Below are 141,225 nucleotides of genomic sequence, written 5' to 3' on the forward strand. Positions count from 1 at the left end.
ACCTGAACCAACAACCTCTCCAAGAGCAGCTACCTGAACCAGTTGGCCTCTTCGAGGGCAGTGACTCGAACCAGCCGGCCCCTCTGAGACCGTCAGGACCCAACAGCCTCTTCGAGGGCAGGGTCTCAAACCAGCCGCTCCCCGCCCCAGTGGCCCCTCCGAGAACTGCTCGCTCCCCTCCACAATTGCCTTGATGATCCAATCTTCCTCGATGCTTTAGTCAGTGAGAAATGTAGTCAATCATGGCCCCTCGTCTCGTCTCTGAGCTCTTGGTAGCTCTTGCTCACATTGCTCTCTTGGAGTTTTTTCAAGGACAGCAGAATGCTCGTTCACTCGCTGGAAGTACAGACCGTAAATCCCAGGCTCCAGCAGTTTCAAAAACAAAATTCAGATAAAGAGAATAAGGAGAAGACGTAGAAACTCTGAAATGATTGACTATTTGGAAGATGTCGCCTGAAGAATCGTTGTTTGCTGATGCCATCTTGTCCGAATCTCCGTGTGGAATATAAGGTATGGCTCTTCTAGTCTGAGTTGGGCCTCATCCTGGCAAAACCAAGGCAAAGTTTAGACAGGCCAGTGCGGAACTGGGCAATGGGGAGCTCAGGATGCCTGTGCAGATTAATCATAGGTGTTCAATGAAATGGACGCTGGGTCTGTACTTGGTCTTGCCAATGTAGACGAGGCCACATTGGGAGCACGTGAGGTTGGGGGAGATGCATGTGAACCTTTGGTTCACCTGGGAGGGCTGCTTAGGTCCCTGGATGGTGATGAAGGAGGAGGTTAAAGACAAGTGTTACATCTACTGTTATGGCAGGGGTCAGGAAGGGATGAACAGACCACGGGGTCCCTACAGAAGGCAGAAAGGGATGGGAAGGAGAAGATGTGGCTGGCGGTGGGATTTCATTGCAGCTGGTGGAAATAACAAAGGATGGAATGCTGGATACCGAGGCTTATAGGGTGAAAGGCAAGGACCAGAGGAAGTCTACCTCTGTTCTTTCAGAGTGAGTGCAGGAATGCAAGAAACAGAAGAGATGCGAGATTAAGTTCCATCAACCAGAGCAGAAGGAAAATCATACTTCCTGAAAAAGGAGGACATTACGGATGTCCTGAAACAGAAAGCCTCATCTGGGAGAAAGGAATAGCATCCCTACAAGAGACAGGGTAGGAAGAGGAGTCAGCGGATTTGTAGTAAATGTCAGCATCTAGTTTATCTCCTGAGATGGAGACAGGGAGATCTAGATAAGGGAAAAAAGTGTTAGAAGTGGTCCACGTGAATCTGAGAGCACAGTGGAAGTTGGTGGCAAACTCCACCAAATTCCAGGGTGGAAGTTGGTGATGAATTTGATGAGCTCTGAGCGATTGCAAGAAACAGTACTAATGGAGAAAGAGTTGGGAAGTGGTGCTGGAGAAGGTTTGTAATGTAACCAAGAGAAAGACAGGCATAGCGATGATCCATGTAGGTGCCCGTGGCTACATCTTTAATTTGTACAAAGTAGGGGAGTCAAAAAAAGTTGTTTAAAGTAAGAACAGATTTGTCTAGGTGGATGAGAGGGTTGATTGAGGGGAACTGGTTTTACCTTTGTTGGAGAAAGAAACAGAGGGCTTTTAGTATTTCCTGATGGTTTCTTGAGATATATAAAGACTGGACATCTGTAGGAAAGATAAGGTAGTGAGGGCTGGAGAATTGGAAGTTATTGAAATGTGGAGGGCATGTGATGTGTCCCGAATGTAGGTGGGAAGGGATTAGACAAGAGGGGACAGGATAGGGTCAAGTTCTGTGGAGATAAGTTTGGTGGGGCAAAAGGGGGCAGAAGCAGTGTGTCTACCAGGACGGTCCTGTTTGTGGATCTTGGGTAAAAGATAGAAGCAGGCAGTGTGGTGCTGGAACACTGTCAGGTTAGAGGCCGTGGAAACATAGAAACATAGAAAATAGGTGCAGGAGTAGGCTATTCGGCCCTTCGAGCCTGCACCACCATTAATCTGTTTTCCTATTTTTGCCACCAAAGTGGATAACTTCACATTTATCCACATTAAATTGCATCTGCCATGAATTTGCCCACTCACCCAACCTATCCAAGTCACCCTGCATCCTCTTAGCATCTTCCTCACAGCTAACACTGCCGCCCAGCTTCGTGTCATCCGCAAACTTGGAGATGCTGCATTTAATTCCCTCATCCAAGTCATTAACTATCCTGATGTAAGGAGATCTATGAAAGTGCAGGAGATGATAGCCTGGTGTTTGTCGATGAGGTTATTGTACTGATGTTGCAAGAGCAGGCATCCATGAACTGTTGTCTGGCCTCTACAGAGTGAGTGGAGGTCTGGGAGTTCAAATGGAGTGAGGTTAGAGTGGGCCAGGGGAGTGAAGATATCAAAATGTTTGAAGACACAGCAGTAATTGGAGATGGAAGGGTTGAGGGAGGGTGAAAGGCCTGAAGGGGGTGTCCAAGAGGAAAGGTGGGGTGCCGTTAGATATGTGAGAAGGGTGAGCACCCTTTAGAGAGAGGAGGTCAGTGGAGGGGAGGAATGATAAAGATCTAGCAGGTTTGGAGCTGGACCAAAGATTAGGGTCATCAGAGGGAGATGAGGGTAACGGGAGGGGGACAGGGGAGATGAGATGAGAGAAGGTGGTGGGGTGAGAAGGGGGATCACAGGGGAAAGAGGGGATGAAGAAGCTGTAAAAGTACTAAGTGTAAAGTGGGAGCAAGTGATAGGATAAAAGGTCAGAAGGTGAGGGACTGGTTAGAACATAAGAGAAAGAGCCAGAGGAACTTTGGGAGCTTGTGGCTAAGCAAGAGAGAACAAGAGGTACTGACAGAGCTTTAGAAGACAGAGGAAGTCCAGATGGATCTTCGGCTGTCTGGAGTCGGGAGAGTTTCTGATACTTCATGGAGGTCATGAACAAAAAGAGCTGCAATTTGAAGGAATGGATCCATTGGAGACCGAAGAAGAATTGTAGACCACAGCACATTTGGAAAAGTGAGTTCCAAAGCTGTTGGGAAGAAGGATAGAGGATCAATGCATGTCCAAGATCATAAGGGAGAAATGGTGAATTGAATGCACATACATGAGACTAGATCCCTGATTACTTTCATAAGTTAGTGGAAAATCCCTACAAAAGCTGAAGCTATTTTAAATCTGTCTCTAGTGTCAAATTTTACGTTATATCATCCATGCATGTCACAGCTTAGGGCATGGTGATTAAAAGGTGGTCCACCTTACTGGGTGTCACTAGACAGCCAGTGCAGTCACATCAGCACATTGTACTCTACTGCTGAAAGTCTTTCCATTGAAGTCAAAGGACTGACTTTTAGATTTGCAAGCTTTTTTATTGATTGATTGATTGAGATACAGCACGGAATAGGGCTTTCCAGCCTTTTGAGCCACAACACCCAGCAATCCTCTGATTTAATTCTAGCCTAATCATGGGACGATTTACAATGATCAATTAACCTACCAACCAGTATGTCTTTGGACCGTGGGGGGAGACCCACACGGTCACAGGGAGAATGTACAAACTCCTGACAGGCAGTGGCAGGAATTGAACCCAGGTCGCCTGTACTGTAAAGCATGCCACTTACCTCACTTCTATAGATTCTGTGTCCATCTCCTGTGAAAGTACAGATATAAAAAAAATTAAAAATCTCCCCCCATCTGTTTTGGCTCCACACATGGATTACCATTCTGTCCTTCCAGAGGACCAGTTTTGTCCCTTGCAATCCTTTTTTCCCATATTCTGCAGGGAATTCGGTGACCCATGTTGTTCCTCAAGGATCTGTTCTGGGATGCCTGGTCTTTGTGATTTTTATAAGTGACTTAGATGAGGAAGGGGAAAGGCGAATTGGTAAATTTGCAACTGACACAAGGAGTGGTGGTGATGTGGCAGATCTTATCAATCTCCCATAGGTTACAATAGGATACTGACAGGATGAAGAGCTGCGAGAAGTCACGGATGGAGTTCAATCCAGAAGAAAATGAAAAGAGTTCAAGAGCCATGAGGTAATGTTGCAGCTCTATTAAACTCTGGTTAGATAACATTTGTAGTATTGTATTCAGTTCTGCTTGCCTCATTATAGGAAGGATGCGGAAGATTCAGAGAGAGTGCAGAGGAGATTTACGAGAATCTGTCTGTATTAGAGAACATGTTTTATGAGGATACGTTGAATAAACTAGGGCTTTTCTCTTCAGAGAGCTGAAGGATTAGGGGTGACTTGAAGGAGTTGTACAAGATGATAAAAGATGATGGAGTGTACAGCCAGAGACTTTTTCCCAGGACAGAAATAGCTAATACAAGGGAGTATAACTTTAAGGTATTTGGAGGAAAGTGTACAGATATTGTCAGAGAAAGGTGGTTTCCACAGAGAGCAGTAGGTGTATTGAACGCACTGCCATGAGTAGTGGTAGAGGCAGATACTTTAAGGACTTTGATGTTCCAGTAAGTTAAAGGGCCGAAGGGCCTGTACTATGCCCTACTCTTCTATGTCCTCTGTTTTATAATCTTGCCATAACATCTTGTAGGTGACCCAGTTTTAATGACCCCGAACTTTCTTGGCCATTTTGTCCAATGAACTCTGGCCTCATTCATGCTCTTTAAGCTGAGGGAGGTTATTTCATGACCAAGAGTGAAATCCTAGACTAAAACATGGTTATGTAGCAGACATGGATTCACAGATAGAAAAGATGCCTGTTCATGAATGTGTCTGCAGGTTATGTGGCCAGCTTAACACTGAAAATATGTACAGTACTGCAAGTCAATGGCCACTAACCCATCCAGTGAGTTCCAACAGATTTAAATAAATGTATACACAGAAACAAGACCAATCAAGCTACAAAGAAAACCTGCCATTTATAAGTAGACTCTTCTATTGAAGGCCTGAGAGCAGCTCTCATACAAGAGAGAAGCTAAAAGTGTTTGCACCAAAGCAGTTGTTTTAGCTGAAGTAAGGTATGCCAATGTAGATAAGGAACTGTTAGCAGTTTTGAATGGCTGTGAGAAATTCCACACCTATCGCTGTGGAAGTAAACTTGTAATAGGAAAGATCATCAACTGCTAACACAAATACTGGCGGGAATGACAGCAGAGCAGAGATGGCTGAAGTTTCTGGGAATAGTTTACAAGATGCAAGATAGATATGTCCCACAGAATGGCTGGGGTGAAGATAAATGATATTGAAAGTTTAAGCAAATCCACTGATAGAAAGGTTGTGAGTGGTGGTAAAAATCTTCTGAGGTGTATATATTTCAATGCTAGGAGTATTGCGGGGAAGGCGGATGAGTTGAGGGCGTGGATTGACACGTGGAATTATGATGTTGTAGCAATTAGTGAAACTTGGCTACAGGAGGGGCAGGACTGGCAGCTTAATATTCCGGGGTTCCGATGTTTCAGATGTGATCGAGGCAGAGGAATGAAAGGTGGGGGAGTAGCATTGCTTGTTAGGGAAAATATTACAGCAGTGCTCAGGCAGGACAGATTAGAGGGCTTGTCTACTAAGTCCTTATGGGTGGAGCTGAGAAACAGGAAAGGTATGGCCACATTAGTGGGATTGTATTACAGACCACCCAATAGTCAACGAGACTTGGAAGAGCAAATCTGCAGAGAGATAGCAGACAACTGCAGGAAACATAAAGTTGTGGTGGTAGGGGATTTTAATTTTCCATACATTGATTGGGACTCCCATACTGTTAGGGGTCTAGATGGTTTAGAGTTTGTAAAATGTGTTCAGGAAAGTTTTCTAAATCAGTATATAGAGGGACCAACTGGAGGGGATGCAATATTGGATCTCCTGTTAGGAAACGAATTAGGACAAGTGACGGAAGTCTGTGTAGGGGAGCACTTTGGTTCCAGTGATCATAACGCCATTAGTTTCAACTTGATCATGGACAAGGATAGATCTGGTCCTAGGGTTAAGGTTCTGAACTGGAAGAAGGCCAAATTTAAAGAAATGAGAAAGGATCTAAAAAGCGTGGATTGGGACAGGTTGTTCTCTAGCAAAGATGTGATTGGTAGGTGGGAAGCCTTCAAAGGGGAAATTTTGAGAGTGCAGAGTTTGTATGTTCCTGTCAGGATTAAAGGCAAATTGAATAGGAATAAGGAACCTTGGTTCTCAAGGGATATTGCAACTCTGATAAAGAAGAAGAGGGAGTTGTATGAAATGTATAGGAAACAGGGGGTAAATCAGGTGCTTGAGGAGTATAAGAAGTGCAAGAAAATACTTAAGAAAGAAATCAGGAGGGCAAAAAGAAGACATGAGGTTGCCTTGGCAGTCAAAGTGAAGGATAATCCAAAGAGCTTTTACAAGTATATTAAGAGCAAAAGGATTGTAAGGGATAAAATTGGTCCTCTTGAAGATCAGAGTGGTCAACTTTGTGCGGAACCAAAGGAAATGGGGGAGATCTTAAATAGGTTTTTTGCGTCTGTATTTACTAAGAAAGCTGGCATGAAATCTATGGAATTGAGGGAATCAAGTAGTGAGACCATGGCAACTGTACAGATTGAAAAGGAGGAGGTGCTTGCTGTCTTGAGGAAAATTAAAGTGGATAAATCCCCGGGACCTGACAGGGTGTTCTCTCGAACCTTGAAGGAGACTAGTGTTGAAATTGCAGGGGCCCTGGCAGAAATATTTAAAATGTCGCTGTCTACGGGTGAAGTGCCGGAGGATTGGAGAGTGGCTCATGTTGTTCCGTTGTTTAAAAAAGGATCGAAAAGTAATCCAGGAAATTATAGGCTGGTGAGTTTAACGTCAGTAGTAGGTAAGTTATTGGAGGGAGTACTAAGAGACAGAATCTACAAGCATTTGGATAGACAGGGGCTTATTAGGGAGAGTCAACATGGCTTTGTGCATGGCAGGTCATGTTTGACCAATCTGTTGGAGTTTTTCGAGGAGGTTACCAGGAAAGTGGATGAAGAGAAGGCAATGGATATTGTCTACATGGACTTCAGTAAGGCCTTTGATAAGGTCCCGCATGGGGGGTTAGTTAGGAAAATTCAATCACTAGGTATACATGGAGAGGTGGTAAATTGGATTGAACATTGGCTCGGTGGAAGAAGCCAGAGAGTGGTGGTAGAGAATTGCTTCTCTGAGTGGAGGCCTGTGACTAGTGGTGTGCCACAGGGATCAGTGCTGGGTCCATTGTTATTTGTCATCTATATCAATGATCTGCATGATAATGTGGTAAATTGGATCAGTAAGTTTGCTGATGATACAAAGATTGGAGGTGTAGTAGACAGTGAGGAAGGTTTTCAGAGCCTGCAGAGGGACTTGGACCAGCTGGAAAAATGGGCTGAAAAATGGCAGATGGAGTTTAATACTGACAAGTGTGAGGTATTGCACGTTGGAAGGACAAACCAACGTAGAACATACAGGGTTAATGGTAAGGCACTGAGGAGTGCAGTGGAACAGAGGGATCTGGGAATACAGATACAAAATTCCCTAAGAGTGTCGTCACAGGTAGATAGGGTCGTAAAGAGAGCTTTTGGTACATTGGCCTTTATTAATTGAAGTAATGAGTATAAGAGCTGGAATGTTATGATGAGGTTGTATAAGGCATTGGTGAGGCCAAATCTGGAGTATTGTGTTCAGTTTTGGTCACCAAATTACAGGAAGGATATTAATAAGGTTGAAAGAGTGCAGAGAAGGTTTACAAGGATGTTGCCAGGACTTGAGAAACTCAGTTACAGAGAAGGGTTGAATAGGTTAGGACTTTATTCCCTGGAGCGTAGAAGAATGAGGGGAGATTTGATAGAGGTATATAAAATTATGATGGGTATAGATAGAGTGAATGCAAGCAGGCTTTTTCCACTGAGGCAAGGGGAGAAAAAAACCAGAGGACATGGGTTAAGGGTGAGGGGGGAAAAGTTTAAAGGGAACATTAGGGGGACCTTCTTCACACAGAGAGTGGTGGGAGTACCAGACGAGGTGGTAAATGCAGGTTCTTTTTTAACATTTAGGAATAAATTGGACAGATACATGGATGGGAGGTGTATGGAGGGATATGGTCCGTGTGCAGGTCAGTGGGACTAGGCAGAAAATGGTTTGGCACAGCCAAGGAGGGCCAAAGGGCCTGTTTCTGTGCTGTAGTTTCTATGGTTCTATGGTTCTAGAAGAAGTTTTCAAATGGCAGGTCTAGGCAACCGTGGCTGACAAGGGAAGTTAAGGATTGCATAAAAGCCAAGGAAAGGGCATATAAGGTAGCAAAATGAGTGGGAATTTGGATGATTGAGAAGTTTTTAAAATCCAGCACAAGAAGCTATAAGAAGGGAAAAGATGAAATATGAGGGTAAATTAGCCAATAATATGAAGCAGGATATAAGGGAGGTGAGAGTAAATATTGGACCACTGGAAAGTGATGCTGGTGAGGCAATAATGAGGGACAAAGAAGGCTCTCAGGCCTTCAATAGAAGAGTCTACTTATAAATGGTAGGTTTTCTTTGTGGATGAACTTGATACTTTGCATCAGTCTTCACTGAGGAAGACACTAGCAGTGTACCAGAGGGCTGTGAGTGTCAGGGAGCAGGACTGAGTACCATTGCCATTGCAAAGGAAAAATTACCAGGCAAACTGAAAGCTCTTAAGGTGGACAAGTCACCTGGAACAGGTCGACTACATCCCAGAGAAGTTGATGAAGAGACTTGGATACTAATGATAAAATAAGTCAAAGTCAGCATGGTTTCTGTAAAGAGAAATGTTGCCTGACAAATCTGTTAGAGTTCTTCAAGGAAGTAACAAGCAAGGTGGACAGAGGAGAGGCAGTGGATGTCACTTACTTGGATTTTCAGAAGGCATTTGATAAGGTGCCACATGTGAGGCTGCTTAACAAGATAAAATCCCATGGCATTACAGGAAAGATACTGGCATGGATAGAGGAATGACTGACAGGCAGGAGGCAGCAAACTGGAATAAACCCACTAGTGGTGTTCCTCAGGGGTCAGGATTGAGGCCACTAATTCTCACGTTGTTTGTCAATGATTTAGATGATGGAATTGATGGCTTTGTGGCAAAGTTTGCAGATGAATCAAAGATAGGTGGAAGGGTGGGTAGTGACGAGGAAGCAATGTGATTGCGGAAGGACTTAGACAAATTGGAAGAATGGGCAAAAACGTGGCAGATAGAAAACAGTGTTAGGAAATGCATGATAATGCATTTTGGTAAAAGAAACAATAGTGCGGACTATTATCTAAATGGGAAGAAAATGCAGACATCAGAGGTGCAGCGGGACTTAGAAGTCCTTGTGCGAGACTCCTTGAAGGTTAATTTACAAGTTGAGTCTATGGTAAAGAAGGCAAATGCAAAGTTGGCATTAATTTCAAGGGGAATAGAATATAAAAACAAGGAGATAATGCTGAGGCTTTATAAGACACTGGTCAGGCCACACTTGGACTATTGTCAACAGTTTTGGGCCCCATATCTCAGAAAAGATGTGTTGTCATTGGAGAGAGTCCAGAGGACCAGGAATGAAGGAGTTAACATATGCGGAGTGTTTGGCAGCTTTGGACCTGTACTCAGTGGAATTTAGAAGAATGCAGAGGGATCTTGTTGAAACCTACCGAATGTTGAAAGAACTAGATAAGGTGGATGTGGAGAAGATGTTTCCTCTGGTGGGGGTATCCAGGACTAGAGAACACAGTCTCAAAATTGAGGGGTAACCCTTTAGAACAGAAGTAAGGAGGAACTTTTTTAGCCAGACAGTAGTGAATGTGTGGAATGCTGTGCCACATACAGCTGTGGAGGCCAAGACTGTCGGTATATTTAAAGCAAAAATTGATAGTTCGCTGATTGGTCAGGGCCTCGAAGGTTATGCCAAAAGGGCAGGTATATGGGGTTGAGTGGGATCCAGGATCAGCCATGACAGAATGGCAGAGCAGACTTGATTGGCTAAATGGCCGAATTCTGCTCCTATGTCTTATGGTCTAATACAGTCAAATAAAATAGTGTTACTCTGGGAACAAGGTACAAAAGACCATACCAACAGGCACCCATAGCACAAGGCACACATAACACATATAAAATATCAATAAAATACAGTCACACAAAAAATATAGTCCAAGTCCCTGAGTCCATGAATAGTGCAGCAGTCTGCAGTCAAACACAATACAACTTGCCTTCTACTGAACGAACAATGGGGGGCAACACCAACTCCAGCTTGGATGTGCACCACACACCTGCAGAGGAGTGCACTGACTCCAATGCTTCTCTCCTGGGTGACTGTAAACAGGCGAGACCACAGCTTGAAGCCTAGACCTCAGTAGAGCCAAGGTCACACAGCTCCTTTGCCGTTTGCCAATAAGTCAGTGAATCAGACTCGCAGCATTCCACATTAACAATGTGATCACAACAAAAGCAACTAAGATGATCAATTGCTGTTGGACTGCACACTGCCTTTGTGCATTGACTCCTCTGGTTCCCCTCTGATACAGGTAGTTCACAATCTGTACGAAGTCCAGCTTCTTCAGTTTCTCTGGCAACGAGCAACTCACCGATGGGGCAGACCTGCAGTACTTTAAGTTCTTAAACTCCAGCACGGCCTTGCGATCATATAAAATATGTTTATAAAAGACAACACCTCTGGTTGACCCGGTAAAGGCCACGCAAATGAACCCACTGCCAGCTTACCTGAAAACAGCAATTAGTTTAATTAAAGAAACTTAAAAGCAATAGCAGAAACAAAATGTTTTTCTCTGTTAATACTGCTTGATCTGCTGAAAGTTGCCAGTATTTTCTATTTTCATTTTGGATTAATAGAGGTTTAAATTCCAGGAAAGTACTTTCTTTCAAAGGTAACTGACTTTCTAATTGATAGTGTGTTGACCCAGCACCACATACCTCCTTGTTCATACAAAAACTAAATAGCTACCTTGCAGAAAACACCGAACAAAGAAATAAGATTAAATCTGGTATCAGAGTGAAAATATCTCAAAACGTCACAAGATGGAGCTCATGTCCATTGTCAGAGCTCTGCAAATACCTATTGAATCTAATAAGCCACAGACTAAGCCTTTGGTTTCATCAATAATAAGTGCATGTGCCTATTCTAATTTGCTACAGAATGAATTATTTATCCACTGAGTTCGTGAAGGCCTGATGCAACCATTTTGGGGGATGAAGTGAGATGGAACAAGGTGCCCACTTGCTATTAAACCCTAGAGCTGACAAATCTAGGCTGCGGTCAGATACCTTGTCTGGAAGCTGGGTAGAGGCCTGTATTATATCAAGTACGTTTGGGTGTTGGATAGGTGTGAATGATGGTGGACTCATTGGGAAGATTCAGGTACCAGGACCCAATACTTTCTCAATGGTTTTCAGATGGGAAGAGGTACCAGAAAATGGGGCAAAAGAGACATCAATCCAGTCTTCGTAAAGGGGAAGAGAAACATTGATGGAAACAGCCAACTTGCTAAAGATGATTGGGATGAAGGAAATTGAGAAACAGTCAAAATGTATATCTTCCTAATATGTGCGGAGCTGAAGGGTCAGGTTCTACAGGATTAGGATTAAAACTCTCTGGTGAGAATTATTGTGGCAGAGAGAACTCCCCATTGAGGACTCACTGGTTGTATAAACAACAAGTTTAAAGTTCTTGCTGGAGCTGGTGAAGTAAGCAGCATGTATCTCGATGCCCTCAGTGCAACACTCATGCAGGCCTGCTGAGTTCCTCCAGCATTTTGTATGTAATGTGAAATATAGTTTTTAAGGTATGTTCTTTGGTTTTTGTGGAAAATGGAATATTTGGTGGTCTGTCTACAATAAAAAAAATTGCTAAATTGGACCTCTTTTGCAAAATTTTTACCGTTATCTTTCACCATTTTATCTCATAAATAATAGCATTTTTGTCAAGATCTTCCACTTGGTTGTGTGATTTACCCTTGCCCTACATATTATTCTCAATTATTTTTCCTCTTCTCCCTACCTTCTATTCATAATGTGGACATATGTGGAAATGACAGTATTAATATCCAGAAAGAACTGATTTTTTCCTGCTGGAAATATGAGAACAAATACAGATCAAACTTGAAAATGTTCTGTTGCATCAGTCAAAGTTGATGCTTCCAGCAAGTTGATGCTTCAGGCAAATGTTAAGTTATTCAAGAAATATCAATGCAAGTTGCTGGTTTGATAGATTATGCACACAAGCTTTAGTTTGTCCACAACTGTAACTTGACATGCAATGTGATACAATAACAAAGTTATTTTGATCCACAAACTTGTCCTTCGTGATATGTTATAAACACATACACTCAGTGGCCACTTAATTAGGTACCTGCTATACCTAATAAAGTGGTTTCTGAGTGTATATTCGTGGTGTATGTCCGTTAGCCTCTGCTGCTGTAGCCCGTCCAATTCAATGTTCAACATGTTTGTGTTCAGAGATGCTCTTCAGCACTCACATTGTAATGTATGGTCATTTGAGTTACTGTCGGCTTCCTGTCAGCTTGAACTCATCTGGCCATTCTCCTCTGATCTCCCTCATTAACAAGGGGTTTTCACTCACAGAACTGCCTCTCACTGAATGCTTTTTTTGTTTTCACACCATTCTCCGTAAACTCTAGAGACCGTTGTGTGTGGAAAATCCCAGGAGATCAGCAATTTTTGAGATACTCAAACCACCCCATCTGACACCAGTCAAAGTCACTGAGATCACATTTCTCTTCCCCACTCCCCACTATGCTGATACATGATTGGCTAATTAGATAATTGCATTATTGAGCAAGTGTACAGGTGTAGCTAATAAAGTAGCCACAGAGTGTACATTTCTTGAGAAATGGGCACATCTTCTGCCAACAACCAATTCTGTAAAAACACCAAAACTTACTGGATACTTTAAAGTTTGTCAAACCAACTTCTGTTTTGCTCTGTGCAAAAAAAAAAAATCAGATCTTGAGTATTATTTGTTTCTCATTTCCTTTTAATGGATTTATTTACATGGTTGGAGAAATTTATATTTTCTATAGGCCATCTTATCGACTGCTCATAGGGAACACCATTAGGATTAAAGAAATTAATTCAGATGATCTGGAAAACCATGGTGGAGATGCCCAGAATCAGTTTGAATGGATACCTTGCAACAAATTTTAAAATTTCACATCTTGCTGAGTAAAGTGAGGAGATAGACTATTTTGTCCAGGAAAGAGAGAAATATGTGAAAATGTGGCATAATTGCAATTTGTAACATGGAAAATCTGAACAGAAAAATGAAAAAAGCATGTATGTGACTTATGAATATTAGTGACAAATTTTTCCAAAGGATGAAAATTAACACTTCAAGCTTCCAGATACTTCCTGTTTGGCCCAAAATGAAAATATGTTTCCCCGAATAGGCTCCTGCTTTCTAAAAACTAAATGGACTCTGAAAAGCAACCAGAACAGCATACCATCAGAAGTACACTAACTCTTTAACTGAGGTATTATATTCTGCTTACTGGGAAATCCAGCACTATAAGTAATAAAATTTGGCTTGAAACTACAAATCTAGTTTATAAAATTAATAGATAAAAGCAGCATTTAATTTGAAGAGTTTCTGGGTTTACAAATTGGGAAGATCTAGTCTGTAGTGCCTATCCAGTTGGATTAAAAAATACTTCGGATTCCACTCACTGGGTGGAAGTCCATGCTTCATTACTCACTGCCCCATCTATTCATGTAACTAGAGCACAATATTGATAATGCATTTGTTAGTGGTTGATACTAGAAATGTACACAGAAACATGGTCTGTAACACACATCACAGTGCCTTAACATATAATGATTAAGCAATGATTAGTAATTAAGCTGCATCAAATGAATATAGCTCAAAACACACAATGTGCTGGAGGAGCTCAGCAGGTTGGGCAGCATCTATGGCTGGGAATAAACAGTCAACTGTTCGGGCCAAGACCCTTCATCAGAACTTGAAAGGAAGGAGGAAGACGTCAGAAGGAGGAGGAGGGAGGGGAAGGGAGGAAGATGTACAAAGAGGTAGGTGATAGGTGAAATGGAGGGGGAGGGGTGAAGTATAGTGCTGGGAAGTTGATTGGTGGAAGAGATAATAGGCTGAAGAAGAGGGAATCTGATCTGAGAAGACAGAGAACCATGGAAGAAAGGCAAGGAGGAGGAGCACCAGAGGGAGGTGATGGGCAGGAAAGAAGAGAAGGTGTGAGAGAGAAGCAAGAATGGGGAATGGTGGAGGAGAGGAGGGGGTTGCAATTACCAGGTTTGCAAAATTGACGTTCATGCCATCAGGTTGGAGGCTAACCAGACGGAATGTAAGGTGTTGCTCCTCCATCCTGAATGTGGCCTCATCATGGCAGTGGAGGCCATGGCCTGACATGTCAGAATGGGAATGGGAAGTAGAACTGAAAAGGGTGGCCACCAAGAGATTCCATTTTTTGTGGCAGATGGAGCGAAGGTGCTCAACGAAGCGGTCTCCCAATCTATGTCAGGTCTCACCAATACACAGGAGACCACACCAGGAGCATCAGATACAGTAGCTGACCCCAACGGACTCATAGTTGAAGTGTCACCTCACCTGGAAGGACTGCTTGGGGCTCTGAATGGTAGTGAGGGAGGAAGCGTCAGGGCAGGTGTAGCACTTGTTTCTCTTGCAAGGGTAAGTGCCAGGAGGGAGATCGGTGGGTAGGACGAGTGGACAAGGGAGTCAAATAGGGAATGATCCATGCAGAAAGCCAAAAGTGGGGGTGAGGGAGGGAAAGATGTGCTTAGTGGTGGGATCCTTTTGGAGGTGGTAGAAGATATGGAGAATAATGTGTTGGATGCAGAAACTGGTGGGGTGGTAGGTGAGGACAAGAGGAACCCTATCCCTGGTTGGGTGGCAGGAGGATGAGGTGAGGGCAGATGTGTGAAATGGAAGAGATGCAGGTGAGAGCAGCATTGATGGTGGTGGAAGAAAGGCCCCTTTCATTGAAGATAGAGGATATCTCCCTAGATCTGGAATGAAAAGCCTTCTCCTGAAAACAGATGCGACAGGAGATAGAAGAATTGAGAGAAGAGGATGGCATTTTTACAAGTGACAGGGTGGAGAAGTATAGTCAAGATAGCTGTGAGTGTCAGTGGGTTTATAAAAGATATCAGGAGGTAGACTGTTTCTGGAGATGGAGACAGGGAGATTGAGTAAGGCGAGAGAGGTGTCAGAAATGGACCAAGTAAATTTGAGGGCAGGGTGGAAGTTGGAGGCAAAGTTGATGAAATTGACAAGCTCAGCATGGGTGCAGGAAGCAACACCAATGCAGCCATCATTGTGGTGTAGGATGAGTTGTGCAATGATGCCGGTGTAGGCTTGGAACATGGACCGTTCCATGTAGCCAATGAAAAGACAGGCATAGCGGGGACCCATGTGAGTGTCCATGACTACAGCTTGGGTTTGAAGGAAGTGTGAGGAGCCAAAGGAGAAATTGTTGAGGGTGAGGACCAGTTCTGCCAGATGGAGGAAAGTGGTAGTGGAAGGGAACTGGTTGGGTCTGTTGTCCAGAAAAAAGTGGAAAGCCTTGCAGCCCTCCTGATGGGGGGTAGAGGTGTATAGGGACTAGATATCCATAATGAAAATAAGACAATCGGGGCCAGGGAACTTAAAGTCCTTGAAGAGATCGAGAGCGTGAATATAGTTCCTGTTGTACCATGCACACATCACCTGCTCTGGAAAATGGAAATAAAACCTTGTAACACAGGCAAAAGTTTGGCTCGGTAAGCATTGTATACTGAGTCTGATTGGGTAAAGATGTCTTTTATTTGTGAAGTACAAGCGCATTGGACAAATATTTGGCACAAGGACAAGCACGTTTAAAAAAACTAGAATTCAGCAAGACTCATACGGTTGAAGACCATGCCTACTAATTAACATAGGTGATTAATGCTGATCATAAAGACACGAAGGGAATTGTTTCTTCCAATTTCATTTCAATACATACAATTCATTGCATAATGCTAGATTACAACAGCTGTACATATTTGCAGCCTGGTCTACTTCCACTTGGGTTTTCATTCAAAGAAGTTAACCAGTCAGGGAGCCTCCTTTGATGCCGTCCCGCAAAAGGCGGCAATAGAGCATTGTCAAGAAGCACTATTACCCCAGGTTTCATCCCGTAAGCCAAAGATCACAGGTGCAACTAAATTCTTTCTCTGTTGCAATTTTTCTTCTTGTGCAGATGACCCTGGTGGTCTCCAAGTGCTACAGTATAGCCAGGAAATGATTGTGAAAGACTCATAACTGTCAGCAATGGGTCATTGTGTACGGCAGTATTCCAATGCCAGAAGCAAATCTCTGCTTGGGACTGTGCTCTTCAGAAAATGTGACAGCTAAAACAAACTCTACCAGCCAGGCAATACATAACTCGCTCTTTGGTTATAGAACATTCAGACACATCATGTGTTTACAGGGGGATATAGCGAGCACTAATTCCTCCACAACGTTGATGATTATTAATTAACATTGTCTGTTGACAGTCATCAACAGGAGTGGGAGCAGGGAGGAGGTCCTGAAGAGAGTTAGGTCGAAAGCTGAAAAGCAAGACCTCCAGGGTAGTAATCTCTGAATTGCTGCCTGTGCCAGGTGCCAGTGAGGGTAAGAATAGGATGATTTGGCAGGTGATTGCGTGGCTGAGGAATTAGGGCAGCAAGGCAGCATTTCAGATATTTGGATTTCTTCTGAGGAAGCTATGATGTGCACAAAAAGGACGGGTTACATCTGAACCCGAAGGGGACCAATATCCCTGTGGCCAGGTTTTGTAGAGCTATTGGGAAGGGTTTAAACTAATTTGGCAAGGGATAGGAACTAGAGTGATAGGCCATTGGTATACATCTAGATGCAGTGTGTAGTGAGACTGTGAAAAGGGACGGGCAAATGATAGGGCAAAATTGCAGTCAATGGGATGAGTTGAAGTGTAACATGGGGCAAAATCGAAAAGGGTGATGAATACCGAACTGAAGGTGTTATATTTGAATGCATACAGAATGCGGAATAAGGTAGATGATCTTGTAGTGCTTTGGTGCTACGTTGTGGGCATTACTGAGTTGTGGCTGAAAGAAGATCTTAGTGGGGAGTTTAACATCCAAGGATACACATTGTATCAAAAGGACAGGAATGTAGGCAGAGAGGGTAGGGTGGTACTATTGGTAAAAAATGAAATTCTTTGAGAGGGGTGACATAGGATTGGAAGGTGTCAAGTCCTTGTGGGTGGAGTTAAGAAGGTAAAAAGACCCTGATGGGAGTTATATGCAGGCTTCCAAACAGTAGGCAGGATGTGAGCTACAAATTACAACAGGAGATAGAAAAGTCATGTAAAAAGGACAATCATGGGGATTTCAATATGCAGGTAGATTGGGAAAATCAGGTTGGCGCTGGATGGCAAGAGAGGGAAACTGTAGATTGCCTATAAGATGGCTTTTTTTTTAGAGCAGCTTGTGGTTCAGCTCACTAGGGCAAAGCCAATTCTGGACTGGGTGTTATGCAATGACCCAGATTTGATTAGAGAGCGGCAGGTAAAGGAATCCTTAGGAGATAGTGATCATGTGATAGAATTCACCCTGCAGTTTCAGAAGGTAAAATTGGATGCATCGTTATTACAGTGGAGTAAAGGAAATTTCAGAGGCATGAAAAAGGAGTTGGCCAAAGTTGATTAGAAGGAGACTCCAGCAGGGATGACCGCAGAGCAATAGCTGCTGTTTCTGGAAAATATTTGGAAGGGGCAGGAAAGATATATCTCAAAGACAAAGAAGTATTCGAAAGGGAGGAAGACACAACTGTGTCTGGCAAGGGAAGTCAAAGACAGCATAAAAGCAAAAGAGAGAGTATATAATATAGCGAAACAGTGGGAATCTCATGGATTGGGAAACTTTCAAAAAACAACAGAAGGCAATTAAAGAAATCAAAGAGAGAAAAGATGAAATATGAAAGTAAACTAACCAATAATATCAAAGAGGATAGAAAAAGTTTTTTTTTCAGATATATAAAGAGTAAAAGAGACACAAGAGTGGATATCAGACCGCTGGAAATTGGCAAGGTAGTAATGGGGGGAAAATGGCGGTCGAACTGAATAAGAGTTTTGCATTAGCCTTCACTGTGGAAGACACTAACAGAATGGTAAAAATGCGAGAATGTCAAGGGGCAAAAGTGAGTGTCATTGCTATAACTAAAGAGAAAATGCTAGAGAAGCTGAAAAGCCTGAATGAAGGTAGGTAAGTCACCTTGACCAGATGGACTACACCCCAAGGTTCTGAAAGAGGTGGCAGAGGAGATTGCAGAGGCATTAGTAATGATCTTTCAATAATTACTAGATTCTGGAATGGTTCCTGGGGACTGGAAAATTGCAAATGTCACTCCACACTTTAAGAAGGGAGGAAGGCAGAAGAAAGGAAATTATAAACCAGTTAGCTTGTCTTCAGTAGTTGGAAAGAAGTTGGAGTCTATAACTAAGGATGGGGTTTTGGGGTACTTGGAGGCAAATGATAAAACAGATGAAAGTCAGCATGGTTTTCCAAAGAGGAGATCCCACCTGACAAATCTGTTGGAATTCTTTGAGGAAATAACAGACAGGGTAGACAAAGGAGTCAGTGGATGTTGTTTACTTGAATTTTCAGAAGGCCTTTGATAAGGTGCCACACATGAGGCTACTTAACAAGATAAGAGTCCATTGTATTACAGGAAAGGTACTAGCATGGATAGAAGATCGGCTGACTGGGAGGAGGCAAAGATTGGGAATAAAGGGAGCCTTTTCTCATTGGCTGCCAGTAGTATGCCATAAGGGTTGGTGTTGAGACCATTTCTTTTCATGTTATATGTCAATGATTTGCATAAAGGATTTGATGGCTTTGTGGCCAAGTTAGCGGATGATATGAAGATACGTGAAGGGGCAGGTAGTGTTGAGTAGGCAGAGTGTTTGTAGAAGGACTTAATCAGATTGGCAGAATAAGCAAAGTGGTAAATGGAATATAGTGTAAGGAAGTGCATAGTCGTGCACTTTGGCAGAAGGAAAAAAGGCATAGACTATTTTCTAAACAGGGAGAAAATTCAAAAATCATAGGTACAAAAGGACTTGAGAGTCTTCATGGATTCCCTAAAGATTAACTTGCAGATTAAGTCGGTGATAAGGAAGGGAAATGCAATGTTAGGACTAGAATACAAAAGTAATGATGTATTGCTAAGGTTTTACAAGGCATTAGTCAGACCGCACTTGAAGTACTGCGAACAGTTTTGGGGACCTTAGCTAACAAAAGATATCCTGGCATTGGAGAGGATCCAGAGGAGGTTATCTCAGGAATGAAAGGGTTAATATATGAGAAGCATTTGATGGGTCTGGATCTGTAGTCACTGGAGCTTAGAAGAATGAGGAACAATTTCATTGAAACCTATCAAATTTGAAAGGCCTAGATAGACTGGATGTGGAGAGGATGTTTCCTATGGTGGGGGCGGGGGGGAGTCTCAGATCAGGGGGCACAGCTTTGGAATTGAGGGACATCCATTTAGAATAGAGATGAAGAAAATTTTCTTTTGCCAGAGGTGGTAAATTGGTGGAATTCATTGCCACAGGCACATGTGCAGGCCAAGTCACTGGGTATATTTAAGGTGGATGTTGATAGGTTAATTAATCAGGGTGTCAAAAGTTATGGGGAGAAGACAGAAGAATGGGGTTGACCAGGATAATAAATTAACCATGATGAATGGATGGCCTAATTCTGCTCCTATGTCTTATGGTATATAACCCATCAAGCAAGTGTTGGAACCCACCTTCACAACAAAGAACGTGGCTAATGAGTGTGGACTGTCACACTACTGCACAGGGCCAGTGTGAACAACCATAATGGCAGATCAAATTAAGCATAGAGACTCTCCATAATATGGTCTTAATCTCTGGTGCAGTTGCTGGATTATAATCTGCATTGTTAACCATCAGTAGAGATACAGCTTGTCCTAAATTACCGTCAGATCAGTGTCATAACAATGTGGGGACACTCAGCCCAAAAACCTCTGGATATTCTAAGTTTTAGGGGGCCAATGTCTAAGAGAGCAATGTCCAGAATATTCATGTGGCATTCCAGAATTTCACGTTTGGTTTTCAATCCCCCACTCCCTGTTCAAGCAGCATCCCCTGCAGAGCTTCCTCCAGAAATGACATCACTGTATTTATGACCGATCTGGCCAGAAGTATCAGTCACACACAATATGATATGCTCCCCATTAGCCTTCAGCACCATTTGCTGAAGGAAATGCTAATATGATTCTGATTTCCATCATTCCCAACTGCACCCGCCCCACAGTGGGGAAAGGGTGAGGGACCGAAAAGCTAATCAAAGCAACCAGCCTGGAGCATTACATCAGGAACATTACCTGGAGGCACAAGGAAGCCTGGGAAAAATTTCTAACTAACACTGATCCCTTTACATTGACTGATAGGGTTTAGTGATGGATGGGGGGAGGGGCGTACTTCCTTGCAAAGTCAGAATTCCTGCTTGGCTGATAGCACTGATGAAGCAGCAGGGAATCATGATTATTTTCTGCAAATGATTGCAATGGGAAGATTCTTTACCATCTCTCTCACTCCTTAACTACTCTATAAGTCCACCATTTCAATAAGAATATCCTGTCTCAGCCATAAACCTAAATATTGCAAGTTGAGCTAAGATGTTAATAAGGAATTTATTTCCTTGGACCAATGGGGGAGTGCACACAACTTTTACTGGTTCAGTTCTATTCATGGAACTTTCATTACAAAAGCAACATTCCTTAGGCTGAGTCATCATGTTCAGATTGGGCAGATGGTTAGCCAACATTTCCATGCAGAACCCCGGCTAGCTACAGCGTGCCTATCACATTCCCCCCACTACCTGTAAGGAGTTTGTACGTTCTCCCCGTGACAGAGTGTGTTTCCTCCAGGTGCTCCAGTTCCCTCCCACAGTCCAAAGACGTACCGGTTGGCAGGTTAATTGGTTCATGTAAACTGTTCCGTGATTAGGCTGGGTTTAAATTAGGGAATTGCTGGGCAGTGTGGTTGAAGGGATAGACGAGCTATTCCGTGCTGTATCTCAATAAATAAATAAATATTGCAGACTTCTCTGCTTGGACTTTGCTGAGTGGAAGAGCAGGTGTGTTGGATGCCAGATGAGTCCAGGGAGTTTTGTAATGTTCCAAATATGCCACGTGCTACCATAGCCACCGCCCTCATTTGAATAAATCACCAGACTTAACTAGAAAAATAAATTACTCTCTCTCGCTCTCTACTTTCTATTTTAATTACTAGAGGCTCAATGTATTCAGAATAAACTTTTCTGATTTAGTTAATAATGCTGAGTTTTTATTTAATTTAATTTTAACTGACTTCCATGGACACTTGAAAAGCAGAGCAGATCTTTGGTTGCACAAGCAATGGATGGCCATCGAATTGAGGCCTCGAGTTGATTGGGAGCTCTGCTTGTTACAGCTGTAAAGCCAGTGCTTGGAACAGGCAGAGGTTACATTAAGGATGATTAGTCAGCAAGGTGGCCTTTTAATTTATATTTTTAATCATAAGTAGTGGAAAAATGAGGAACCTGCTGCCTTGTACAACATCTTTTGATGTGAAAGACTCTGCATAACGTGCTTTGTCATCCAACAGAGTAAATGATTGAGACTGAAGGCCAAATCTTTGTGAAACTCGGCTGCCCTCAGCACTGGAAGTGAACCACTGAAATGTGGCTGCAATATCTACCAGAAGTATATGATTTGTTTTGGTAACCGTACTGGAGCTGAGCATTGAAAGGTTTCTTAAAGATGGTCATTTGAACAGGAAGAAGAGGATATGTGCTGAAGGTTCAATTGGCTGTACAAAGATATCTGCAAAAAATGGGTAGAGGTAACTGAGAGCTATGGAGTCATTAGAAGTGATCTTTCAAAGATCACTAGATTCTGGAATAGTTCCGGAGGACCGGAGAATCACAGAAGTCACTGCACTCTTTAAGAATGCAGAGAGGCAAAAGAGAGTAAATTATAGGCCAATTAGCTGACTTCAATGGTTGGGAAGATGTTAGAGTCCATTATTAAGGATGCGGTTTCGGGGTACTTGGAAGCACATAATAAAATAGGCTGAAGTCAGCATGGTTTCCTAAAGGGGACGTCTTGCCTGTCAAATCTGTTGGAATTCTTTGAGGAAATAACAATCGGGATAGAAAAAGGAGAGTCAGTGGATGTTGTTTATTGGACTTACAGAAGGCCTGCGACAAGGTGCAGCAAATGAGGCTGCTGAACAAGATATTACATGGTATTACAGGAAAGATACTAGCATGGATAGAAGATTGGTTAACTGGCAGGAGGCAAAAGAGAAAGGATAAAGGAGGACTTTTCTAGTTGGCTGCGGGTGTCTAGTGGTGTTCTGCTGGTGTCTCGTGGTGTTCTGCTGGTGTTGGTTTTGGGTCCGCTGCTTTTCATGTTATATCTTAATATTCTGGATGACAGAATTAATGGTTTAGTGGCCAGGTTTATGGATGATGCAAAGGTAAGTGGAGAGGCAGGTAGTGTTGAGGAAGCAGGGACATGAACAAATTAGGAGAATAGGAAAAGTGGTAGAGAGACTATAGTGTAGGGAAGTGTTTGGTCATGCACTATGGCAGATGTAATGGACGTGTAGACAGTTTTCTAAATAGGGATCAAATTCAGAACTCAGAGGCACAAAGGTCCTTGGGAGTCTGAATGCAGGATCCCTTAAAGGTTAACTTGCTTGTTGAGGAAGGCAAATGCAATGTTAGCATTCACTTCGAGAGGACTAGAATACAAAAGCAAAGCTGTAACACTAAAGCTTTATAAGACATTGGTCAGACTGCATTTGAAGTATGGTGAGTAGTTTTGGGCCCCATTTCTGAGAAAGGATGTGCTGGCATTGCAGAGGTTTAAAAGAATGATCCTAGGAACAGAAGTGTTAATGTATGAAATGCACCTGATGGCTCTGGGCCTGCATTCGCTGGAGTTTAAAGGAATGAGGAGAGATCTCATTGAAACTTGCCAAGTATTGAAAGGCTGAGACAGAGTGGATTTGGAGAGGATGTTTCCAAAAGCGGGAGAGTCTAGGACTAGAGGGCACAGCTTCTGAATACAAGGAACAGAGATGAGGAAAAATTCCTTTAGTCGGAGACTAGGTGTATTGGTGGAATGCATTGACACTAATGTTATGGAGGCCAAGCTACTGGGTATATTTAAGGAAGAGGTTGATAGGTTCTTGATTACTATGGTGCCAAAGGTTATATGGAGGGGGAAATTAAATCTGCCACAACCAAGCGGTGGCTGAATGGCCTTATTCTGTTCTTACGTCTTATGGTTTTATGGATTGTTTCTAAACCAAGATATGACCTCAGTGATTACTTTTGCAGGTTAATGTTTTATCTGGTTATTCATCTATTCACACCAAAGCAGTAATAACCTAGTTTAACGAGCGGTGGATGTGTGGGGCTACTCTGTGGGTAGGGGCGCAGGGGAAAATTCTCAGATGCCGAACGGCTTGTTCATTCTGTTCAGAGCATCCGAAACAGTATCGAGCTCCTGACGAAGTTCCTTCACAACACTTGTGATGCTCTTGATGTCTTTCAGAACTTCAACAGACTGAGTGTAAGGATTGTATCTCACACTGAACGGGCGCTTGATAGTCTTTGCAAATTCCCTTCAAAACAAATTAATAAATTAGGTTAAAAAGATTTCTGTGCAAATACAAGGCAGATCACTTTCTAACCTAGAAGATCCCAGAATACATCCCTGACCTACATCAAGTTAGCCTTCAGTGTTCCTGAACTGTATGCATATAGCTGCTAAGAGCCCATACTGACTGATTAGTCATTAACTCATTCTTATTAAATTATCTGTTTGGATAGTTGTTGAGACAAGCCAGGTTACCCATGATACATAATGGCCAAAATAGCCTGCACTGAGTTAGCCATATAGGTTCACATATAAGATGTAACCAGCTGAACAAGGCAACAAAAAAGAAAATCTGCAGGTGCTGGAAATCCAGAGCGACACACACAAAATGCTGGAGGAACTCAGCAGGCCAGGCGGCATCTACGGAAAAAGGTACAGTCGACATTTCAGGCCAAAAAAAAAAGCTTTTTTTTCTCCAGTCCTGCCAAAGGGTTTCGGCCCGAAACATCAACTGTTCCGTTTTCCATAGATGCTGCCTGGCCTGCTGAGTTCCTCCAGAATTTTGTGTGTGTTGAACAGGGCAACAGAAAGTTTGTAAGTGTTGAGCTGTCCCAGAGCAATGAACAGAAAAGAGAGATGAATTTCAACAGACATCTGAGTACATTGTTTTTTTCTGTGGAAATATGATCAGAATCAATGACTGGCTTTCCCTCTCTTCCTCTTAACAAGAGCCTAGGTTGTTATGGATACACAGAATCATAGAAATTTTATTCTGAAGAAGGAGCCCATTATGACTGTGTCAATTGAAATAGAGCACCCCAATCTAACCCCACCTCACAGGTCACAGGTCTTCAAATGCAATGCGGGTTTCTGCTTCTACTGCAGTGAATTTCAGATCCCTACCAACCTCTGGGTAAATTCTCTTCCCTCTCTTCTAATCCTTCTACCAATTATTTTAAATCTATCCCTCCCATTCCCAATTCCCCTATCACTACCCTGCTTTCTGACCTTCCTGCTAAGAGAAATTATCCTGCTTCCTCTATCTAAGCCACTCATAATGATATTCACCCCTCAACTTCTACTCCAAAGAAAATAATCACAGCCTATCCAATCCTTGCTCACAACTAAAAATTTCTAGTCCTGCCAACATCCTTAGCAATCTTCTCCACACCCACTTCTGTAGACTCACAATTGTTACAACATGGTGCCCAGAACTACATGTTGAAATCAAGCTGTGGCCTAACTGGTGTTTATACAGTTTTAACATAACCTCCCTGCTTTTATAGATTGCACCTCACTAATCCTCACACTCACTAACACTAACATTCACCTCACTGTGGGTGTACCTACACCTCAGGGACTGCAGCGGTTCAAGAAGGCAGCTCATCACCACCTTCTCAAGGGCAACTAGGGATGGGCAATAAATGCTGGCTTAGCTGGCGATGCCCACATCCCGTAAATGAATAAATAAAAAAAAAGAAATGCATCCATTAAGCTGCTTATCCATCTTATCCACCTGTCCTGCTACCTCCCTGTTTATCTTCCTACCTCCATACTTCCCAGTGTTGAATAAGCTTGTTGCCTCCCTTATCCCACTCAAGCAAATGCATAACCTCATAATCCCCAGGACTGAATTCCATTTATAAATCTAATAAATATCTGACCAAGCCATTGATAACATCCAGTATTCTGACTCTTTCTTCCCTGCCCCTCAGCCACACGTCAATGTTTGTACTGGCTGTAAATTTCTCTATCACATCCCCTCCATTGACATCTAAATCAATAACATACACCACAACCACCGTGGGACTGAAATACCAAGTTCCAAATTTAATTCTCTACATGTTTCTCACTCACTCCAATCTACTCTCATATCTGCCTACTTACCTCATCTTTTCCTTTGCCTCTTCAAAACTTTCTGAAACAAAATAAACATCCTGAAATGTGGTGATGAGACACTCCTGCTTGGAAGTGACTTTTGGGTCGAAAGGCTTCACCTTGGCATTTCCTGAGAGCGAGTACTATAACGTTACAAAAAACACAGATCAGTGGTCTTCAGAAGTGAGATTTACAACTTTGGTACTTCTGCTTGGGAGATGTATAAAAAAATGGTTAAAGGAGAAAAAGAAAATGCAGATCACCAACAAGAATAAATACTAAGATGCAATATTTTGGTTATGTCAGGGGCAGGAGACCAAAGGAGGCAAAGAAGTTCAGAGTTCTTAGGACCTGGTAAATAAGAAACAGAATCTAGCAACTGTAACTGAAGCTTAGAAAGAAAAAGAGGAACATCTATTAGTTGTCTATTAAAAACAGTAATAGAGCAAAAGAATTGGAATGGTAAGAGTAAGGGTTGAACATCAGAGGTAGCTAAAGATGTAAATAACAATGTTCTCATACACTGAATGATTCCAAAGAGAATATTGTGTGAAGGAAATGTTGTCACTTGGAGATCCTTACATCATATTCAAATACTAATTACGCAGATCCACTGAACGTGCAAGTCCCAGTCTAGATAGACTAATGCTAACCTTCAATTCACTGACAGATGACAGCAGTCCAGCTCCATAGACTCTCAGCTGACCATCCTGTTTACACAGTCCAAATTCCACAGTAAAAAAGTAACACTGTAAAATAAATTAATCAACATTGAATATCATAATTAAAGTTCAATTAAGCACTTCTACCATTTCAAGCATATTCACAATGTTCCCATAACTTACTGTGGCAAGTTTCTGAACTGCTTCATCAGAGGCTCCCAAAGAAGCCAAGCCAATCTCCTGAGAAAATTGGGCAAAACTCGGCTCTGCCAGAAGAGGAACATGTCCCATCAGCTCATGGCATGTGTCACTGAAAGATTTAAAAAAAATGCAAATCTTTCCACTGGGGCTACAAGAAGGTTTCTGTAACTTACTGAAGCTATGGCGTTATGCAGGGAATAAGCAAAATATTATACTTTACAAGTAACAATTCAGGTGCAATTAAAGGGTTAAGTTGCTCAGCTGCATTGCAATGAATGAAATAATCCTGAATATCATGTACTTTGAGGATCAAACAACATAGCTACATTTATATAAGTATATTTTCCTGGGAAAACGCTGTTGGAGTCAATTCTTTTATAATGCGTGTTTAAATGGCCTTGTGAAGCCGTAGATTTTTCATAGACATAGTGATGTACAGCAGAGAAATGGGTCTTTCAGTTCACCAATCTATAGCCGACTTTTCACCCATCTATAATAATTGTGAATTACATATTGTTTAAATTGTACACTGAGTTGATCTGTGAGGTGGTAGCTTTGTGTTACACGAGACACAGATTTTTCTCTTTGGTTATTTTTTCATTTAAAAAACAAAATAGCAAATCCTAAATGTGAATATCTAGTTTTTTCTCAATTAACTTTTAATTCTTGTATCATTTTACACTTTTACTTACAAAACATTTTTAAACAGAATGTTTTGAGATTAAGTGAACATTCTCCACTCTGCTCTAATGCTTTTTAATACTCCATCTCTGCTCTCTTTATCTTCACATGGTTCTTAGCAAAATCATAATCAATACCATTACCAAAAGGTACAATGCATTGTACTCTACAGAAGCTTCAATTATTATCCTAAAACATTTTACACTGCATCGTATCTTCCATCTTATTTTAAATCCTACTTCAGATTCTATCCTGTCATTTCCCATGTAGTTTTTTTGTTCTCTATTAGATTCGTCAGTTCCAAACCAACATTCCCTCTAACTTTTTTTTTACAGCTCTGAGCAGGAAATTTTTACTTGGCCTGAAAAGTGCATGGCACTTTAAACATTAACATTATATTAAAGCAAATTCCAGCAGCGCAGCAAGAAAGGCTATGTGCGTGGAAGCATTTCAGTAACTGCACAACTGTGCTCCCACACAGCTTAGAGGGAATAGTGTTCCTAACATTCAACCTTACAGCCTGACCTAAACTCTACTGTAATTCCTGCCCTTGCTTACATCTTATCTCACACCTACTCTTTGTTTAAATCTTACTCAGTATTTGAAACCCATCATCATAAAGATCAAACAACGCTGAGAAAACTACTCCAACATTTACGTTAGAACTCATTCAATGCTTTTGACTTCCAGTTTTTAATTCTGTTAATCCAACACAATGCAGGATGGGCATTAGAATACAAATTTTATATTGCCAACACCATTAATAATGAATTAAGTATCAAGTTTGCCATCTGAATTTTATAAGTGGTTTTTACCACTACACATCCTCTAGTAATGAAATTAGAAACAGTTGTCACTTGGGCTCTATTTTTAACTACATCAATGTGATATGACTCATTCTTAAATCTTGGCAGAGTTAAAGAGACCCTTTATTACAATGTTCCATATCACACTGCCCTGCTGACCTCCCCCATCTTACCCATTATTCATCATCACACCAAACTGCAGCCAGTGAAACACTCACGGTTCAGGTGTGTAGAGAGGGTCTGAACTGTGCCTCACATATTGAGTACAATGAAAGACTCGAAAAGCCAGGCCAGCCAGGAAATCCCGGGGAGACAGATATCCAGCCACCGGTCGGATAGTGAACCCAGTACGTTCTAAAAGACAGGACCAAAGGGTATCACGGCAAGAGCATAAGAAATAAATTGAGTAATGAAACAAGTGTCAAAGATAGATACAACCAGAGGATTACTCCATATTGGTATGCCATAAATAAATAGCAGTTTTAGGCAACCAGCAGGAAGGATTTGGACCAACAAGTTTATCCCTTTGAGTTAATTAACCCAACTACCGGAGAACACCACTTCTCCCATTCCTGCAAAAATACATTAACTTTCTATTGAGTCTCTCAGTGTCCACTACGGTAACCTTTCCAAGTGACTTTACTCCACACGTGGCCAAGTGGTTAAAGAGTTTGTCTAGTGATCTGAAGGTCGCTAGTTCGAGCCTCAGCTGTGGCAACATGTTTGTGTCCTTGAGCAAGGCACTTAACCACACATTGCTCTAATGTCTGTGCGAGGAGTGGCACCCCATACAGACTTCGAATCTGCACCTTGTTAGGCATGAAAATGCCCGATGCAGGTCTCTCATGGACTGAGTCGACGTTCCCTCCCTCTCTTACTCCACAAAAAGTGCATCTAACTTCCTTTCCAACAACAATTCCTCCAATCTCAACATGGACCATAACTTAACTTTGCGGACTACGCATGTAGAATGTGATTCTTAAAAAGTCTTTTATATTGCCAGGCAGTTTCTCAGAGTCTGTGTGCTGCTGAATTTTGAGCGGTAGCACCTCAAGTAAGATATCTGCTAACTAGTCGCAAACTTTACTTGGTTCTTTCAGACACCATATAGTCTGTGGGCTATGGAGTCAGCAGGAGTATGCACTCAGGTGTCACTTTATTGAGTACACCTGTACACCTCCTCATTATTGCAAATATCTAATCAACCAATCATGTGGAAGCAACTCAATGCATAAAAGCATGTAGATGTGTTTAATAGGCTCATTTGTTATTCAAACCGATCAGAATGGGGAAGAAATATGATCTAAAGTTCTCCGACCATGGAATAATCGTCGGCACCAAACAGGGTGGTTTGGGGATCTCAGAAACTGCTGAACTCCTGGGATTTTCATAGACAACAGTCTGTAGAATTTACAGAGAATGGTGCAAAAGACAAAAAGAAAAACACCCGGTGAGCGGCAATTCCATGGGTGAAAATGCCTCGTTAATGAGAGAGATCAGGGGAGAATGGTCAGACTGGTTCAAGCTAACAGGAAAATGACTTTTTATTCAAGTAACCACACATTACAACAGTGGTGTGCAGAAGAGCATCTCTGAATGCACAACACATTGAACCTTGGAGTGGATGAGCTGCAGCAGCAGAAGATCACACCAGGTTCTAATGAATACCTACTCAAGTGGCCTCTGAGTGTATGTGATGAATGGACTCCTAGAGTATGGTATGGCAAAGCATCCATTTACTGTCATAGTGTCAGTAGCAAATAATAAAAAGGCACATACCGGTCATACATCTTACCCTTGCTTTGTGGGTTGGGAAGGAAGAAGGAAGCCTACAGGAATCCTTCAAGGAACACATGCATTTAATGGAACTGATTGGCAGAAAGGTTCCACTAATAAGTTCATTATAATATTTTTTCTACAGAATGAAACTGAGCTGTTGTGTTAGTCCATTCAGTTTGCTTTATTTAATTAACTCATTTGCTAATATTTGGCCTCATCTCTCCAATGTGTTAATGTTGGATTTTAGAAGAATGCACTGGGATGACTGCATCCAGTCCACAGAACCAGACATCCAAAGGAGATAGCTAACAGACTTTTAAATGCAACCTGTTTTAACACCAAACCTGCAAGAGATTCAAGGCATCAGGACAGAACAAAGCAGAATGTAATTCATTTCACCAAGCCAGTGAACGTATAAAGCGTAATGCAAGACACCAACCCACAAAACAAAGGTAAAATGTATGATTTCACTACATGCCTATTGATTATACCAGCTGACACTGACAGTAAATCAATGCTTTACCAATTGTGCAATGCCATAGTAATTATCTCATCGGAAAGTAAAATCAGTGTAATGATTTCCCGCAGCATTATGATTTCTGCTACTTGCCTTTTAGAAACATGGAGACATCTTCCAGCTGAGGAATGTTGTCTTCTCTGTAGCCACAATACTTTATTAGCAGAGGCAGATTCTTCAAATATTCTCTACAGGCATGGGTTGGATAGAGCTTGGTCAATTCTCGGAATACAGTACCCCATGTCCTTACTTCTTCCTCCGTGAATTCTATCCGTGGAATGGGATCGCCACTGAGGAGGAAGTTGACAATTAACTTTGGAAGGCCTTGCATAACAGCTGTGAAAAGTTACCAGAGTATACCTGTCCATATTACTATGACATCTCATTGTGCAATAATTTTTTGTAAGATTGTATCCAAATTGAGGGAATTCACTCTTGTGGGAACAAGTTGCATTTTCATTTATTCTCATAGTGCCACCATTAATATTTCCCATCAACAATAGTCTTGCAGAGCCTCTTCCATGCTTAAGAAAAGATTAGGGCAAATGACCAAAAGCTTGATCAAAGCTGAGCCTTAAGGAATATTGTAAAAGGGGAAAGTTAGGTAGAGAGAGATGGGGGTGTTTAGGGAGTGAATTTCAAATCTTAGGCCTTAACAGCTGACGATACAGGGACCAGTTTTGGAGAAAATAAGGAACTCAAGTACACAGAACTGGTGGAGCACATACGTTGGGAGGTTATGTGATTGATGGAGCTTACAGAAATGGTGAGGGAAGAGGTCATAAGTGGTTGTGAAAGAAATTGTGAAAATTTAATTTTATGCGTTGGTTAGTAATGAGCCAACGTAGATCAACATGAGGCAGGAAGATGGGTGGATAGAAGCCATCTTAACCTCAAATAGCAGCTGTGGTTCTCATTGAGTTAGAGAGAGAATGGAGTTCACTCTGTATCATTTTTATTTTTAAATCTTTATTAATTATTATTGAAAATCAACAAAAACATTAAAGTAATCAAGTCAACATGTCAGTATGTACAATAAGAATTAAATTATCAAATAACTGATTAACAAAGCTAAACAATATATCAATAATAATAAGAAGAAACAAAATGTTAGAACTAAATGTTTTAACACTGTATCAAAATAATGCCTTGGGTAACAATGGAGATAGAAGTGTTATGCTATATAAATTGTTTTCATAGCATCAAAGAATGGTTACAGCACGAGGCCATTCATGCTGCAATGTCTGTACTAGCTCTGTACTAGAGTAACTCACTAGTTCCAGTCCTAGCCCCTCATCATAGCTTTGCAAATTATTCCTCATATTATTTTTCATTTCCTTCCTCAAGGCCACAATGGAACCTGCTTCCACCTCAGGTGGAGGAGAGGCAATGAATTTCAGATTCCTAAAGAAATGCTGCAGAGAAGCATTTTTTACTCACATCACTATGGTTATAACTGTGACATCTGACTCACAACCCCTCCAGTAAAGTGAATAGCCTCTCATTATGCACACTGCAGATCCTTTATCATTTTATTTTATTTATCCCTTTATCATTTTATTATTTTATTTACTTCTAGTAAAGGTTCCTTCAGCATTCCCTTCAAAGAATGTGTAATCCATGTTCATCTTTAATGCACTGCTCTTCTCCGTGTTCTATTTCTTTTGCTACTCACATGCCCAGAGAACACTTTTGGATTCCTTGTTATATGGCCAGCTTTTAATCATCCCTCTCCGAAAAGTGCTAATGTTCACTTCCCACCTGATGTATTTGCAACAAGCCTAGGTCTCTTTGCCCTAGGCAGCATTGTTGCCCTATATCTTCACTTGTATCTCTTTCGTCATCCATGGAGCTCTGGATTTGTCTGTTTCCCCTTTGCTCTTCATGGGGAAAGTGCCTCAGCTGAACATAAACCGGAACCTTTCTATTGCTTCTGATGTTTGTTGTGCATGAGCTTTGCCTATCAATATTTGCTTCCACTTTCTCAGGACTAAACCCATTTACATCCCACTGAAGTTAACCTTCAACCAACTTTGTTGGTTTACTCCTTCTCCTAAATTTAATAATGTTATGATCACTATCTCCTGAATGTTCCCTCCATAAAAACCTTGTTGACTTGACACACTCATTCCTCAAACCAAGCCTGGCAATGTAACACCCCTTCCTTAGATGCAGCCCATTTTATAGCACTCGATTCCAGTTTACTTGGGCTAGATCCTCATTGGATCTAAAGCCGAGTTGTATTTGCAATCTACCTATGCTGGTACTAGCCTCTGCAAAATACAATGAGCTTGAATCCCATGTCTCAGAATTCCTCATCCCAGTATAAACTCACAACTCATCCCACTATATCCCCCAAGTTCATGCTGGTCTAACAGTAACTTCTCTAGCCAGGTTCCCTCACCATCTCTGTAAGTTCCATCAATCGCATAACCTCCCAACGTATGTGCAAAGACGATGCAATAAATGAACTTGCTGATATAGCAAAGCAAGATAAAATCTTACATCTCCAATTGTGGGGATACACAATTCAGAGTTATTGGCAGTGCACTTACTGCTTATAGTCCATGGCCAGATCAGCAAAATATTTTCTCCTTTTTCGGTAGACGTTGTCTTTGAATCCCTTTTGAAATCAGAATAAATAATGAGGAAGTAATCAGACATTCTCCAAATCAATGACGCATTCAGGAAAGACAGTAATACATAATGAAAAGAAACTTTAAATTATATTACCTCAAAGGGTTCTTAAATGTGCTTCACATAACCTGGACATTCAATGAATTAATTATATACTGTATTCAGACTCTGGTCTAATGTGCTCTGGCTATTGAGCCCCAGTAACAAGTTCAATCTGTACGCTCACTTTCAGTCTCCATAGAGTGACCACCTCAACCTCACCTATGACAAAACTATTTTGAGCAACTGAGTTAGACTGACACTCACTGTTGCAGCTCACACAGGATGAGGGCGGGACTGCAGGTGCTACAGAGAGCCTGCGAGGAAGTCACACAGTTCCCAAGATGTGTAGGAGTCAAACAAATCCAAACTAAACACTGTAAAACTAAATCCAATGGATACTGCTTCTGATGCAGCTGTGATGGTGCTTGCACAACCTTGTCCCACAGAGTCCCGTGACAAGGGCAGCTCCAACATCACATCACAGCAAACGGTGTGTGTGGGGGGGGGGGGCAAGTTTCCGAATAAAAGCTCATCACAGCAAGTCTTGATGGCCTTTTTCAAAAGCTTGCTACTATCAAAGGTCCTTGCATCATTCATATATTTAAATCAGACACTTGCAAATGGGCTTAATTTAACAAATTAAAGAATAATTTAATTGAAAATGCCTTAAAGTACTAGAAATAAAGGAAAAGAAGTAAACTGCATATCTACATCTACCTTTTTACTCAAAGTCAGCAACCTCATCCAATATGTCAGCCATGGTTGGGATAGCATGAATGCGAGGTGCATCCAGCCCATTTCCCCAAAACATCAGGGACTGCTCTGTCACTGGACCCAGTTTGAGTCCTACGGGGAGGTGGCAGGCGCACCAATCATCTCCAGATTCTGCTTTTAAATGCACAGGTCTGGAAGTCAAAGACAGGGCGACCAGCAAGGAGGATGTGGTAAACTACATATATATATATATATATATATATATATGTTGTAACTGGGTTACCTGTCTGGACACGCCCCTCTGCTGACTGCTCCTGTGGTTCCTCCCACAGACCTCTGAATAAAGGCGATTGTGTCACTGCTCCTCCCTCAGTCCAGGACAAATACTCAGCATAGACGTTGGTCCATTTACTGTTATAAAAGCCTTTCAGTACTTACTCTAATTCCAGTCTTTTGGAGTAATTGATAGTACATCAGAGGACTTCACCAAAAAGTTCCCTATGGAAACGCTGGCCATGGGTGAGCATGCTCCCACCCAATCTTTCCTCAAACCTGCCCACTTTGTTTTACTGGAACCAGGAGGAGAGGCAGGAGGATAATCCATTCCTGAGAGAATGGCTGGCCATTCGAGTAGAATGACAAGGCTAGAAACTTTGATTTAAGAAGTGATTTATTTCATAACCATAAGCAGCCAGTGAAAGCAGGGGAGAAGGCTGACTTCATGAGGTAACTGCCTTTACATACCGGGTGATCTGCATCCAGGTCAGAACCGTACATCAGCACCCGGTTTGCACATTTATCCAGGTCCTGGATCTTCCTTGGAAACCATGGAGTAAATTCCATATCTGCAGAGAGCAGAGTACTTACATTATAAAGCAAGTGCTGTCTTCATCTTTACACAGGAATATGTTCAGTCGTCACGTCAGCACATTATACACAGAAGCAACATTAGTACTGAATAGAAGCATTTGGGAACTTGTATTAGCTTCTCTTGGAACTCATTTGTAAAAAAATGAAACAGACCATTTTTAATTTCAACGCTGAGGAGACGATGCTACTTAACATTATTCCATCAGCTGAAATGAGAATCACAGAGTGAAAATTGAGTAACATCTTCTCCTCAGCATTGAAATTTAAAATTGGTCTGCATGTCTATTAACAAACAAAGATGGTAATGTCTCTCTTATATATTGAGAAACATGCTTGTTGTAGAGAAGAAACAGTCCATATTTACACTGGGACAGAGGCATATGACCGGTAGCATTCCATAATTAGATAAAGATAGATATGACAAATAAGTATTACAATTTTAAATGGAAAAGCAGTTTATATTCATATAATGCTCACACAGCAGACAGACGATACATCACATATGTAAATGCAAAGGCAAATATTATAAATTAATATTACCCCTTTATAAGAGGAAGACAAATAATGCCATAAAGATTCTTTATATACAAAGAAAGCTATACATTACTAATGACTATTATTTGTTTGTAAACAAAAATGAATATATTACTAACAGTTTATATTCTATGTCCATAAAGAGAAACTACATATTGCAGATAAATAACATTAATTTCCTTTGAGACTGGTAGAGAGATAAAAAATGAGTAATAACATGTACTTACGTAGAGACAAGCAAAGATTAAAGACAAGTAATATCCTGTTTTAAGTATTTATGTAAGGAAAGACATTAAATCATACATAAGCAGGTCCTTTTGACCCACCTTAACAACGATGTGTGTCTACCCTAATCCCATTAGCCTGCACTAGGCCCACCAGGCCCGTATCCCTCTGCACCCTTCCTTCCAAGTACCAGTCCAAATCCTTTTAAATGATATACAGTAATTGTATCTGCTTTCACCACCTCCTCTGACGGCTCATTGCAGATATTGACCCTCACCTTGTTTGAATCCTTTACGTTTCCCCCTTTCTTCATTGTATTGACTTTAAAATGCTCACCTTCATTTTTAAATCCATTCTTTACCTCACTTAACCACGTTTGCCACCAACCTCTCAACATTATCATTTTCTTTTCTCTTGTAGGCCTCTTAATTTTCCTTGTTCATTCCCTATTCTCAATGGAAGAATCTTCCATCATCACCTCCTCTGTGTTAATTACTGATACAAACTCTGACATCAATGACCAGTCTGTTCTGAAAAGACCCATTTACTTTATTGTTGCTGTGCCAATTATTATATCTGTGGTTAAATGTTTAAACACTTATGGATTGTTTAATAAAATATGCTACTGGCTCGTCCATGGAATCACACTAACATACTGAGTAACATGCACTCACAGTGATACAGCTCCACCCACTTACGAACACATTTACTGATAGAAAATGACACATACACTCAGTGACTACTCTATTAAGTACACCTGCACACCTACTCATTAATGCGACTATCTAATCAGCCAATTATGTGGCAGTAACTCAATGCATAAAAGCATAGAAATAACGTCAAGAAATTCAGTGGTCTGAGTATCTCAGAAACTGCAGACTTCCTGGGATTTTCCCACACAGCAGTCTCTAGGATTTATTGAAAATGGCATGTAAAACAAAACATCCAGTGAGCAGCAGTTCTGTGGGTGAAAACACTTGTTAATGAGAGCGGTCAGAGGAGAAGAGTCAGACTGGTTCAAGCTGACAAGAAGGTGACAGTAACTCAAATGACCACACGTTACAGCAGTGGTGGGCAGAAGAGCATCTCTGAATGGTCAACATTGGCAGTGAAGTGCTTAGGCTACAGCAGCAGAGGAGGTACCTAATAAAGTGGACACTGAGTGTATATTATCATGGACTGACATATGAACAGTAACACTCAGGTTCATAAATGCCTGTGGCCTGCTGGGTCTCAAAACCTCTCTCTATACCTGGACCTTGGATTTCTTGACAGAAAGACCACAGTCAGTCTGTGTTGGCAGCAACATATCTAGCCCACTGCTGATGCATGAACGCACTGCTAGACCCATTTCATACCAAATATTGTGTTCGCTGATGAGATAACAGTCGTTGGGCACATCAACAATAATGATGAGGTGGCACACAGAGAAGAAGTAGAGTGGCTTGTAGAATGGTGCAGGCACAACAATTTGAGTCTCAACCTGGACAAGGCCAAAGTTTTGATTGCGGAGTTTAGGGAAGTGCAGGCTGAACAAACCTCAATGCACATAAACAGCTCCTCCATGGACAGAGTTAGGAATACCAGGAATCTGGAAGTGCACCTAACAATGATCTCACCTGGTCCCTCAACACCACCTCTTTAGTCACAAAAGCACAGCAATGTTTCCACTTCCTGAAGAGATTGAGTTGAGCAAGGCTCCCCACCCCCTCCCGTTGTAACCAAGTTTTACAGGAGCACCATTGAGAGTACCCTGATCTACTGTATTGCCATTTGGTGCGTGAATTGCAAGGCACCAGACCACAAGACTCTACAAAGGAGTGTGAGATCTGCTGAGGGGATCATCAGGGTCTCCCTTCTACCCATCTGGGATACTTATCAGAGCAATCCTTAGCATTGTCAGTGATCCCTCCGATCTATCCAACAATCTCCTTGACCCCCTACCAACGGGCAGGAGGAACCATAGCATTATGACAAGGACTGCAATGGGAAAAAGCTTCTTCCCCAAGCCGTGAGACTACTGGACAACCTGCCACCATCCGGGTCTCATCTTGTACAGTATGAAGCACCAGTAGCATTTATACTGTTTTACTTTTTAACTTGTGTTGTAAATGCAACTTATTATTTGTTGATTTATTTGTGGTAATATTACTTTATGTGTTGTGCATGAGTTATATGTACTGTGTTGTGCACCTTAGTCCAGAGAACATTATTCGGTTTGGCAATACTGTACACAGTACTGTACATAGTTATGGTCGAATGACAATAAACTTGAGCTTCAACATAAATACACATAAATCAGCTCAATGATAATGACAGACATATTTTCATAAAACACTTTTACAGAACCACTTTTACACTCACTGGGACTCCTCCAATAAAGCACATTCACACAAACAGACTGCTTTGATTCTTACCATCGTCCTGTGCATAAGAGTTGTCAGGTGAGTTCAGAGTGACTACGTTAACGTGACTTTTCAGAATCTGGATGATTTCATTAAGTTGTTCTCTGTTACTGTCACAGTCTAAAAAAATCTCAAACTCAGAGTTCCTCCGTTTGGACTTTCGGGACTCGATGTGAAGCAGATTCACGTGCTTCTCCTGGGGAGTGAGAAGACACAATAGATAAAACCAATGAGGTTTAAACTAAGAATGACAAAGCTACACAGCAAACTTACAACAGTAAGCAACCTGACTTTGAATTTCACAAATGTTGTGCTATCTTTGACTGTAAAATATTCCAAAAGAACCTTGAGAGCATCTACTTCTCTTTAACTAAACTTTAATAAAAGCTGCCATGATTAAACAACCAATAGAGGGAGGTAATAAATACTGAATCTAATTGGCTCCTTATTATACAATCCTCAGGTACAGCTCCAAATAGAGAATATCCATGCAAGTGGAATATTAGATCAAGGGATCAGCCTATCTCAACTGAGTAAACCTTTTGAAGTAGAAGATGACAAGGACCAAATCAACTTGAGATGGAGTGAGCAACACAAGTTGTGAAGCACTAACAGTGTCCCCAGTAAATAAATATGAAAATCTCTTCCATTGTTATTGTTTCGCAGTGCTATTCATAATTTCTTCAAATGGCTTTTGCATTAACTATGCTGGAGATATCTTTAGGAAAGCTAGCTACATAAAGCATTAATTTAAGCTTTTTTTGTATTAACAGTGAAACACTCCTAAATATTCACATTGGTTCTACATTTTCTGATGCTACAGTTTAGACTTCTGTTATTAATGGAACTTAGGTCAGTTTAGTACGTGGAAAGCAATTGTAAAGTTGCAGGTGAACGACTATGGATTTATTATCTTTCTATTAGATGAGGTTGGGGAGGTTTAAAAGAGATTTGCAAGGTAGTCTTTTAACAAGGGTAGGAACATGCTGCTAAGGGAGGCAGATAGAACAGAAACATTTAAGAAGCAGTTAGGCAGGCACATGAACGGCAGGGCTTGAAAGGATGTGCAGGCAGGTGAGATTGGGTTAAATTGGCATCATCACAGGTGAGGTCATTGTGGGTCCATGCTGTACTGTTGCTGTGATATAATATTTAATGCATGCCCAAATTTAGGAACAGGCATGAAGACAACCAAGATGATCGGGAGAGCTGATTTGTAATAATAATAAGTTGTAGACTCAGAACGTGAGTATCCATATCCAGTAAGTGTCATCAGACTTGGAGCTGCTCCTTCAACAAACTTTGGAAGTAGATGTTATTGTTTGCTTAGGATCTGTATTTGAAGATACTGAAGTTTCACTCTCAGACTCCTTAAGGACTTCCTTTGTGCATGTCCCCAGTGTGAAAGTTGGCACAGTGATGCAGATGTCTCAATGATTCTGCTGCTCGGGTTCAATTTTGTACTGTGTTGCTGCAGGTATGGACTTTACACATTCACTCTTTGGTAGATTAATTGGTTAATATAGAGGTCTGGGTGGGTAGGAGAAGAAGCAGGGTGAATTTAATAGGCACGCGCATGAGAGTCGGTTACTAGGAGGTAAGTGGGGGAACTGAGTTGACAGGATTCCTCAGAGAACTGACCGCGACATGACGGGCCGAAAGAACTCCATGTACAGCATGCAGTACGCTTTTTAAAAAGGATATGAATGAACTGGAAAGTGAATAAAAAGAATTTGTGTTGCTAACTCCAAATTTAATGCAGTAATGTCACCTGGAAAAGTCTCAGTGCCTTTGCCAGACCTCCAACCTCATTCTTCAAAGAGAAGACAACTGCCACTCGTCCCTGCTCCACAGACACATTGCAATTCTCCTTATTCTCCTTGCTCTCTTCAATCTTGCAGAAATTCGATTTGTTGATCTGCAATAATGACAAAAGAGTGACAGGGATAGTCCTGAGAGGTTACTTAAGAAAAGTGTCTTCTGGTAACATGAAGTTGTCTCACTAAATTGGATGTGATTAACAAATGCATAGAATCTAGTGTATTTACAAATGTAGTGAATCCAGTGAGATAGCAATTTCCATGAGGCAGCACACAAATGTAAAAGTGGATGCCTGAGGCAGAGATACAGAAAGGGCAGAAAGGCCATGCACAGGCTCTCGCTTCAATTACATCATTAAAAGTGTAACTAACACAATTCTGCTCAATTGCACAAGGGAGAAGAGGCCCTGGGGGAAAAATGGTGTGGCAGATTGTACCAAAAGTTGCAGACAGGTCTTAAAAAATAAAGAAATGATAATGCACAACAGGGGCTATTATTAGAGTTTTTTAAAGTTTTATTTATGTCAATGTGCCTCATGTGCTTACTGTCTGTAAACTGTCAAGTTGTGTACTATATATATTAAGTATTTGTAAAAGTGTAGGATACCTTTGTGTTAATGAGATGTCTTCTGCAATAGTATGTTGGTGCAAAGGATGACAATATCACTAATGTGTCTTCTGGTGGGCATCTCACTCACTGATAGCCAATACTGGAAAATCACTCAATATTTCCCAGTATGTATTGCCAATTTTGGCTAAATTGGATAACGTCCACTGGAAGAACATTCTGCCATGTTTTCATCTGCTGTGGATAGTCCATACTGCACTACTCTTTAAAGTGAAGAGTAATATGGGAGGTGATGGCATGAAGAGGTAAAACAGGGAACCCTCAATCTTCATGCCCATTATTGACTGTCCAATTGTTAGTAAATTGAAGGTGAAGTGGAATTAATTATTGCATCTCTGTGTTTGTTTGTGTGCAGCAACCCTTTGTGTAATGAGTTATTTGGCCAGTGTGTGCATATTTACCACCATTTGTGTGTGTTATGCACTCTGAGTGTATCTTTATTAGAAACCTTGTTTATTCATCTGTGTGCCTTTAGTGGCTCAATATCCTGAATATGAATGCCTATCCATATAAAATGATATTATTTTCTCAACAAGGTGACACACATACGAATCTATGAACTAAGAGAGGAGTAGGTTACCTGACCACTCGAGCCTACTCTGTCATTTAATAAGATCATGATGGATATGACGGTAAATTCAACTCTGCGTTTTCATCTATCCATGGTAACCTTTCCATCTCTCACTTATTAACAATCCATCCACTTCTGCCTTAAAATATTCAAGGACTCTGGTTTCAACGCTCTTTGAAGAAGAAAATTTCGAATACTCATGATCCTCCAAGGAAAAAAAATCATCTCAGTTCTGTCTTAAAAAGGCAATTCCTTTTCTTTAAACAGTGATCATTGTTCTAGATTCTTCAAGGGGAAGTTTCATATTCATCTTGTCAAGATCCCTGAGGATCTTGTATACTTCAATCACGCCCCCTCTCCTGCTGAGCCTGTGCAACCTTTCTTCATAATGTGCATGGCACAATCAGTATGTTTGCCGATGATCTTAAATTAGCAGATCGGGTTGATAGTGAAACAGATTATAATGAATTGCAAAGCGGTCTTGATCAGTTAGGAAGATGGGCTGATCAATGGCAAATGGGTTTCAATTTACAGCAAACACATAAAATGGTGGAGGAACTCAGCAGGTCAGGCAGCACCTGTGCAGAGGAATAAAGAGTTGACATTTTGGGCCAACAGGTTTGGAAAGGATGGGGAAGAAGCCAGAATAAGAAGGTGGGGAAGGGGAAGGAGTACAAGTTGGAAGGTGATAGGTGAAGCCAGGTGAGGGGGGAAGTAGGTGGGTGGGGAAGGGGGCAGTTGAAGTGAGAAGCTGAGAGGTGATAGGTGGATAAGATTGAAGAAGAAGGAATCTGATAGAAGAGGAGAATGGACCATGGGAGAAAGGGATGGAGGAGGATTACCAGAAAAGGTGATAGGCAGGTGAGAAGAGAAGGGATAAGAGGGAAGCCAGAATGGGGAATGGAAAAGGAGAGCAGGGGGATGGGTGAGAATTTACCGGAAGGTGGAGAAATTGATGTTCATGTAGTCAGGTTGAAGGCTACCCAAACAGAATATGAGATGCTGTTCCTCCATCCTGAGAGTGGCCTCATCATGGCAGCAGAGGAGGTCAAGTACCGACATGTTGAATGGGAATGAGGATTGGAATTAAAATGTTTGGCCTCCGGTAGATCTTCCCTGGTGTGAACGGTGCTCGACAAAGCGATCCCCTAACCTACATCGGGTCTCGCCAGTGTAGAAGACGCCACACCGGGAACATTAGATACAGTAGATCATCCCAACGGACTTGCAGGTGAAACGTTGTCACATCTGAAAGTGTTGTTTTGGACCCTGAATGGTGGTGAGGAAGGAGGTGAATAGACAAGTGTAGCACTTGTTCCGCTTGCAAGGATAAGTGCTGGGAGAGATCAGTGGCAAGGACAAATGGACAACGGAATGAAAGGGGGGGGGGAGGGAGGGAGGGAGAGAGAGAGAGAGAGCTGTATAGGGGTGAAGGTAAAGATGTGTTTGGTAGTAGGGTCCTGTTGAAGATGGAGGAAGCTGCATGATGTGCTGGACGTGGAGGCTGATGAGTGGTAGGTAAGGACAAGAAGAACTCTATCCCCGTGACGCTGTGGGAATATGGGTTTGGATGGATGTCCAGGAAATGGAGGAGAGAAGATGAGAAGTGGGTAGCATCATCGTCATCTCCTCCAGGTCACTGGTTTCAACTTAGATAAATGTGAAGTGATGCATTTTGGACAATCATACCAAGGTAGGACACATGCACGGAATGGTAGTACACTGGTGAATATGGCGAAACAGGGTGATCTGGGAATAAAAGTGCACGGTTTGCTGAACGTGTAGACAGAATGGTGAAAACGGCATTGGGCATGTTGGCCTTCATCAGGTTTAGGAGTAAGGACATTATGTTGCATTTGCGCAAGTTACTGCACATGGACTATTGTGTACAGCTTTCGTCAATAAGAAACACGCGATCAAGATGGAGGGGCTGCAAAACGATTTATCAGGACGCTGCCCGGATGCTGACTAGAGTGTATGAGCTATCGGAAAACCTGCACCGAACTACTTCCTTGCAATAACACGTTGCTTACATAAATAAGTCAATACTGCATACACTTGTCTCAATATGGTCACCAATGCCCTTTAAAACCACTTTAATTCCCCTAGTAAACGATATCATTGACAACGCAAACAACAGGAATTCTGCAGATGCTGGAAATTCAAGCAACACACATCAAAGTTGCTGGTGAACGCAGCAGGCCAGGCAGCATCTCTAGGAAGAGGTACAGTCGAGGTTTCAGGCCGAGACTCTTCGTCAGGACTAACTGAAGGAAGAGTTAATAAGAGGCCCCGACCCCTCCAACTTTCAATTCTCTTACTAACTCTTCCTTCAGTTAGTCCTGACGAAGGGTCTCGGCCTGAAACGTCGACTGTACCTCTTCGTAGAGATGCTGCCTGGCCTGCTGCGTTCACCAGCAACTTCGATGCGTGTTGCAACGATATCATTGAGTTAGCTTTCCTAGTTGCCTGTTGTACCTGCAAATCAGGTATCCACATCTCAGTGCTCTGAAATTTCTCAACGTTTTTGAGAATGTGCTTTTCTTTTCTTTCCCCTGCCAAAATACTCAATTTTACCTTCCCCAACATTAAATCCCACTTGCCAGAAATTTGCCGATTTGGGTAACCTGACTGTGAGTCCCTTGTAGCCTCCTTGTATTGTCCCCAAACATTTCTTTGCACCCTCTCATTGTTATCATCAGCAAATTTAGCAATTGCGGTCTCAATCCAAGTCATTTTATAAATTGTAAAACGCGGAAGTCCAGCACCAGTCTTTGTTGCATCTTGCCTATCGGATCAAGCATGTCATTCGGTCTTCTGCCCATTGCAGTGTTACGTCCTGTCAGCTTTTATTTTCTGCAGTAATATTTAATTTGGTACCTTGTTAAATGTCCTCCGGAAATCTAAATGTTATACATTCATTGAGAAAGGTAAAGTGCAGCAATTTGGACTTTTCCTTGCCCTCTCGGTCATGCTAACATTTTACGCCACAGATTGCCGGCAACCGTGGGTTGATAACTGTGACCTTAGCTAACAGAACAGGCAGCCGTGAACACCGGAAGCTCTCAGATTGAAGGACTGTTCGTTTACTGGTAAGGAACTGTGAATCGTTAAGCGTGAAAGCATTTAAAATCAGGTGAAATTACAGCAAGTAATAGCAAGTTTGAATAACTGAGGAGGAAAAACTAGAACGGAAATGTTTCTTTAAAAAATAATTCATGGTGTTAATTTTTAAGCAATTAAAACCCAAAGGTGTACCGCACAGTTAATTTCATGGGCCTGACATCAAGATTAACAGTAACATTAACGTCAAGATCAGTTTTCCAATTTTTCCAATCATTTATTTCTACGTGCAAAGTTCATCCTACAATCCTACTTAATTTTACGAGTTTAATGAAGGTCGGCTATGAATAGCTGGCTTTAGTTAATACGCAATAAACAAGGCTCTCTGGACGTTGGATTAAATAATTTCGTCTCTATGAAGCTCCAGCGGCAAGAGACAAACACCTAAAAGTGAGTTTGGGGTGTCAACATTTAATAACTAATATCAAAAAAAAAACTCCACCGCTATGTTTACGCCGCCAATTCCCAACTCTTTTATGTCTAATTAACAAGGCGAAATACAGTAATTAAAAAATCCCTATTCGCACTTAGCGACTAATGGTGTAGCCTCAAATATCGCAGCCTGCACCCAAGTAACGAAAGCGTGAGGTAGAATTTTGTGACCTTCAAAGTAAGCGGGGATCGATTTGCACAAATCTCTTTGCTTAATACCTTAATGCCAGTAGAATCGCCATGGCAATGGGCCAGACTCAGGGAACTGAGATGCTTTCAGTTTTTGGTAAATTTCTGGCGAAACTTTGTGTATGATCACTGGATGACCGATTCTTCTTTTAGTTAATAACACAGTGTGTTAAGAATTTGGTATTTGTCAGTACTGTATCTAAATTTGCATGGAGGATTCCGACTCTCTCCTCTCAAATCCTGTCAAAGCGCCTGTTGGTGGATTACACGGTCGTAATATTTCAAGATCACTGCGACCCAAAGAACTTCTCTAAACCCCAGAAATTCTCACTCTTGGACAGAAGCCTGAGCTGGACAATTCAGATTTATAAGGATGATAAGGATATCGGAACCGACTGCCAAAATATTTTTGTAGGAGGAAGGAGGGAAAGCGACCGATAATGGGGGTTGGGAATCCATTTGAAGTTTTGTGAATCCTGAATATGTATCCTAAAAACGCAATTGGTTATTAGATCCAGATAAATTCAATAACAAAAAAATTATATCGAAAAGCTCACAATTTATCACCAACTTCCTCATTATTTCAGCTTATTCTCATCCAAGCGCGTTAAATAAAATGACACGTAACACACAAAAAGATTCTTGCTCTCGTCAAATATTGCTACGCTCGGAGTAATTTTAGAAATAACGCTAAACAAAAACCCGTTTTACGTGTTCGCTGCGCTTCCCTCTACATTTAGCCTAATACTGTTGTGCATGCTCGCTCTTCTCTCAGGCCTTTCCACCCTTCTCTCTGGATTACCCCACTAGGGATACATTTATTCCGTATACGTTTTCTTCAGCTTGGTGACAGGGAGTCCACGGCCGGTAACTTTTGCCCACCTAAAGGAATAGGCAGAGTACAGAACTGGCAAAGCACATTCAACCTTTATCTTGACGAACGCCCCAAAATAGTTTCAAATCCTTCCTATTCAAATAATGAGATTGTGTTGCAGGCGACAACTGACGCATTCACCTGACGTATCGACTTCAAGCGACTAACCTCGTTATTTAGAAGTTTCTCGTCCAAGTTGGAGTTCATGGATTCAAACGATCGTCCTCTCCTGGGTCCCTCGTTCTTGTAAGAGTACATGATGCCACGATCCGATGCGCTCTTCTGTCCGGCTCCTAGTGGCTCCTGTCTGGTTCCCTAGCTTTGACCGACCTAACACTGCGCCCACACTTCTGTCCTGTCGCACACTCTGTTTCTCCTGTTATTCGCCCCACTCAGCTGCCCCTTTGCCTTGCTGCCTCCTCCTGCTCTGCTCGCCACTGCTGCGCTCTGCTATTTATACCCGACCGGGGAACCGATGCCACGCCGCCCACCGCCCCAACTCCTCTTAATCTCCAAGGAAAAGGCAAACAGGGAGGATTCGCGTCATCTTTACAACATCCGCACTGCCCAAGCGGAGGGCACCGGGAGGATGGGCAGTGGTGGGGGTGGGGGGTAGGATCTGATCAACATCCACCCTCTACACCTCACCCTATTAAATTTACAATCTGGAACAAACTGTTGTTGCCGGATGACGTTAGAAGTATAAAAATATAAGCCGGAAAGCGAATAACCGATTCGTGTCACTTACTGCGGTGAAAGGGGAAGGTAGATCAGGAATTGAACGCCGGAATGTCAATATGCAGAGTAAAATGTTCGACGATTAGCTCAGTGCAGTAACTTGTTTTGTGTTTTAACAAGTTGCTAACTACAAATACATATATATATATCTCACAGGTTTTCCTTGCAGTGAGAGCAATCATATAACTCCGCAAATTAGTTGAAATATTGTAACCATTCCCTGAAATCTGAATCGCTTGTGTCTCTCTTCAACTCGTATTAACCGACCACTCTCTATCTCCGTCTCATCGATTACTTTACCTTTCACTCCTTTTTGTGCATTTGCATCTTGTTCAGTCTCCCTTTGCTTTTTTGAAATCTATTTTGCTACCTTTTAATTTCACTTTACATCTGTTTCGTTCACGTGTCCGTTTCTTCCGGTTTCCCGCCACTTTATTTATTCCACATCGTTTCTGATCATCTTTCTCTCTTTTTCGGCTTCTTAATCAACACCCCCCCCCCCGTCCTTCCTGAATTTGAATTTGATTCTGACTGTTACTGTCATTCAACACTATCAGTCACTATCTGCCCACCCTGTTTCGTTTCTTTCACTATCTTTTATATTTCCCCTCGATAGCTCCTGTCGTTTCTCCATCTCTGAACTGCCCTGTCGTTTACCTTTTTCATTATATGGTACTGTGCAAACGTCTTCGACACACATATACAGCTGGGGTGCTTAAGACCTTTGCTCAGTACTGTATATTGGTTAAAATAGGAAACAGAAATGAGAGTACTAGCTCAGTTATTTGGTAGCTGAAAAGACATGATATACAGTACTGTACTGTGCGAAGGTCTTGGGCACCCTAGCTCTGTCTATGTACCGAAGACTTTTTGCACTTGCACTTGCTACATCTGTTTCCCTGCCTTTTGTATCTTTATTAACATGTTTTCGCTTTAATTTCTCCCTGTCTATTGAACTGGTTCCGTCGCCATCATTCTTTGGTTTGTTGCATTGTTTGCCACGCGCTGTGCTTTACATTATTGTTTAAAACGCTGGCGCAAAGAATAGATCAAAGGTTTCCCAATGCCTAATACAGTACTCCAATCGTTCGGTTCACCAACACGACACAACTGCAAGGGCGACTTCGCTGTCATTCAATGTGTGGTGCATTTTTCACATTTCGGAATGACTTATATTAAACCTAAGAGACCATGCTCGGGGAAAGCGGTCCAAAAGGCTCTCATAGTCATCGTTGCGCAGACTTTTTTAATTTGTATCCCTTCAAGAAAACTAGGGAAGCTCGCGTAAATCATCGCGATGTGAAATGCAAATATCTCATTGTCATCACCGAAAATGATCACATTTGTAACCAAAATGTAAATATCGGGACAAAAAAGATCACCAACAAACTGAGGGAAATGCCGAACCAATTTCAAAAGCCTAATACACAACGTGGAAAGATGAAAATAATTAGTAATAGAAAGATTCCAACTGTTGTAAATAGAATGGAAAGAACGGAAATATTTCAGTTGAGACTCCCAACCATGGGGCGACACGGAAGCCAACAAACTGAGCTGCTGCCTCATCGCTTCAGTGACAGGGGTTCGATCCTGCCCTCCGGCTCTGTCCGAGTAAATCTTTCACGTTCTCGACTTTAGTGCGTGCTTTTCCCCGGAGTGCTCCGGTTCTTTCCCACACCTCCAAAATGCACCGGTAGATGAAGTGACTACTGTAAATTGTCCTCAGTGTAAGCAGGTAGCGGGAGCTGACGCAAACACAAGGAAATCTGCAGATGCTGGAATTTCAAGCAACACACATAAAAATTGCTGGTGAACGCAGCAAGCCAGGCAGCACCTATAGGCAGAGATACAATCGACGTTTCGGGCTGAGACCCTGACGAAGAGTCTCGGACCGAAACGTCGACTGTACCTCTTCCTATAGAAGCGGGGGCTGACGGACAGTTTACAGAGGGCGGGACCCTCATGCTCAAGAGGTAGCAGAGTCGTCGGGCCGAATGGTCTCCACAATAGCATGCCACCACTGATTATATTGGTAAGTTGATCACGAGTAAGCTAGGTGTCAATTTATTTAACAAAAGTTGAACTTTATTGTCTGAACACTCGCCCTGTTATTGCCACTGAAATGAAACCCCTCTTTCCGCTTTTGCTATGTCAATGCCTGTTACTGGGATGGAATAATTTCCTCAAAACAGCACGTTTTTCACGCTGGAAGGAGAACGTGCAACTTCACCATGCACTGGAAAATTTCTGAACCAGTGATGTAATGGAAGGGACATTTCACAACACGTTAAGTTCATGTTACAAAAAGAGAGGCGTTCTAGTGTTGTAAAAGAAATGATGGTGGCCCATAGTATTATTCAGATATTCCGGATTATTTTCGAAAGAAAAGATCCCATTCATTATTGTTACCTAAAAAAACTTAAGAGGTCAGTCTCGCTCCAAAACCCATCGTGCACTTATTTCATTGAGGAAGGGCACAGACCCCTAATGTTTGGTGTCTGTTCCTTCAGCAGTCACACTCGTGTCCACAAATTAGTGTAATAGAAGTGATGGAAGATCGTCTATGTAACGCTTTCATCGGACGATAGGACTCTAAGAGTACTGTCAGTAACATTTGACAAAGTTGCAGCCAGAAACTAGCTTTCTTATTGGCAACAACTTTTTCTGAACACAAAAATCACTACCCATTCTCTCTGCAATTCCCCAGCAGTTGTATGTTCATGGAAAAAAAAAGTGCAGATGCCAGTAATCTGAAATAAAAATAGAAATACTGGGAACAGCGCATTCACAGTTTGTGAAGTGAGAGATGTGTGGGAATAGAAGAGCTTTAATCAGTGGAGATCAAGAATTCAAGAGTTAGGTTGGGTCAAGGGGAGAGTCATGATCAACATGGGAGTATCAAAGTTAGAGGCATGAAAGAATCATGGAAGAGGTTAGATTGCTCTCTATCGGGGCCACCAGATCCACCAGGTTCAAGAACAGTTACTACCCCTCAACCATCAGGCTCTTGAACAAAAGAGGATAATTATACTCATCTACTGAGATGTTCCCACCAATTATCTGAATTTAAGGACTCTTTATCTTGTTATTACATGCTCTCATTATTTATTGCTATATGTTTGTAGTTACATTTCAACAATTTGTTTTCTTCTGTGCTCTTGCTCTTTCATTGATCCTGTTTACAGTTACTATTCTATAGATTTGCTGAGTATGCCCACAGGAAAAAGAATCTCAGGGTTGAATGTGATGGCATGAGTGTACTCTGATAATAATTTTTTACTTTGAACTTTGAAGTCCTAAAGAGCCTGAAGAAAGCCTGCTGGGTCCATTGTTATTTGTCATCTATATCAATGATCTGGATGATAATGTGGTAAATTGGATCAACAAATTTGCTGATGATACAAAGATTGGAGGTGGAGTAGACAGTAAGGAAGGTTTTCAGAGCCTGCAGAGGGACTTGGACCAGCTGGAAAAATGGGCTGAAAAATGGCAGATGGAGGTTAATACTGACAAGTGTGAGGTATTGCACGTTGGAAGGACAAACCAACGTAGAACATACAGGGTTAATGCTAAGGCACTGAGGAGTGCAGTGGAACAGAGGGATCTGGGAATACAGATACAAAATTCCCTAAAAGTGGCGTCACAGGTAGATAGGGCCGTAAAGAGAGCTTTTGGTACATTGGCCTTTATTAATCGAAGTATTGCGTATAAGAGCTGGAATGTTATGATGAGGTTGTATAAGGCATTGGTGAGGCCGAATCTGGAGTATTGTGTTCAATTTTGGTCACCAAATTACAGGAAGGATATTAATAAGGTTGAAAGAGTGCAGAGAAGGTTTACAAGGGTGTTGCCAGGACTTGAGAAACTCAGTTACAGAGAAAGGTTGAATAGGTTAAGACTTTATTCCTTGGAGCGTAGAAGAATGAGGGGAGGTTTGATAGAGGTATATAAAATTATGATGGGTATAGATACAGTGAATGCAAGCAGGCTTTTTCCACTGAGGCAAGGGGAGGAAGAAACCAGAGGACATGGGTTAAGGATGAGGGGGGAAAAGTTTAAAGGGAACATTAGGGGGGGGCTTCTTCACACAGAGAGTGGTAGGAGTATGGAATGAGCTGCCAGATGAGGTGGTAAATGCAGGTCCTTTTTTAACATTTAAGAATAAATTGGACAGATACATGGATGGGAGGTGTATGGAGGGATATGGTCCATGTGCAGGTCAGTGGGACTAGGCAGAAAATGGTTCGGCACAGCCAAGAAGGGCCAAAAGGCCTGTTTCTGTGCCGTAGTTTTCTATGGTTCTAAAGGCCACAGTGAGAAGGAAAAAACATGGTGTGTATGAGGTTGCCAATGCTATAGTATATAGTCCAGTCTAGTCAAGCAGCTTCCCTTTAAGTTATTGTGAAACAGACCACAAATGAAATTCACACCTGTCATTTTGATGGGCTTCATATGTGCAAATTAATTTTGTGGAAGTGTCATCAAAATATGCATTGAACTTGAGATCACTGCACAGTGAGTACCACATCACTTTTTGATATTTGATTCTGGATAAACTGTGATGCATTATATACGTTAATTTTGTGCTCTGTTAAAATATTCCTAACACATATCTTTTAATCACATATTTGCCATCCTAGTCTCACAGGATGACAAGATAAGATAGGCAGTGGTTTGGAATTTAGCTCAATCCTTGAGTTTTTCCAGCACTTCTGTTTCAGCTAGAGCAGGGCTGTAGTTTGCTGAATATAAAATTGTTTCTGGTGTCATCCTCATAACAAAACATACAGTTTTTGGCCAAAGTTTATTTTCCTTGCCAAGCCATCCACACTCACCTCTAATCTACATGGTAAGAACACATTCTACCTATTGCTGATAGATGCCTTCACTCCCTGAGGCTGTCCAGGCACTAATAGTGAGGTCCTGAAGTATAAAGTCTGCTTATCAAGGGAAGTAGGGCAGGCGGGGAGGGCAGAAGATTCAGAGCAAGTCCCACCCACATACAACAGCTGAACAAAATGTCAGCTGACTGTGCTATATTCCCAGTTTAGCCAGCTTTCAAGGATGTGAAACTCTATGTTTCTGAATAAAATTGGCATAAATTAAGTACCTAGAACACATAAACAATTAGAAATACTTTAAGTTCAATTAATTCAAAAAGCTGTAAATGACATAATACTTACCCTTCTCCTTTGCCTCTGTTCTCCACAGTTGAGGTGAGAGATTTCCCAGTGTAAGTGCTGGGCAGTTGTAGGATGTTCGCACTTCACAGATGCTTTCCATAAGCAGTGGAGCACAGTCAGCAAAACTCCAGCAAAGAGTGGGCAGCATGTTCGGGATTTCTGCAATTGCATGGGGATCCCAAACTTCATTACATCATACGGAAAAGTTCTGGGTGTTCCATGCAGAACTGCTGGCATTTTCCGGCAAGGTCCAATCCAATGGTTTAGCATCTATAACCAATAAAAGTGGGTACAGTAAGGCAACAATGTTCCATAGCACAAGGGAGCCAGACTGCCTGTTAAATACTGATTAAATATTAAATAGAAGTATAAAGACAAAGCTGAAGCAAATCCTAACCTCCTTTGATTGGCACAAAGCTCTTTCTTATCCATTTGCTGAATGGCCTCCAACCCCATTAGTTAAATTGCTTGCTGACTACAGCAGCAAATGTACTGCAGGTTGTCTAGCCTGCCACAGTGTGAAATCCTTTTTAATAGTTACTCGTAGACTACAGTACTGTCATTTGAAAATAGAGAGAACACTTGGAATACTTGGAGATAAAACGATGAGTACTCTAATAAAAGATATCCAATACAAAGTGATGAGAGGACATTTTCATGCAGTTATTGGAGTTGTATAGTGAGCAGTGAGAAAGCATTCATCCTTTGCATGCATGTAAAGAAAATGTAATCCCTTGGTTGCCAGAAGTATTTTTGGCTAGTAGGAGGAGAAATAATTGAGAAGTTAGGTCCTCCATTTCAAAGTTTGAAATGTTAAGAATGCAAGTTCACTAGCTGCTTGTGCATATATGGCCAAATTGGAGTTTGACTCTTCCCCCAGTCTAGCAAACTTCCCCGTTTATTTCAAGAACCAAAGCCCAGTAAATGTGGCAGGAATTGTCCAGTTTGAATGATTTTACTCACCCCACAAATATTGTCATTTTTCTCAATGCTGCTAAGCTAACTTTACGAAAAAAAGTACTCTTTTCTAAAGAGTACTTTATGCCTTATTCCCTAACTCTCAATATACTAGCAAAAACAAATAGAAGCTATGTCTCCATAAACGGAATCCTAATCCTTAAAGGCATGGAAAACCATAAACGGAATTTTGTAATTAATCCAATGCACAGTATCCAGCTTATTGGCCAGATTGCAAAAGCATCCTCCTTGATTTGTCAGATCACTTTAGCGTTTTCTTTGGCATTCCCTTGGGATAGAGGATGACTGGCTTCTACTGGGAAGTGGAAGGTGCCTGTGTGTCATTTTTTTTTAACCTGGGGTAGCCCCTGCACAACAGACTTAACATAGCCTTGACAGAACAAGTTCCTGGTCTAATGCCAAGGAGATCCACGACAATAAGAAGCCATAGTCTGACTAAGACTTGTTACGTACCCCGTAACTGGGTTGCCAAACCAGCAGAAATGGATCACTCAGTTGGAGTCTGGATTACTAAAGTTTTATTAAAGGAACAAGCAACACAGTATTCTAATCAAAAGGATAATAAATGCAACAGTTCAGCAATGATAAACACACATGAACACAGAATTAAGATAACAGGATTAATCAAGCTCTAATCGTTGTCTAGGGGTAAATGACCAGTTTCAAAGTGACGCAAGGTTCAGTTCAATTTAGTTCAGTTCAGTTCGCAGTAATCGCTGCCGTGGCGATGGACAGTGGGGGGAAGGAGAGAGAGAGCAAACGAATGAATATTCAAGGTTTCCAGACAGATCTTCACAGTCAGCTTTCGGGCGAGTCCTTTGTGATGTCATCTGAGGTCACCGACCGTGACCCCTCCGTTTCCAGATACGATCGTTTCCCTGCGCTGAACCTGGCACCCAGGCAAGGGATAGACACACACCAGGTTCCCGCCGATCATGCCTTTCCACCCTGTGCGTTTATGGCCCAGTACTTCCCACCGACTTGTGAGAGACACACCGCTTCCAGGGTCTTGTTACCTCGGGTGTCGTGTGTGTCCTGCCTCAGCTAACCTGTCCCTTTTTATCCCCCTGCTGGGGTATCGCCTGTCCATCACTTCAAACAGTTCAGGGTTCAAAGGGGGAGCCGCTCTTGACAGCTCTCCTTCCCTTCATTACACATCTCCAAATGCTGCTCCATTGTTTTCCTTATCTCTCTCTCTCTCCTGAAGACAGGTGGCAGACCAACTGCTGATTCCACTGGTGCCAGCACAGGACAGCTACATCGTAATCTATGTGTATTCTTGTCACACTTCCCCCCTTTAAGGATTTTTACCGGGGGTAAAAATTACAAACATGAATACATTATTTGATATACACAAATATACATCTTTATCAGCTATTTGGCTAATACAGCGAATTTGAAGTTGTCAACACCTTGACAGACAGTCAGCAATCACATTTTCCGTTCCTTTTATATGTTATTAATAATCCCTTAGACCAGGCTCCAACTTAGCAGACTTCATAGTGGCCAAAAACACTGATGAATTGCGATCAATGTAACCTCTCATTTGGTTTTGTCCCGGACCACAATAACAAGGGTCGTCCCATTCCGACTTAGTTTTCTCTCGCAAGGGCTTAGTAGGAGGGGGAGGGATAGTGACCGCAGAGTTATTGCAAAACTTCCTACAGTACCCCACCATCTCCAAGAGCCTTCTGAGGGCCCTCTTGTCTGTCGGGGTTGGGAGGTCAGCGATAGCCTGCACTGTAGCTTGCATCGCTGCCAGCTGTCCCTGTGTCACCACAATTCCCAGGTAAGTGACCTTCGTGTGGCCGAACTCATTTTTTTCAAGGTTCACTATCAAGCTGGCTTCAGACAGCCATATTAAATTGCCAATACACACCTCTGTGTTCGTCAGCCCTTTCGTCACTGAATTACTCATTCTATATAGTTGTTGCTCGCTAGGCTGACCTAGCATAACAACACCACCCAACGTCCCAGTTCTTTGCATCGCCTTGGGACAATCAAACACACGGGTGCGAGTCATTTAATTACTTCTCCTAAAGAGTCGCTTTGTTCGGGGATTAAGGGAGAGACCTTATCAGCAGACCTGGCCAAAACAATAGCCTTCTCCCATCTGGTCGATACCATACTCATCTTTTCAAAATGGTTTTTTTCTCTTATCGGGGGACCCTAGCTTCATTGATTTCCGCGCTGACACCGACTAGGTTTGTTAGCATATCAAAAGCCTGTGACCATCTCAGTTCGCGTCGGTCATAATCAATAACATCCTTCCCCCTGGGCAGCCGGTAAACCTCTTTCATGATTCCACCAACTGTTCCCTCCAGTACCGCAAAATGTCCACCGGGGGGTACCTTGTGGGCCAGGTTAAAAACCTCATCCCCATAACTCTCTTGCACCACCCCCCATTCCTCATCTGCGGGCACGGCACTTGGTCTCCCTTGCTTCCTTAGCACTTCCTCCTCTACACAATAGCCTTCTAGTTCCCTTGTTAAGTCTGTGTCAGAGAGAGCTGTCTCTGCCAAAACCATCAGCCCCTCGTCTCGCTCCTGCATCTGCACAAAGTTCTTTCCTGGCTACTGCTACGTCTGTCCCAGCTCCCTCACTACCTCTTGTCTCACTACACTCCTTCTTTTCACTTTCTACCCCCTTCTCGTACAAGGCTGGCAGAAATGTCTCAGCTAAATTTACTACCGCGGTCCCGTGATGAACCTGTGAGTCCATGGGCGGGGCCCCAATGCTGGCAGGCTGACCTGTCAATCTCACTGCTTCGAACACAATTCCCCCGGCGAGGTCATTACCGAGCAAGACTTCCACGCCTTTCATCGGTAACTCGGACCTCACCCCGATCGTGACTAGTCCAGAGACCAGGTTGCTTTGTAAGTCTACCTGGTGCAAAGGGACTGTCTCTGCCCCTTCTCCAATACCTCTGATCTTGACCTCCGCAGTCTGAGTCTCTGAGCTAAACTCTAATACACTCTTCAGTATTAGTAGCTGACATGCTCCCGTGTCTCTCCAGATCCGCACTGGAACTGGTTTTAACCCCTCCTTCACCGACACCAATCCGGCCGAGATAAACTTCTCGCGCCCTTCCTGAACTTTGGCAGACCTGTCCTTCCCTAGCGGTTTGTTTACCAGCTCGATACAGCCAGTCAAAATCGCCGTTTTTCCTTTTCCGGTCTCCTTCGTTGGGGCAAAGCACCTGGACGCAAAGTGTCCGACTTTCCCGCAATTATAACAGACGACCCCAGGAGACTTCCTACTAGACTGCTCCCGGTCTACCTTATCCTTCTCACTAGTCCCCGGCTTACTTTCTGACTTTTCCGGCGGAATCTCCCCGCCGTCCTGACTACCCTTCTGGTAGCCTTTACTCGGGGCAAACTTCATTTTATGCGTCAACGCATACTCATCCGCTAACCTAGCAGTTGCGGCTAACGTGGCTGCCTCTTTCTCATCTAGGTAGGGTCTCATACCCTCAGGGACACAACCTTTAAACTGCTCAATCAGGATCAGCTGTAGCAGTCTGTCATAATCCCCCTCTACCCCTTAGAGGCAAACCAACGCTCACAATATGTCTGCATCTCACGGGCAAACTCTAAGTACGTGCGGTCCCACTGCTTCCTCGCATTCCGGAACCTCTGCCGGTATGCCTCCGGGACCAACTCATAAATCCTGAGGATGGCCTCTTTCACCACCTCATACCTCTGGGCATCTTCCGCGGACAAAGCTGAGTAAGCTTCTTGGGCTTTCCCTTTCAGTACACGCTGAAGCAAAACAGCCCACTTATCCCTCGGCCAGTCCTGACTTATAGCCACTTTTTCGAAATGGAGAAAGTACCGATCCACGTCGGTATCGTCAAATGGGGGAACCAGCCTAACCTCCTGGGTCGCCCGGAACCCTCCACCTTGGTTCGGCATGGGCCCCTGCTCTGCCCTTATCTTTAACTTCTCCAGCTCGAATTCCCTTTCCCTCTGTTTCTCCTCTCGCTCCAGCTGTCTCTCTCTCTCTCTCTCTCCTGCCTTTCGAACTCTCTCTCCTGCCTTTCTAACTCTCTCTCCTGCCTTTCTAACTCTCTCTCTTTCTCCCGCCTTTCTAACTCTCTCTCTTTCTCCCGCCTTTCTAACTCTCTCTCTTTCTCCTGCCTTTCTAACTCTCTCTCTTTCTCCCGCCTCTCTAACTGCTTCTCTTCATGTTCTAACTGTCGTACCCGAACTCGTGCTCGAGTCTCAGTTTTTCAAGCTGCACCTGTACCGCGTCTCCAGCAGGTTTTTCAATAGACACCACCTCCAGCTCACCTTGGGGAAACACACCTTTAGATACATAGTGCTCTACGATAGCTCTGTGTATCTCCTCTCTCCTCATTGTTGACTTCCCCTTAGCAAGATTCAACCGTTTGGCCACAGCTACCAATTCCATTTTCCTGGCATCCTCTAATGCCTCCAAGGTCGGCGCCTTTATAATTTCCTCAGCCTCTATTTCTGCTGTTTGTCTTTTCTTTCTTTCGGGAATTTTGACCCAATCAATTTACTCCATCCCAAATTTAGCGTTCAAAATCGCGGACGAGAACCCTACTTATGTTACGTACCCCGTAACTGGGTTGCCAAACCAGCAGAAATGGATCATTCAGTTGGAGTCTGGATTACTAGAACTAAGAAAGTTTTATTAAAGAAACAAGCAACACAGTACTCTAATCAAAAGGATAATAAATGCAACAGTTCAGCAATGATAAACACACATGTACACAGAATTAAGATAACAGGATTAATCAAGCTCTAATCATTGTCTAGGGGTAAATGACCAGTTTCAAAGTGATGCAAAGTTCAGTTCAATTTAGTTCAGTTCAGTTCGTAGTAATCGCTGCCGTGGCAATGGACAGTGGGGGGGAAGGAGAGAGAGAGCAAACGAATGAATATTCAAGGTTTCCAGACAGACCTTTGCAGTCAGCTTTCGGGCAAGTCCTTTGTGATGTCATCTGAGGTCACCGACCGTGACCCCTCCGTTTCCAGATACGATCGTTTCCCTGCGCTGAACCTGGCACTCAGGCAAGGGTGGACACACACCAGGTTCCCGCCGATCGTGTCTTTCCACCCTGTGCGTTTATGGCCCGGTACTTCCCACCGACTTGTGAGAGACGCACCGCTTCCAGGGTCTTGTTACCTCGGGTGTCATGTGTGTCCTGCCTCAGCTAACCTGTCCCTTTTTATCCCCCTGCTGGGGTATCGCCTGTCCATCACTTCAAACAGTTCAGGGTTCAAAGGGGGAGCCGCTCTTGACAGCTCTCCTTCCCTTCATTACACATCTCCAAATGCTGCTCCATTGTTTTCCTTATCTCTCTCTCTCCTGAAGACAGGTGGTAGACCAACTGCTGATTCCACTGGTGCCAGCACAGGACAGCTACATCGTAATCTATGTGTATTCTTGTCACAGACTACAAGTACAGAATTTTGAACACATCTCCTCTTCTTCCCACCCTTCATCCTGATCTCCTCCTCCTGCGAAGTTGCAGCAAGACAAAAGTTAAAATGGTGTGCAGAGAGAAAAAAAGTGCAAAGATTGCGCAGTCTCAAACTGAACAAAACTTCTGACAGCTGGACTTCCCTTCGTACAGCCTTTTCTGCATGTAGAAGTAAGGTAAGAGTCATGATGATAAGCTGACTGAGACAGTGTGCAGACATAGTGCGGTCATCCAGGCTGAATAAGGCCCTTGAAAGCCTAAATCCCCTATGTGCGGCTTTTCTGTTCAAGCATGGGAACCAAGATCACCAAGCATAGCAAGACAAGATACAGATGCAAATGAAGGATTCCAGGGCAACACTTACTATTAGACAATTATTTTACTAATTCTCAAGTATTATTGGCCTTTATTAACACCTGAAATATGATTGGTACTTGAATATGTAAATGATGGAATTCAGAAGTGCACAAAGTTTCTACTGGATTAGTATTTGCATACAACTAGTCAATTTTTGTACCTGAAAAATTAAGCATTCTATTAGAATATGGTTTAAGCAATTACTGAGATCCTCTGTTGGTCAGGGTCAACTATGGATGGTGCATCCAAGCTGTCTACTTGATGCACAAGCCAGTATGCAGGCCAGGGCAGTACAATATGGACAGCAAGTCAATGTAGCAGACTCCCCCTCTGCACAGCTGATGAATCCAAAGGAACTGCATAGACCAAAACAGTCTGGCACCAGCAACATCTTAGGAGTTGCCAGTCAGTGTTGAACTCAAGAGAGGATCTCCTTGGGGACTAAGCCTTCCACATAAGTGGAGGTTTGAGATCAGAATTTTCCTTCTCATTGATGAGCTGCCTACCACAACTGATGAGACCCATCTGCCCAAAGCAATTGGCTCTGCAAGCCTTAGTAGCTAAGCTGCACATGAAGGCCAGGAGCTGGACTTGGTTGTCAGGGGCTATTTGACATGCATGTCATTGGGAGCAATTAATAGGTAATGGGAGCTTATCACCACTAGCTCCCCCAACTATGACAACCTTAAAGAACCTTTAAGCTATAAAGTAGTGAGATTATCTTACAGCAAGTGAATATGACAACACAGAGTATAACTTTTAATATTTCCATGTTACTATTTTCACATTATGACAAAACAAGGTTTCACAATATGAATTCTCAATATTAAACCAACCTTTGAAACTCTATTTTTTATATCTGACATTTGATTTTCAAGGTTATAGTCTCTGATGTTCCCTTATCATTGATGCAAGTTCTCCAAAAATAAAATGACAGTGTCCTTTAATCAATATTTCTCTAACTCAAACAGAGCAACTAAACTTATACATTAAAAAATGAATTTTAGATAGATCTTTTGTGAAGAGAATATCTCATTTATACCCATTATGCGCTTGTAAGTGTTTTGTACTGCATTATCAACCGTTGAACAATATGAGTAAGACTAAAGTGAAGAGGAAATGTTTTCCTCCCTAGGTAAGAATGAGCTTTTGAATTAATAGTGGTCTTTATGCTTCCATATTGGGTTTTCTATTAATACCTATCCACTTACAGTAGAATGTTTTCAAAAGGTTATGCAGATCTATTTTTCCTATGCTAATCTGACGTCAGTGTACATTTAGCCAAGTATTGAAGAGCCAAGGGTTACGCTGATTGTTTTGGAATTCCAGTGCTGCCATAGCTTACACTGAGGTCAAATCGTGACTCTCTTCTCCTTATCTTTGTATTTAAACTTTGCTCAATAGCTTATATGCACAAAATCTATTTTTGATTTTCATTGCTTTTCTCATATGTGTATAAGTATTCCGAACCTTTATGTTGTGGGAAGGAAAAACGACATCTCTCAATACCAATCCTATTTACTGGAATATGCACTCCATCCATCACCTAAAGAAGTGCCAGAGAACAACAATGAGAAAAGTACCAATGAAAATTCCTTCCCCTTTTCCTTATTTCAGAGATTGTTTTCCTCATAATTAATCGCTAGTTGACCTTCTGCACTGAGACAATATTCCATTAACCAATTCCCACTCATCATCTTACCTCACCCTCACCTCTTACTCATTGTCCAATACTCATGTGTTCAGAACTAGGAACTGCTGTTTCCATCCATAAGGCTACAGTCACTGGTAACAATCTTCACATTCTCCTTCATGATCCTCTCAACCTTTTTTAAATTTGATACCATTTATCAACTTTGGAGTGGAGAAGCCCTTTTTAACAATAATATCAAAGTATTGTTGATACATATTAAACCAACTCTTTCTCATCTATGTTCATTGATCATACCATTGAGACCATAAAGCATTAACATATTAGATAACGTATCCTAGGCCCAGTACATACTGTAGATGCAATCAAAAGAAAAATGCACCCACATCTTTATTTTCAGTTTGCACAGAGCAGTCTAACAAACTTCTGCAGATGTACTGTTGAAAGTGTCCAGACTGATTGTATCATGGTCTGGTACAGCAATTCAAATGCATAAGAATTTCAGAAGCTGCAGAGAATACCAGGCTCTGCCCATCATGGGCACATCCAATCCATTGTTAGCATCTACAGCAGGTGTTGCTTCATCCAGGATCTCCACCATCCAAACCACGCCATCTCCTTGCAGCAGGAGATACAAAAAGCTTCAAGTTCCACACCACCAAGTTCAAGAAAAGCTACCTCCCTTCAACCATTCGGTTCATGAACCCACTGGCAAAACCCTAATCACTACAGTTTAGCAACAATATGACCACTTTGACCACTCTGCACTAAAATCAACTTTATAAAACCGTAGGAGCAAAATTAGGCCATTTGGCCCATTGAGTCTGCTCTGCCATTCAATCATGGCCAATCCCGTATTTCCCCTCCTCAGTCCCACTCCCTGACCTTCTCCCCGTAACCTTTGATGCCATGTCCAATCAAGAACCTATCAATCTCTGCCTTAAATACACCCAACGACCTGGCCTCCACAGCTGCCAATGGTAACAAATTCCACGAATTCACCACCCTCTGGCTAAAGAAATTTCTCCGAATCTCTGTTTTAAATGGACGCCCCTCTATCCTGAGGCTGTGCCCTCTTGTCCTAGACTTTCCCACCATGGGAAACATGCTTTCCACATCTACTCTGTCTGGGCCTTTCAACATTCAAAAGGTTTCAATGAAATCCCCCCTCATCCTTCTAAATTCCAATGAGTACAGACCCAGAGCCATCAAACGTTCCTCGTATGATAACCCTTTCATTCCTGTGAACTTTGTCCTTGTGAACTTTGATTTTCATTTTGTTTTAATTTGTTTTTATTGTGTTCTTTCTTGTAAAAATTGTATATACTTTATGTTTTCTTGTGAAATCTGCTTTGTGCCTGTGATGCAGCTACAAGTAAGTTTTTTATTGCATTTTCACACTGTACTTGTGCATACGGCAATACACTTGAATATAATTTGTTTCTTCAAACGTCTTGTATTATATTTAATTTACACTACATTAGGGCTCTAAGTATGATTAACCTTTTCTCATAGGTCAGTGGCTCTGTTCTCCAACTCCACTCATTAACTTCTACCCCTGTTTATTATCCATAAAGGTGAGGACAGGAGCTGCACCCACATGCAGTATGTCCACATTTGACTAATTTATCATTTATTCCTAATTCTATTCTAAATTTGAATCTTGGTACAAAATATATTATTATCCTGGAAGATATTATAGGAATTAGAAACTCAAGGCACATTGCTGGATGCACCCAAATCTCAAATTGTATGGTAGGTGCACTTCATTAAAACGTATCGTTATTAAATTAGAGCACACCACATCCTCAGTTTGTTTCTTGGAGAAGATAGAAAGCCTTTAGAAAAACAAGGAGTTGAGTAATTAGGCACCTGGTCAAGGTCAGTTTCTTGGCCGTGGTGATCCCTAGCATGTTGATAGTGGAGGATCTGCCAATGGTAACCCCGCCGAATGTCAAGGGAAAATTGTTGGATGACTCTTGCTGGAGATGGTCAATGCTTTGCACCCTATGCAAGTATGTAATTTTCTATCCTATCTGCTCGGTCAGAATCTTGTCAAGGTCAGGATAGGAGACTTTCAACAATAACACTGCAACCAGACCTTGCACCTTCAGGTACTTCAGCTTAATGCATTAAATAAATTGCCGTAAAACAATAAGAAGGTAAACCCTCTTGCAGACAGGATTAAGTGAGGCTAATTCCAAATTCATTCTAATGATTGCTGATGCAAGTTCACTCATGGCTGTTATTCTATTTTAGGGAAGTGCAACTCTCAAGCCACCACAGCAATTCACTGAATGTGGTCTCAGAATTTATTCAAGGGGCAAGACACCAAATCTCTGTGTCACATTTCAGAAGTTTCTGTGAGAGGTGAATTGCTTCAGTTTGTCTCCTGTGTGATGAAAAATAACTATGTTCATCTCTTTTTAAAACAATTGCAATGCTAGCTCACAAAGCTATTTATGTGCCTATGTGTCAGAGAATGTCAAACACTAACAACTGAGCACCGGGGATGTTACCTCGGCCGGTGACTAAACGTCTGCAAAATAATTGCCAAGTTCGGTGAACACCACGACGTCCAACACCTCAACCCAAGCTACCAATATTCACAACCATCCTAAACATCAATCTATCTCAAATAATGAATTGAAAATGCATCAAATAAAACCAGTGAAAATGTACTCCATTTGTTTGTTTTTTTTGTTCCTTCTCTTCCTCCTCGTTATTTTTTCTCTGTCTCCATTTCATTCTATACCTTAGCCATTTCTTCTTGCCATCTGTAGTGTCAAAGAGGCCAGTCTTTAGACAACTCAATTCAGTGACATCAAAAGCAATGGACAGCACTGACCAAGCAATACCCAGCCGTAATACTAAAGACTTGTTCTCCAGAACTGGCTGCAAATCTAGCCAAGCCATCTGCCCACACAACTTCCATTATTTAGTTCAATGCTCCTCCTTCCTTTCATATCAGATTTCATCATCTACCACCCTTTGTTGCCTCTACCTATCACCTCCCAGACTCTGTCACTACTTCAACTCTTCCCTCCTTCATTGACCTGTCACTCTTCCATCCCTGGTTCTACCTAGCTCTTGTTCCAGCCCTTCCTCTGATCTCATCTCCCCTCGATCTTTCAGTCCGGATGAAGAATCTCAACCCAAAACAAGTTCTGTCCGCAAAGCTGCCTGACCCACTTAGTTTCTGTAGCAGTTTCCTTTCTGCCCTGATTCTTAATGTACAGTATATGTGCTGTGAGCCTCTAATCTCATCATAATCCCTTTGCACTGATGGAGTACCTTTCTAAAGTTTTTAGCTTTGTTCCACTATCTTTGAAATATGAGAGGTCAAAATGCAAACAAAATTTTGATAAAATGATATATATGAAGATGAGAGTGAGAACAGAAAATATTGTTCTAATCCTATACCTGTTGTAAGTTTGGATTGCCTATTCTATTTTATAGCTTCCTGCCTCAGACTTTCTCTTGGGTTCAAAGATTCAAAGGTATAATTTAATGTCAGAGAAGTGTATACTATATACATCCTTAAATGCTTTTTCTTCACAACCATCCACAGAAACAGAGTGCCCCAAAGAATGAACGACAGTTAAATATTAGAACCCCAAAGTTCCCCCCCAGCTCCCCCCCATGCGTAAGCAGCAGCAAACAACAATCCTCTCCCCCCACCAGCAAAAAAAAGCATCAGCATCCGCCACCAAGCACACAAGCGTGAGCAAAGCACCAGCAAATTCACAGACTTGCAGTACCCCGAAGACTTTGCGTTTCATCCAATTTCAATAGTAATGATTACTTACATAAGCAATCTTTGGGTTAGATAGTTATCCCCAAGCCTTACAATTAAAATTGTAATATTATAGTGCTGCACTTGTTAAACTGTTTTTGAAATTCCATTCCTTTGACACCAATGCAATTAAATTCAGGAGGTATTCCAATCTGATACATTTCTAGCTATGTATTGGATAATACAGTCTGTGACAACAAAATCTTCAGTTGTAGGAACTAGACTTTGCTCACTTTATGTATCCTCAATTGTGCTTTTCTACTCCACTGAAAGGTGCTACTGAAATGAGCTCCAGATTGGTGCAATCAATGAAAAATGAAAAAAAAAGTCAAATTTTATTGTGTAGAGTAAACCATTTTACTAACACTTATGCATGGTAATCTACACTCAGTGACCATTTTATTAGGTCTGTTAATGCAAATATCTAATCAGCCAATCAAGTGCAGCAATTCAATATATGAAAGCATGCAGACATAGTCGAATAGTTCAGTTGTTATTCAGACCAAACATCAGAATGGAGAAGAAATGTAATCTAAGTGACTTTGACCATGGAATGATTGTTGGTGTCGGATGCTGATCTCCTGGGATTTTCATGCACAAGTCTCTGGAGTTTTCAGAGAATGGTGCGAAACATCCAGTGAGCAGTAGTTCTGTAGGTGAACACACCTTGTTAATGAGAGAGTTCAGTAAATGGCCAGACTGATTCAAGCTGGCAAAAAGGTGACAGTAATCCAAATAACCACACATTACAACAGTGGTGTGTGCTGTAGCCCACTTAAAGAATGGGCTACAGCAGCAGAAGACCACAAACATACAGAAAGACACTCAATAGCCTCTTTATCAGGTACCTCCTCACTGAATTAAGTGTATAAACCAATAATGTCAAATCAGAAGTACTTTTGAAGGGGCAGATGCTCACTTTGTTCCTTTATATATTTAGCGTCAATATCTTACCCACACTTCGCTTATTTTTTCTTCTGGTCCAGTCCCAATTCAAATCCGATTCCCAGCCTTGATCTTGACCTATTTCTCACAGCAGCTGTTACAAATGACCTCAGATCTGTTCTTTTGTGGCTCTCCAAGACAAAATGTTTGGCAATTGGCCACTGGCTCATTCCCTGTCCAGTGTTGGGCTAGTGCTAAACCTCTCTTGAAATTAATTTCTGCAAATGTTGGAATATTAAAACATTTCAAACTCTAAAGTCTATAAGGGCCCCTGGCATTTTCTTTTTAACAAATTTTCATTTCTGTGAGCCTACCTGAGGCAAATTTGCAGTAGAATTCTGAGCCACTGCACAAGTGCCGTGAATCTAACAACTTTAAAGTATGTTTCAATACAAGTTACACTCAAATCCTCCATTTTTGTTACAAAAATTCCAAGTACAATGACCTTATAAAGTGAACTAAAACAAGAGAAGATGGATAAACTCAGGATTGGAGGGCCAGGGTTTGTGAGGGAGAGCAATAGAGTCATTAAAGTTGTGTTTACAGAAATAAACAAGGCTATATATGTATGTGAGATTTTCATTCCCAATCCCATGAGACAGACAAAAGTCAAACAGATGTGGAAAAATATAGATATATAATTACTCTCCAAATTTTAATTTTTTTTGTTAGATATGAGAAATAAGATAGTAGGAAGCAAGGAAGGAACCAATTGAAGGTGAAGATCTCTAGCTTTTTCCAATCAGCTTTATGGGAAGCAGGTTGAAGTGGGTTGAATGTTGGAAAACTAAAAGGTGAAATAAGCAACAGTAAAACAAGACAGCAATGGGAACTTGGACTGAATGGATTATTCCAGTAATGAAACTGCAGTAAGAAGAGGAATAGAGAGCGGGCACTTGAACAGCTAAAAGGAGGGCATCAGAGGGGTCAACCTTCATTACCAAACTCTTGGCCACCTCTCACCCAAGAGGAATAAAGCAAAACTAAGCCGATAATGAAGCAGAAGACAAAAGAAGTGAATTAAAAGGAAGAGACAGTAAGAAACTGTAACACAAAAACATAGCTACCAGATAAGTGAGAGCGTGTACTGTATCCTCTGCCCTGCCATGCAAAAAGTCGAGCTGTAGATATAAAGCAATACATTAAAATTATAGATGCAAATACATGTATTTTTCATAATTCTCATTATAAGTGATTAATTCCATATTTATAGTGGTGTTAGAGTGATTGTTGCCTCTCCTCCCCTCCTCTCTTCTCCTTCCTCCCCCCTTCCCCTCTGTGACTCCTAAGGCTGTCAGTTTATTTGTGATGTTTTGACAAATAAAGAGGCTGCTTCATGTCTACCAGTACTTCTTTCCAGTGACCTCATTCACAGAACAACAGTGGAAACTGCCTGAGTAAACCTGTTTCACTGTAATGACAGCTTCTTGCAGAAATGACAGTTCTGTACAAGTTAAAAGAATTCACGACTTTAAAGGGAAAATTTGTATGTACTGAGATGATTATATTTGTGTCTGCCACACTTCACCTGAACAGCTCAGTAAATGTAAATCTACATATCTACAAAGTGTAATGTTTATCCCTATGTAGACTGTTAGGGACAATTTGCAAGTGCTGCAGCAAATGTTTTGTGACCCTTCATCAGAACTGGGAAAGAGACCAAGGAAGCTGGTTATGCTCTAGGAAGGGTAGATATCACTGGTAGTGTGAAACTGGGATGAACATAGGGACATGCTATGAACATAGTTATCTGGTCAATGAGCGAATGGGAACAGATATAAATTGAAAGCATAGATATGCATATCCTTCATACCTTCTCAGCTGTGCAATTTTGGTCACTCTGTCCTCCAAGTTAACAATGTACATTGTTCACCCACAAAATGATCCAGCCACTTCTATTACTTTCATCAGTAGCCAGTGAGCTGTACCAAGTGCTGGCTGGCAGCACCTTGACAACTGTTCCAAAAAGGATTGTCCACAACCTTCCTAAAGGAAAGTCAATGATCTATTGGTCTGTCAGCTCACGGGCAGAAACTCAGCTCGAGAGAGAAAGGAAATTATATATCATGAGAGGAAGCACAACCACCTTATAATTCTTGGGCTAAAGTGAAGTTTAAAAAAGGACAAAGAACAGAGTGTTCTCAGATATTACATGCACAGCAGGAGCTATTAGACAATATCACAAAGAAAATGGACCGAAGCCTTCATCTATATATCTAGTCAGGACTGAATATCACCAATAACCTGCCCTGATCCACTATCTTGATGCCATGGCCAAATAACCTGACAAATAAGTGGAAAGATTGTTGATGCCAGATAGGGTGGTTTGAGGATCTCAGAAACTGATAGAAAACATAGAAAACATAGAAAATAGGTGCAGGAGTAGGCCATTCGGCCCTTCGAGCCTGCACCACCATTTATTATGATCATGGCTGATTATCCAACTCAGAACCTGATGATCTCCTGGGATTTTCATGCACAGCAGTCTCTAAAGTTTATAGAGAATGGTGTGGTAAAAACAAAAAAAACATCCAGTGAGTGGCAGTTCTGTGGGCAAAACCACCGTGTTAATCAGCGAGATGAAAGGAGAATGGTCAGGCTAGTTCAAGCTGACAGGGATATGTAGAAGAGCATCTCTGAAGCTGCAACACACCTTGAACCTTGAAGTAGATTAGCCACTGCAGCAGAACATACACTCAGTGGCCACTTTGTTAGGTACAGGTGGTATCTAAAAAAGGTGGCCATTGAGTGACTGTGTGTATGTGTATATATAAGTAAATTATTTGCCTCACTGAACTTTTTCCATCTGCTTTTTAAAATAGTTTCGAGAACCCCTATGGTAAAGAAACAACTCTGGTGAAAGGATCATTTCAGTCATCTTTTCTTCCAATACTTCTGCTTCCTCCTGCTAAACACAAGCTGGCGAGCTGTGCTTGATGACCTTTTCATCCTTCAGTGACTGATCTGTCTGCAGCTTACATAAAAGCACAACACCTGCCCTCGTTTACTCACTCGTGTTTGCTGTTGTAGTATGAACATATTCAGAGGACAATAAACAATTACTATGTAGCTTTTAATAGGCTCCTGTTTGTCTCAATTACATTGCAAAGTCAACACAGTGGAGTTGAGGTAGATATCACAAATCTGAATCATCCGGGTGCGTAAAATAGATATGGAAATAATATCTTATGTCACTGCCGGTGAGATAGGATTACTTAAATTTCCCTGTTTAAAAGAAAACATGGAATAAGTTATTTTACCCAAATAACCTTTGCAAAAGCATCGGAAATGAACAATGTTCAATACTATACAGGCAAGGCTAAATTTACATTGCTTTACTCATTATGTTAATAAATTTGTTACACAAATCAGACAATGCCACAAATATCTTTTGTACAGTTTCAGAATGATTTCTTATCATTAACACTTAAGCAAACACTATAATAATGTGAGTGGTGTCACAGATAAAAAAAATCAGATAACTAAATTTAATCCAACTATATTGGTCAACAAACTTGCTGCTAGCCCAGCTTCAAGCTGGTATTGTCACAAGGGGGTGCTGGGAATGGACCCAAAGGCAAGACACAGACACTGAAGTACAAGGAACAGGACTTGACCAGGGTAGGGACGAGACAGAATTCAGGCAAGGAGCAGGGACAAGAAAGCAGACTTGGGCTATGGAAAGCAGGACCAGGACTAGGAACCACGGACTAGGAGACAAGGCTTGGACTCCGAGCCCGAGACTGGACAAGGACACAGAACCTGGGTCTTGCCTCGGGCTCGGACCCAACAAACAGGCAAGAACATGACATGGGTTGAGGCTGGGGTCTTCGGTATTGAGGCTTGGGTTCTTGGTGCTCGGCTGCGGGATCATCGAGGCTCGGGCTCCTGGAACTCCACTGCGGGATCCTCGAGGCTCGCCGTTCCTGAAGCTCGGCTGCAAGATAGTCGACGCTCAGGATCTTGGAGCTCGGCAATGGGATCCGCGAGGCGAGGGCTCCTGGAGCTCGGCTGCAGGATCGTCGAGGCAAAGGTTCCTGGAGCTCAGCTGCGGATTCCTCGAGGCGAGGGTTCCTGGAGCTCGGCTGCGGGATCGTCAAGGCAAGGGTTCCTGGAACTCGGCTGCGGGATCGTCGGGGCTCGGGTTCTTGGAGCTCGGCTGGGGGATCGTCGAGGCTCGGGTTTTGGGGCTTGGCTGGGAGATCGTCAAGGCTCGGGTTTTGGAGCTCGGCTGCGGGATCGTTGAGGCTCGGGTTCTTGGAGCTCGGCTGCGGGATCCTTGAGGCTCGCCATTCCTGGAGCTCGGCTGCGAGATTGTCGATGCTCGGGATCTTGGAGCTTGGCTGCAGGATCGTCGAGGCGAGGGTTCCTGGAGCTCGGCTGCGGATTCCTCGAGGCAAGGGTTCCTGGAGCTCGGCTGTGGGATCGTCGAGACGAGGGTTCCTGGAGCTCGGCTGCGGATTCGTCGAGGCGAGGGATCCTGGAGCTCGGCTGCGGGATCGTCGAGGCGAGGGTTCCTGGAGCTCGGCTGCGGGATCGTCGAGGCAAGGGTTCTTGGAGCTCAGCTGCGGATTCCTCGAGGCAAGGGTTCCTGGAGCTCGGCTGTGGGATCGTCGAGACGAGGGTTCCTGGAGCTCGGCTGCGGATTCGTCGAGGCGAGGGATCCTGGAGCTCGGCTGCGGGATCGTCGAGGCGAGGGTTCCTGGAGCTCGGCTGCGGGATCGTCGAGGCAAGGGTTCTTGGAGCTCAGCTGCGGGATCCTTGAGGCAAGGGATCCTGGAGCTCAGCTGCGGGATGGTCGAGGCTTGGGTTCTTAGAGCTCGGCTGCGGGATCCTCGAGGCTCAGATTCTTGGAGCTCGGCTGCGGGATCCTCGAGGCTCGAGTTCTTGGAGATCGGCCGCGGGATCCTCGAGGATTGGGGATCTTGCAGCGCGGCTGCGGGATCATTGAGGCTCGGGTTCTTGGAGCTTGGCTGCATGATCCTCGAGGCTCTGGTTCTTGGAGCTCGGTTGCGGGATCCTCGAGGCTCGCCGTTCCTGGAGCTCGGCTGTGAGATCGTCGACGCTCGGGATCTTGGAGCTTGGCTGCGGGATCGTCGAGGTGAGGGTTCCTGGAGCTCGGCTGCGGATTCCTTGAGGCAAGGGTTCCTGGAGCTCGGCAGCGGGATCGTCGAGGCGAGGGTTCCTGGAGCTTGGCTGCGGGATCGTCGAGGCGAGGGTTCCTGGAGATCGGCTGCGGGATCCTCGAGGATCCGGTTCTTGGAGCTCGGCTGCGGGATCCTCGAGGCTAGGTTTCCTGGAGCTCGGCTGCGGGATCCTCGAGGCGAGGGATCCTGGAGCTCGGCTGCGGGATCGTCGAGACGAGGGTTCTTGGATCTCGGCTGCGGGATCCTTGAAGCCCGGGTTCGTGGAGCTAGGCTGTGGGATCCTCGAGGCCTGGTTTGGTGGAGCTCGGCTGTGGGATCCTCGAGGCCTGGTTTGGTGGAGCTCGGCTGCGGGATCCTCGAGGCTCAGATTCTTGGAGCTCGGCTGCGGGATCCTCGAGGCTCGAGTTCTTGGAGATCGGCCGCGGGATCCTCGAGGATTGGGGATCTTGCAGCGCGGCTGCGGGATCATTGAGGCTCGGGTTCTTGGAGCTTGGCTGCATGATCCTCGAGGCTCTGGTTCTTGGAGCTCGGTTGCGGGATCCTCGAGGCTCGCCGTTCCTGGAGCTCGGCTGTGAGATCGTCGACGCTCGGGATCTTGGAGCTTGGCTGCGGGATCGTCGAGGTGAGGGTTCCTGGAGCTCGGCTGCGGATTCCTTGAGGCAAGGGTTCCTGGAGCTCGGCAGCGGGATCGTCGAGGCGAGGGTTCCTGGAGCTTGGCTGCGGGATCGTCGAGGCGAGGGTTCCTGGAGATCGGCTGCGGGATCCTCGAGGATCCGGTTCTTGGAGCTCGGCTGCGGGATCCTCGAGGCTAGGTTTCCTGGAGCTCGGCTGCGGGATCCTCGAGGCGAGGGATCCTGGAGCTCGGCTGCGGGATCGTCGAGACGAGGGTTCTTGGATCTCGGCTGCGGGATCCTTGAAGCCCGGGTTCGTGGAGCTAGGCTGTGGGATCCTCGAGGCCTGGTTTGGTGGAGCTCGGCTGTGGGATCCTCGAGGCCTGGTTTGGTGGAGCTCGGCTGCGGGATCCTCGAGGCTCGGATTCTTGGAGCTCGGCTGCGGCATCGTGGAGGCGAGGATTCCTGGAGCTTGGCTGCGGGATCGTCGAGGCGAGGATTCCTGGAGCTCAGCTGCGGGATCGTCGAGGCGAGGGTTCTTGGAGCTCGGCTGCAGGATCCTTGAGGCGAGGGATCCTGGAGCTCGGCTGCGGGATCGTCAAGGCTTGGGTTCTTGGAGCTCAGCTTCGGGATCCTCGAGGCCTGGGTTGGTGGAGCTCAGCTGCGGGATCCTCGAGGTGAGGAATCCTGGAGCTGGGCTGCGGGATCGTTGAGGCGAGGATTCCTGGAGCTCGGCTGCGGGATCGTCGAGGCTCAGGTTCTTGGAGCTCGGCTGCTGGATCGTCGAGGCGAGGGTTCTTGGAGCTCGGCTGCGGGATCCTCGAGGCCAGGTTTCCTGGAGCTTGGCTGCGGGATCGTCGAGGCTCAGGTTCTTGGAGCTCGGCTGCTGGATCGTCGAGGCGAGGGTTCTTGGAGCTCGTCTGCAGTATCCTCGAGGCTCGCCGTTCCTGGAGCTCGGCTGCGAGATCGTCGACGCTCAGGATCTTGGAGCTTGGCAGCCGGATCGTCGAGGCGAGGGTTCCTGGAGACCGGCTGCGGGATCCTTGAGGCGAGGGATCCTGGAGCTCGGCTGTGGGATCGTCGAGGCTCGGGTTCTTGGAGCTCGGCTGTGGGATCGTCAAGACTCGGGTTCTTGGAGCTTGGCTGCGGGATCCTCGAGGCCCAGGTTCGTGGATCTAGGCTGTGGGATCCTCGAGGCCTGGGTTGGTGGAGCTCGGCTGCGGGATCCTCGAGGCTCGGATTCTTGGAGCTCGGCTGCGGGATCATTGAGGCGAGGATTCTTGGAGCTCGGCTGCGGGATCGTCAAGGCGAGGATTCCTGGAGCTCGGCTGCGGGATCCTCGAGGCCCGGGTTCGTGGAGCTCGGCTGCAGGATCCTCGAGGCTCGGATTCTTGGAGCTTGGCTGTGGGATCGTCGAGGCGAGGATTCCTGGAGCTCGGCTGCGGGATCGTCGAGGCTCGGGTTCTTGGAGCTCGGCTTCGGGATCCTCAAGGCTCAGGTCATTGGAGCTCGGCTGCGGGATCCTCGAGGCTCGGATTCTTGGAGCTCGGCTGCGGGATCGTCGAGGCGAGGGTTCCTGGAGCTCGGCTGCGGGATTGTCGAGGCTCGGGTTCTTGGAAATCGGCTTCGGGATCCTCGAGGCTCGGGTTCTTGGAGCTCGGCTGCGGGATCCTCGAGGTCCGGGTTCTTGCAGCTCGGCCACGGGATCCTCGAGTGAGGGTTCCTGGAGCTCAGCCGCGGGATCGTCGAGGCGAGGGTTCCTGGAGCTTGGCTGCAGGATCGTCGAGGCTCAGGTTCTTGGAGCTCGGCTGCGGGATCCTCGAGGATTGGGGATCTTGCAGCGCGGCTGCAGGATCGTCGAGGCTCGGGTTCTTGGATCTCGGCTGCGGGAACCTCGAGGCGAAGTTTCCTGGATCTCAGGCACGGGATCGTCAAGGCGAGGGTTCCTGGAGCTCAGCCGCGGGATCATCGAGGCGAGGGTTCCTGGAGCTCAGCTGCGGGATCGTCGAGGCTCAGGTTCTTGGAGCTCGGCTGCAGGATCGTCGAGGCGAGTGTTCCTGGAGCTCGGCTGTGGGATCGTCGAGGCGAGGGTTCCTGGAGCTCGGCTGCGGGATCGTCGAGGCTCGGGTTCTTGGAGCTCGGGTCCTTGGAGCTCGGCTGCGGGATCCTCGAGGTCCGGGTTCGTGGAGCTCAGCTGCGGGATCCTCGAGCCCAGGTTCATGGAGCTCAGCTGCGAGATCGTCGAGGTTCAGGTCCGTGGAGCTCAGCTGCGAGATCGTCAAGGTTCAGGTTCTTGGAGCTAGGCTGCGTGATCCTCGAGCCCAGGTTCGTGGAGCTCAGCTGCGGTATCGTCGAGGTTCAGGTTCTTGGAGCTAGGCTGCGTGATCCTCGAGCCCAGGTTCGTGGAGCTCAGCTGCGGGATCGTCGAGGTTCAGGTTCTTGGAGCTAGGCTGCGGGATCCTCGAGCCCAGGTTCGTGGAGCCCAGCTGCGGGATCGTCGAGGCTCAGGTTCTTGGATCTCGGCTGCGGGATCGTCGAGGCTCAGGTTCTTGGATCTCGGCTGCGGGATCGTCGAGGCGAGGGTTCTTGGAGCTCGGCTGTGGGATCCTCGAGCCTTGCCATTCCTGGAGCTCGGCTGCAAGATCGTCGACGCTCGGGATCTTGGAGCTCAGCTGCGGGATCCGCAAGGCGAGGGTTCCCGGAGCTCGGCTGCGGGATCGTCGAGGCGAGGGATCCTGGAGCTCAGCTGTGGGATTGTCGAGGCGAGTGTTCCTGGAACTCGGCTGCGGGATTCTCAATGCTCAGGTTTTGGAGCTCGGCTGGGGGACTGTCGAGGCTCGGGTTCTTGGAGCTCGGCTGGGGGATCGTCGAGGCTCGGGTTCTTGGAGCTGTGCTGGGGGATCGTCAAGGCTCGGGTTCTTGGAGCTGTGCTGGGGGATCGTCAAGGCTCGGGTTCTTGGAGCTCGGCTGCGGTATCCTCGAGGCCCGGGTTTGTGGAGCTAGGCTGCGGGATCGTCGAGGCTCGGGTTCTTGGAGCTCAGCTGCGGGATCGTCGAGGCTCGGGTTCTTGGAGCTCGGCTGCGGGATCGTCGAGGCTCGGGTTCTTGGAGCTCGGCTGCGGGACCGTCGAGGCAAGGGTTCCTGGAGCTCGGCTGCGGGACCGTCGAGGCGAGGGTTCCTGGAGCTCGGCTGCGGGATCGTCGAGACGAGGGTTCCTGGAGCTCGGCTGAGTGATCGTTGAGGCGAGTGTTCCTGGAACTTGGCAGTGGGATCCTCGAGGCTCGGGTTCTTGGAGCTCGGCTGCAGGATCGTCAAGGCTCGGGTTCCTGGAGCTCGGCTGCGGGATCGTCAAGGCTCGGGTCCTTGGAGCTCGGCTGTGAGATCGTCAAAGGTAGGGTTCTTGGAGCACAGCTGCGGGATCGTCGAGGATTGGGTTCTTGGCGCTTAGAGACAGACTGGGAACTAAACACCAGCGTACAGCCACGAATTGTCCTTCGACAAGCCGGGACTCATCTTTAACATGACACTAACATGTAACAGGACAGAACATAGACATAGAGCTGGGACTTATCCCACGACAAGCCGGAACTCAACTTCTCCACACCAAGGTGGGACAGGTCCATCTGTTGGGCAATGGCTAGGCGCCCTGACTTACCCCACGGAGGCGAGGACAAGACATGACCCCGCGCGGGGCAACGGCAAAACAGCCTGACTTACCCCACGGAGGCGAATACAAGACAAGACATGACCCCCAGCGGGGCAAAGGCAAGAGGCAAATTGTCATGCCTAGTCTAGTGTTGGTCAGTATACTCTTCATTCTCGTGAAGCTGTCTTTTGCCATCTCTAATCTTCTTTTGATGTCCAAGTCAAACCTTGCATTTGATTTCACCCAGCTTACTGAGTAGAAAAAGTTCTGTACTTGTTTTGTGTCTTTCCCGTTTATTTTCAGGCTTCAGATAAGATCTTCCTTTTTGGATATCGCCATACATTCTATCTTTTTGCAATTGATAGATAGACAAGGGTGAGTTTTCTCCCCTGATTTGTTTAATGTGTACAGTGAAATAATATTACAAAAAATAAGAGACAACTTGGGAATCAAAGTTGGCGGTGAAAACATCAATAATTTCAGATATACAGATGACACTGTGTTAATTGCAAGTACGGAGGAAGAACTACAAAACTTAATTGATATAATTGTTGAAGAAAGTGCAAAAATGGGTCTATCAATTGCAAAAAGACAATGTATGGTGATATCCAGTAGAACAAGGAATTCCATTATCAGCATTGCCTCAGAGTCATGGTCAAGGGAGAGTGAGGGGCACTTGCAGGAAGCATGGCCACAAAATTACCATGTTGAAATGAAAATAGACAATTCCTCTCTGAGTCCCACGAACATCAGTCACTAGAGGCTTCACTCTTTACTTTCACTATTTGCTGTTGGTTTATTATTGTCTCATGTACTGAGATACAGTGAAAAGCCTGACTTGCAAACTGTTCATACCGATCAAAACATCACACAATGTATTGAGGTAGAACCAGGTAAAACAGTAACAGAATGCAGAATAAAGTGTAACAGCTACAGAGAAAGTGCAGTGCTGGTAAACAAGATTGTAAGTATTGACATTGTGAGGTCAACAGTCCATCTTATCACAGTAGAGGACTGTTCAATAGAACATAGAACATTACAGTACAATACAGACCATTCAGCCCACAATGTTCTGCTGATATTTGATCCTAATCTAAGATCTATGTAACCCTTCCCTCCTACATGGCCCTCAATCTCTCACTCATCCATGTGCCTATCTAAGAGTTTAATTGTTCCAATTGTGTCTGACCTAAATACAATGACGGACGGGGTAGAAGCTATCCTCGAGCCTGTTGGAAAGTGTTTTTGGGCTTTCCTATCTCCTGCCCGATGGGAAGGGGGATAAGACAGAATATGGGAGGGGTCTTTGATTGTGCCAGCTGTTTTACTGAGGCAGTGAGAAACGTAGAAGAGTCCAAGGAGGAGGGGATGTTTTCTGTTATGTGCCTCTGTATCTGTAACAACCTGTATTTTCCTGCAGTCACATGCTTGATCATGATGAGGTGGATTGTGAAGTCATTATGACCAGTAACTGACCACAAACTGCAGGCTGAGTGCAGTTCATCTGAGTGCACAAGGAGAGGCTAGTCTCCTTGAGGTGCTGAGTTGCTTCATCAACATTTTCTGGAATCACGCAAAAAGTCAATGGATTTCTGCGAACTATTCCGGCTGGCATTCCTTGGCCTGTCGATGGTCAGAGCTACCATCATCATCGGCTGGTGGGCCTGCCAGAAGTTCGTCAAGAAGCACCGCCAAGCTGTGAAGGCCAAGCCCGTAATCGGCACAGCCCAGCCAGTAGATCGCGAAGTGAAGCCCAACACTCAGGAATTGAAGCCAGGGGGCTTTCCTGCAGGCTCTGGACTACCGGTCAAGAGAATCAACACTGTGCATCTGGAGGTTAGAAGCCAGAATATGGAGGAGGGGAGTACAGAATCAGGGAATGGAAGAAACGAGCAGGGGATCTCGTCACAGGAACTGGCAGATCGAAGGCTAAGTCCTGAACCGGCTCTGGAAGATCGAAGGCTAAGTCCTCAACCGGCTCTGGAAGATCGAAGGCTAAGTCCTGAACCGGCTCTGGAAGATCGAAGGCTAAAGTCCTGAACCGGCTCTGGAAGATTGAAGGCTAAGTCCTGAACTGCCTCTTGGGCATATCCAAACAGAGGTGACTGAACTGGACCTAAGCCCAATGGACTAACACTGGAATGGAGAGGGTAACAGGGAGGAAAATGGATGTGAGGACAAAGGAACTATCAGAGATCAGCAGGAGCAGAATGACGAAGAGAGGCTGAGGGGTGGGTTGGGTGACTTCACCAATGTGCAAGTGGGCAAGAGAGGGGTGCAGCTGAGCAGGGGAATAAAATTGTTGGGCAAGAGAAAGAGATCCCTGGAGAAGTTGGCTGGAGAGAGGAAGCGGATGAGGAAGTGGCAGACAAAATTCCAAAGAGGACAGCCAAGAGTTAGGCAGTGAAGTGGAAGGGGGCAACGCAGAGCCTGTAGAAGAGTTCTCAGATTTAGGGAACCGGTGCGTGAAGATGGGTCAATGAAAGTAGGGAAATGGAAAGAGGAATCGTTTCGTCCTCGAGGAAGCACAGAAGGCTGGAATTCACAATCTTGTGAAGTCGATGAAGGTAAGAATAAATGTATAGGCACAATTGCTGTATGGTTTTTTATGTAAAGGGGGCTGTGTTCCAAAGACTTTGGGGCACTGAAATATCCAAGTTGTAGAAGGCTACTGATCTAATGCTGATTTCTGGGGCTAGTATAGAAGACATCATTGAAATGGTGGGTCGAAGGACCTGTTTCTGTGCAGATCTCTCGACACGTCATGACCTCACAGATCTTTTCTTTACCTGCAGTCTCCCACCCACATTAACTATCTCACTCTCCTTGCCACTGGCATGGCACAGTAGAGAAGCAGTTAGTGCGACGCTCCACAGGGCCAGTGATCACCGATCGGGGTGCAGTTCCACTGCTCTCTGTAAGGAGTTGGTACATTCACCCCAAGACACCATGGATTTCCTCCAAGTTCAATGGAAAGCTTCCAATCTCCCCCTTTCCTCGTGTCGATTGTGCAGAGGAGATTCACCAGGATGCTGCCTGGACTAGTTTAACCCATCCTCATGTAGTCTTATGAGGACAGGATGAGCACGCGAGTGCTTTTCTCTTTGGAGTGAAGTGGGGTGAGAAGGGACCTGAGAGAGGTGTACAAAGTCATAACAAACACAGATTGAGTTGACAGCCAGAGAGATTTTCCCAGGGTGGGAATGGCAAATAGCAGGGAGTGTACACAGAGAGTGGTGTGTGTGGAGAACCACCTCAGGGGTGGTGGTAGAGGCAGATACATTAGGGACATTGAAGAAATATCTGTACAGAGCATGTGAATGATAGAAAAAGGTAGTGCTCTACCTGGGGAAAGGGTTATATGATGTAACGGGTCCGAACGAAGTTACAGCCAGTTCTTGCCGTTACAACCTCAGTTTAACTTTCGATCCACACCCTTGTGTATGGACAGAACTGCATATGCAGTATAAAAGTACCAGTACAAATATGGTAGTGGCAATCCTACTTGGACAGTGAGGAACTTTGCCCGAGCTACGCAATCCAGCATTGAGTCATTCACTCGAGAAAATCTTTCCTCACCATGTCCAGCACACTCTGGGAAGAACCCACTTTCCAACGCCTAACCACATCTTCAGCAGAAAGCAAAATGGTCTCCCCACCGTCCCGCGCGTGCGTAATGACATCATCGTCTCCCTTAAAGGCACAGACAACTATTCTAGCATTACCCGGATGGATGCCTAAGTACACATTTAACGACACTGAGTAAGATCCAACAGTCACCCGTTTACATTCTCCCCTGCATTCAAGTAATTGTCCTCGATTACTCGCTCACTACAAGGGTACTTTTAACCTCCTTAACTGCTTCACTAAAGAGAACTGAACTGAGTCTAGCCAGTCACGTTTCCGGTTCCGGTCCACCGTCTGCTCTTGCCCCAACAGAGCATCCATGGGCAAGTGGGGATCCACCCCAAACAACAGACAGTAAGGCGAATACCCGGTGAGTGCGTGAGGTGTTGCATTATATGCATACACCAACTCAGGTAGATGTTCTGGCCACCTGCGCTTCTTTTCTGGAGGCAACGTACACAACAACTCATGCATTGTCCTGTTGAAACGCTCGCACTGTGCGTTTCCAGTAAGATGATGAGGTGTGGTACGGCTTTTCTTTACCCCGTATAGTTTGCAAAGCTCCGCAATGACCTCACTTTTGAAGTAACTGCCTGGTCAGAATGCAATCTCTCAGGGACACCGTACTTTATGAACCTTTCCCTCAAGAGCACCCTTGCTGTGGTATACGCCTTTTGATCCCGAGTCGGAAATGCTTGGGTAAATTTAGTGAAAATGTCCGTGACCATTAAGACATTCTCACGCCTGTCAGTTGCTGGCTCCAACACTGTGAAATTGAACGCTACAACTTCAAGCGGCCTAGAAGCCAGAAATGACTTAATGGGGGGGTGGGGGGTGGATCCTAGGCTGCGGCATCTTAGTTAGTATACCACGTGGACAATTCTTGACCCACCGTGCCACATCCTCGTGTATGCCCACCCAAAAACATCGGCTTCTCAACAACTGCAGAGTACGCTCGTATGCCTTGATGGCCCATACAGTCACGTACATACACTAACACTTTGCTCCTCAAGCTGTTAGGTACCAGAAGCTGGTAACACGTCCCAAGCTTCTCATCCTCAACTACCCTATACAGTAACCCTTTACGCTCCCTGATACTGTCCCAGTGCCTTAACAGAGACAAAACGGGTTTAGGCAGAGATTTACACTCCTGGCCACTCAGCTTTCTTTTCTGATCCCATAAGTCTCTTAGGACACCTAACACAGGGCCTTGCTGCTGAAAAGTACACAAGTCCCCATTAGAGTAACCTGGGAGGGTTGGAGTGTTCCCTTGCGTCGGACCACTTACCTCACCAGTACCAGCTTCCCAGGCTCAAATTTGCTCTGCGACCACTTTAGGGACGTCATCTAGTGTGACAGACTCAGATTCCTGAGCTTTAAGAATCGAGCACGGTGCCTGGCCACTGCTACACTTTGCCCTGCAGCTGTTAAGACCAGCAGTAACCAGTGCCGCGATTGATCAAACTACAGGTCGCTACAGCCCCATCAAACTCCACATCCTCTGGGGCAGGCTCAAGCTCCCCCGCAAATGGCTGCCTAGAGAGTGCGTCAGCCACGGTATTGCTCCGACCCGGACGATACTGGACATCGAAGACAAACACTGCATAGACAAGTTGCTTACACTGGCTGATAATGTTCATGCCTACAATACATGGGATAGGTGGTTCGGTGCTAATAGGTTCCCTGACTACTAGAAAGCCACAATTGGGTATCTTCATGCCCATTGCCTGAACCTCTAGCTCTAGATACCCAAGGTAAGGAATATCACGACCGTTTGCAGCTGCTAGCCTAAGCCAGCCAGCAGTGGACAACATACCCTCATCCTCTCCATTCAAGTGTTCTCGAAAGAACTGCTCGGTCAGGGTGCTGGACATGTCCCTACAGCACGTTGCAGCAACTGGTCACAGGGTAGCTGTACATTATCTGTATCTATGAGGTTCCACCGAATTGCCCGACTCCCAACCTCTTGAGGGCAGGAGGATGCAGATGCCACTTCGCTTGCACCCCGCTTCTGTGGGCAATTCTTGGCCAAATGCCCTCCCACCTGACACTTGAAACATATTGGTTGCCCATCTTCTGCGAAACTAGGCTGTAAATTACGTCTACTGCTAGTAGCGCGTGTAAAATCCCTCTGTACAGTCAGATCTTTCACTGCTTGAGTCAATTCACAAAGCGCTTTGCCCTGCTCTGCGACCACTTTAAGGACGTCATCTAGTGTGACAGACTCAGATTCCCGAGCTTTAAGAATCGAGCACTGTGCCTGGCCACTGCTACACTTTGACTTTCCAGACCTTGTATTTCCCAGGGGCTCTTCTACGAGCCACAAACAAGCCTCCTCTCTCACTTCTATCACTGAGGACTCAGTGTGGTCCCGCACGAATATGTGGAGCTCCCTTCTGAGGGAAGGATCCGGGATCCCCTCTATAAATTGATCTCTTAGCACCACCCTCTCATTGGTCACGGCAACAGAGGAGTGCTTCAGTATCAAGTTAAGAGCTTGGGCTAGGGCATGTAAAAACTCTCTTACATCTTCACCCTCATGCTGTTTACGACTGTAAAAGTTATGCCACAGCTGGGGAGCACAACACTTATCTCTAAGAGCTTCCCTGAGATAGGTGAACAAGTCATCAACGCGATCTTCCCCAGCATCACTGCGCATTCGTGCTTCCTCTAAGGCTGCACCCCTGAGCAGGGACATAACGAAGTCAGACTGATCCTGGTCAGGCTGATTTCTACTATTAAGTGCACGTTGTACTTCTACAATAAAGTCATCAACAGACCTCCCATCTTCCTCAACATCCCCCGTAAATGGAACTATGTGTCTTTTCCTTGGGACATATATATAGGACCTTCTGCTTAATTTATCAATGGTTGCCTTGGCTTCATCATACCTACTACACAATTCCCTAATTTGTTCATTCAAATCAAGTTCAACTGGTGTGTCCTCTGAGCGTGACATAGTAAAACCTGAAGTCTTCAAAATTCACACAAGCCTGCAAAAGGAGCTGCTGCCGTCCTTCGCTGCAAACGCGATGGCTTCATGGCCCGCAGTTCCCGGGGTCCACGTCACCGCTCTGCGTCCTGACGTCAGTCGCTGACGTCCCGGCCCATTCGCGAGGCTCCAGCGCGCTTTCCATGAGGCTCAACTGCACTCTCTCCTTCCGCCCGACGGGAACCCGGTCCTGTCTTCATCACTACTGTATTAGGTACTGTATATTAACCTGCACACAACAATCAGAGACCCTCTAAACTGGCTTGGAATTAGCCCCACTCCTGGTACCAGATTTTGTAGCCTGGGGAAAACTACACGCTCAGGACAACAAAGACTTTTTCGGGTTCTAATTTCTTTATCGGTTTTCGATGTTTAAGTGCCAGAAGAGGGTCGCGAAACAAAACAAACGAAGTTACAACCAGTTTTTGCCGTTACAATCTCAGTTTAACTTTCGATCCACACCCTTGTGTATGGACAGAATTACGTATGCAGTTCCACAATTCTGACCACCTCATTTTCACTATGCATGTCCAATCCTTATTCACTTCCGTTCCCCATCAAGAAGCCCTCAAAGCCCTCCACTACTTTCTGGACAATAGATCTCACCAGTTCCCCACCACCAATACCCTCCTCCAGTTGGCGGAACTGGTACTCACACTTAATAACTTCTTTTTTGGCTCTTCCCACTTTCTTCAGACCAAGGGCGTAGCTATGGGCACTCACATGGGCCCCAGCTATGCCTGCCTCTTCGTTGGTTAGGTGGAACAGTCTGTGCTCCAAACCTGCACTGGTACTGCTCCCCAACTTTTCCTTCGCTACATTGATGACTATATTGGTGCTGCTTCCTGCACCCATGCTGAGCTCATCAATTTCATCAACTTTGCTTCTAACTTCCACCCAGCCCTCAAATTCACTTGGTCCATCTCGGACACTTCTCTGCTCTTTCTCCATTTCTCAGTCTCCATCTCTGGAGACAGACTGTCCACTGACATCTTCTACAAGACCACTGACTCTCATAACTACCTCGACGAAACCTCTTCCCACCCTGCCACATGCAAAAATGCCATTCCCTATTCCCAGTTCCTCCATCTCCGCCGCATCTGCTCCCAGGATGAGGCCTTCCGTTCCAGGACATCTCAAATGTCCTCTTTCTTTAAGGATAAAGGTTTCCCTTCTGCCGTCATCAATGACGCCCTCACCCACATCTCCTCCAATTCCCACACTTCGGCCCTCACCCCATCCTCCTGTCACCACAACAGGGACAGAGTTCCCCTTGTACTCTCCTACCACCCCACCAGCCTCCGGATCCAGCACGTTATCCTCCACAAATTCCACCACCTTCAACAGGACCCCCACCGCTGAGCACATCTTTCCCTCTCCACCCTCTCCGCTTTCCGCAGGGATCGTTCCCTCCGCGACTCCCTGGTCCACATGTCCCTCCCCACGGATCTCCCATCCGACACTTATCCCTGCAAGCGTAAGTGCTACACCTGTCCCTACACTTCCTCCATCACCACCATTCAGGGCCCCAAACAGTCTTTCCAGTTGAGGCAACACTTCACTTGTGAGTCTGTTGGGGTCATCTATTGCATCCGGTGCGGCCTCCTCTACATCGGTGAAACCCGACGCAGATCGGGAGACCGCTTCGTCGAGCACCTCTACTCCGTTCTCCAGAACAGACAGGATCTCCCGGTTGCCACCTACTTCAACTCTGCTTCACATTCCCATTCGGATATGTCCATACATGGCCTCCTCTACTGCCATGATGAGGCTAAACTCAGGTTGGAGGAGCAACACCTCATATACCACCTGGGTAGTCTCCAGCCCCTGGGCATGAACCTTGAATTCTCCAAATTCTGGTAATTCCCTCCCCCTCCCTTCCCCCATCCCATTTTCACTCTACCCCCTTCCCCAGCTGCCTATCACCTCCCTCATGGTTTCGCCTCCTTCTACTAACTACTGTGCTTACCCCTATTCCTTCTTCACCTTTCCTGCCTATCCCCTCCCCCACCCCTTCATCTTTCCCTTTATTGGTTTTTCACCTGGAACCTATCACCTTTCTCCTTCCCACCCTTCGCCCACCTTCTTTATAGGGCCTCTGCCCCTTCCCTCTTCAGTCCTGAAACGTTGACTGATCATTTCCATGGATGCTGCCCGACCTGCTGAGTTCTTCCAGTGTGCTGTGAGTGTCGCTTTGACCCCAGCATCTGCAGAGTATTTTGTATTTATGATCTCTTCCTGAATTTTGCATGTTGCGCCTGCTTTCTGACATCTGCAGAACCTTTTGTGTTTATGATTTGGTATGCTTGCCTCCATAGACTGGGGGCATTGACAGTAAGAGATAGGACATCATATTACAGCTGTAAAAATGTTGGTTAGGTTACATTATTCTGTATTGTTCTACTTGACACTCTGTAGGAAGATTGTACTGGCATTAGAAAAAAAATGCAGAAGAGATTCACCAGGGATGTAGAAACTTAGAAACAGAGAAAATCTACAGCACAATCCAGGCCCTTTGGCCCACAACGCTGTGCCGAACATGTACTTACTTTAGAAATTACCGAGGGTTACCCATAGCCCTTTATTTTTCTAAGCTCCATGTACCTATCCAAAAGTCTCTTAAAAGACCCTATCGTATCCGCCTCCACCACCATCACCAGCAGCCCATTCCACACAATCACCATTCTCTGTGTAAAAAACTTATCCATGACATCTCCTCTGTACCTACTTCCAAGCACCTTAAAACTGTGCCCTCTAATGTTAGCCAATTCAGCCCTGGGAAAAAGCCTCTGACTATCCACACGATCAATGGCTCTCATCATCTTATACACATGTTACCTGGAATGAAGGGCCTTAGTTACAAGAAGAGATTGGATCAGGTGTGTTTGATCTCATGGGACATAGGAGGCTGAGTGGTAAACTTATAGGGGTTTGTAAGATTAGGAGGGGCAAAAATATGTTAGATGGTCAGAGACTTTTCTCTAGCATATGTTAATCTAAAGCTGGATCATATATGGTGAGAGGGGAAAATATTAAAAGAGTTCTGAGGGCAAAACTATCAGAAAAAGGGGGGTTGGTTTTATTGAAAGGGTTGCTAAAGGTGAAGGCAGATACAATCATAACATTTAAAAGGTATTTGGACAGGTACTTGGATAGTGAAGGAGCAGAGGAATATGGGCTTAATGCAAGCAAATGGGGGTAGTGTAGACAAGATTGGGATGGACAAGATGGAGCAAAAGTTCTATATCTGTGGTGTGTAGCTCTGTGACGAAATGGACAAGGTGTGCTCTGGCCAGCGTACAAGTGTTAACATCTAACCAAGTTAGGCCCTGCACTGTAGAAGAGCTCACCATTCTGCACCCAGGTCTGACTTACCAGCAAATCAACATCAATATCTGCAAATCAAAGCTATCCATTTTTCCATAAGGTAGTTGCATTTGTAAGCAGCATCTTGCTGGCAACAACTTCTAGCTGAAAAACCTTTCTCTACAGATTTTGCATATCGTGCCAAGTGTTTAATCATATAACCATATAACAATTACAGTGCAGAAACAGGCCATCTCGGCCCTTCTAGTCCATGCCGAAATTTTACTCTTACCTTAAGACTTAGATTCGTCGAGACTTGGGCTCCAGGAGCTCGGCTGTGGGATCGTTGAGGCTAGGGTTCTTGGAGCTCGGCTGCGGGATCCTTGAGGCTTAGATTCTCGGAGCTTGGCTGCACGATCGTCACGGCTTGGGTTCTCGGAGCTTGACTGCGGGATCGTCGGGGCGAGGGTACCTGGAGCTCGGCTGTGGGATTGTCGAGGCTCGGGTTCCGGAAGCTCAGCTGCGGGATCGTCGAGGCGAGGGTACCTGGAGCTCGGCTGTGGGATTGTCGAGGCTCGGGTTCCGGAAGCTCAGCTGCGGAATCCTCGAGGCTCGGGTTCCGGAAACTCAGCTGCGGGATCCTTGACGCTCGGGTTCCTGGAGCTCAGCTGCGGGATCGTCGCGGCTCGGGTTCTTGGAGCTCGGCTGTGGGATCGTCGAGGCTAGGGCTGTTGGGGCTCGGCTGTGGGATCGTCGAGTTTCGGGTTCTTGGATCTCGGCTGTGGGATCATCGAGGCTTGGGTTCTTGGAACTCGGCTGTGGTATCCTTGAGGCTAGGGTTCTTGGGGCTCGGCTGTGGGATCGTCGAGGTTAAGGTTCTTGAAGCTCGGCTGCGGGATCGTCAAGGTTCGGGTTCTCGGAGTTCAGCTGCGAGATCCTCGAGCTTGGGTTCTCAGAGCTCGGCTGCGGGATCCTCAACGCTCAGGTTCCAGGAGCTCGGCTGCGGGATCCTTGAGGCGAGAGTTCCTGGAGCTTGGCTGCGGGATCCTCGAGGCTCCGGTTCCGGTAGCTCGGCTGAGGGATCCTCGATGCTTGGGTTCCTGGAGCTGGGCTGTGGGATGCTCGAGGTTCGGGTTCCTGGAGCTCGGCTGTGGATCGTTGAGGCTCGGGTTCTGGGAACTCGGCTGCAGGATCACCGGCGCCAGGGTTCCTGGAGCTTGGCTGGGGGATTGTTGAGCCTCGGGTTCTTCGACTTCGGCTGCGGGATCCTCATGACTTGGGTTCTCAGAGCTCGGCTGCAGGATCCTCAACGCTCAGGTTCCTGGAGCTGGGCTGCGATATCCTCGAGGCTCCGGTTCTCGGAGCTCGGCTGCGGGATCGTCATGGCTTGGGTTCTTGGAGCTCAGCTGTGGGATCGTTGAGGCTTGGGTTCTTGGAGCTCGGCTGCGGTATCCTTGAGGCTAGGGTTCTTGGGGCTCGGCTGCGGGAATGTCGAGGTTCGGGTTCTTGAAGCTCGGCTGCAGGATTGTTATGGCTAGGGTTCTCGGAGCTCGGCTGCGAGATCCTCGAGCTTGGGTTCTCAGAGCTCGGCTGCGGGATCCTCGAGGCTCCGGTTCTTGGAGCTTGGCTGCGGGATCATTGAGGCGAGAGTTCCTGGAGCTTGGCTGTGGAATCGTCAAGGCTTGGGTTCTTGGAGGTCGGCTGCAGGACCCTTGAGGCTCGGGTTCCGGGAGCTCGGCTGAGGGATCCTCGATGCTTGGGTTCCTAGAGCTGGGCTGTGGGATGCTCGAGGCTCGGGTTCCTGGAGCTCGGCTGCGGGATCGTCGAGGCTAGAGTTCTCGGAGCTGGGCTGCGGGATTCTCTAGGCTTGGGTTCTCGGAGCTTGACTGTGGGATCCTCTAGGCTCGGGTTCTTGGAGCTCGGCTGCGGGATCCTCGAGGCTCAGGTTCCTGGAGCTCGGCTGCGGGATCGTCGAGGCGAGAGTACCTGGAGCTCAGCTGCGGGACCATCAAGGCTCGGGTTCCGGGAGCTCGGCTGCGGGATCGTCCAGACCTGGGTTCTCGGAGCTCGGCTGCGGGATCCTCGCGGCTCAGGTTGCGAGAGCTCGGCTGCGGATATCCTCGAGGCGACCGTTCCTGGAGATCGGCTGCGTGATCGTCACAGCTCAGGTTCTTAGAGCTAGGCTGCGGGATCGTCCAGACCTGGGTTCTCAGAGCTCGGCTGCGGGATCGTTGATGCCCGGGTTCCGGAAGGTCGGCTGCGTGATCGTCAAGGCTCCGGTTCTCGAAGCTCGGCTGAGGGATCGTCGAGACTTGGGTTCTTGGAGCTCGGCTGCGGGATCATCGAGGCTAGGTTTCTTGGAGTTCGGCTGCGGGATCGTCGAGGTTCCGGTTCTTGAAGCTCGGCTGCGGGATTGTCGTGGCTAGGGTTCTCAGAGCTCGGCTGTGGGATCCTCGACGCTCGGGTTCCTGGGGCTCGGCTGCGGGATCCTTGAGGCTCCGGTTCTCGGAGCTCGGTTGCGGGATCATCAAGGCCCGGGTTCTTGGAGCTTGGAGACAGATTGCCGAGGCCCGGGTTCTTGGAGTTCAGCGTCTGGATCCTCTAGGCTCAGGTTCCTGGAACTCAGCTGCAGGATCCTCGAGGCCCGGGTTCATGGAGCTCGGCTGCAGGATCGTCGAGGCTCGGGTTCCGGGAGCTCGGCTGCAGAATCGTCGAGGCTCCGGTTCTCGGAGCTCAGCTGCGGGATACTCGAAAGTTGGGTTCTCGGAGCTCGGCTGCGGGATCCTTGAGGCTCGGTTTCCTGGAGCTCGGCTGCGGGATCCTTGAGGCTCGGGTTCTGGGAGCTCGGCTGCAGGATCCTCAAGGCGAGAGTTTCTGGAGGTTGGCTGTGAGATCGTCGAGGCTCCGGTTCTTGGAACTTGGTTGCATGATCGTCATGGCTCGGGTTCTCGGAGCTCGGCTGCAGGATCGTAGAAACTTGGGTTCTTGGAGCTCGGCTGCGGGATCCTAGAAGCCCGGGTTCTTGGAACTCGGCTGCGGGATCCTCAAGGAGAGGGTACCTGGAGTTTGGCTGTGGGATCCTCAAGGTTCGGGTTCCTGGAGCTCGGCTGCGGGATTGTTGTGGCTAGGGTTCTTGGAGCTCAGCTGCGAAATCCTCGAGCTTGGGTTCTCAGAGCTCGGCTGCGGGATCCTCGAGGCTCCGGTTCTCGGAGCTTGGCTGCGGGATCGTTGAGGCGAGAGTTCCTGGAGTTCGGCTGTGGAATCGTCGAGGCTTGGGTTCCTGGAGCTGGGCTGTGGGATGCTCGAGGCTCGGGTTCCTGGAGCTCGGCTGCGGGATCGTCAAGGCTAGAGTACTCGGAGCTGGGCTGCGGGATTCTCTAGGCTTGGGTTCTCGGAGCTAGGCTGCCGATTCTCTAGGCTTGGGTTCTCGGAGCTTGGCTGTGGGATCCTCTAGGCTCAGGTTCTTGGAGCTCGGGTGCGGGATCCTCGAGGCCCGGGTTCTTGGAGCTCGGCTGCGGGATCCTCGAGGCTCAGGTTCCTGGAGCTCGGCTGCGGGATCCTCAAGGCGAGGGTACCTGGAGCTCGGCTGCAGGACCGTCAAGGCTCGGGTTCCGGCAGCTCGGCTGCAGGATCCTCGACGCTCGAGTTCCTGGTGCTCGGCTGCGAGACCCTCGAGGTTCGGGTTCCTGGTGCTCAGCTGCGGGATCCTCGTGGCTCAGGTTGCGAGAGCTCGGCTGCGGAGATCCTCGAGGTGACTGTTCCTGGAGATCGGCTGCGTGATCGTCACAGTTCAGGTTCTCAGAGCTGGGCTGCGGGATCGTCCAGACCTGGGTTCTCGGAGCTCGGCTGCGGGATCGTCAATGCCCGGGTTCCGGAAGGTCGGCTGCGTGATTGTCAAGGCTCCGGTTCTCGAAGCTCGGCTGAGGGATCGTCGAGACTTGGGTTCTTGGAGCTCGGCTGCGGGATCGTCGAGGCTAGGTTTCTTGAAGCTCGGCTGCGGGATTGTCGTGGCTAGGGTTCTCAGAGCTCGGCTGTCGGATCCTCGAAGCTAGGATTCTTGGAGCTCGGCTGCGGGATCCTCGAGGCTCGGGTTCCGGGAGGTCGGCTGCAGAATCGTCGAGGCTCCGGTTCTCGAAGCTCGACTGCGGGATCGTCGAGGCTAGAGTTCTCGGAGCTGAGCTGCAGGATTCTCTAGGCTTGGGTTCTCGGATCTGGGCTGCCGATTCTCTAGGCTTGGGTTCTCGGAGCTTGGCTGTGGGATCCTCTAGGCTCGGGTTCTCGGAGCTCCGGTGTGGGATCTTCGAGGCCCGGGTTCTTGGAGCTCGGCTGCGGGATCGTCGAGGCGAAGGTACCTGGAGCTCGGCTGCGGGACCGTCACAGCTCGGGTTCCGGGAGCTCAGCTGCAGGATCTTCGACGCTCGAGTTCCTGCTGATCGGCTGCGAGACCCTCGAGGCTCGGGTTCCTGGAGCTCGGCTGCAGGATCGTCGAGACCTGGGTTCTCGGAGCTCGGCTGCGGGATCGTCGATGCCGGGGTTCTTGGAGCTCGGGGCCGGATTGCCGAGACCCAGGTACTTGGAGCTCGGCTGCGGGATCCTCGAGGCCTGGGTTCTTGGAGCTCTGCTGCGGGGTCCTCCAGGATAGGGTACCAGGAGCTCGACTGCGCGATCCTCGTGGCTCGGTTTCTTGGAGCTCGGCTGCAGGATTTGCGAGGCTCGGGTTACTGGAGCTGGGCTGCGGGATCGTCAAGGCTCGGGTTCCGGGAGCTTGGCCGTGGGATCCTTGACGCTTGGTTTCCTGGAGCTCCGCTGCAGGATCCTCGAGGCGACAGTTCCTGCAGCTCGGCTGCGGAATCGTCGAGGCTCCGGTTCTTGGAAAGCAGTTGCGTGATCATCACGGCTTGGGTTCTCGGATCTCGGCTGCAGGATCGTCGAGGCTAGGATTCTTGGAGCTCGACTGCATAGTTCTCAAGGCTAGGGTTCTTGGTGCTCGGCTGTGGGATCTTCGAGACTTGGGTTCTTGGAGCTCGGCTATGGGATCATCGAGGCTAGAATTCTCGGAGATCGGGTGCAGGATCGTCGAGGCCTGGGTTCGTGGAGCTTGGGGGCTGGATCGCTAAAGCCTGGATTCTTGGAGCTCGGCTGCGGGATGGTCGAGGCTTGGGTTCCTGGAGCTTGGCTGCGGGATCCTCGAGGCTCGGGTTCCTGGAGCTCGGCTGCGGAATCGTCGAGGCCCGGATTCTTGGAGCTTGGCTGCTGGATCACCGACGCCAGGGTTCTTGGAGCTCGGCTGGGGGATCGTCGAGGCTAGGGTACTTGGGGATCGGCTGCGTGATCGCTGAGGCCCGGGTTCTTGGAGCTCGACTGCGGGATCGTCGAGGACAGGGTACCTAGAGCTCGACTGCGGGATCCTCAAGGCTCGGCTTCTTCGAGCTCGGCTGTGGGATCCTCGAGAATCTGGTTCCTGCAGCTCGGCTGCGGAATCGTCGAGGCTTGGGTTCTTTGAGCTAGGCTGCGGGATCCTCGAGGCTCGGGTTCCGGAAGCTCGGCTGAGGGATCCTTGAGGCTTGGGTTCCTGGAGCTGGGCTGTGGGATGCTCGAGGCTCTGGTTCCGGGAGCTCAGCTGCAGGATCACCGACGCCAGGATTCCTGGAGCTCAGCTGGGGGATCGTCGAGGCCCGGGTTCTTGGACCTCGGCTGCGGGATCCTCGAGACTTGGGTTCTCAGAGCTCGGCTGCAGGATCCTCAACGCTCGGGTTCCTGGAGCTCGGTTGCAGGATCCTCGAGGCTCCGGTTCTCGGAGCTCGGCTGCGGGATCATCGCGGCTCAGGTTCTTGGAGCTCGGCTGTGGAATCATCGAGGCTTGGGTTCTTGGAACTCGGCTGTGGTATCCTTGAGGCTAAGGTTCTTGGGTTCGGCTGCGGGATCGTCAAGGTTCGGGTTCTTGAAGCTCAGCTGTGGGATTGTCGTATCTAGGGTTCTCGGAGCTCGGCTGCGAGATCCTCGAGCTTGGGTTCTCAGAGCTCGGCTGCGGGATCCTCGAGGCGAGAGTTCCTGGAGCCCTGCTGCAGAATCGTCAAGGCTTGGGTTCTTGGAGCTCGGCTGCAGGATCGTCGAGGCTCGGGTTCTGGGAGCTCGGCTGCAGGATCACCGACGCCAGGTTTCCTGGACCTCGGCTGCGGGATCCTCGAGACTTGGGTTCTCAGAGCTCGGCTGCAGGATCGTCAACGCTCCGGTTCCTGGAGCTCGGCTGCAGGACCCTCGAGGCTCCAGTTCTCGGAGCTCGGCTGCGGGATCGTCGCGGCTCGGGTTCTTGGAGCTTGGCTGTGGGATCGTCGAGGCTTGGGTTCTTGGAACTCGGCTGCGGTATCCTTGAGGCTAGGGTTCTTGGGGCTCGGCTGCGGGATCGTCAAGATTCGGGTTCTTGAAGCTCGGCTACAGGATTGTCCTGGCTAGGGTTTTCGGAGCTCGGCTGCGGGATCCTCGAGGCTCCGGTTCTCGGAGCTCGGCTGCGGGATCGTCGAGGCTTGGGTTCTCGGAGCTGGGCTGCCGATTCTCTAGGCTCGGGTTCTCGGAGCTCGGCTGCGGGATCCTCGAGGCTTAGGTTCCTGGAGCTCGGCTGCGGGATCCTCGAGGCGAGGGCACCTGGAGCTCAGCTGCGGGACCGTCAAGGCTCGGGTTCCGGGAGTCCGGCTGCAGGATCCTCGACGCTCGAGTTCCTGGTGCTTGGCTACGAGACCCTCGAGGTTTGGTTTCCTGGAGCTCGGCTGCGGATATCCTCGAGGCGACTGTTCCTGGAGATCGGCTGCGCGATCGTTGAGGCTCCAGTTCTTGGAGATCGGTTGCGTGATCGTCACAGCTCGGGTTCTCGGAGCTCGGCTGCAGGATCGTCGAGACCTGGGTTCTTGGAGCTCGGGGCTGGATTGCCGAGGCCCGGGTTCCTGGAGCTCAGCTGCTGGATCCTCGAGGCTCGGGTTCCTGGAGCTCGGCTGCAGGATCATCGTGGACCAGGTTCGTGGAGCTCGGCTGCGGAATCATCGAGGCTCCGGTTCTCGGAGCTCGGCTGCGGGACCATCGAGACTTGGGTTCTCAGAGCTCGGCTGCGAGATCCTCGAGGCTCAGGTTCCTGGAGCTGGGCTGCGGGATCGTCGAGGCTCGGGTTTCGGGAGCTCGGCTGTGGGATCCTCGACGTTTGGGTTCCTGGAGCTCCGCTGCAGGATCCTCGGGCTCGGGTTCCGGGAGCTCGGCTGCAGGATCCTCGAGGCTCGGGTTCCTGGAGCTGGGCTGCGGGATCGTCGAGGCTCGGGTTTCGGGAGCTCGGCTGTGGGATCCTCGACGCTTGGGTTCCTGGAGCTCCGCTGCAGGATCCTCGAGGCTCAGGTTCCGGGAGCTCGGCTGCGGGATCCTTGAGGCTCGGGTTCCGGGAGCTCGGCTGCGGGATCCTCGAGGTGAGAGTTCCGGGAGCTTGGCTGCGAGATCGTCGAGGCTCCGGTTCTTGGAACTTGGTTGCGTGATCGTCACGGCTCGGGTTCTTGGAGCTCGGCTGCGGGATCCTAGAGGCCTGGGTTCTTGGAGCTCGGCTGCGGGATCCTCGAGGAGAGGGTACCTGGAGTTTGGCTGTGAGATCCTCAAGGCTCGGCTTCTTGGAGCTCGGCTGTGGGATCATCGAGGCTTGGGTTCCTGGAGCTCGGCTGCAGGATCCTCGACACTTGGGTTCCTGGAGCTCGGCTGCGGGATCCTCGAGGCTCCGGTTCTTGGAGCTCGGCTGCGGGATCGTCAAGGCCCGGATTCTTGGAGCTCAGGGCCGGATTGCCGAGGCCCGGGTTCTTGGAGATCGGCTGCGGGATCCTCGAGGCTCGGGTTCCTGGAGCTCGGCTGCGGGATCGTCGTGGACCGGGTTCGTGGAGCTCAGCTGCGGGATCGTTGAACCTCGGGTTCCTGGAGCTCGGCTGCGGGATCGTCGTGGACCGGGTTCGTGGAGCTCAGCTGCGGGATCGTTGAAGCTCGGGTTCCTGGAGCTCAGCTGCGAGATCTTCATGGCTCCGGTTCCGGGAGCTCGGCTGCGAGATCCTCAACGCTTGGGTTCCTGGAGCTCGGCTGCAGGATCTTCGTGGCTAGTTTTCTTGGAGCTTGGCTGCGGGATCCTTGAGGCCTAGGTTCTTGGAGTTCTGCTACGGGATCCTCCAGGATTGGGTACCTGGAGCTCGACTGCGCGATCCTCGTGGCTCGGTTTCTTGGAGCTCGGCTGCAGGATCCTTGAGGCTCGAGTTCAGGAAGCTCAGCTGCGGGATCCTTGAGGCGAGAGTTCCTGGAGCTTGGCTGCGGGATCGTCAAGGCTCCGGTTCTTGGAACTTGGTTGCATGATCGTCACGGCTCGGGTTCTCGGAGCTTGGCTACAGGATCGTAGAAACTTGGGGTCTTGGAGCTTGGCTGCGGGATCCTCGATGCTTGGGTTCCTAGAGCTCGGCTGTGGGATGCTCGAGGCTCGGGATCCTAGAGCTCGGCTGCGGGATCCTCGAGGAGAGGGTACCTGGAGTTTGGCTGCGGGATCCTCAAGGCTCGGCTTCTTAAAGCTCGGCTGTGGGATCCTCGACGCTTGGGTTCCTGGAGATTGGCTGCGGGATCCTTGAGGATCGGATTCCGGCAGGTCGGCTGCGGGATCGTCGAGGCTCGGGTTCCTGGAGCTCGGCTGCGGGATCCTAGAGGCCCGGGTTCCTGGAGCTCGGCTGCGGGATCTTCGCGGCTCGGGTTGCAGGAGCTCGGCTGCGGATATCCTCGAGGCGACTGTTCCTGGAGATTGGCTGCGCGATCGTTGAGGCTCCGGTTCTTGGAGATCGGTTGCGTGATCGTCACAGCTCGGGTTCTCGGAGCTCGGCTGCGGAATCGTCGAAGCTCGGGTTCTTGGAGCTCGGCTGCGAGATCCTCGAGCCCAGGTTCATGGAGCTCAGCTGCGGGATCATCGTGGAACAGGTTCGTAGAGCTTGGCTGCGGGATCGTCCAGACTCCATTTCTGGGAGCTCGGCTGCGGGATCCTCGCGGCTCGGGCTCCGGAAGGTCAGCTGCGTGATCGTCAAGGCTCCGGTTCTCGAAGGTTGACTGCGGGATCCCCGTGGCTCGGTTTCTTGGAGCTCGGCTGTGGGATCCGCAAGGCTCGGGTTACTGGAGCTGGGCTGCGAAATCATCGAGGCTCGGGTTCCGGGAGTTTGGCTGTGGGATCCTCGACGCTTTGGTTCTTGGAGCTCGGCTGCGGAATCCTAGAGGCCTGGGTTCTTGGAGCTCGGCTGCGGGATCCTCGAGGAGAGGGTACCTGGAGTTTGGCTGTGAGATCCTCAAGGCTCGGCTTCTTGGAGCTCGGCTGTGGGATCATCGAGGCTTGGGTTCCTGGAGCTCGGCTGCAGGATCCTCGACACTTGGGTTCCCGAAGCTCGGCTGCGGGATCCTCGAGGCTCCGGTTCTTGGAGCTCGGCTGCGGGATCGTCAAGGCCCGGATTCTTGGAGCTCAGGGCCGGATTGCCGAGGCCCGGGTTCTTGGAGATCGGCTGCGGGATCCTCGAGGCTCGGGTTCCTGGAGCTCGGCTGCGCGATCGTCGTGGACCGGGTTCGTGGAGCTCAGCTGCGGGATCGTTGAAGCTCGGGTTCCTGGAGCTCAGCTGCGAGATCTTCATGGCTCCGGTTCCGGGAGCTCGGCTGCGAGATCCTCAATGCTTGGGTTCCTGGAGCTCGGCTGCAGGATCTTCGTGGCTAGTTTTCTTGGAGCTTGGCTGCGGGATCCTTGAGGCCTAGGTTCTTGGAGTTCTGCTACGGGATCCTCCAGGATTGGGTACCTGGAGCTCGACTGCGCGATCCTCGTGGCTCGGTTTCTTGGAGCTCGGCTGCAGGATCCTTGAGGCTCGAGTTCAGGAAGCTCAGCTACGGGATCCTTGAGGCGAGAGTTCCTGGAGCTTGGCTGCGGGATCGTCAAGGCTCCGGTTCTTGGAACTTGGTTGCGTGATCGTCACGGCTCGGGTTCTCAGAGCTTGGCTACAGGATCGTAGAAACTTGGGGTCTTGGAGCTTGGCTGCGGGATCCTCGATGCTTGGGTTCCTAGAGCTCGGCTGTGGGATGCTCGAGGCTCGGGATCCTAGAGCTCGGCTGCGGGATCCTCGAGGAGAGGGTACCTGGAGTTTGGCTGCGGGATCCTCAAGGCTCGGCATCTTAAAGCTCGGCTGTGGGATCCTCGAGGCTCGGCTGCAGGATCCTTGATGCTTGGGTTCCTGGAGCTCGGCTGTGGGATGCTCGAGGCTCGGGATCTTAGAGCTCGGCTGTGGGATCCTCGACGCTTAGGTTACTGGAGATTGGCTGCGGGATCCTTGAGGCTCGGGTTCCGGCAGGTCGGCTGCGGGATCGTCAAGGCTCGGGTTCCTGGAGCTCGGCTGCGGGATCCTAGAGGCCCGGGTTCCTGGAGCTCGGCTGCGGGATCTTCGCGGCTCGGGTTGCAGGAGCTCGGCTGCGGATATCCTCGAGGCGACTGTTCCTGGAGATTGGCTGCGCGATCGTTGAGGCTCCGGTTCTTGGAGATCGGTTGCGTGATCGTCACAGCTCGGGTTCTCGGAGCTCGGCTGCGGGATCGTCGAAGCTCGGGTTCTTGGAGCTCGGCTGCGAGATCCTCGAGCCCAGGTTCATGGAGCTCAGCTGCGGGATCATCGTGGAACAGGTTCGTAGAGCTTGGCTGCGGGATCGTCCAGACTCCAGTTCTGGGAGCTCGGCTGCGGGATCCTCGCGGCTCGGGTTCCGGAAGGTCAGCTGCGTGATCGTCAAGGCTCCGGTTCTCGAAGGTTGACTGCGGGATCATCGAGACTTGAGTTCTCGGAGCTCGGCTACGGGATCGTCAAGGCTAGGTTTGTTGGAGCTCGACTGCGGGATCCTTGAGGCTCGGATTCTTGGAGCTCGGCTGCGGGATCGTCCAGGTTCGGGTACTTGAAGCTGGGCTGCGGGATTGTCATGGCTAGGGTCAACAGCGGGATCCTCGAGGCCCGGGTTCTTGGAGCTCGGGACTGGATTGCCGAGGCCCGGGTTCTTGGAGCTCGGCTGCTGGATCCTCTAGGCTCAGGTTCCTGGAGCTCGGCTGCAGGATCTTCGAGGCCTGGGTTCATGGAGCTTGGCTGTGGGATCTTCGAGGCCTGGGTTCATGGAGTTGGGCTGCGGGATCCTCGACGCTCCGGTTCCTAGAGCTCAGCTGCGGGATCCTCGAGCATCGAGTTCCTGGAGCTCGGCTGCTGGATCCTCTAAGCTCGGGTTCCTGGAGCTCGGCTGCTGGATCCTCTAGGCTCGGGTTCCTGGAGCTCGGCTGCGGGATCGTCGAGGCGAGGTTTGTTAGCGCTCGGTGCGGATTGCCGAGACCCGGGTTCTTGGAGCTCAGCTGCGGGATCCTGGAGGCTCGGGTTGCAGGAGCTCGGCTGTGGATATCCTCGAGCCACCTGTTCCCGGAGATCGGCTGCGCGACCGTTGAGGCTCCAGTTCTTGGAGATCGGTTGCGTGATTGTCGAGACCTGGGTTCCTGGAGCTCGGCTGTGGGATTGCCGAGGCCCGTGTTCTTGGAGCTCGGCTGCGGTATCCTTGAGCCCGGGTTCATGGAGCTCAGCTGCGGGATCATTGTGGACCAGGTTCGTGGAGCTTGGCTGCGGGATCGTCGAGACTCGGGTTCCGGAAGGTCGGCTGCGCGATTCTCAAGGCTCCAGTTCTTGAAGCTTGGCTGCGGGATCGTCGAGACTTGAGTTCTCGGAGCTCGGCTGCGGGATCCTTGAGGCTCGGTTTCTTGGAGCTCGGCTGCGGGATCGTCCAGGTTCGGGTTCTTGAAGCTGGGCTGCGGGATTGTCGTGGCTAGGGTTCTCAGATCTCAGCTGCGGGATCCTCGACGCTCGGGTTCCTGGAGCTTGGCTGCGGGATCCTCGAGGTCCGGGTTCTTGGAGCTCGGGGCCGGATTGCTGAGGCCCGGGTTCTTGGAGCTCAGCTGCAGGATCCTCGAGGCTCGGGTTCCTGGAGCTCGGCTGCTTGATCCTCTAGGCTCGGGTTCCTGGAGCTTGGACGCGGGACCGTCGAGTCTCGGGTGAAGGGAGCTCGGCTGCGGGATCCTCGACGCTCGGGTTCCTGGAGCTCGGCTGCGGGATCCTCGCGGCTTGGGTTCCGGGAGCTCGGCTGCGGGATCCTCCAGGCTCGGGTTCATGGAGCTTTGCTGCGGGATCGTCGTGGACCGGGTTCGTGGAGCTCGGCAGCGGGATCGTCGAGGCTCGGGTCCCAGGAGCTCAGCTGCGGATTCCTCGAGACGAGAGTTCCTGGAGCTCTGCTATGGGATCCTCGAGACCTGGGTTCATGGAGCTTGGCTGCGGGATTGTCGAGGCTCAGGTGAAGGGAGCTCGGCTGCGGGATCCTCAAGGCGAGGGTACCTGGAGCTCGGCTGCAGGATTGTCGAGGCAAGAGCTATCGGAGCTGGGCTTCGGGATTCTCTAGGCTTGGGTTCTTGGAGCTAGGCTGCCAATTCTCTAGGCTTGGGTTCTCGGAGCTTGGCTGTGGGATACTCGACGCTCGAGTTCTTGGTGCTCGGCTGCGGGATCCTCAACGCTCGGGTTCCTGGAGCTCGGCTGTAGGATCCTCGAGGCTCCGGTTCTCGGAGCTCGGCTGCGGGAACCTCCAGGCCCAGGTTCTTGGAGCTCGGGGCCGGATTGCCGAGGCCCGGGTTCTTGGAACTCAGCTGCAGGATCCTCAAGGCTCGGGTTCCTGGAGCTCGGCTGCGGGATCCTCGCGGCTCGGGTTGCAGGAGCTCAGCTGTGGATATCCTTGAGGTGACTGTTCCTAGAGATTGGCTGCGCGATCGTTGAGGCTCCGGTTCTTGGAGATCGGTTGCGTGATCGTCACAGCTCAGGTTCTCGGAGTTCGGCTGTGGGATCGTCGAGACCTGGGTTCTCGGAGCTCGGCTGTGGGATTGCCGAGGCCCGGGTTCTTGCAGCTCGGCTGCGGGATCCTCGAGCCCGGGTTCATGGAGCTCAACTGCGGGATCGTTGTGGACCAGGTTCGTGGAGCTTGGCTGCAGGATCGTCGAGACTTCAGTTCTCGGAGCTCGGCTGCGGGATCGTCGAGGCTAGGTTTGTTGGAGCTTGACTGCGGGATCCTTGAGGCTCAGTTTCTTGGAGCTCGGCTGCGGGATCATCCAGGTTTGGCTTCTTGAAGCTGGGCTGCGGGATCCTCGAGGCTCCGGTTCTCGGAGCTCAGCTGCAGGATCCTCGAGGCTCGGGTTCCTGGAGCTCGGCTGCTGGATCCTCTAGGCTCGGGTTCCTGGAGCTCGGCTGCGGGATCCTCGAGGCCCGGGTTCTTGGAGCTCGGGGCCGGATTGCTGAGGCCCGGGTTCTTGGAGCTCAGCTGCAGGATCCTCGAGGCTCGGGTTCCTGGAGCTCGGCTGCTGGATCCTCTAGGCTCGGGTTCCTGGAGCTCGGCTGCGGGATCCTCGAGGCCCGGGTTCTTGGAGCTCGGGGCCGGATTGCTGAGGCCCGGGTTCTTGGAGCTCAGCTGCAGGATCCTCGAGGCTCGGGTTCCTGGAGCTCGGCTGCTTGATCCTCTAGGCTCGGGTTCCTGGAGCTTGGCTGCGGGACCGTCGAGGCTCGGGTGAAGGGAGCTCGGCTGCGGGATCCTCGACGCTCGGGTTCCTGGAGCTCGGCTGCGGGATCCTCGTGGCTTGGGTTCCGGGAACTCGGCTGCGGGATCCTCGAGACTTGGGTTCTTGGAGCTCGGCTGCGGGATCCTCGAGGCTAGGTTTGTTGGAGCTCGGGGCCGGATTGCCGAGGCCCGGGTTCTTGGAGCTCAGCTGCGGGATTGTCGTGGACCGGGTTCGTGGAGCTCGGCAGCGGGATCGTCGAGGCTCGGGTCCCAGGAGCTCAGCTGCAGGATCCTCGAGACGAGAGTTCTTGGAGCTCTGCTATGGGATCCTCTAGGCTCAGGTTCCTGGAGCTCGGCTACAGGATCTTCGAGGCCTGGGTTCATGGAGTTGGGCTGCGGGATCCTCGACGCTCCGGTTCCCAGAGCTCAGCTGCGGGATCCTCGAGGATCGAGTTCCTGGAGCTCGGCTGCTGGATCCTCTAAGCTCGGGTTCCTGGAGCTCGACTGCTGGATCCTCTAGGCTCGGGTTCCTGGAGCTTGGCTGCGGGATCATCGAGGCTAGGTTTGTTTGAGATCGGTGCGGATTGCCGAGACCCGGGTTCTTGGGGCTCAGCTGAGGGATCCTGGAGGCGCGGGTTCCTGGAGCTTGGCTGCTGGATCGTTGTGACCGGGTTCGTGGAGCTCGGCTGCGGGATCGTCGAGGCTCGGGTCCTTGGAGCTCAGCTGCGGGATCCTCGAGACGAGAGTTCCTGGAGCTCGGCTGTGGGATTGTCGAGGCTAGGTTTGTTGGAGCTCGAGGCCGGATTGCCGAGGCCCAAATTCTTGGAGCTCAGCTGTGGGATCCTGGAGGCTCGGGTTCCTGGAGCTCGGCTGCTGGATCCTCGAGGCTCGGGTTCCTGGTGCTCGGCTGCGAGACCCTCAAGGCTCGGGTTCCTGGAGCTCGGCTGCTTGATCCTCTAGGCTCGGGTTCCTGGAGCTTGGCTGCGGGACCGTCGAGGCTCGGGTGAAGGGAGCTCGGCTGCGGGATCCTCGACGCTCGGGTTCCTGGAGCTCGGCTGCGGGATCCTCGCGGCTTGGGTTCCGGGCACTCGGCTGCGGGATCCTCGAGACTTGGGATCTCGGAGCTCGGCTGCGGGATCGTCGAGGCTAGGTTTGTTGGAGCTCGGGGCCGGATTGCCGAGGCCCGGGTTCTTGGAGCTCAGCTGCGGCATCCTGGAGGCTCGGGTTCCTGGCGCTCGGCTGCTGGATCCTCCAGGCTCGGGTTCATGGAGCTAGGCTGCGGGATTGTCGTGGACCGGGTTCGTGGAGCTCGGCAGCGGGATCGTCGAGGCTCGGGTCCCAGGAGCTCAGCTGCAGGATCCTCGAGACGAGAGTTCCTGGAGCTCTGCTATGGGATCCTCGAGACCTGGGTTCATGTAGCTCAGCTGCGGGATCCTCGAGGCTCGGGTTCCTGGAGCTCGGCTGCTGGATCCTCTAGGCTCAGGTTCCTGGAGCTCGGCTACAGGATCTTCGAGGCCTGGGTTCATGGAGTTGGGCTGCGGGATCCTCGACGCTCCGGTTCCCAGAGCTCAGCTGCGGGATCCTCGAGGATCGAGTTCCTGGAGCTCGGCTGCTGGATCCTCTAAGCTCGGGTTCCTGGAGCTCGACTGCTGGATCCTCTAGGCTCGGGTTCCTGGAGCTTGGCTGCGGGATCATCGAGGCTAGGTTTGTTTGAGATCGGTGCGGATTGCCGAGACCCGGGTTCTTGGAGCTCAGCTGCGGGATCCTGGAGGCGCGGGTTCCTGGAGCTTGGCTGCTGGATCGTTGTGTCCGGGTTCGTGGAACTCGGCTGCGGGATCGTCGAGGCTCGGGTCCTAGGAGCTCAGCTGCGGGATCCTCGAGACGAGAGTTCCTGGAGCTCGGCTGTGGGATTGTCGAGGCTAGGTTTGTTGGAGCTCGAGGCCGGATTGCCGAGGCCCAAATTCTTGGAGCTCAGCTGTGGGATCCTGGAGGCTCGGGTTCCTGGAGCTCGGCTGCTGGATCCTCGAGGCTCGGGTTCCTGGTGCTCGGCTGCGAGACCCTCAAGGCTCGGGTTCCTGGAGCTCGGCTGCGGGATCCTCGCAGCTCGGGTTGCAGGAGCTCGGCTGTGGATATCCTCGAGCCACCTGTTCTCGGAGATCAGCTGCGCGACCGTTGAGGCTCCAGTTCTTGGAGATCGGTTGCGTGATCGTCGAGACCTGGGTTCCTGGAGCTCGGCTGTGGGATTGCCGAGGCCCGTGTTCTTGGAGCTCGGCTGCGGGATCATCGTGGACCAGGTTCGTGGAGCTTGGCTGCGGGATCGTCAAGGCTCGGGTTCCGGGAGCTTGGCCGTGGGATCCTCGACGCTTGGTTTCCTGGAGCTCCGCTGCAGGATCCTCGAGGTTTGGCTTCCGGGAGCTCGGCTCGGGATCCTGGAGCTTGGCTGTGGGATCCTCGAGGCTCGGGATCCTGGAGCTTGGCTGTGGGATCCTCGAGGCTCGGGATCCTGGAGCTTGGCTGTGGGATCCTCGAGGCTCGGGTTCCAGGAGCTTGGCTGCGGGATCCTCGACGCTTTGGTTCCTGGAGCCCGGCTGCAGGATCCTTGAGGCTCGGGTTCCGGGAGCTCAGCTGCAGGATCCTCGAGGCTCCGGTTCTTGGAACTCGGTTACGTGATCGTCACGGCTCAGGTTCTCGGAGCTCGGCTGCAGGATCGTAGAAACTTGGGTTCTTGGAGTTCGGCTGCTGGATCCTAGAGGCCCGGGTTCTTGGAGCTCGGCTGCGGGATCCTCGAGGAGAGGGTACCTGGAGTTTGGCTGCGAGATCCTCAAGTCTCGGCTTCTTGGAGCTCGGCTGCGGGATCGTCGAGGTTTGGGTTCCTGGAGCTCGGCTGCAGGATCCTCGAGGCTCCAGTTCTCGGAGCTCGGCTGCGGGATCGTCGAGGCCCGGATTCTTGGAGCTCAGGGCCTGATTGCCAATGCCCAGGTTCTTGGATATCCGCTGCGGGATCCTCAAGGCTCGGGTTCCTGGTGCTCGGCAGCGGGATCGTAGTGGACCGGGTTCATGGAGCTCGGCTGCGGGATCGTCGAGGCTAGACTTCTCGGAGCTGGGCTGCGGGATTCTCTAGGCTTGGGTTCTCAGATCTGGGCTGCTGATTCTCTAGGCTTGGGTTCTCGGAGCTTAGCTGTGGGATCCTCTAGGCTCGGGTTCTCGGAGCGCGGGTGCTGGATCTTCGAGGCTCGAGTTCTTGGAGCTCGGCTGCGGTATCCTCGATGCTTGGGTTCCTGGAGCTCGGCTGCGGGATTCTAGAGGCCCGGGTTCTTGGAGCTCGGCTGCGGGATCCTCGTGGAGAGGGTACCTGGAATTTGGCTGCGGGATCGTCGAGGCTTGGGTACTTGGAGCTCGGCTGCGGGATCCTCGAGGCCTGGGTTCGTGGAGCTCTGCTGCGGGATCCTTCAAGATTGGGTACCTGGAGCTCGACTGCGCGATCCTCATGGCTCGGTTTCTTGGAGCTCGGCTGCAGGATCCTTGAGGCTCGAGTTCCGGAAGCTCAGCTGCGGGATCCTTGAGGCGAGAGTTCCTGGAGCTTGGCTGCGGGATCGTCAAGGCTCCGGTTCTTGGAACTTGGTTGCGTGATCGTCACGGCTCGGGTTCTCGGAGCTTGGCTACAGGATCGTAGAAACTTGGGGTCTTGGAGCTCGGCTGCAGGATCCTCGAGGCTCGGGTTCCGGGAGCTTGGCTGCGGGATCCTCGATGCTTGGGTTCCTAGAGCTCGGCTGTGGGATGCTTGAGGCTCGGGATCCTAGAGCTCGGCTGCGGGATCCTCGAGGAGAGGGTACCTGGAGTTTGGCTGCGGGATCCTCAAGGCTCGGCTTCTTAAAGCTCGGCTGTGGGATCCTCGAGGCTCGGCTGCAGGATCCTCGATGCTTGGGTTCCTGGAGCTCGGCTGTGGGATCCTCGACGCTTGGGTTCCTGGAGATTGGCTGCGGGATCCTTGAGGCTCGGGTTCCGGCAGGTCGGCTGCGGGATCGTCGAGGCTCGGGTTCCTGGAGCTCGGCTGCGGGATCTTCGCCGCTCGGGTTGCAGGAGCTCGGCTGCGGATATCCTCGAGGCGACTGTTCCTGGAGATTGGCTGCGCGATCGTTGAGGCTCCGGTTCTTGGAGATCGGTTGCGTGATCGTCACAGCTCGGGTTCTCGGAGCTCGGCTGCGGGATCGTCGAAGCTCGGGTTCTTAGAGCTCGGCTGCGAGATCCTCGAGCCCAGGTTCATGGAGCTCAGCTGCGGGATCATCGTGGAACAGGTTCGTAGAGCTTGGCTGCGGGATCGTCCAGACTCCAGTTCTGGGAGCTCGGCTGCGGGATCCTCGCGGCTCGGGTTCCTGGAGCTCAGCTGCGGGATCCTCGAGGCTCGGGTTCCTGGAGCTCAGCTGCTGGATCCTCTAGGCTCAGGTTCCTGGAGCTTGGCTGCAGGATCTTCGAGGCCTGGGTTCATGGAGCTTGGCTGTGGGATTTCGAGGCCTGTGTTCCTGGAGCTCGGCTGCTGGATCCTCCAGGCTCGGGTTCATGGAGCTAGGCTGCGGGATTGTCGTGGACCGGGTTCGTGGAGCTCGGCAGCGGGATCGTCGAGGCTCGGGTCCCAGGAGCTCAGCTGCAGGATCCTCGAGACGAGAGTTCCTGGAGCTCTGCTATGGGATCCTCGAGACCTGGGTTCATGTAGCTCAGCTGCGGGATCCTCGAGGCTCGGGTTCCTGGAGCTCGGCTGCTGGATCCTCTAGGCTCAGGTTCCTGGAGCTCGGCTACAGGATCTTCGAGGCCTGGGTTCATGGAGTTGGGCTGCGGGATCCTCGACGCTCCGGTTCCCAGAGCTCAGCTGCGGGATCCTCGAGGATCGAGTTCCTGGAGCTCGGCTGCTGGATCCTCTAAGCTCGGGTTCCTGGAGCTCGACTGCTGGATCCTCTAGGCTCGGGTTCCTGGAGCTTGGCTGCGGGATCATCGAGGCTAGGTTTGTTTGAGATCGGTGCGGATTGCCGAGACCCGGGTTCTTGGAGCTCAGCTGCGGGATCCTGGAGGCGCGGGTTCCTGGAGCTTGGCTGCTGGATCGTTGTGACCGGGTTCGTGGAGCTCGGCTGCGGGATCGTCGAGGCTTGGATCCTAGGAGCTTGGCTGCGGGATCCTCGACGCTTTGGTTCCTGGAGCCCGGCTGCAGGATCCTTGAGGCTCGGGTTCCGGGAGCTCAGCTGCAGGATCCTCGAGGTTCCGGTTCTTGGAACTCGGTTACGTGATCGTCACGGCTCAGGTTCTCGGAGCTCGGCTGCAGGATCGTAGAAACTTGGGTTCTTGGAGTTCGGCTGCTGGATCCTAGAGGCCCGGGTTCTTGGAGCTCGGCTGCGGGATCCTCGAGGAGAGGGTACCTGGAGTTTGGCTGCGAGATCCTCAAGTCTCGGCTTCTTGGAGCTCGGCTGCGGGATCGTCGAGGTTTGGGTTCCTGGAGCTCGGCTGCAGGATCCTCGAGGCTCCAGTTCTCGGAGCTCGGCTGCGGGATCGTCGAGGCCCGGATTCTTGGAGCTCAGGGCCTGATTGCCAATGCCCAGGTTCTTGGACATCCGCTGCGGGATCCTCAAGGCTCGGGTTCCTGGTGCTCGGCAGCGGGATCGTAGTGGACCGGGTTCATGGAGCTCGGCTGCGGGATCGTCGAGGCTAGACTTCTCGGAGCTGGGCTGCGGGATTCTCTAGGCTTGGGTTCTCAGATCTGGGCTGCTGATTCTCTAGGCTTGGGTTCTCGGAGCTTAGCTGTGGGATCCTCTAGGCTCGGGTTCTCGGAGCGCGGGTGCTGGATCTTCGAGGCTCGAGTTCTTGGAGCTCGGCTGCGGTATCCTCGATGCTTGGGTTCCTGGAGCTCGGCTGCGGGATTCTAGAGGCCCGGGTTCTTGGAGCTCGGCTGCGGGATCCTCGTGGAGAGGGTACCTGGAATTTGGCTGCGGGATCGTCGAGGCTTGGGTACTTGGAGCTCGGCTGCGGGATCCTCGAGGCCTGGGTTCGTGGAGCTCTGCTGCGGGATCCTTCAAGATTGGGTACCTGGAGCTCGACTGCGCGATCCTCATGGCTCGGTTTCTTGGAGCTCGGCTGCAGGATCCTTGAGGCTCGAGTTCCGGAAGCTCAGCTGCGGGATCCTTGAGGCGAGAGTTCCTGGAGCTTGGCTGCGGGATCGTAGAAACTTGGGGTCTTGGAGCTCGGCTGCAGGATCCTCGAGGCTCGGGTTCCGGGAGCTTGGCTGCGGGATCCTCGATGCTTGGGTTCCTAGAGCTCGGCTGTGGGATGCTTGAGGCTCGGGATCCTAGAGCTCGGCTGCGGGATCCTCGAGGAGAGGGTACCTGGAGTTTGGCTGCGGGATCCTCAAGGCTCGGCTTCTTAAAGCTCGGCTGTGGGATCCTCGAGGCTCGGCTGCAGGATCCTCGATGCTTGGGTTCCTGGAGCTCGGCTGTGGGATCCTCGACGCTTGGGTTCCTGGAGATTGGCTGCGGGATCCTTGAGGCTCGGGTTCCGGCAGGTCGGCTGCGGGATCGTCGAGGCTCGGGTTCCTGGAGCTCGGCTGCGGGATCCTAGAGGCCCGGGTTCCTGGAGCTCGGCTGCGGGATCTTCGCCGCTCGGGTTGCAGGAGCTCGGCTGCGGATATCCTCGAGGCGACTGTTCCTGGAGATTGGCTGCGCGATCGTTGAGGCTCCGGTTCTTGGAGATCGGTTGCGTGATCGTCACAGCTCGGGTTCTCGGAGCTCGGCTGCGGGATCGTCGAAGCTCGGGTTCTTGGAGCTCGGCTGCGAGATCCTCGAGCCCAGGTTCATGGAGCTCAGCTGCGGGATCATCGTGGAACAGGTTCGTAGAGCTTGGCTGCGGGATCGTCCAGACTCCAGTTCTGGGAGCTCGGCTGCGGGATCCTCGTGGCTCGGGTTCCGGAAGGTCGGCTGCGTGATCGTCAAGGCTCCGGTTCTCGAAGGTTGACTGCGGGATCATCGAGACTTGAGTTCTCGGAGCTCGGCTGCGGGATCATCGAGGCTAGGTTTGTTGGAGCTCGACTGCGGGATCCTTGAGGCTCGGATTCTTGGAGCTCGGCTGCGGGATCGTCCAGGTTCGGGTTCTTGTAGCTGGGCTGCGGGATTGTCGTGGCTAGGGTTCTCAGATCTCAGCTGCGGGATCCTCGACGCTCGGGTTCCTGGAGCTCGGCTGCGGGATCCTCGAAACCCGGGTTCTTGGAGCTCGGGGCCGGATTGCTGAGGCCCGGGTTCTTGGAGCTCAGCTGCAGGATCCTCGAGGCTCGGGTTCCTGGAGCTCGGCTGCTTGATCCTCTAGGCTCGGGTTCCTGGAGCTTGGCTGCGGGACCGTCGAGGCTCGGGTGAAGGGAGCTCGGCTGCGGGATCCTCGACGCTCGGGTTCCTGGAGCTCGGCTGCGGGATCCTCAAGACTTGGGTCCTCGGAGCTCAGCTGCGGGATCGTCGAGGCTAGGTTTGTTGGAGCTCGGGGCCGGATTGCCGAGGCCCGGGTTCTTGGATCTCAGCTGCGGCATCCTGGAGGCTCGGGTTCCTGGAGCTCGGCTGCTGGATCCTCCAAGCGCGGGTTCATGGAGCTAGGCTGCGGGATTGTCGTGGACCGGGTTCGTGGAGCTCGGCAGCGGGATCGTCGAGACCTGGGTTCATGTAGCTCAGCTGCGGGATCCTCGAGGCTCGGGTTCCTGGAGCTCGGCTGCTGGATCCTCTAGGCTCAGGTTCCTGGAGCTCGGCTGCAGGATCTTCGAGGCCTGGGTTCATGGAGTTGGGCTGCGGGATCCTCGACGCTCCGGTTCCTAGAGCTCAGCTGCGGGATCCTCGAGGATCGAGTTCCTGGAGCTCGGCTGCTGGATCCTCTAAGCTCGGGTTCCTGGAGCTCAGCTGCTGGATCCTCTGGGCTCGGGTTCCTGGAGCTTGGCTGCGGGATCGTCGAGGCTAGGTTTGTTTGAGATCGGTGCGGATTGCCGAGACCCGGGTTCTTGGAGCTCAGCTGCGGGATCCTGGAGGCTCGGGTTCCTGGAGCTTGGCTGCTGGATCCTCCAGGCTCGGGTTCAAGGAGCTCGGCTGCAGGATCGTCGTGACCGGGTTCGTGGAGCTAGGCTGCGGGATCGTCGAGGCTCGGGTCCTAGGAGCTCAGCTGCGGGATCCTCGAGACGAGAGTTCCTGGAGCTCGGCTGTGGGATCGTCGAGGCTATGTTTGTTTGAGCTCGGGGCCGGATTGCCGAGGCCCAAATTCTTGGAGCTCAGCTGTGGGATCCTGGAGGCTCGGGTTCCTGGAGCTCGGCTGCTGGATTCTCGAGGCTCGGGTTCCTGGTGCTCGGCTGCGAGACCCTCAAGGCTTGGGTTCCTGGAGCTCGGCTGCGGGATCCTCGCACCTCGAGTTGCCGGAGCTCGGCTGTGGGATTGCCGAGGCCCGTGTTCTTGGAGCTCGGCTGCGGTATCCTTGAGCCCGGGTTCATGGAGCTCAGCTGCGGGATCGTCGTGGACCAGGTTCGTGGAGCTTGGCTGCGGGATCGTCGAGACTCGGGTTCCGGAAGGTCGGCTGCGCGATTCTCAAGGCTCCAGTTCTCGAAGCTTGGCTGCGGGATCGTCAAGACTTGAGTTCTCGGAGCTCGGCTGCGGGATCATCGAGGCTCGGTTTCTTGGAGCTCGGCTGCGGGATCGTCCAGGTTCGGGTTCTTGAAGCTGGGCTGCGGGATTGTCGTGGCTAGGGTTCTCAGATCTCAGCTGCGGGATCCTCGACGCTCGGGTTCCTGGAGCTCGGCTGCGGGATCCTCGAGGCCCGGGTTCTTGGAGCTCGGGGCCGGATTGCTGAGGCCCGGGTTCTTGGAGCTCAGCTGCAGGATCCTCGAGGCTCGGGTTCCTGGAGCTCGGCTGCTGGATCCTCTAGGCTTGGGTTCCTGGAGCTTGGCTGCGGGATCTTCGAGGCCTGGGTTCATGGAGCTTGCCTGCGGGATCCTCGATACTCCGGTTCCTGGAGCTCAGCTGCGGGATCCTCGAGGCTCGGGTTCCTGGAGCTCAGCTGCTGGATCCTCTAGGCTCAGGTTCCTGGAGCTTGGCTGCAGGATCTTCGAGGCCTGGGTTCATGGAGCTTGGCTGTGGGATCTTCGAGGCCTGTGTTCCTGGAGCTCGGCCGCTGGATCCTCTAGGCTCGGGTTCTTGGAGCTCAGCTGCGGGATCCTAGAGGCTCGGGTTCCTGGAGCTTGGCTGCTGGATCCTCCAGGCTCGGGTTCCTGGAGCTCGGCTGCTGGATCCTCTAGGCTTGGGTTCCTGGAGCTCGGCTGCGGGATCTTTGAGGCCTGGGTTCATGGAGCTTGGCTGCGGGATCTTCGAGGCCTGGGTTCATGGAGCTTGCCTGCGGGATCCTCGACACTCCGGTTCCTGGAGCTCAGCTGCTGGATCCTCTAGGCTCAGGTTCCTGGAGCTTGCCTGCAGGATCTTCGAGGCCTGGGTTCATGGAGCTTGGCTGTGGGATCTTCGAGGCCTGTGTTCCTGGAGCTCGGCTGCTGGATCCTCTAGGCTCGGGTTCTTGGAGCTCAGCTGCGGGATCCTGGAGGCTCGGGTTCCTGGAGCTTGGCTGCTGGATCCTCCAGGCTCGGGTTCAAGGAGCTCGGCTGCAGGATCATCGTGACCGGGTTAATGGAGCTCGGCTGCGGGATCGTCGAGGCTCAGGTCCTAGGAGCTCAGCTGCGGGATCCTCGAGACGATAGTTCCGGGAGCTCGGCTGTGGGATCGTCGAGGCTAGGTTTGTTGGAGCTCGGGGCCGGATTGCCGAGGCCCAAATTCTTGGAGCTCAGCTGTGGGATCCTAGAGGCCCGGGTTTTTGGAGCTCGGCTGCGGGATCCTCGAGGAGAGGGTACCTGGAGTTTGGCTGTGAGATCCTCAAGTCTCGGCTTCTTGGAGCTCGGCTGCGGGATCGTCGAGGTTTGGGTTCCTGGAGCTCGGCTGCAGGATCCTCGAGGCTCCAGTTCTCGGAGCTCGGCTGCGGGATCGTCAAGGCCCGGATTCTTGGAGCTCAGGGCCGGATTGCCGATGCCCAGGTTCTTGGACATCGGCTGCGGGATCCTCAAGGCTCGGGTTCCTGGCGCTCGGCAGCGGGATCGTAGTGGACCGGGTTCATGGAGCTCGGCTGCGGGATCGTCGAGGCTAGACTTCTCGGAGCTGGGCTGCGGGATTCTCTAGGCTTGGGTTCTCAGATCTGGGCTGCTGATTCTCCAGGCTTGGGTTCTCGGAGCTTAGCTGTGGGATCCTCTAGGCTCGGGTTCTCGGAGCGCGGGTGCTGGATCTTCGAGGCTCGAGTTCTTGGAGCTCGGCTGCGGTATCCTCGATGCTTGGGTTCCTGGAGCTCAGCTGCGGGATCGTCGAAGCTCGGGTTCTTGGAGCTCGGCTGCGAGATCCTCGAGCCCAGGTTCATGGAGCTCAGCTGCGGGATCATCGTGGAACAGGTTCGTAGAGCTTGGCTGCGGGATCGTCCAGACTCCAGTTCTGGGAGCTCGGCTGCGGGATCCTCGCGGCTCGGGTTCCGGAAGGTCGGCTGCGTGATCGTCAAGGCTCCGGTTCTGGAAGGTTGACTGCGGGATCATCGAGACTTGAGTTCTCGGAGCTCGGCTGCGGGATCGTCAAGGCTAGGTTTGTTGGAGCTCGACTGCGGGATCCTTGAGGCTCGGTTTCTTGGAGCTCGGCTGCGGGATCGTCCAGGTTCGGGTTCTTGAAGCTGGGCTGCGGGATTGTCATGGCTAGGGTCAACAGCGGGATCCTCGAGGCCCGGGTTCTTGGAGCTCGGGACTGGATTGCCGAGGCCCGGGTTCTTGGAGCTCAGCTGCGGGATCCTCGAGGCTCAGGTTCCTGGAGCTCGGCTGCTGGATCCTCTAGGCTCAGGTTCCTGGAGCTCGGCTGCAGGATCTTCGAGGCCTGGGTTCATGGAGCTTGGCTGTGGGATCTTCGAGGCCTGGGTTCATGGAGTTGGGCTGCGGGATCCTGGAGGATCGAGTTCCTGGAGCTCGGCTGCTGGATCCTCTAAGCTCGGGTTCCTGGAGCTCGGCTGCTGGATCCTCTAGGCTCGGGTTCCTGGAGCTTGGCTGCGGGATCGTCGAGGCTAGGTTTGTTAGCGCTCGGTGCGGATTGCCGAGACCCGGGTTCTTGGAGCTCAGCTGCGGGATCCTGGAGGCTCGGGTTCCTGGAGCTTGGCTGCTGGATCCTCCAGGCTCGGGTTCAAGGAGCTCGGCTGCAGGATCGTCGTGACCGGGTTCATGGGGCTCGGCTGCGGGATCGTCGAGGCTCAGGTCCTAGGAGCTCAGCCGCGGGATCCTCGAGACGAGAGTTCCGGGAGCTCGGCTGTGGGATTGTCGAGGCTAGGTTTGTTGGAGCTCGGGGCCGGATTGCCGAGGCCCAAATTCTTGGAGCTCAGCTGTGGGATCCTGGAGGCTCGGGTTCCTGGAGCTCGGCTGCTGGATCCTCGAGGCTCGGGTTCCTGGTGCTCGGCTGCGAGACCCTCAAGGCTCGGGTTCCTGGAGCTCGGCTGCGGGATCCTCGCAGCTCGGGTTGCCGGACCTCGGCTGTGGGATTGCCGAGGCCCGTGTTCTTGGAGCTCGGCTGCGGTATCCTTGAGCCCGGGTTCATGGAGCTCAGCTGCGGGATCGTCGTGGACAAGGTTCGTGGAGCTTGGCTGCGGGATCGTCGAGACTCGGGTTCCGGAAGGTCGGCTGCGTGATTCTCAAGGCTCCAGTTCTCGAAGCTTGGCTGCGGGATCGTCACGACTTGAGTTCTCGGAGCTCGGCTGCGGGATCATCGAGGCTAGGTTTGTTGGAGCTCGATTGCGGGATCCTTGAGGCTCGGTTTCTTGGAGCTCGGCTGCGGGATTGTCATGGCTAGGGTTCTCAGATCTCAGCTGCGGGATCCTCGACGCTCGGGTTCCTGGTGCTCGGCTGCGGGATCCTCGAGGCCCGGGTTCTTGGAGCTCGGGGCCGGATTGCTGAGGCCCGGGTTCTTGGAGCTCAGCTGCAGGATCCTCGAGGCTCGGGTTCCTGGAGCTTGGCTGCGGGACCGTCGAGTCTCGGGTGAAGGGAGCTCGGCTGCGGGATCCTCGACGCTCGGGTTCCTGGAGCTCGGCTGCGGGATCCTCGCGGCTTGGGTTCCGGGAACTCGGCTGCGGGATCCTCGAGACTTGGGTTCTCGGAGCTCGGCTGCGGAATCGTCGAGGCTAGGTTTGTTGGAGCTCAGGGCCGGATTGCCGAGGCCCGGGTTCTTGGAGCTCAGCTGCGGCATCCTGGAGGCTCGGGTTCCTGGAGCTCGGCTGCTGGATCCTCCAGGCTCGGGTTCATGGAGCTAGGCTGCGGGATTGTCGTGGACCGGGTTGGTGGAGCTCGGCAGCGGGATCGTCGAGGCTCGGGTCCCAGGAGCTCAGCTGCAGGATCCTCGAGACGAGAGTTCCTGGAGCTCTGCTATGGGATCCTCGAGACCTGGGTTCATGTAGCTCAGCTGCGGGATCCTCGAGGCTCGGGTTCCTGGAGCTCGGCTGCTGGATCCTCTAGGCTCAGGTTCCTGGAGCTTGGCTACAGGATCTTCGAGGCCTGGGTTCATGGAGTTGGGCTGCGGGATCCTCGACGCTCCAGTTCCTAGAGCGCAGCTGCGGGATCCTCGAGGATCGAGTTCCTGGAGCTCGGGTTCCTGGAGCTCGGCTGCTGGATCCTCTAGGCTGGGGTTCCTGGAGCTTGGCTGCGGGATCGTCGAGGCTAGGTTTGTTTGAGATCGGTGCGGATTGCCGAGACCCGGGTTCTTGGAGCTCAGCTGCGGGATCCTGGAGGCTCGGGTTCCTGGAGCTTGGCTGCTGGATCCTCCAGGCTCGGGTTCAAGGAGCTCGGCTGCAGGATCGTCGTGACCGGGTTCGTGGAGCTCGGCTGCGGGATCGTCGAGGCTCGGGTCCTAGGAGCTCAGCTGCGGGATCCTCGAGACGAGAGTTCCTGGAGCTCGGCTGTGGGATTGTCGAGGCTAGGTTTGTTGGAGCTCGAGGCCGGATTGCCGAGGCCCAAATTCTTGGAGCTCAGCTGTGGGATCCTGGAGGCTCGGGTTCCTGGAGCTCGGCTGCTGGATCCTCGAGGCTCGGGTTCCTGGTGCTCGGCTGCGAGACCCTCAAGGCTCGGGTTCCTGGAGCTCGGCTGCGGGATCCTCGCAGCTCGGGTTGCAGGAGCTCGGCTGTGGATATCCTTGAGCCACCTGTTCCCGGAGATCGGCTGCGCGACCGTTGAGGCTCCGGTTCTTGGAGATCGTTTGCGTGATCGTCGAGACCTGGGTTCCTGGAGCTCGGCTGTGGGATTGCCGAGGCCCGTGTTCTTGGAGCTCGGCTGCGGTATCCTTGAGCCCGGGTTCATGGAGCTCAGCTGCGGGATCATCGTGGACCAGGTTCGTGGAGCTTGGCTGCGGGATCGTCGAGACTCGGGTTCCGGAAGGTCGGCTGCGCGATTCTCAAGGCTCCAGTTCTTGAAGCTTGGCTGTGGGATCGTCGAGACTTGAGTTCTCGGAGCTCGGCTGCGGGATCATTGAGGCTAGGTTTGTTGGAGCTCGACTGCAGGATCCTTGAGGCTCAGTTTCTTGGAGCTCGGCTGCGGGATCGTCCAGGTTCGGGTTCTTGAAGCTGGGCTGCGGGATTGTCGTGGCTAGGGTTCTCAGATCTCAGCTGCGGGATCCTCGACGCTCGGGTTCCTGGAGCTTGGCTGCGGGATCCTCGAGGCCCGGGTTCTTGGAGCTCGGGGCCGGATTGCTGAGGCCCGGGTTCTTGGAGCTCAGCTGCGGGATCCTCGAGGATCGAGTTCCTGGAGCTCGGCTGCTGGATCCTCTAAGCTCGGGTTCCTGGAGCTCGGCTGCTTGATCCTCTAGGCTCGGGTTCCTGGAGCTTGGCTGCAGGACCGTCGAGGCTCGGGTGAAGGGAGCTCGGCTGCGGGATCCTCGACGCTCGGGTTCCTGGAGCTCGGCTGCGGGATCCTCGCGGCTTGGGTTCCGGGAGCTCGGCTGCGGGATCCTCGAGACTTGGGTTCTCGGAGCTCGGCTGCGGGATCGTCGAGGCTAGGTTTGTTGGAGCTCGGCTGCGGGATCGTCGAGGCTAGGTTTGTTGGAGCTCGGGGCCGGATTGCCAAGGCCCGGGTTCTTGGAGCTCAGCTGCGGCATCTTGGAGGCTCGGGTTCCTGGAGCTCGGCTGCTGGATCCTCCAGGCTCGGGTTCATGGAGCTTGGCTGCGGGATCGTCATGGACCGGGTTCGTGGAGCTCGGCAGCGGGATCGTCGAGGCTCAGGTCCCAGGAGCTCAGCTGCGGGATCCTCGAGACGAGAGTTCCTGGAGCTCTGCTATGGGATCCTCGAGACCTGGGTTCATGGAGCTTGGCTGCGGGATTGTCGAGGCTCAGGTGAAGGGAGCTCGGCTGCGGGATCCTCAAGGCGAGGGTACCTGGAGCTCGGCTGCAGGATCGTCGAGGCTAGAGCTATCGGAGCTGGGCTTCGGGATTCTCTAGGCTTGGGTTCTTGGAGCTAGGCTGCCAATTGTCTAGGCTTGGGTTCTCGGAGCTTGGCTGTGGGATACTCGACGCTCGAGTTCTTGGTGCTCGGCTGCGGGATCCTCGACGCTCGGGTTCCTGGAGCTCGGTTGTAGGATCCTCGAGGCTCCGGTTCTCGGAGCTCGGCTGCGAGATCCTCGAGCCCGGGTTCATGGAGCTCAACTGCGGGATCGTTGTGGACCAGGTTCGTGGAGCTTGGCTGCAGGATCTTCGAGACTTCAGTTCTCGGAGCTCGGCTGCGGGATCGTCGAGGCTAGGTTTGTTGGAGCTTGACTGCGGGATCCTTGAGGCTCCGGTTCTCGGAGCTCGGCTGCGGGATCATCCAGGTTTGGGTTCTTGAAGCTCAGCTGCAGGATCCTCGAGGCTCGGGTTCCTGGAGCTCGGCTGCTGGATCCTCTAGGCTTGGGTTCCTGGAGCTCGGCTGCGGGATCTTCGAGGCCTGGGTTCATGGAGCTTGGCTGCGGGATCTTCGAGGCCTGGGTTCATGGAGCTTGCCTGCGGGATCCTCGACACTCCGGTTCTTGGAGCTCAGCTTCGGGATCCTGGAGGCTCGGGTTCCTGGAGCTTGGCTGCTGGATCCTCCAGGCTCGGGTTCAAGGAGCTCGGCTGCAGGATCATCGTGACCGGGTTCATGGAGCTCGGCTGCGGGATCGTCGAGGCTCAGGTCCTAGGAGCTCAGCTGCGGGATCCTCGAGACGAGAGTTCCGGGAGCTCGGCTGTGGGATCGTCGAGGCTCGGTTTGTTGGAGCTCGGGGCCGGATTGCCGAGGCCCAAATTCTTGGAGCTCAGCTGTGGGATCCTCGAGGCTCGAGTTCCTGGAGCTCGGCTGCGAGACCCTCAAGGCTCGGGTTCCTGGAGCTCGGCTGCGGGATCCTCGCAGCTCGGGTTGCCGGAGCTCGGCTGTGGGATTGCCGAGGCCCGCGTTCTTGGAGCTCGGCTGCGGTATCCTTGAGCCCGGGTTCATGGAGCTCAGCTGCGGGATCGTCGTGGACCAGGTTCGTGGAGCTTGGCTGCGGGATCGTCGAGACTCGGGTTCCGGAAGGTCGGCTGCGTGATTCTCAAGGCTCCAGTTCTCGAAGCTTGGCTACGGGATCGTCAAGACTTGAGTTCTCGGAGCTCGGCTGCGGGATCATCGAGGCTAGGTTTGTTGGAGCTCGACTGCGGGATCCTTGAGGCTCGGTTTCTTGGAGCTCGGCTGCGGGATCGTCCAGGTTTGGGTTCTTGAAGCTGGGCTGCGGGATTGTCGTGGCTAGGGTTCTCAGATCTCAGCTGCGGGATCCTCGACGCTCGGGTTCCTGGAGCTCGGCTGCGGGATCCTCGAGGCCCGGGTTCTTGGAGCTCGGGGCCGGATTGCTGAGGCCCGGGTTCTTGGAGCTCAGCTGCAGGATCCTCGAGGCTCGGGTTCCTGGAGCTCGGCTGCTTGATCCTCTAGGCTTGGGTTCCTGGAGCTTGGCTGCGGGACCGTCGAGGCTCAGGTGAAGGGAGCTCGGCTGCGGGATCCTCGACGCTCGGGTTCCTGGAGCTCGGCTGCGGGATCCTCGCGGCTTGGGTTCCGGGAACTCGGCTGCGGGATCCTCGAGACTTGGGTTCTCGGAGCTCGGCTGCGGGATCGTCGAGGCTAGGTTTGTTGGAGCTCGGGGCCGGATTGCCGAGGCCCGGGTTCTTGGAGCTCAGCTGCGGCATCCTGGAGGCTCGGGTTCCTGGAGCTCGGCTGCTGGATCCTCCAGGCTCGGGTTCATGGAGCTAGGCTGCGGGATTGTCGTGGACCGAGTTGGTGCAGCTCGGCAGCGGGATCGTCGAGGCTCGGGTCCCAGGAGCTCAGCTGCAGGATCCTCGAGACGAGAGTTCCTGGAGCTCTGCTATGGGATCCTCGAGACCTGGGTTCATGTAGCTCAGCTGCGGGATCCTCGAGGCTCGGGTTCCTGGAGCTCGGCTGCTGGATCCTCTAGGCTCAGGTTCCTGGAGCTCGGCTACAGGATCTTCGAGGCCTGGGTTCATGGAGTTGGGCTGCGGGATCCTCGACGCTCCGGTTCCTAGAGCTCAGCTGCGGGATCCTCGAGGATCGAGTTCCTGGAGCTCGGCTGCTGGATCCTCTAAGCTCGGGTTCCTGGAGCTCGGCTGCTGGATCCTCTAGGCTCGGGTTCCTGGAGCTTGGCTGCGGGATCGTCGAGGCTAGGTTTGTTTGAGATCGGTGCGGATTGCCGAGACCCGGGTTCTTGGACCTCAGCTGCGGGATCCTGGAGGCTCGGGTTCCTGGAGCTTGGCTGCTGGATGCTCCAGGCTCGGGTTCAAGGAGCTCGGCTGCAGGATCGTCGTGACCGGGTTCGTGGAGCTCGGCTGCGGGATCGTCGAGGCTCGGGTCCTAGGAGCTGAGCTGCGGGATCCTCGAGACGAGAGTTCCTGGAGCTCGGCTGTGGGATTGTCGAGGCTAGGTTTGTTGGAGCTCGAGGCCGGATTGCCGAGGCCCAAATTCTTGGAGCTCAGCTGTGGGATCCTGGAGGCTCGGGTTCCTGGAGCTCGGCTGCTGGATCCTCGAGGCTCGGGTTCCTGGTGCTCGGCTGCGAGACCCTCAAGGCTCGGGTTCCTGGAGCTCGGCTGCGGGATCCTCGAGGCTCCGGTTCTCGGAGCTCGGCTGTGGGATCCTCCAGGCCCGGGTTCTTGGAGTTTGGGGCCGGATTGCCGAGGCCCGGGTTCTTGGAACTCAGCTGCAGGATCCTCGAGGCGACTGTTCCTGGAGATCGGCTGCGCGATCGTTGAGGCTCCGGTTCTTGGAGATCGGTTGCGTGATCGTCACAGCTCGGGTTCTCGGAGCACGGCTGCGGGATCCTCGAGCCCGGGTTCATGGAGCTCAGTTGCAGGATCGTCGTGGAACAGGTTCGTGGTGCTTGGCTGCGGGATCGTCGAGACTCCGGTTCCGGGAGCTCGGCTGCGGGATCCTCGCGGCTCGGGTTCAGGAAGGTCGGCTGCGTGATCGTCAAGGCTCCGTTTCTCGGAGCTCGACTGCGGGATCCTTGAGGCTCGGTTTCTTGGAGCTCGGCTGCGGGATCGTCCAGGTTCGGGTTCTTGAAGCTGGACTGCGGGATTGTCATGGCTAGGGTTCTCAGAGGTCAGCTGCGGGATCCTCAAGGCCCGGGTTCTTGGAGCTCGGGACCAGATTGCCGAGGCCCGGGTTCTTGGAGCTTAGCTGCGGGATCCTCGAGGCTCGGGTTCCTGGAACTCGGCTGCTGGATCCTCTGGGCTCGGGTTCCTGGAGCTCGGCTGTGGGACCTTCGCGGCCTGGGTTCATGGAGCTTGGCTGCGGGATCTTCGAGGCTTGGGTTCATGGAGTTGGGCTGCGGGATCCTCGACGCTCCGGTTCCTGGAGCTCAGCTGCGGGATCCTCGACGCTCGGGTTCCTGGAGCTCGGCTGCTGAATCCTCTAGGCTCGGGTTCCTGGAGCTCGGCTGCAGGATCTTCGAGGCCTGGGTACATGGAGCTTGGCTGCGGGATCGTCGAGGCTCGGGTGAAGGGAGCTCGGCTGCGGGATCCTCGACGCTCGGGTTCCTGGAGCTCGGCTGCGGGATCGTCATGGAACAGGTTCGTGGTGCTCGGCTGCGGGATCGTCGAGGCTAGGTTTGTTGGAGCTCGGCTGCAGGATCCTCGCGGCTCGGGTTGCAGGAGCTCAGCTGTGGATATCCTTGAGGTGACGGTTCCTAGAGATCGGCTGCGCGATTGTTGAGGCTCCGGTTCTTGGAGATCGGTTGCGTGATCGTCACAGCTCAGGTTCTCGGAGCTCGGCTGTGGGATCGTCGAGACCTGGGTTCTCGGAGCTCGGCTGTGGGATTGCCGAGGCCCGGGTTCTTGCAGCTCGGCTGCGGGATCCTCGAGCCCGGGTTCATGGAGCTCAACTGCGGGATCGTTGTGGACCAGGTTCATGGAGCTTGGCTGCGGGATCCTCGAGACTTGAGTTCTCGGAGCTCGGCTTCGGGATCCTTGAGGCTCAGTTTCTTGGAGCTCAGCTGCAGGATCCTCGAGGCTCGGGTTCCTGGAGCTCGGCTGCTGGATTCTCTAGGCTTGGGTTCCTGGAGCTCGGCTGCGGGATCTTCGAGGCCTGGGTTCATGGAGCTTAGCTGCGGGATCTTCGAGGCCTGGGTTCATGGAGCTTGCCTGCGGGATCCTCGACACTCCGGTTCCTGGAGCTCAGCTGCAGGATCTTCGAGGCTTGGGTTCCTGGAGCTCGGCTGCTGGATCCTCTAGGCTCAGGTTCCTGGAGCTTGGCTGCAGGATCTTCGAGGCCTGGGTTCCTGGAGCTCGGCTGCTGGATCCTCTAGGCTCGGGTTCCTGGAGCTCGGCTGCGGGATCGTCGAGGTTAGGTTTGTTGGAGCTCGGCTGCTGGATCCTCCAGGCTCGGGTTCATGGAGCTTGGCTGCGGGATCCTCGACGCTCCGGTTCCTGGAGCTCGACTGCGGGATCCTTGAGGCTCGGGTTCCTGGTGCTCGGCTGCGAGACCCTCAAGGCTCGGGTTCCTGGAGCTCGGCTGAGGGATCCTCGCAGCTCGGGTTGCAGGAGCTCGGCTGTGGATATCCTCGAGCCACCTGTTCCTGGAGATCGGCTGTGCGACCGTTGAGGCTCCGGTTCTTGGAGATCGGTTGCGTGATCGTCGAGACCTGGGTTCCTGGAGCTCAGCTGCGGGATCGTCGTGGATCAGGTTCGTGGAGCTTGGCTGCGGGATCGTCAAGACTCGGGTTCCGGGAGCTCGGCTGCAGGATCCTCGCGGCTCAGGTTCCGGAAGGTCGACTGCGTGATTCTCAAGGCTCCAGTTCTCGAAGCTTGGCTGCGGGATCGTCGAGACTTGAGTTCTCAGAGCTCGGCTGCTGGATCGTCGAGGCTAGGTTTGTTGGAGCTCGACTGCGGGATCCTTGAGGCTCGGTTTCTTGGAGCCCGGCTGCGGGATCGTCCAGGTTCGGGTTCTTGAAGCTGGGCTGCGGGATTGTCGTGGCTAGGGTTCTCAGAGCTCAGCTGCGGGATCCTCGACGCTCGGGTTCCTGGAGCTCGGCTGCGGGATCCTCGAGGCTCCGGTTCTCGGAGCTCGGCTGTGGGATCCACCAGGCCCGGGTTCTTGGAGTTCGGGGCCGGATTGCCGAGGCCCGGGTTCTTGGAACTCAGCTGCAGGATCCTTGAGGCGACTGTTCCTGGAGATCGGCTGCGCGATCGTTGAGGCTCCGGTTCTTGGAGATCGGTTGCGTGATCGTCACAGCTCGGGTTCTCGGAGCTCGGCTGCGGGATCCTCGAGCCCGGGTTCATGGAGCTCAGTTGCGGGATCGTCGTGGAACAGGTATGTGGTGCTTGGTTGCGGGATCGTCGAGACTCTGGTTCCGGGAACTCGGCTGCGGGATCGTCGAGGGTAGAGTTCTCGGAGCTGGGCTGCAGAATTCTCTAGGCTTGGAGCTGGGCTGCCAATTCTCTAGGCTTGGGTTCTCGGAGCTTGGCTGTGGGATCCTCGACGCTCGAGTTCCCGGTGCTCGGCTGCGAGACCCTCAAGGCTCGGGTTCCTGGAGCTTGGCTGCGGGATCTATGAGGCCTGGGTTCATGGAGCTTGGCTGTGGGATCGTTGAGGCTCGGGTCCCAGGAGCTCGGCTGCGGGATCCTCGACGCTCGGGTTCCTGGAGCTCAGCTGCGGGATCCTCCAGGCTCGGGTTCCTGGAGCTCAGCTGTGGATATCCTTGAGGTGACGGTTCCTAGAGATCGGCTGCGCGATCATTGAGGCTCCGGTTCTTGGAGATCGGTTGCGTGATCGTCACAGCTCAGGTTCTCGGAGCTCGGCTGTGGGATCGTCGAGACCTGGGTTCTCGGAGCTCGGCTATGGGATTGCCGAGGCCCGGGTTCTTGGAGCTCGGCTGCGGGATTGCCGAGGCCCAGGTTCTTGGAGCTCGCCTGCGGGATCCACGAGCCCGGGTTCATGGAGCTCAGCTGCGGGATCCTCGACACTCGGGTTCCTGGAGCTCGGCTGCGGGATCCTCGAGGCTCCGGTACTCGGAGCTCGGCTGTGGGATCCTCCAGGCCCGGGTTCTTGGAGTTTGGGGCCGGATTGCCGAGGCCCGGGTTCTTGGAACTCAGCTGCAGGATCCTCGAGGCGACTGTTCCTGGAGATCGGCTGCGCGATCGTTGAGGCTCCGGTTCTTGGAGATCGGTTGCGTGATCGTCACAGCTCGGGTTCTCGGAGCACGGCTGCGGGATCCTCGAGCCCGGGTTCATGGAGCTCAGTTGCAGGATCGTCGTGGAACAGGTTCGTGGTGCTTGGCTGCGGGATCGTCGTGGATCAGGTTCGTGGAGCTTGGCTGCGGGATCGTCAAGACTCGGGTTCCGGGAGCTCGGCTGCAGGATCCTCGCGGCTCAGGTTCCGGAAGGTCGACTGCGTGATTCTCAAGGCTCCAGTTCTCGAAGCTTGGCTGCGGGATCGTCGAGACTTGAGTTCTCAGAGCTCGGCTGCTGGATCGTCGAGGCTAGGTTTGTTGGAGCTCGACTGCGGGATCCTTGAGGCTCGGTTTCTTGGAGCCCGGCTGCGGGATCGTCCAGGTTCGGGTTCTTGAAGCTGGGCTGCGGGATTGTCGTGGCTAGGGTTCTCAGAGCTCAGCTGCGGGATCCTCGACGCTCGGGTTCCTGGAGCTCGGCTGCGGGATCCTCGAGGCTCCGGTTCTCGGAGCTCGGCTGTGGGATCCACCAGGCCCGGGTTCTTGGAGTTCGGGGCCGGATTGCCGAGGCCCGGGTTCTTGGAACTCAGCTGCAGGATCCTTGAGGCGACTGTTCCTGGAGATCGGCTGCGCGATCGTTGAGGCTCCGGTTCTTGGAGATCGGTTGCGTGATCGTCACAGCTCGGGTTCTCGGAGCTCGGCTGCGGGATCCTCGAGCCCGGGTTCATGGAGCTCAGTTGCGGGATCGTCGTGGAACAGGTATGTGGTGCTTGGTTGCGGGATCGTCGAGACTCTGGTTCCGGGAACTCGGCTGCGGGATCGTCGAGGGTAGAGTTCTCGGAGCTGGGCTGCAGAATTCTCTAGGCTTGGAGCTGGGCTGCCAATTCTCTAGGCTTGGGTTCTCGGAGCTTGGCTGTGGGATCCTCGACGCTCGAGTTCCCGGTGCTCGGCTGCGAGACCCTCAAGGCTCGGGTTCCTGGAGCTTGGCTGCGGGATCTATGAGGCCTGGGTTCATGGAGCTTGGCTGTGGGATCGTTGAGGCTCGGGTCCCAGGAGCTCGGCTGCGGGATCCTCGACGCTCGGGTTCCTGGAGCTCAGCTGCGGGATCCTCCAGGCTCGGGTTCCTGGAGCTCAGCTGTGGATATCCTTGAGGTGACGGTTCCTAGAGATCGGCTGCGCGATCATTGAGGCTCCGGTTCTTGGAGATCGGTTGCGTGATCGTCACAGCTCAGGTTCTCGGAGCTCGGCTGTGGGATCGTCGAGACCTGGGTTCTCGGAGCTCGGCTATGGGATTGCCGAGGCCCGGGTTCTTGGAGCTCGGCTGCGGGATTGCCGAGGCCCAGGTTCTTGGAGCTCGCCTGCGGGATCCACGAGCCCGGGTTCATGGAGCTCAGCTGCGGGATCCTCGACACTCGGGTTCCTGGAGCTCGGCTGCGGGATCCTCGAGGCTCCGGTACTCGGAGCTCGGCTGTGGGATCCTCCAGGCCCGGGTTCTTGGAGTTTGGGGCCGGATTGCCGAGGCCCGGGTTCTTGGAACTCAGCTGCAGGATCCTCGAGGCGACTGTTCCTGGAGATCGGCTGCGCGATCGTTGAGGCTCCGGTTCTTGGAGATCGGTTGCGTGATCGTCACAGCTCGGGTTCTCGGAGCACGGCTGCGGGATCCTCGAGCCCGGGTTCATGGAGCTCAGTTGCAGGATCGTCGTGGAACAGGTTCGTGGTGCTTGGCTGCGGGATCGTCGAGACTCCGGTTCCGGGAGCTCGGCTGCGGGATCCTCGCGGCTCGGGTTCAGGAAGGTCGGCTGCGTGAGCGTCAAGGCTCCGTTTCTCGGAGCTCGACTGCGGGATCGTCGAGGCTAGGTTTGTTGGAGCTCGACTGCGGGATCCTTGAGGCTCGGTTTCTTGGAGCTCGGCTGCGGGATCGTCCAGGTTCGGGTTCTTGAAGCTGGACTGCGGGATTGTCATGGCTAGGGTTCTCAGAGGTCAGCTGCGGGATCCTCAAGGCCCGGGTTCTTGGAGCTCGGGACCAGATTGCCGAGGCCCGGGTTCTTGGAGCTTAGCTGCGGGATCCTTGAGGCTCGGGTTCCTGGAACTCGGCTGCTGGATCCTCTGGGCTCGGGTTCCTGGAGCTCGGCTGTTGGACCTTCGCGGCCTGGGTTCATGGAGCTTGGCTGCGGGATCTTCGAGGCTTGGGTTCATGGAGTTGGGCTGCGGGATCCTCGACGCTCCAGTTCCTGGAGCTCAGCTGCGGGATCCTCGACGCTCGGGTTCCTGGAGCTCGGCTGCTGAATCCTCTAGGCTCGGGTTCCTGGAGCTCGGCTGCAGGATCTTCGAGGCCTGGGTACATGGAGCTTGGCTGCGGGATCGTCCAGGCTCGGGTGAAGGGAGCTCGGCTGCGGGATCCTCGACGCTCGGGTTCCTGGAGCTCGGCTGCGGGATCGTCGAGACTAGGTTTGTTGGAGCTTGACTGCGGGATCCTTGAGGCTCGGTTTCTTGAAGCTCGGCTGCGGGATCGTCCAGGTTCGGGTTCTTGAAGCTGGGCTGCAGGATTGTCGTGGCTAGGGTTCTCAGAGCTCAGCTGCGGGATCCTCGACGCTCGGCTTCCTGGAGCTCGCTGCAGGATCCTCGAGGCTCTGGTTCTCGGAGCTCGGCTGCGGGAACCTCCAGGCCCGGGTTCTTGGAGCTCGGGGCCGGATTGCCGAGGCCCGGGTTCTTGGAACTCAGTTCTTGGAGATCGGTTGCGTGATCGTCACAGCTCGGGTTCTCGGAGCACGGCTGCGGGATCCTCGAGCCCGGGTTCATGGAGCTCAGTTGCAGGATCGTCATGGAACAGGTTCGTGGTGCTTGGCTGCGGGATCGTCGAGACTCCGGTTCCGGGAGCTCGGCTGCGGGATCCTCGCGGCTCGGGTTCAGGAAGGTCGGCTGCGTGATCGTCAAGGCTCCGTTTCTCGGAGCTCGACTGCGGGATCGTCGAGGCTAGGTTTGTTGGAGCTCGACTGCGGGATCCTTGAGGCTCGGTTTCTTGGAGCTCGGCTGCGGGATCGTCCAGGTTCGGGTTCTTGAAGCTGGACTGCGGGATTGTCATGGCTAGGGTTCTCAGAGGTCAGCTGCGGGATCCTCAAGGCCCGGGTTCTTGGAGCTCGGGACCAGATTGCCGAGGCCCGGGTTCTTGGAGCTTAGCTGCGGGATCCTCGAGGCTCGGGTTCCTGGAACTCGGCTGCTGGATCCTCTGGGCTCGGGTTCCTGGAGCTCGGCTGTGGGACCTTCGCGGCCTGGGTTCATGGAGCTTGGCTGCGGGATCTTCGAGGCTTGGGTTCATGGAGTTGGGCTGCGGGATCCTCGACGCTCCGGTTCCTGGAGCTCAGCTGCGGGATCCTCGACGCTCGGGTTCCTGGAGCTCGGCTGCAGGATCTTCGAGGCCTGGGTACATGGAGCTTGGCTGCGGGATCGTCGAGGCTCGGGTGAAGGGAGCTCGGCTGCGGGATCCTCGACGCTCGGGTTCCTGGAGCTCGGCTGCGGGATCGTCGAGGCTAGGTTTGTTGGAGCTCGGCTGCAGGATCCTCGCGGCTCAGGTTGCAGGAGCTCAGCTGTGGATATCCTTGAGGTGACTGTTCCTAGAGATCGGCTGCGCGATTGTTGAGGCTCCGGTTCTTGGAGATCGGTTGCGTGATCGTCACAGCTCAGGTTCTCGGAGCTCGGCTGTGGGATCGTCGAGACCTGGGTTCTCGGAGCTCGGCTGTGGGATTGCCGAGGCCCGGGTTCTTGCAGCTCGGCTGCGGGATCCTCGAGCCCGGGTTCATGGAGCTCAACTGCGGGATCGTTGTGGACCAGGTTCGTGGAGCTTGGCTGCAGGATCGTCGAGACTTGAGTTCTCGGAGCTCGGCTTCGGGATCCTTGAGGCTCAGTTTCTTGGAGCTCAGCTGCGGGATCATCCAGGTTTGGGTTCTTGAAGCTGGGCTGCGGGATCCTCGAGGCTCCGGTTCTCGGAGCTCGGCTGCGGGATCCTCGAAGCCCGGGTTCTCGGAGCTCGGCTGCGGGATCCTCGAGCCCGGGTTCATGGAGCTCAGTTGCGGGATCGTCGTGGAACAGGTATGTGGTGCTTGGTTGCGGGATCGTCGAGACTCTGGTTCCGGGAACTCGGCTGCGGGATCGTCGAGGGTAGAGTTCTCGGAGCTGGGCTGCAGAATTCTCTAGGCTTGGAGCTGGGCTGCCAATTCTCTAGGCTTGGGTTCTCGGAGCTTGGCTGTGGGATCCTCGACGCTCGAGTTCCCGGTGCTCGGCTGCGAGACCCTCAAGGCTCGGGTCCCAGGAGCTCGGCTGCGGGATCCTCGACGCTCGGGTTCCTGGAGCTCAGCTGCGGGATCCTCCAGGCTCGGGTTCCTGGAGCTCAGCTGTGGATATCCTTGAGGTGACTGTTCCTAGAGATCGGCTGCGCGATCATTGAGGCTCCGGTTCTTGGAGATCGGTTGCGTGATCGTCACAGCTCAGGTTCTCGGAGCTCGGCTGTGGGATCGTCGAGACCTGGGTTCTCGGAGCTCGGCTGTGGGATTGCCGAGGCCCGGGTTCTTGGAGCTCGGCTGCGGGATTGCCGAGGCCCAGGTTCTTGGAGCTCGCCTGCGGGATCCACGAGCCCGGGTTCATGGAGCTCAGCTGCGGGATCCTCGACACTCGGGTTCCTGGAGCTCGGCTGCGGGATCCTCGAGGCTCCGGTACTCGGAGCTCGGCTGTGGGATCCTCCAGGCCCGGGTTCTTGGAGTTTGGGGCCGGATTGCCGAGGACCGGGTTCTTGGAACTCAGCTGCAGGATCCTCGAGGCGACTGTTCCTGGAGATCGGCTGCGCGATCGTTGAGGCTCCGGTTCTTGGAGATCGGTTGCGTGATCGTCACAGCTCGGGTTCTCGGAGCACGGCTGCGGGATCCTCGAGCCCGGGTTCATGGAGCTCAGTTGCAGGATCGTCGTGGAACAGGTTCGTGGTGCTTGGCTGCGGGATCGTCGAGACTCCGGTTCCGGGAGCTCGGCTGCGGGATCCTCGCGGCTCGGGTTCAGGAAGGTCGGCTGCGTGATCGTCAAGGCTCCGTTTCTCGGAGCTCGACTGCGGGATCGTCGAGGCTAGGTTTGTTGGAGCTCGACTGCGGGATCCTTGAGGCTCGGTTTCTTGGAGCTCGGCTGCGGGATCGTCCAGGTTCGGGTTCTTGAAGCTGGACTGCGGGATTGTCATGGCTAGGGTTCTCAGAGGTCAGCTGCGGGATCCTCAAGGCCCGGGTTCTTGGAGCTCGGGACCAGATTGCCGAGGCCCGGGTTCTTGGAGCTTAGCTGCGGGATCCTTGAGGCTCGGGTTCCTGGAACTCGGCTGCTGGATCCTCTGGGCTCGGGTTCCTGGAGCTCGGCTGTGGGACCTTCGCGGCCTGGGTTCATGGAGCTTGGCTGCGGGATCTTCGAGGCTTGGGTTCATGGAGTTGGGCTGCGGGATCCTCGATGCTCCGGTTCCTGGAGCTCAGCTGCGGGATCCTCGACGCTCGGGTTCCTGGAGCTCGGCTGCTGAATCCTCTAGGCTCGGGTTCCTGGAGCTCGGCTGCAGGATCTTCGAGGCCTGGGTACATGGAGCTTGGCTGCGGGATCGTCGAGGCTCGGGTGAAGGGAGCTCGGCTGCGGGATCCTCGACGCTCGGGTTCCTGGAGCTCGGCTGCGGGATCGTCGAGGCTAGGTTTGTTGGAGCTTGACTGCGGGATCCTTGAGGCTCGGTTTCTTGGAGCTCGGCTGCGGGATCGTCCAGGTTCGGGTTCTTGAAGCTGGGCTGCAGGATTGTCGTGGCTAGGGTTCTCAGAGCTCAGCTGCGGGATCCTCGACGCTCGGCTTCCTGGAGCTCGGCTGCAGGATCCTCGAGGCTCCGGTTCTCGGAGCTCGGCTGCGGGAACCTCCAGGCCCGGGTTCTTGGAGCTCGGGGCCGGATTGCCGAGGCCCGGGTTCTTGGAACTCAGTTCTTGGAGATCGGTTGCGTGATCGTCACAGCTCGGGTTCTCGGAGCACGGCTGCGGGATCCTCGAGCCCGGGTTCATGGAGCTCAGTTGCAGGATCGTCATGGAACAGGTTCGTGGTGCTTGGCTGCGGGATCGTCGAGACTCCGGTTCCGGGAGCTCGGCTGCGGGATCCTCGCGGCTCGGGTTCAGGAAGGTCGGCTGCGTGATCGTCAAGGCTCCGTTTCTCGGAGCTCGACTGCGGGATCGTCGAGGCTAGGTTTGTTGGAGCTCGACTGCGGGATCCTTGAGGCTCGGTTTCTTGGAGCTCGGCTGCGGGATCGTCCAGGTTCGGGTTCTTGAAGCTGGACTGCGGGATTGTCATGGCTAGGGTTCTCAGAGGTCAGCTGCGGGATCCTCAAGGCCCGGGTTCTTGGAGCTCGGGACCAGATTGCCGAGGCCCGGGTTCTTGGAGCTTAGCTGCGGGATCCTCGAGGCTCGGGTTCCTGGAACTCGGCTGCTGGATCCTCTGGGCTCGGGTTCCTGGAGCTCGGCTGTGGGACCTTCGCGGCCTGGGTTCATGGAGCTTGGCTGCGGGATCTTCGAGGCTTGGGTTCATGGAGTTGGGCTGCGGGATCCTCGATGCTCCGGTTCCTGGAGCTCAGCTGCGGGATCCTCGACGCTCGGGTTCCTGGAGCTCGGCTGCGGGATCGTCGAGGCTAGGTTTGTTGGAGCTCGGCTGCAGGATCCTCGCGGCTCGGGTTGCAGGAGCTCAGCTGTGGATATCCTTGAGGTGACGGTTCCTAGAGATCGGCTGCGCGATTGTTGAGGCTCCGGTTCTTGGAGATCGGTTGCGTGATCGTCACAGCTCAGGTTCTCGGAGCTCGGCTGTGGGATCGTCGAGACCTGGGTTCTCGGAGCTCGGCTGTGGGATTGCCGAGGCCCGGGTTCTTGCAGCTCGGCTGCGGGATCCTCGAGCCCGGGTTCATGGAGCTCAACTGCGGGATCGTTGTGGACCAGGTTCATGGAGCTTGGCTGCGGGATCCTCGAGACTTGAGTTCTCGGAGCTCGGCTTCGGGATCCTTGAGGCTCAGTTTCTTGGAGCTCAGCTGCAGGATCCTCGAGGCTCGGGTTCCTGGAGCTCGGCTGCTGGATTCTCTAGGCTTGGGTTCCTGGAGCTCGGCTGCGGGATCTTCGAGGCCTGGGTTCATGGAGCTTAGCTGCGGGATCTTCGAGGCCTGGGTTCATGGAGCTTGCCTGCGGGATCCTCGACACTCCGGTTCCTGGAGCTCAGCTGCAGGATCTTCGAGGCTTGGGTTCCTGGAGCTCGGCTGCTGGATCCTCTAGGCTCAGGTTCCTGGAGCTTGGCTGCAGGATCTTCGAGGCCTGGGTTCCTGGAGCTCGGCTGCTGGATCCTCTAGGCTCGGGTTCCTGGAGCTCGGCTGCGGGATCGTCGAGGTTAGGTTTGTTGGAGCTCGGCTGCTGGATCCTCCAGGCTCGGGTTCATGGAGCTTGGCTGCGGGATCCTCGACGCTCCGGTTCCTGGAGCTCGACTGCGGGATCCTTGAGGCTCGGGTTCCTGGTGCTCGGCTGCGAGACCCTCAAGGCTCGGGTTCCTGGAGCTCGGCTGAGGGATCCTCGCAGCTCGGGTTGCAGGAGCTCGGCTGTGGATATCCTCGAGCCACCTGTTCCTGGAGATCGGCTGTGCGACCGTTGAGGCTCCGGTTCTTGGAGATCGGTTGCGTGATCGTCGAGACCTGGGTTCCTGGAGCTCAGCTGCGGGATCGTCGTGGATCAGGTTCGTGGAGCTTGGCTGCGGGATCGTCAAGACTCGGGTTCCGGGAGCTCGGCTGCAGGATCCTCGCGGCTCAGGTTCCGGAAGGTCGACTGCGTGATTCTCAAGGCTCCAGTTCTCGAAGCTTGGCTGCGGGATCGTCGAGACTTGAGTTCTCAGAGCTCGGCTGCTGGATCGTCGAGGCTAGGTTTGTTGGAGCTCGACTGCGGGATCCTTGAGGCTCGGTTTCTTGGAGCCCGGCTGCGGGATCGTCCAGGTTCGGGTTCTTGAAGCTGGGCTGCGGGATTGTCGTGGCTAGGGTTCTCAGAGCTCAGCTGCGGGATCCTCGACGCTCGGGTTCCTGGAGCTCGGCTGCGGGATCCTCGAGGCTCCGGTTCTCGGAGCTCGGCTGTGGGATCCACCAGGCCCGGGTTCTTGGAGTTCGGGGCCGGATTGCCGAGGCCCGGGTTCTTGGAACTCAGCTGCAGGATCCTTGAGGCGACTGTTCCTGGAGATCGGCTGCGCGATCGTTGAGGCTCCGGTTCTTGGAGATCGGTTGCGTGATCGTCACAGCTCGGGTTCTCGGAGCTCGGCTGCGGGATCCTCGAGCCCGGGTTCATGGAGCTCAGTTGCGGGATCGTCGTGGAACAGGTATGTGGTGCTTGGTTGCGGGATCGTCGAGACTCTGGTTCCGGGAACTCGGCTGCGGGATCGTCGAGGGTAGAGTTCTCGGAGCTGGGCTGCAGAATTCTCTAGGCTTGGAGCTGGGCTGCCAATTCTCTAGGCTTGGGTTCTCGGAGCTTGGCTGTGGGATCCTCGACGCTCGAGTTCCCGGTGCTCGGCTGCGAGACCCTCAAGGCTCGGGTTCCTGGAGCTTGGCTGCGGGATCTATGAGGCCTGGGTTCATGGAGCTTGGCTGTGGGATCGTTGAGGCTCGGGTCCCAGGAGCTCGGCTGCGGGATCCTCGACGCTCGGGTTCCTGGAGCTCAGCTGCGGGATCCTCCAGGCTCGGGTTCCTGGAGCTCAGCTGTGGATATCCTTGAGGTGACGGTTCCTAGAGATCGGCTGCGCGATCATTGAGGCTCCGGTTCTTGGAGATCGGTTGCGTGATCGTCACAGCTCAGGTTCTCGGAGCTCGGCTGTGGGATCGTCGAGACCTGGGTTCTCGGAGCTCGGCTATGGGATTGCCGAGGCCCGGGTTCTTGGAGCTCGGCTGCGGGATTGCCGAGGCCCAGGTTCTTGGAGCTCGCCTGCGGGATCCACGAGCCCGGGTTCATGGAGCTCAGCTGCGGGATCCTCGACACTCGGGTTCCTGGAGCTCGGCTGCGGGATCCTCGAGGCTCCGGTACTCGGAGCTCGGCTGTGGGATCCTCCAGGCCCGGGTTCTTGGAGTTTGGGGCCGGATTGCCGAGGCCCGGGTTCTTGGAACTCAGCTGCAGGATCCTCGAGGCGACTGTTCCTGGAGATCGGCTGCGCGATCGTTGAGGCTCCGGTTCTTGGAGATCGGTTGCGTGATCGTCACAGCTCGGGTTCTCGGAGCACGGCTGCGGGATCCTCGAGCCCGGGTTCATGGAGCTCAGTTGCAGGATCGTCGTGGAACAGGTTCGTGGTGCTTGGCTGCGGGATCGTCGAGACTCCGGTTCCGGGAGCTCGGCTGCGGGATCCTCGCGGCTCGGGTTCAGGAAGGTCGGCTGCGTGATCGTCAAGGCTCCGTTTCTCGGAGCTCGACTGCGGGATCGTCGAGGCTAGGTTTGTTGGAGCTCGACTGCGGGATCCTTGAGGCTCGGTTTCTTGGAGCTCGGCTGCGGGATCGTCCAGGTTCGGGTTCTTGAAGCTGGACTGCGGGATTGTCATGGCTAGGGTTCTCAGAGGTCAGCTGCGGGATCCTCAAGGCCCGGGTTCTTGGAGCTCGGGACCAGATTGCCGAGGCCCGGGTTCTTGGAGCTTAGCTGCGGGATCCTTGAGGCTCGGGTTCCTGGAACTCGGCTGCTGGATCCTCTGGGCTCGGGTTCCTGGAGCTCGGCTGTTGGACCTTCGCGGCCTGGGTTCATGGAGCTTGGCTGCGGGATCTTCGAGGCTTGGGTTCATGGAGTTGGGCTGCGGGATCCTCGACGCTCCAGTTCCTGGAGCTCAGCTGCGGGATCCTCGACGCTCGGGTTCCTGGAGCTCGGCTGCTGAATCCTCTAGGCTCGGGTTCCTGGAGCTCGGCTGCGGGATCCTCGACGCTCGGGTTCCTGGAGCTCGGCTGCGGGATCGTCGAGACTAGGTTTGTTGGAGCTTGACTGCGGGATCCTTGAGGCTCGGTTTCTTGAAGCTCGGCTGCGGGATCGTCCAGGTTCGGGTTCTTGAAGCTGGGCTGCAGGATTGTCGCGGCTAGGGTTCTCAGAGCTCAGCTGCGGGATCCTCGACGCTCGGCTTCCTGGAGCTCGCTGCAGGATCCTCGAGGCTCCGGTTCTCGGAGCTCGGCTGCGGGAACCTCCAGGCCCGGGTTCTTGGAGCTCGGGGCCGGATTGCCGAGGCCCGGGTTCTTGGAACTCAGTTCTTGGAGATCGGTTGCGTGATCGTCACAGCTCGGGTTCTCGGAGCACGGCTGCGGGATCCTCGAGCCCGGGTTCATGGAGCTCAGTTGCAGGATCGTCATGGAACAGGTTCGTGGTGCTTGGCTGCGGGATCGTCGAGACTCCGGTTCCGGGAGCTCGGCTGCGGGATCCTCGCGGCTCGGGTTCAGGAAGGTCGGCTGCGTGATCGTCAAGGCTCCGTTTCTCGGAGCTCGACTGCGGGATCGTCGAGGCTAGGTTTGTTGGAGCTCGACTGCGGGATCCTTGAGGCTCGGTTTCTTGGAGCTCGGCTGCGGGATCGTCCAGGTTCGGGTTCTTGAAGCTGGACTGCGGGATTGTCATGGCTAGGGTTCTCAGAGGTCAGCTGCGGGATCCTCAAGGCCCGGGTTCTTGGAGCTCGGGACCAGATTGCCGAGGCCCGGGTTCTTGGAGCTTAGCTGCGGGATCCTCGAGGCTCGGGTTCCTGGAACTCGGCTGCTGGATCCTCTGGGCTCGGGTTCCTGGAGCTCGGCTGTGGGACCTTCGCGGCCTGGGTTCATGGAGCTTGGCTGCGGGATCTTCGAGGCTTGGGTTCATGGAGTTGGGCTGCGGGATCCTCGACGCTCCGGTTCCTGGAGCTCAGCTGCGGGATCCTCGACGCTCGGGTTCCTGGAGCTCGGCTGCAGGATCTTCGAGGCCTGGGTACATGGAGCTTGGCTGCGGGATCGTCGAGGCTCGGGTGAAGGGAGCTCGGCTGCGGGATCCTCGACGCTCGGGTTCCTGGAGCTCGGCTGCGGGATCGTCGAGGCTAGGTTTGTTGGAGCTCGGCTGCAGGATCCTCGCGGCTCAGGTTGCAGGAGCTCAGCTGTGGATATCCTTGAGGTGACTGTTCCTAGAGATCGGCTGCGCGATTGTTGAGGCTCCGGTTCTTGGAGATCGGTTGCGTGATCGTCACAGCTCAGGTTCTCGGAGCTCGGCTGTGGGATCGTCGAGACCTGGGTTCTCGGAGCTCGGCTGTGGGATTGCCGAGGCCCGGGTTCTTGCAGCTCGGCTGCGGGATCCTCGAGCCCGGGTTCATGGAGCTCAACTGCGGGATCGTTGTGGACCAGGTTCGTGGAGCTTGGCTGCAGGATCGTCGAGACTTGAGTTCTCGGAGCTCGGCTTCGGGATCCTTGAGGCTCAGTTTCTTGGAGCTCAGCTGCGGGATCATCCAGGTTTGGGTTCTTGAAGCTGGGCTGCGGGATCCTCGAGGCTCCGGTTCTCGGAGCTCGGCTGCGGGATCCTCGAAGCCCGGGTTCTCGGAGCTCGGCTGCGGGATCCTCGAGCCCGGGTTCATGGAGCTCAGTTGCGGGATCGTCGTGGAACAGGTATGTGGTGCTTGGTTGCGGGATCGTCGAGACTCTGGTTCCGGGAACTCGGCTGCGGGATCGTCGAGGGTAGAGTTCTCGGAGCTGGGCTGCAGAATTCTCTAGGCTTGGAGCTGGGCTGCCAATTCTCTAGGCTTGGGTTCTCAGAGCTTGGCTGTGGGATCCTCGACGCTCGAGTTCCCGGTGCTCGGCTGCGAGACCCTCAAGGCTCGGGTTCCTGGAGCTTGGCTGCGGGATCTATGAGGCCTGGGTTCATGGAGCTTGGCTGTGGGATCGTTGAGGCTCGGGTCCCAGGAGCTCGGCTGCGGGATCCTCGACGCTCGGGTTCCTGGAGCTCAGCTGCGGGATCCTCCAGGCTCGGGTTCCTGGAGCTCAGCTGTGGATATCCTTGAGGTGACTGTTCCTAGAGATCGGCTGCGCGATCATTGAGGCTCCGGTTCTTGGAGATCGGTTGCGTGATCGTCACAGCTCAGGTTCTCGGAGCTCGGCTGTGGGATCGTCGAGACCTGGGTTCTCGGAGCTCGGCTGTGGGATTGCCGAGGCCCGGGTTCTTGGAGCTCGGCTGCGGGATTGCCGAGGCCCAGGTTCTTGGAGCTCGCCTGCGGGATCCACGAGCCCGGGTTCATGGAGCTCAGCTGCGGGATCCTCGACACTCGGGTTCCTGGAGCTCGGCTGCGGGATCCTCGAGGCTCCGGTACTCGGAGCTCGGCTGTGGGATCCTCCAGGCCCGGGTTCTTGGAGTTTGGGGCCGGATTGCCGAGGCCCGGGTTCTTGGAACTCAGCTGCAGGATCCTCGAGGCGACTGTTCCTGGAGATCGGCTGCGCGATCGTTGAGGCTCCGGTTCTTGGAGATCGGTTGCGTGATCGTCACAGCTCGGGTTCTCGGAGCACGGCTGCAGGATCCTCGAGCCCGGGTTCATGGAGCTCAGTTGCAGGATCGTCGTGGAACAGGTTCGTGGTGCTTGGCTGCGGGATCGTCGAGACTCCGGTTCCGGGAGCTCGGCTGCGGGATCCTCGCGGCTCGGGTTCAGGAAGGTCGGCTGCGTGATCGTCAAGGCTCCGTTTCTCGGAGCTCGACTGCGGGATCGTCGAGGCTAGGTTTGTTGGAGCTCGACTGCGGGATCCTTGAGGCTCGGTTTCTTGGAGCTCGGCTGCGGGATCGTCCAGGTTCGGGTTCTTGAAGCTGGACTGCGGGATTGTCATGGCTAGGGTTCTCAGAGGTCAGCTGCGGGATCCTCAAGGCCCGGGTTCTTGGAGCTCGGGACCAGATTGCCGAGGCCCGGGTTCTTGGAGCTTAGCTGCGGGATCCTTGAGGCTCGGGTTCCTGGAACTCGGCTGCTGGATCCTCTGGGCTCGGGTTCCTGGAGCTCGGCTGTTGGACCTTCGCGGCCTGGGTTCATGGAGCTTGGCTGCGGGATCTTCGAGGCTTGGGTTCATGGAGTTGGGCTGCGGGATCCTCGACGCTCCAGTTCCTGGAGCTCAGCTGCGGGATCCTCGACGCTCGGGTTCCTGGAGCTCGGCTGCTGAATCCTCTAGGCTCGGGTTCCTGGAGCTCGGCTGCGGGATCCTCGACGCTCGGGTTCCTGGAGCTCGGCTGCGGGATCGTCGAGACTAGGTTTGTTGGAGCTTGACTGCGGGATCCTTGAGGCTCGGTTTCTTGAAGCTCGGCTGCGGGATCGTCCAGGTTCGGGTTCTTGAAGCTGGGCTGCAGGATTGTCGCGGCTAGGGTTCTCAGAGCTCAGCTGCGGGATCCTCGACGCTCGGCTTCCTGGAGCTCGCTGCAGGATCCTCGAGGCTCCGGTTCTCGGAGCTCGGCTGCGGGAACCTCCAGGCCCGGGTTCTTGGAGCTCGGGGCCGGATTGCCGAGGCCCGGGTTCTTGGAACTCAGTTCTTGGAGATCGGTTGCGTGATCGTCACAGCTCGGGTTCTCGGAGCACGGCTGCGGGATCCTCGAGCCCGGGTTCATGGAGCTCAGTTGCAGGATCGTCATGGAACAGGTTCGTGGTGCTTGGCTGCGGGATCGTCGAGACTCCGGTTCCGGGAGCTCGGCTGCGGGATCCTCGCGGCTCGGGTTCAGGAAGGTCGGCTGCGTGATCGTCAAGGCTCCGTTTCTCGGAGCTCGACTGCGGGATCGTCGAGGCTAGGTTTGTTGGAGCTCGACTGCGGGATCCTTGAGGCTCGGTTTCTTGGAGCTCGGCTGCGGGATCGTCCAGGTTCGGGTTCTTGAAGCTGGACTGCGGGATTGTCATGGCTAGGGTTCTCAGAGGTCAGCTGCGGGATCCTCAAGGCCCGGGTTCTTGGAGCTCGGGACCAGATTGCCGAGGCCCGGGTTCTTGGAGCTTAGCTGCGGGATCCTCGAGGCTCGGGTTCCTGGAACTCGGCTGCTGGATCCTCTGGGCTCGGGTTCCTGGAGCTCGGCTGTGGGACCTTCGCGGCCTGGGTTCATGGAGCTTGGCTGCGGGATCTTCGAGGCTTGGGTTCATGGAGTTGGGCTGCGGGATCCTCGACGCTCCGGTTCCTGGAGCTCAGCTGCGGGATCCTCGACGCTCGGGTTCCTGGAGCTCGGCTGCAGGATCTTCGAGGCCTGGGTACATGGAGCTTGGCTGCGGGATCGTCGAGGCTCGGGTGAAGGGAGCTCGGCTGCGGGATCCTCGACGCTCGGGTTCCTGGAGCTCGGCTGCGGGATCGTCGAGGCTAGGTTTGTTGGAGCTCGGCTGCAGGATCCTCGCGGCTCAGGTTGCAGGAGCTCAGCTGTGGATATCCTTGAGGTGACTGTTCCTAGAGATCGGCTGCGCGATTGTTGAGGCTCCGGTTCTTGGAGATCGGTTGCGTGATCGTCACAGCTCAGGTTCTCGGAGCTCGGCTGTGGGATCGTCGAGACCTGGGTTCTCGGAGCTCGGCTGTGGGATTGCCGAGGCCCGGGTTCTTGCAGCTCGGCTGCGGGATCCTCGAGCCCGGGTTCATGGAGCTCAACTGCGGGATCGTTGTGGACCAGGTTCGTGGAGCTTGGCTGCAGGATCGTCGAGACTTGAGTTCTCGGAGCTCGGCTTCGGGATCCTTGAGGCTCAGTTTCTTGGAGCTCAGCTGCGGGATCATCCAGGTTTGGGTTCTTGAAGCTGGGCTGCGGGATCCTCGAGGCTCCGGTTCTCGGAGCTCGGCTGCGGGATCCTCGAAGCCCGGGTTCTCGGAGCTCGGCTGCGGGATCCTCGAGCCCGGGTTCATGGAGCTCAGTTGCGGGATCGTCGTGGAACAGGTATGTGGTGCTTGGTTGCGGGATCGTCGAGACTCTGGTTCCGGGAACTCGGCTGCGGGATCGTCGAGGGTAGAGTTCTCGGAGCTGGGCTGCAGAATTCTCTAGGCTTGGAGCTGGGCTGCCAATTCTCTAGGCTTGGGTTCTCAGAGCTTGGCTGTGGGATCCTCGACGCTCGAGTTCCCGGTGCTCGGCTGCGAGACCCTCAAGGCTCGGGTTCCTGGAGCTTGGCTGCGGGATCTATGAGGCCTGGGTTCATGGAGCTTGGCTGTGGGATCGTTGAGGCTCGGGTCCCAGGAGCTCGGCTGCGGGATCCTCGACGCTCGGGTTCCTGGAGCTCAGCTGCGGGATCCTCCAGGCTCGGGTTCCTGGAGCTCAGCTGTGGATATCCTTGAGGTGACTGTTCCTAGAGATCGGCTGCGCGATCATTGAGGCTCCGGTTCTTGGAGATCGGTTGCGTGATCGTCACAGCTCAGGTTCTCGGAGCTCGGCTGTGGGATCGTCGAGACCTGGGTTCTCGGAGCTCGGCTGTGGGATTGCCGAGGCCCGGGTTCTTGGAGCTCGGCTGCGGGATTGCCGAGGCCCAGGTTCTTGGAGCTCGCCTGCGGGATCCACGAGCCCGGGTTCATGGAGCTCAGCTGCGGGATCCTCGACACTCGGGTTCCTGGAGCTCGGCTGCGGGATCCTCGAGGCTCCGGTACTCGGAGCTCGGCTGTGGGATCCTCCAGGCCCGGGTTCTTGGAGTTTGGGGCCGGATTGCCGAGGCCCGGGTTCTTGGAACTCAGCTGCAGGATCCTCGAGGCGACTGTTCCTGGAGATCGGCTGCGCGATCGTTGAGGCTCCGGTTCTTGGAGATCGGTTGCGTGATCGTCACAGCTCGGGTTCTCGGAGCACGGCTGCGGGATCCTCGAGCCCGGGTTCATGGAGCTCAGTTGCAGGATCGTCGTGGAACAGGTTCGTGGTGCTTGGCTGCGGGATCGTCGAGACTCCGGTTCCGGGAGCTCGGCTGCGGGATCCTCGCGGCTCGGGTTCAGGAAGGTCGGCTGCGTGATCGTCAAGGCTCCGTTTCTCGGAGCTCGACTGCGGGATCGTCGAGGCTAGGTTTGTTGGAGCTCGACTGCGGGATCCTTGAGGCTCGGTTTCTTGGAGCTCGGCTGCGGGATCGTCCAGGTTCGGGTTCTTGAAGCTGGACTGCGGGATTGTCATGGCTAGGGTTCTCAGAGGTCAGCTGCGGGATCCTCAAGGCCCGGGTTCTTGGAGCTCGGGACCAGATTGCCGAGGCCCGGGTTCTTGGAGCTTAGCTGCGGGATCCTTGAGGCTCGGGTTCCTGGAACTCGGCTGCTGGATCCTCTGGGCTCGGGTTCCTGGAGCTCGGCTGTGGGACCTTCGCGGCCTGGGTTCATGGAGCTTGGCTGCGGGATCTTCGAGGCTTGGGTTCATGGAGTTGGGCTGCGGGATCCTCGACGCTCCAGTTCCTGGAGCTCAGCTGCGGGATCCTCGACGCTCGGGTTCCTGGAGCTCGGCTGCTGAATCCTCTAGGCTCGGGTTCCTGGAGCTCGGCTGCAGGATCTTCGAGGCCTGGGTACATGGAGCTTGGCTGCGGGATCGTCGAGGCTCGGGTGAAGGGAGCTCGGCTGCGGGATCCTCGACGCTCGGGTTCCTGGAGCTCGGCTGCGGGATCGTCGAGGCTAGGTTTGTTGGAGCTTGACTGCGGGATCCTTGAGGCTCGGTTTCTTGAAGCTCGGCTGCGGGATCGTCCAGGTTCGGGTTCTTGAAGCTGGGCTGCAGGATTGTCGTGGCTAGGGTTCTCAGAGCTCAGCTGCGGGATCCTCGACGCTCGGCTTCCTGGAGCTCGCTGCAGGATCCTCGAGGCTCCGGTTCTCGGAGCTCGGCTGCGGGAACCTCCAGGCCCGGGTTCTTGGAGCTCGGGGCCGGATTGCCGAGGCCCGGGTTCTTGGAACTCAGTTCTTGGAGATCGGTTGCGTGATCGTCACAGCTCGGGTTCTCGGAGCACGGCTGCGGGATCCTCGAGCCCGGGTTCATGGAGCTCAGTTGCAGGATCGTCATGGAACAGGTTCGTGGTGCTTGGCTGCGGGATCGTCGAGACTCCGGTTCCGGGAGCTCGGCTGCGGGATCCTCTAGGCTCGGGTTCCTGGAGCTCGGCTGCAGGATCTTCGAGGCCTGGGTACATGGAGCTTGGCTGCGGGATCGTCGAGGCTCGGGTGAAGGGAGCTCGGCTGCGGGATCCTCGACGCTCGGGTTCCTGGAGCTCGGCTGCGGGATCGTCGAGGCTAGGTTTGTTGGAGCTCGGCTGCAGGATCCTCGCGGCTCAGGTTGCAGGAGCTCAGCTGTGGATATCCTTGAGGTGACTGTTCCTAGAGATCGGCTGCGCGATTGTTGAGGCTCCGGTTCTTGGAGATCGGTTGCGTGATCGTCACAGCTCAGGTTCTCGGAGCTCGGCTGTGGGATCGTCGAGACCTGGGTTCTCGGAGCTCGGCTGTGGGATTGCCGAGGCCCGGGTTCTTGCAGCTCGGCTGCGGGATCCTCGAGCCCGGGTTCATGGAGCTCAACTGCGGGATCGTTGTGGACCAGGTTCGTGGAGCTTGGCTGCAGGATCGTCGAGACTTGAGTTCTCGGAGCTCGGCTTCGGGATCCTTGAGGCTCAGTTTCTTGGAGCTCAGCTGCGGGATCATCCAGGTTTGGGTTCTTGAAGCTGGGCTGCGGGATCCTCGAGGCTCCGGTTCTCGGAGCTCGGCTGCGGGATCCTCGAAGCCCGGGTTCTTGGAGCTCAGCTGCAGGATCCTCGAGGCTCGGGTTCCTGGAGCTCGGCTGCGGGATCTTCGAGGCCTGGGTTCATGGAGCTTAGCTGCGGGATCTTCGAGGCCTGGGTTCATGGAGCTTGCCTGCGGGATCCTCGACACTCCGGTTCCTGGAGCTCAGCTGCAGGATCTTCGAGGCTTGGGTTCCTGGAGCTCGGCTGCTGGATCCTCTAGGCTCAGGTTCCTGGAGCTTGGCTGCAGGATCTTCGAGGCCTGGGTTCATGGAGCTTGGCTGTGGGATCTTCGAGGCCTGGGTTCCTGGAGCTCGGCTGCTGGATCCTCTAGGCTCGGGTTCCTGGAGCTCGGCTGCGGGATCGTCGAGGTTAGGTTTGTTGGAGCTCGGCTGCTGGATCCTCCAGGCTCGGGTTCATGGAGCTTGGCTGCGGGATCCTCGACGCTCCGGTTCCTGGAGCTCGACTGCGGGATCCTTGAGGCTCGGGTTCCTGGTGCTCGGCTGCGAGATCCTCAAGGCTCGGGTTCCTGGAGCTCGGCTGAGGGATCCTCGCAGCTCGGGTTGCAGGAGCTCGGCTGTGGGTATCCTCGAGCCACCTGTTCCTGGAGATCGGCTGTGCGACCGTTGAGGCTCCGGTTCTTGGAGATCGGTTGCGTGATCGTCAAGACTCGGGTTCTGGGAGCTCGGCTGCGGGATCCTCGCGGCTCAGGTTCCGGAAGGTCGACTGCATGATTCTCAAGGCTCCAGTTCTCGAAGCTTGGCTGCGGGATCGTCGAGACTTGAGTTCTCAGAGCTCGGCTGCTGGATCGTCGAGGCTAGGTTTGTTGGAGCTCGACTGCGGGATCCTTGAGGCTCGGTTTCTTGGAGCCCGGCTGCGGGATCGTCCAGGTTCGGGTTCTTGAAGCTGGGCTGCGGGATTGTCGTGGCTAGGGTTCTCAGAGCTCAGCTGCGGGATCCTCGACGCTCGGGTTCCTGGAGCTCGGCTGCGGGATCCTCGAGGCTCCGGTTCTCGGAGCTGGGCTGCAGAATTCTCTAGGCTTGGAGCTGGGCTGCCAATTCTCTAGGCTTGGGTTCTCGGAGCTTGGCTGTGGGATCCTCGACGCTCGAGTTCCCGGTGCTCGGCTGCGAGACCCTCAAGGCTCGGGTTCCTGGAGCTCGGCTGCGGGATCTTTGAGGCCTGGGTTCATGGAGCTTGGCTGTGGGATCGTTGAGGCTCGGGTCCCAGGAGCTCGGCTGCGGGATCCTCGACGCTCGGGTTCCTGGAGCTCAGCTGCGGGATCCTCCAGGCTCGGGTTCCTGGAGCTCAGCTGTGGATATCCTTGAGGTGACTGTTCCTAGAGATCGGCTGCGCGATCATTGAGGCTCCGGTTCTTGGAGATCGGTTGCGTGATCGTCACAGCTCAGGTTCTCGGAGCTCGGCTGTGGGATCGTCGAGACCTGGGTTCTCGGAGCTCGGCTGTGGGATTGCTGAAGCCCGGGTTCTTGGAGCTCGGCTGCGGGATTGCCGAGGCCCAGGTTCTTGGAGCTCGCCTGCGGGATCCACGAGCCCGGGTTCATGGAGCTCAGCTGCGGGATTGTCGTGGACCAGGTTCGTGGAGCTTGGCTGCGAGATCGTCGAGACTTGAGTTCTCGGAGCTCGGCTGCGGGATCATCGAGGCTAGGTTTGTTGGAGCTCGACTGCGGGATCCTTGAGGCTAGGTTTCTTGGAGCTCGGCTGCAGGATCGTCCAGGTTCGGGTTCTTGAAGCTGGGCTGCGGGATTGTCGTGGCTAGGGTTCTCAGATCTCAGCTGCGGGATCCTCGACGCTCGGGTTCCTGGAGCTCGGCTGCGGGATCCTCGAGGCTCCGGTTCTCGGAGCTCGGCTGTGGGATCCACCAGGCCCGGGTTCTTGGAGTTCGGGGCCGGATTGCCGAGGCCCAGGTTCTTGGAACTCAGCTGCAGGATCCTTGAGGCGACTGTTCCTGGAGATCGGCTGCGCGATCGTTGAGGCTCCGGTTCTTGGAGATCGGTTGCGTGATCGTCACAGCTCGGGTTCTCGGAGCTCGGCTGCGGGATCCTCGAGCCCGGGTTCATGGAGCTCAGTTGCGGGATCGTCGTGACCGGGTTCGTGGAGCTCGGCTGCGGGATTGTCGAGGCTCGGGTCCTAGGAGCTCAGCTGCGGGATCCTGGAGACGAGAGTTCCTGGAGCTCGGCTGCGGGATCGTCGAGGCTAGGTTTGTTGGAGCTCGGGGCCGGATTGCCGAGGCCCAAATTCTTGGAGCTCAGCTGTGGGATCCTGGAGGCTCGGGTTCCTGGAGCTTGGCTGCGGGATCCTCGACGCTCCGGTTCCTGGAGCTCGGCTGTGGATATCCTCGAGCCACCTGTTCCTGGAGATCGGCTGCGCGACCGTTGAGGCTCCGGTTCTTGGAGATCGGTTGCGTGATCGTCGAGACCTGGGTTCCTGGAGCTCGGCTGTGGGATTGCCGAGGCCCGTGTTCTTGGAGCTCGGCTGCGGGATCCTCGAGCCCGGGTTCATGGAGCTCAGCTGCGGGATCGTCGTGGACCAGGTTCGTGGAGCTTGGCTGCGGGATCGTCAAGACTCGGGTTCCGGGAGCTCGGCTGCGGGATCCTCGCGGCTCAGGTTCCGGAAGGTCGGCTGCGTGATTCTCAAAGCTCCGGTTCTCGAAGCTTGGCTGCGGGATCGTCGAGGCTAGGTTTGTTGGAGCTCGACTGCGGGATCCTTGAGGCTCGGTTTCTTGGAGCTCGGCTGCGGGATCGTCCAGGTTCGGGATCTTGAAGCTGGGCTGCGGGATTGTCGTGGCTAAGGTTCTCAGAGCTCAGCTGTGGGATCCTCGACGCTCGGGTTCCTGGAGCTCGGCTGCGGGATCCTCGAGGCTCCGGTTCTCAGAGCTCGGCTGTGGGATCCTCCAGGCCCGGGTTCTTGGAGTTCGGGGCCGGATTGCCGAGGCCCAGGTTCTTGGAACTCAGCTGCAGGATCCTCGAGGCGACTGTTCCTGGAGATCGGCTGCGCGATCGTTGAGGCTCCGGTTCTTGGAGATCGGTTGCGTGATCGTCGAGACCTGGGTTCCTGGAGCTCGGCTGCGGGATCCTCGAGCCCGGGTTCATGGAGCTCAGTTGCGGGATCGTCGTGGAACAGGTTCGTGGTGCTTGGCTGCGGGATCTTCGAGACTCCGGTTCCGGGAGCTCGGCTGCGGGATCCTCGCGGCTCGGGTTCAGGAAGGTCGGCTGCGTGATCGTCAAGGCTCCGTTTCTCGGAGCTCGACTGCGGGATCGTCGAGGCTAGGTTTGTTGGAGCTCGACTGTGGGATCCTTGAGGCTCGGTTTCTTGGAGCTCGGCTGCGGGATCGTCCAGGTTCGGGTTCTTGAAGCTGGGCTGCGGGATTGTCATGACCAGGGTTCTCAGAGGTCAGCTGCGGGATCCTCGAGGCCCGGGTTCTTGGAGCTCGGGACCAGATTGCTGAGGCCCTGGTTCTTGGAGCTCAGCTGTGGGATCCTCGAGGCTCGGGTTCCTGGAGCTCGGCTGCTGGATCCTCTAGGCTCGGGTTCCTGGAGCTCGGCTGCGGGATCCTCGAGCCCGGGTTCATGGAGCTCAGTTGCGGGATCGTCGTGGAACAGGTTCGTGGTGCTTGGCTGCGGGATTTTCGAGACTCCGGTTCCGGGAGCTCGGCTGCGGGATCCTCGCGGCTCGGGTTCAGGAAGGTCGGCTGCGTGATCGTCAAGGCTCCGTTTCTCGGAGCTCGACTGCGGGATCGTCGAGGCTAGGTTTGTTGGAGCTCGACTGTGGGATCCTTGAGGCTCGGTTTCTTGGAGCTCGGCTGCGGGATCGTCCAGGTTCGGGTTCTTGAAGCTGGGCTGCGGGATTGTCATGACTAGGGTTCTCAGAGGTCAGCTGCGGGATCCTCGAGGCCCGGGTTCTTGGAGCTCGGGACCAGATTGCTGAGGCCCTGGTTCTTGGAGCTCAGCTGTGGGATCCTCGAGGCTCGGGTTCCTGGAGCTCGGCTGCTGGATCCTCTAGGCTCGGGTTCCTGGAGCTCGGCTGTGGGACCTTCGAGGCCTGGGTTCATGGAGCTTGGCTGCGGGATCTTCGAGGCTTGAGTTCATGGAGTTGGGCTGCGGGATCCTCGACGCTCCGGTTCCTGGAGCTCAGCTACGGGATCCTCGACGCTTGGGTTCCTGGAGCTCGGCTGCTGGATCTTCTAGGCTCTGGTTCCTGGAGCTCGGCTGCGGGATCTTCGAGGCCTGGGTTCATGGAGCTTGGCTGCGGGATCGTCGAGGCTCGGGTGAAGGGAGCTCGGCTGCGGGATCCTCGACGCTCGGGTTCCTGGAGCTCGGCTGCGGGATCGTCGAGGCTAGGTTTGTTGGAGCTCGGGACTGGATTGCCGAGACCCGGGTTCTTGGAGCTCGGCTGCTGGATGCTCCAGGCTCGGGTTCATGGAGCTAGGCTGCGGGATCGTCGTGGACCGGGTTCGTGGAGCTCGGCAGCGGGATCGTCGAGGGTCGGGTCCCAGGAGCTCAGCTGCGGGATCCTTGAGACGAGAGTTCCTGGAGCTCTGCTATGGGATCCTCGAGACCTGGGAAAATGGAGCTTGGCTGCGGGATCGTCGAGGCTTGGGTAAAGGGAGCTCAGCTGCGGGATCCTCAAGGCGAGGGTACCTGGAGCTCGGCTGCAGGATCGTCGAGGCTAGGTTTGTTGGAGCTCGGCTACGGGATCCTTGAGGCTCGGTTTCTTGGAGTTCGGCTACGGGATCGTCCAGGTTCGGGTTCTTGAAGCTGGGCTGCGGGATTGTCGTGGCTAGGGTTCTCAGATCTCAGCTGCGGGATCCTCGACACTCGGGTTCCTGGAGCTCGCTGCGGGATCCTCGAGGCCCGGGTTCTTGGAGCTCGGGGCCGGATTGCTGAGGCCCAGGTTCTTGGAGCTCAGCTGCAGGATCCTCGAGGCTCGGGTTCCTGGAGCTCGGCTGCTGGATCCTCTTGGCTCGGGTTCCTGGAGCTCGGCTGTGGGATCTTCGAGGCCTGGGTTAATGGAGCTTGGCTGCGGGATGCTCGACGCCTCGGTTCCTGGAGCTCAGCTGTGAGATCCTCGACGCTTCGGTTCCTGGAGCTCAGCTGCGAGATCCTCGAGCTCGGGTTCCTGGAGCTCGGCTGCTGGATCCTCTTGGCTCAGGTTCCGGGAGCTCGGCTGCGAGATCCTCGAGATGAGAGTTCCTGGAGCTCTGCTATGGGATCCTCGAGACCTGGGAAAATGGAGCTTGGCTGCGGAATCGTCGAGGCTCGGGTAAAGGGAGCTCAGCTGCGGGATCCTCAAGGCGAGGGTACCTGGAGCTCGGCTGCAGGATCGTCGAGGCTAGGTTTGTTGGAGCTCGACTGCGGGATCCTTGAGGCTCGGTTTCTTGGAGCTCGGCTACGGGTTCGTCCAGGTTCGGGTTCTTGAAGCTGGGCTGCGGGATTGTCGTGGCTAGGGTTCTCAGATCTCAGCTGCAGGATCCTCGACACTCGGGTTCCTGTAGCTCGGCTGTGGGATCCTCGAGGCCCGGGTTCTTGGAGCTCGGGGCCGGATTGCTGAGGCCCAGGTTCTTGGAGCTCAGCTGCAGGATCCTCGAGGCTCGGGTT

The 141,225-nt window shown here is 51.8% G+C and overlaps 1 protein-coding gene and 1 long non-coding RNA gene across 3 annotated transcripts; one reads left to right on the forward strand and one right to left on the reverse strand.

The window, feature by feature from the left end:
• Positions 1-15,701: 15,701 nt before the first annotated feature.
• On the reverse strand, positions 15,702-45,602 carry LOC140205116 (tryptophan 5-hydroxylase 1). Of its 2 annotated transcripts, XM_072272323.1 has the most exons (11): positions 45,337-45,602; positions 39,303-39,449; positions 37,544-37,727; positions 34,242-34,342; positions 32,660-32,727; positions 30,198-30,394; positions 28,027-28,162; positions 26,304-26,430; positions 26,112-26,207; positions 25,468-25,601; positions 15,702-23,605 (listed from the first exon to the last, which is right to left on the reverse strand). In XM_072272323.1, exons 1-11 carry the CDS (start codon positions 45,424-45,426, stop codon positions 23,431-23,433), a joined length of 1,455 nt encoding a protein of 484 aa, XP_072128424.1. In that variant the 5' UTR covers positions 45,427-45,602; the 3' UTR covers positions 15,702-23,430. The 2 variants fall into 2 exon arrangements, with proteins under 2 accessions (XP_072128424.1, XP_072128425.1); XM_072272324.1 differs by lacking the exon at positions 39,303-39,449.
• On the forward strand, positions 43,968-67,320 carry LOC140205117 (uncharacterized). Its single transcript, XR_011887759.1, has 4 exons — positions 43,968-44,063; positions 57,492-57,695; positions 61,787-61,897; positions 67,091-67,320. It is a non-coding gene; the product is annotated as an uncharacterized lncRNA (long non-coding RNA).
• The last annotated feature ends 73,905 nt before the right edge of the window (positions 67,321-141,225 follow it).

Source organism: Mobula birostris, chromosome 11 (assembly GCF_030028105.1).
Source record: "Mobula birostris isolate sMobBir1 chromosome 11, sMobBir1.hap1, whole genome shotgun sequence".
Lineage (NCBI taxonomy): Eukaryota > Metazoa > Chordata > Chondrichthyes > Myliobatiformes > Myliobatidae > Mobula > Mobula birostris.

Coding starts and splice junctions, on each gene's coding strand:
- LOC140205116 (XM_072272323.1), bottom strand. CDS start 45,426: ATGTACTCTTACAAGAACGAGGGACCCAGGAGAGGACGATCGTTTGAA. Junction 39,450..45,336: donor AGAAACTTCTAAATAACGAG/GTTAGTCGCTTG, acceptor TCATTATTGCAG/ATCAACAAATCGAATTTCTG. Junction 32,728..34,241: donor ACCTGGATGCAGATCACCCG/GTATGTAAAGGC, acceptor TGATTTCAAAAG/GGATTCAAAGACAACGTCTA.